Source organism: Saccoglossus kowalevskii, chromosome 13 (assembly GCF_978046115.1).
Source record: "Saccoglossus kowalevskii chromosome 13, keSacKowa6.1, whole genome shotgun sequence".
NCBI lineage: Eukaryota > Metazoa > Hemichordata > Enteropneusta > Harrimaniidae > Saccoglossus > Saccoglossus kowalevskii.
Genome location: NC_140653.1, coordinates 34,601,403 through 34,745,581, shown reverse-complemented (window position 1 = coordinate 34,745,581; position 144,179 = coordinate 34,601,403). Strand labels below are relative to the sequence as shown.

The 144,179-nt window shown below is 38.3% G+C and overlaps 3 protein-coding genes and 1 long non-coding RNA gene across 4 annotated transcripts; 3 read left to right on the top strand and 1 right to left on the bottom strand.

Annotated features, from left to right (window-relative positions):
- Positions 1 to 27,096: 27,096 nt before the first annotated feature.
- On the bottom strand, positions 27,097 to 28,065 carry LOC146735258 (uncharacterized). Its single transcript, XR_014931344.1, has 2 exons — positions 27,768 to 28,065; positions 27,097 to 27,274 (listed from the first exon to the last, which is right to left on the bottom strand). It is a non-coding gene; the product is annotated as an uncharacterized LOC146735258 (long non-coding RNA).
- A 2,637-nt stretch (positions 28,066 to 30,702) lies between these two features.
- Positions 30,703 to 35,929, top strand: LOC100366630 (BMP-binding endothelial regulator protein). The gene is made up of 5 exons (XM_085506804.1): positions 30,703 to 30,817; positions 31,074 to 31,107; positions 31,319 to 31,557; positions 34,584 to 34,906; positions 35,786 to 35,929. Exons 1-5 carry the CDS (start codon positions 30,767 to 30,769, stop codon positions 35,799 to 35,801), a joined length of 663 nt encoding a protein of 220 aa, XP_085362930.1. The 5' UTR covers positions 30,703 to 30,766; the 3' UTR covers positions 35,802 to 35,929.
- Positions 35,930 to 46,244: 10,315 nt separating this feature from the next.
- On the top strand, positions 46,245 to 117,698 carry LOC100376310 (BMP-binding endothelial regulator protein). The gene is made up of 6 exons (XM_085507263.1): positions 46,245 to 46,400; positions 48,610 to 48,631; positions 51,738 to 51,896; positions 112,211 to 112,308; positions 116,543 to 116,859; positions 117,438 to 117,698. Exons 1-6 carry the CDS (start codon positions 46,356 to 46,358, stop codon positions 117,451 to 117,453), a joined length of 657 nt encoding a protein of 218 aa, XP_085363389.1. The 5' UTR covers positions 46,245 to 46,355; the 3' UTR covers positions 117,454 to 117,698.
- An 8,597-nt stretch (positions 117,699 to 126,295) lies between these two features.
- Positions 126,296 to 143,162, top strand: LOC144347246 (BMP-binding endothelial regulator protein-like). The gene is made up of 6 exons (XM_085506803.1): positions 126,296 to 126,429; positions 127,742 to 127,766; positions 128,834 to 128,983; positions 129,702 to 129,799; positions 142,458 to 142,753; positions 142,962 to 143,162. Exons 1-6 carry the CDS (start codon positions 126,382 to 126,384, stop codon positions 142,987 to 142,989), a joined length of 645 nt encoding a protein of 214 aa, XP_085362929.1. The 5' UTR covers positions 126,296 to 126,381; the 3' UTR covers positions 142,990 to 143,162.
- Positions 143,163 to 144,179: the final 1,017 nt, after the last annotated feature.

Genomic DNA, 144,179 nt, shown 5'->3' with positions numbered 1-144,179 from the left:
CAGATATATGTGCACGGTTGTATGTGATATCAATGATTGATAAGATGGGGATTGACAACTCAGATATACGTGCACGGTTGTATGTGATATCAAGGATTGATAAGATGGGGATGGACAACTCAGATATACGTGCACGGTTGTATGGGATATCAATGATTGATAAGATGGGGATGGACAACTCAGATATACGTGCACGGTTGTATGGGATAACAAGGATCGATAAGATGGGGATGGACAACTCAGATATACGTGCACGGTTGTATATGATAACAAGGATCGATAAGATGGGGATTGACAACTCAGATATACATGCACGGTTGTATGGGATATCAAGGATTGATATGATGGGGATGGACAACTCAGATATACATGCACGGTTGTATGGGATAACAAGGATTGATATGATGGGGATGGACAACTCAGATATACGTGCACAGTTGTATGTGATATCAATGATTGATAAGATGGGGATGGACAACTCAGATATACATGCACAGTTGTATGTGATATCAATGATTGATAAGATGGGGATGGACAACTCAGATATACGTGCACGGTTGTATGTGATATCAATGATTGATAAGATGGGGATGGACAACTCAGATATACATGCACGGTTGTATGTGATATCAATGATTGATAAGATGGGGATGCACAGCTCAGATATACATGCACGGTTGTATGTGATATCAATGATTGATAAGATGGGGATGGACAACTCAGATATACATGCACGGTTGTATGTGATATCAATGATTGATAAGATGGGGATGGACAACTCTGATATACATGCACGGTTGTATGTGATATCAATGATTGATAAGATGGGGATGGACAACTCAGATATACGTGCACGGTTGTATGTGATATCAATGATTTACAAGATGGGGATGGACAACTCAGATATACATGCACGGTTGTATGTGATATCAATGATTGATAAGATGGGGAAGGACAACTCAGATATACATGCACGGTTGTATGTGATATCAAGGATTGATAAGATGGGGATGGACAACTCAGATATACGTGCACGGTTGTATGTGATATCAAGGATTGATAAGATGGGGATGGACAACTCAGATATATGTGCACGGTTGTATGTAATATCAATGATTGATAAGATGGGGATGGACAACTCAGATATACATGCACGGTTGTATGTGATATCAATGATTGATAAGATGGAGATGGACAACTCAGATATACATGCACGGTTGTATGGGATATCAATGATTGATAAGATGGGGATGTACAACTCAGATGTACATGCGCGGTTGTATGGGATAACAAGGATCGATAAGATGGGGATGGACAACTCAGATATACGTGCACGGTTGTATGTGATATCAATGATTGATAAGATGGGGATGGACAACTCAGATATACATGCACGGTTGTATGTGATATCAAGGATTGATAAGATGGGGATGGACAACTCAGATATACATGCACGGTTGTATGGGATAACAAGGATCGATAAGATGGGGATGGACAACTCAGATATACGTGCACAGTTGTATGTGATAACAAGGATTAATAAGATGGGGATGGACAACTCAGATATACGTGCACGGTTGTATGTGATAACAAGGATTGATATGATGGGGATGGACAACTCAGATATACGTGCACGGTTGTATGTGATAACAAGGATTGATATGATGGGGATGGACAACTCAGATATACGTGCACGGTTGTATGTGATATCAAGGATTAATAAGATGGGGATGGACAACTCAGATATACGTGCACGGTTGTATGTGATAACAAGGATTGATATGATGGGGATGGACAACTCAGATATACGTGCACGGTTGTATGTGATAACAAGGATTGATATGATGGTGATGGACAACTCAGATATACGTGCACGGTTGTATGTGATATCAAGGATTAATAAGATGGGGATGGACAACTCAGATATACGTGCACGGTTGTATGTGATATCAATGATTGATAAGATGGGGATTGACAACTCAGATATACATGCACGGTTGTATGGGATAACAAGGATCGATAAGATAGGGATGGACAACTCAGATATACATGCACGGTTGTATGTGATATCAATGATTAATAAGAGGGGGATGGACAACTCAGATATACATGCTCGGTTGTATGTGATATCAAGGATTGATAAGATGGGGATGGACAACTCAGATATACATGCACGGTTGTATGGGATAACAAGGATCGATAAGATGGGGATGGACAACTCTGATATACGTGCACGGTTGTATGTGATAACAAGGATTGATATGATGGGGATGGACAACTCAGATATACGTGCACGGTTGTATGTGATATCAAGGATTGATAAGATAGGGATGGACAACTCAGATATATGTGCACGGTTGTATGTGATATCAATGATTGATAAGATGGGGATGGACAACTCAGATATATGTGCACGGTCGTATGTGATATCAATGATTGATATGATGGGGATGGACAACTCAGATATATGTGCACGGTTGTATGTGATATCAAGGATTAATAAGATGGGGATGGACAACTCAGATATATGTGCACGGTTGTATGTGATATCAATGATTGATATGATGGGGATGGACAACTCAGATATATGTGCACGGTTGTATGTGATATCAAGGATTAATAAGATGGGGATAGACAACTCAGATATATGTGCATGGTTGTATGTGATATCAATGATTTATAAGATGGGGATGGACAACTCAGATATACGTGCACGGTTGTATGTGATATCAAGGATTGATAAGATGGGGATGGACAACTCAGATATACGTGCACGGTTGTATGGGATATCAAGGATTGATAAGATGGGGATGGACAACTCAGATATATGTGCACGGTTGTATGTGATATCAAGGATTGATCAGATGGGGATGGACAACTCAGATATATGTGCACGGTTGTATGTGATATCAAGGATTGATAAGATGGGGATGGACAACTCAGATATACATGCACGGTTGTATGGGATATCAATGATTGATAAGATGGGGATGGACAACTCAGATATACGTGCACGGTTGTATGTGATATCAAGGATTGATAAGATGGGGATGGACAACTCAGATATATGTGCACGGTTGTATGTGATATCAATGATTGATACGATGGGGATGGACAACTCAGATATACGTGCACGGTTGTATGTGATAACAAGGATTGATATGATGGGGATGGACAACTCAGATATACGTGCACGGTTGTATGTGATAACAAGGATTGATATGATGGGGATGGACAACTCAGATATACGTGCACGGTTGTATGTGATATCAAGGATTAATAAGATGGGGATGGACAACTCAGATATACGTGCACGGTTGTATGTGATAACAAGGATTGATATGATGGGGATGGACAACTCAGATATACGTGCACGGTTGTATGTGATAACAAGGATTGATATGATGGGGATGGACAACTCAGATATACGTGCACGGTTGTATGTGATATCAAGGATTAATAAGATGGGGATGGACAACTCAGATATACGTGCACGGTTGTATGTGATATCAATGATTGATAAGATGGGGATTGACAACTCAGATATACATGCACGGTTGTATGGGATAAAAAGGATCGATAAGATGGGGATGGACAACTCAGATATACATGCACGGTTGTATGTGATATCAATGATTAATAAGAGGGGGATGGACAACTCAGATATACATGCTCGGTTGTATGTGATATCAAGGATTGATAAGATGGGGATGGACAACTCAGATATACATGCACGGTTGTATGGGATAACAAGGATCGATAAGATGGGGATGGACAACTCAGATATACGTGCACGGTTGTATGTGATAACAAGGATTGATATGATGGGGATGGACAACTCAGATATACGTGCACGGTTGTATGTGATATCAAGGATTGATAAGATAGGGATGGACAACTCAGATATATGTGCACGGTTGTATGTGATATCAATGATTGATAAGATGGGGATGGACAACTCAGATATATGTGCACGGTTGTATGTGATATCAATGATTGATATAATGGGGATGGACAACTCAGATATATGTGCACGGTTGTATGTGATATCAAGGATTAATAAGATGGGGATGGACAACTCAGATATATGTGCACGGTTGTATGTGATATCAATGATTGATATAATGGGGATGGACAACTCAGATATATGTGCACGGTTGTATGTGATATCAAGGATTAATAAGATGGGGATGGACAACTCAGATATATGTGCACGGTTGTATGTGATATCAATGATTTCTAAGATGGGGATGGACAACTCAGATATACGTGCACGGTTGTATGTGATATCAAGGATTGATAAAATGGGGATGGACAACTCAGATATACGTGCACGGTTGTATGGGATATCAAAAATTGATAAGATGGGGATGGACAACTCAGATATATGTGCACGGTTGTATGTGATATCAAGGATTGATCAGATGGGGATGGACAACTCAGATATATGTGCACGGTTGTATGTGATATAAAGGATTGATAAGATGGGGATGGACAACTCAGATATACGTGCACGGTTGTATGGGATATCAATGATTGATAAGATGGGGATGGACAACTCAGATATACATGCACGGTTGTATGTGATATCAAGGATTGATAAGATGGGGATGGACAACTCAGATATACGTGCACGGTTGTATGTGATATCAATGATTGATACGATGGGGATGGACAACTCAGATATACGTGCACGGTTGTATGTGATATCAAGGATTGATAAGATGGGGATGGACAACTCAGATATATGTGCACGGTTGTATGTGATATCAATGATTGATAAGATGGGGATTGACAACTCAGATATACGTGCACGGTTGTATGGGATGTCAAGGATGGATAAGATGGGGATGGACAACTCAGATATACATGCACGGTTGTATGTGATATCAAGGATTGATAAGATGGGGATGGACAACTCAGATATATGTGCACGGTTGTATGTGATATCAATGATTGATAAGATGGGGATTGACAAATCAGATATACGTGCACGGTTGTATGTGATATCAAGGATTGATAAGATGGGGATGGACAACTCAGATATACGCGCACAGTTGTATGGGATATCAATGATTGATAAGATGGGGATGGACAACTCAGATATACGTGCACGGTTGTATGGCATATCAATGATTGATAAGATGGGGATGGACAACTCAGATATACGTGCACGGTTGTATGTGATATCAAGGATTGATAAGATGGGGATGGACAACTCAGATATACGTGCACGGTTGTATGGGATATCAAGGATTGATAAGATGGGGATGGACAACTCAGATATATGTGCACGGTTGTATGTGATATCAAGGATTGATAAGATGGGGATGGACAACTCAGATATATGTGCACGGTTGTATGTGATATCAAGGATTGATAAGATGGGGATGGACAACTCAGATATACGTGCACGGTTGTATGTGATAACAAGGATCGATAAGATGGGGATTGACAACTCAGATATACATGCCCGGTTGTATGGGATATCAAGGATTGATATGATGGGGATGGACAACTCAGATATACATGCACGGTTGTATGGGATATCAAGGATTGATATGATGGGGATTGACAATTCAGATATACATGCACGGTTGTATGGGATATCAAGGATTGATATGATGGGGATGGACAACTCAGATATACGTGCACAGTTGTATGTGATATCAATGATTGATAAGATGGGGATGGACAACTCAGATATACATGCACAGTTGTATGTGATATCAATGATTGATAAGATGGGGATGGACAACTCAGATATACGTGCACGGTTGTATGTGATATCAATGATTGATAAGATGGGGATGGACAACTCAGATATACATGCACGGTTGTATGTGATATCAATGATTGATAAGATGGGGATGTACAACTCAGATGTACATGCGCGGTTGTATGGGATAACAAGGATCGATAAGATGGGGATGGACAACTCAGATATACGTGCACGGTTGTATGTGATATCAATGATTGATATGATGGGGATGGACAACTCAGATATACATGCACGGTTGTATGTGATATCAAGGATTGATAAGATGGGGATGGACAACTCAGATATACATGCACGGTTGTATGGGATAACAAGGATCGATAAGATGGGGATGGACAACTCAGATATACGTGCACAGTTGTATGTGATAACAAGGATTAATAAGATGGGGATGGACAACTCAGATATACGTGCACGGTTGTATGTGATAACAAGGATTGATATGATGGGGATGGACAACTCAGATATACGTGCACGGTTGTATGTGATAACAAGGATTGATATGATGGGGATGGACAACTCAGATATACGTGCACGGTTGTATGTGATATCAAGGATTAATAAGATGGGGATGGACAACTCAGATATACGTGCACGGTTGTATGTGATAACAAGGATTGATATGATGGGGATGGACAACTCAGATATACGTGCACGGTTGTATGTGATAACAAGGATTGATATGATGGTGATGGACAACTCAGATATACGTGCACGGTTGTATGTGATATCAAGGATTAATAAGATGGGGATGGACAACTCAGATATACGTGCACGGTTGTATGTGATATCAATGATTGATAAGATGGGGATTGACAACTCAGATATACATGCACGGTTGTATGGGATAACAAGGATCGATAAGATAGGGATGGACAACTCAGATATACATGCACGGTTGTATGTGATATCAATGATTAATAAGAGGGGGATGGACAACTCAGATATACATGCTCGGTTGTATGTGATATCAAGGATTGATAAGATGGGGATGGACAACTCAGATATACATGCACGGTTGTATGGGATAACAAGGATCGATAAGATGGGGATGGACAACTCTGATATACGTGCACGGTTGTATGTGATAACAAGGATTGATATGATGGGGATGGACAACTCAGATATACGTGCACGGTTGTATGTGATATCAAGGATTGATAAGATAGGGATGGACAACTCAGATATATGTGCACGGTTGTATGTGATATCAATGATTGATAAGATGGGGATGGACAACTCAGATATATGTGCACGGTTGTATGTGATATCAATGATTGATATGATTGGGATGGACAACTCAGATATATGTGCACGGTTGTATGTGATATCAAGGATTAATAAGATGGGGATGGACAACTCAGATATATGTGCACGGTTGTATGTGATATCAATGATTGATATGATGGGGATGGACAACTCAGATATATGTGCACGGTTGTATGTGATATCAAGGATTAATAAGATGGGGATAGACAACTCAGATATATGTGCTTGGTTGTATGTGATATCAATGATTTATAAGATGGGGATGGACAACTCAGATATACGTGCACGGTTGTATGTGATATCAAGGATTGATAAGATGGGGATGGACAACTCAGATATACGTGCACGGTTGTATGGGATATCAAGGATTGATAAGATGGGGATGGACAACTCAGATATATGTGCACGGTTGTATGTGATATCAAGGATTGATCAGATGGGGATGGACAACTCAGATATATGTGCACGGTTGTATGTGATATCAAGGATTGATAAGATGGGGATGGACAACTCAGATATACATGCACGGTTGTATGGGATATCAATGATTGATAAGATGGGGATGGACAACTCAGATATACGTGCACGGTTGTATGTGATATCAAGGATTGATAAGATGGGGATGGACAACTCAGATATATGTGCACGGTTGTATGTGATATCAATGATTGATACGATGGGGATGGACAACTCAGATATACGTGCACGGTTGTATGTGATAACAAGGATTGATATGATGGGGATGGACAACTCAGATATACGTGCACGGTTGTATGTGATAACAAGGATTGATATGATGGGGATGGACAACTCAGATATACGTGCACGGTTGTATGTGATATCAAGGATTAATAAGATGGGGATGGACAACTCAGATATACGTGCACGGTTGTATGTGATAACAAGGATTGATATGATGGGGATGGACAACTCAGATATACGTGCACGGTTGTATGTGATAACAAGGATTGATATGATGGGGATGGACAACTCAGATATACGTGCACGGTTGTATGTGATATCAAGGATTAATAAGATGGGGATGGACAACTCAGACATACGTGCACGGTTGTATGTGATATCAATGATTGATAAGATGGGGATTGACAACTCAGATATACATGCACGGTTGTATGGGATAAAAAGGATCGATAAGATGGGGATGGACAACTCAGATATACATGCACGGTTGTATGTGATATCAATGATTAATAAGAGGGGGATGGACAACTCAGATATACATGCTCGGTTGTATGTGATATCAAGGATTGATAAGATGGGGATGGACAACTCAGATATACATGCACGGTTGTATGGGATAACAAGGATCGATAAGATGGGGATGGACAACTCAGATATACGTGCACGGTTGTATGTGATAACAAGGATTGATATGATGGGGATGGACAACTCAGATATACGTGCACGGTTGTATGTGATATCAATGATTGATAAGATAGGGATGGACAACTCAGATATATGTGCACGGTTGTATGTGATATCAATGATTGATAAGATGGGGATGGACAACTCAGATATATGTGCACGGTTGTATGTGATATCAATGATTGATATAATGGGGATGGACAACTCAGATATATGTGCACGGTTGTATGTGATATCAAGGATTAATAAGATGGGGATGGACAACTCAGATATATGTGCACGGTTGTATGTGATATCAAGGATTAATAAGATGGGGATGGACAACTCAGATATATGTGCACGGTTGTATGTGATATCAATGATTTCTAAGATGGGGATGGACAACTCAGATATATGTGCACGGTTGTATGTGATATCAAGGATTGATAAGATGGGGATGGACAACTCAGATATACATGCACGGTTGTATGGGATATCAATGATTGATAAGATGGGGATGGACAACTCAGATATACGTGCACGGTTGTATGTGATATCAAGGATTGATAAGATGGGGATGGACAACTCAGATATATGTGCACGGTTGTATGTGATATCAATGATTGATAAGATGGGGATTGACAACTCAGATATACATGCACGGTTGTATGGGATAAAAAGGATCGATAAGATGGGGATGGACAACTCAGATATACATGCACGGTTGTATGTGATATCAATGATTAATAAGAGGGGGATGGACAACTCAGATATACATGCTCGGTTGTATGTGATATCAAGGATTGATAAGATGGGGATGGACAACTCAGATATACATGCACGGTTGTATGGGATAACAAGGATCGATAAGATGGGGATGGACAACTCAGATATACGTGCACGGTTGTATGTGATAACAAGGATTGATATGATGGGGATGGACAACTCAGATATACGTGCACGGTTGTATGTGATATCAAGGATTGATAAGATAGGGATGGACAACTCAGATATATGTGCACGGTTGTATGTGATATCAATGATTGATAAGATGGGGATGGACAACTCAGATATATGTGCACGGTTGTATGTGATATCAATGATTGATATAATGGGGATGGACAACTCAGATATATGTGCACGGTTGTATGTGATATCAAGGATTAATAAGATGGGGATGGACAACTCAGATATATGTGCACGGTTGTATGTGATATCAATGATTGATATAATGGGGATGGACAACTCAGATATATGTGCACGGTTGTATGTGATATCAAGGATTAATAAGATGGGGATGGACAACTCAGATATATGTGCACGGTTGTATGTGATATCAATGATTTCTAAGATGGGGATGGACAACTCAGATATACGTGCACGGTTGTATGTGATATCAAGGATTGATAAAATGGGGATGGACAACTCAGATATACGTGCACGGTTGTATGGGATATCAAAAATTGATAAGATGGGGATGGACAACTCAGATATATGTGCACGGTTGTATGTCATATCAAGGATTGATCAGATGGGGATGGACAACTCAGATATATGTGCACGGTTGTATGTGATATCAAGGATTGATAAGATGGGGATGGACAACTCAGATATACGTGCACGGTTGTATGGGATATCAATGATTGATAAGATGGGGATGGACAACTCAGATATACATGCACGGTTGTATGTGATATCAAGGATTGATAAGATGGGGATGGACAACTCAGATATACGTGCACGGTTGTATGTGATATCAATGATTGATACGATGGGGATGGACAACTCAGATATACGTGCACGGTTGTATGTGATATCAAGGATTGATAAGATGGGGATGGACAACTCAGATATATGTGCACGGTTGTATGTGATATCAATGATTGATAAGATGGGGATTGACAACTCAGATATACGTGCACGGTTGTATGGGATGTCAAGGATGGATAAGATGGGGATGGACAACTCAGATATACATGCACGGTTGTATGTGATATCAAGGATTGATAAGATGGGGATGGACAACTCAGATATATGTGCACGGTTGTATGTGATATCAATGATTGATAAGATGGGGATTGACAAATCAGATATACGTGCACGGTTGTATGTGATATCAAGGATTGATAAGATGGGGATGGACAACTCAGATATACGCGCACAGTTGTATGGGATATCAATGATTGATAAGATGGGGATGGACAACTCAGATATACGTGCACGGTTGTATGGCATATCAATGATTGATAAGATGGGGATGGACAACTCAGATATACGTGCACGGTTGTATGTGATATCAAGGATTGATAAGATGGGGATGGACAACTCAGATATACGTGCACGGTTGTATGGGATATCAAGGATTGATAAGATGGGGATGGACAACTCAGATATATGTGCACGGTTGTATGTGATATCAAGGATTGATAAGATGGGGATGGACAACTCAGATATATGTGCACGGTTGTATGTGATATCAAGGATTGATAAGATGGGGATGGACAACTCAGATATACGTGCACGGTTGTATGTGATAACAAGGATCGATAAGATGGGGATTGACAACTCAGATATACATGCCCGGTTGTATGGGATATCAAGGATTGATATGATGGGGATGGACAACTCAGATATACATGCACGGTTGTATGGGATATCAAGGATTGATATGATGGGGATTGACAATTCAGATATACATGCACGGTTGTATGGGATATCAAGGATTGATATGATGGGGATGGACAACTCAGATATACGTGCACAGTTGTATGTGATATCAATGATTGATAAGATGGGGATGGACAACTCAGATATACATGCACAGTTGTATGTGATATCAATGATTGATAAGATGGGGATGGACAACTCAGATATACGTGCACGGTTGTATGTGATATCAATGATTGATAAGATGGGGATGGACAACTCAGATATACATGCACGGTTGTATGTGATATCGATGATTGATAAGATGGGGATGCACAGCTCAGATATACATGCACGGTTGAATGTGATATCAATGATTGATAAGATGGGGATGGACAACTCAGATATACATGCACGGTTGTATGTGATATCAAAGATTGATAAGATGGGGATGGACAAATCAGATATACATGCACGGTTGTATGTGATATCAATGATTGATAAGATGGGGATGGACAACTCAGATATACGTGCACGGTTGTATGTGATATCAATGATTTACAAGATGGGGATGGACAACTCAGATATACATGCACGGTTGTATGTGATATCAATGATTGATAAGATGGGGATGGACAACACAGATATACATGCACGGTTGTATGTGATATCAAGGATTGATAAGATGGGGATGGACAACTCAGATATACGTGCACGGTTGTATGTGATATCAAGGATTGATAAGATGGGGATGGACAACTCAGATATATGTGCACGGTTGTATGTGATATCAATGATTGATAAGATGGGGATGGACAACTCAGATATACATGCACGGTTGTATGTGATATCAATGATTGATAAGATGGGGATGGACAACTCAGATATACATGCACGGTTGTATGTGATATCAAGGATTGATAAGATGGGGATGGACAACTCAGATATACATGCACGGTTGTATGTGATATCAATGATTGATAAGATGGGGATGGACAACTCAGATATACATGCACGGTTGTATGGGATATCAATGATTGATAAGATGGGGATGGACAACTCAGATGTACATGCACGGTTGTATGTGATATCAAGGATTGATAAGATGGGGATGGACAACTCAGATATACATGCACGGTTGTATGGGATAACAAGGATCGATAAGATGGGGATGGACAACTCAGATATACGTGCACGGTTGTATGTGATAACAAGGATTAATAAGATGGGGATGGACAACTCAGATATACGTGCACGGTTGTATGTGATAACAAGGATTGATATGATGGGGATGGACAACTCAGATATACGTGCACGGTTGTATGTGATAACAAGGATTGATATGATGGGGATGGACAACTCAGATATACGTGCACGGTTGTATGTGATATCAAGGATTAATAAGATGGGGATGGACAACTCAGATATACGTGCACGGTTGTATGTGATAACAAGGATTGATATGATGGGGATGGACAACTCAGATATACGTGCACGGTTGTATGTGATATCAAGGATTAATAAGATGGGGATGGACAACTCAGATATACGTGCACGGTTGTATGTGATATCAATGATTGATAAGATGGGGATGGACAACTCAGATATACATGCACGGTTGTATGGGATAACAAGGATCGATAAGATGGGGATAGACAACTCAGATATACGTGCACGGTTGTATGTGATAACAAGGATTAATAAGATGGGGATGGACAACTCAGATATACATGCACGGTTGTATGTGATATCAATGATTAATAAGAGGGGGATGGACAACTCAGATATACATGCTCGGTTGTATGTGATATCAAGGATTGATAAGATGGGGATGGACAACTCAGATATACATGCACGGTTGTATGGGATAACAAGGATCGATAAGATGGGGATGGACAACTCAGATATACGTGCACGGTTGTATGTGATAACAAGGATTGATATGATGGGGATGGACAACTCAGATATACGTGCACGGTTGTATGTGATATCAAGGATTGATAAGATAGGGATGGATATCTCAGATATATGTGCACGGTTGTATGTGATATCAATGATTGATAAGATGGGGATGGACAACTCAGATATATGTGCACGGTTGTATGTGATATCAATGATTGATATAATGGGGATGGACAACTCAGATATATGTGCACGGTTGTATGTGATATCAAGGATTAATAAGATGGGGATGGACAACTCAGATATATGTGCACGGTTGTATGTGATATCAATGATTGATATAATGGGGATGGACAACTCAGATATATGTGCACGGTTGTATGTGATATCAAGGATTAATAAGATGGGGATGGACAACTCAGATATATGTGCATGGTTGTATGTGATATCAATGATTTCTAAGATGGGGATGGACAACTCAGATATACGTGCACGGTTGTATGTGATATCAAGGATTGATAAGATGGGGATGGACAACTCAGATATACGTGCACGGTTGTATGGGATATCAAAAATTGATAAGATGGGGATGGACAACTCAGATATATGTGCACGGTTGTATGTGATATCAAGGATTGATCAGATGTGGATGGACAACTCAGATATATGTGCACGGTTGTATGTGATATCAAGGATTGATAAGATGGGGATGGACAACTCAGATATACGTGCACGGTTGTATGGGATATCAATGATTGATAAGATGGGGATGGACAACTCAGATATACGTGCACGGTTGTATGTGATATCAAGGATTGATAAGATGGGGATGGACAACTCAGATATATGTGCACGGTTGTATGTGATATCAATGATTGATAAGATGGGGATTGACAAATCAGATATACGTGCACGGTTGTATGTGATATCAAGGATTGATAAGATGGGGATGGACAACTCAGATATACGCGCACAGTTGTATGGGATATCAATGATTGATAAGATGGGGATGGACAACTCAGATATACGTGCACGGTTGTATGGCATATCAATGATTGATAAGATGGGGATGGACAACTCAGATATACGTGCACGGTTGTATGTGATATCAAGGATTGATAAGATGGGGATGGACAACTCAGATATACGTGCACGGTTGTATGGGATATCAAGGATTGATAAGATGGGGATGGACAACTCAGATATATGTGCACGGTTGTATGTGATATCAAGGATTGATAAGATGGGGATGGACAACTCAGATATATGTGCACGGTTGTATGTGATATCAAGGATTGATAAGATGGGGATGGACAACTCAGATATACGTGCACGGTTGTATGTGATAACAAGGATCGATAAGATGGGGATTGACAACTCAGATATACATGCCCGGTTGTATGGGATATCAAGGATTGATATGATGGGGATGGACAACTCAGATATACATGCACGGTTGTATGGGATATCAAGGATTGATATGATGGGGATTGACAATTCAGATATACATGCACGGTTGTATGGGATATCAAGGATTGATATGATGGGGATGGACAACTCAGATATACGTGCACAGTTGTATGTGATATCAATGATTGATAAGATGGGGATGGACAACTCAGATATACATGCACAGTTGTATGTGATATCAATGATTGATAAGATGGGGATGGACAACTCAGATATACGTGCACGGTTGTATGTGATATCAATGATTGATAAGATGGGGATGGACAACTCAGATATACATGCACGGTTGTATGTGATATCGATGATTGATAAGATGGGGATGCACAGCTCAGATATACATGCACGGTTGAATGTGATATCAATGATTGATAAGATGGGGATGGACAACTCAGATATACATGCACGGTTGTATGTGATATCAAAGATTGATTAGATGGGGATGGACAACTCAGATATACATGCACGGTTGTATGTGATATCAATGATTGATAAGATGGGGATGGACAACTCAGATATACGTGCACGGTTGTATGTGATATCAATGATTTACAAGATGGGGATGGACAACTCAGATATACATGCACGGTTGTATGTGATATCAATGATTGATAAGATGGGGATGGACAACACAGATATACATGCACGGTTGTATGTGATATCAAGGATTGATAAGATGGGGATGGACAACTCAGATATACGTGCACGGTTGTATGTGATATCAAGGATTGATAAGATGGGGATGGACAACTCAGATATATGTGCACGGTTGTATGTGATATCAATGATTGATAAGATGGGGATGGACAACTCAGATATACATGCACGGTTGTATGTGATATCAATGATTGATAAGATGGGGATGGACAACTCAGATATACATGCACGGTTGTATGTGATATCAAGGATTGATAAGATGGGGATGGACAACTCAGATATACATGCACGGTTGTATGTGATATCAATGATTGATAAGATGGGGATGGACAACTCACATATACATGCACGGTTGTATGGGATATCAATGATTGATAAGATGGGGATGGACAACTCAGATGTACATGCGCGGTTGTATGGGATAACAAGGATCGATAAGATGGGGATGGACAACTCAGATATACGTGCACGGTTGTATGTGATATCAATGATTGATAAGATGGGGATGGACAACTCAGATATACATGCACGGTTGTATGTGATATCAAGGATTGATAAGATGGGGATGGACAACTCAGATATACGTGCACGGTTGTATGGGATATCAAAAATTGATAAGATGGGGATGGACAACTCAGATATATGTGCACGGTTGTATGTGATATCAAGGATTGATCAGATGTGGATGGACAACTCAGATATATGTGCACGGTTGTATGTGATATCAAGGATTGATAAGATGGGGATGGACAACTCAGATATACGTGCACGGTTGTATGGGATATCAATGATTGATAAGATGGGGATGGACAACTCAGATATACGTGCACGGTTGTATGTGATATCAAGGATTGATAAGATGGGGATGGACAACTCAGATATATGTGCACGGTTGTATGTGATATCAATGATTGATAAGATGGGGATTGACAAATCAGATATACGTGCACGGTTGTATGTGATATCAAGGATTGATAAGATGGGGATGGACAACTCAGATATACGCGCACAGTTGTATGGGATATCAATGATTGATAAGATGGGGATGGACAACTCAGATATACGTGCACGGTTGTATGGCATATCAATGATTGATAAGATGGGGATGGACAACTCAGATATACGTGCACGGTTGTATGTGATATCAAGGATTGATAAGATGGGGATGGACAACTCAGATATACGTGCACGGTTGTATGGGATATCAAGGATTGATAAGATGGGGATGGACAACTCAGATATATGTGCACGGTTGTATGTGATATCAAGGATTGATAAGATGGGGATGGACAACTCAGATATATGTGCACGGTTGTATGTGATATCAAGGATTGATAAGATGGGGATGGACAACTCAGATATACGTGCACGGTTGTATGTGATAACAAGGATCGATAAGATGGGGATTGACAACTCAGATATACATGCCCGGTTGTATGGGATATCAAGGATTGATATGATGGGGATGGACAACTCAGATATACATGCACGGTTGTATGGGATATCAAGGATTGATATGATGGGGATTGACAATTCAGATATACATGCACGGTTGTATGGGATATCAAGGATTGATATGATGGGGATGGACAACTCAGATATACGTGCACAGTTGTATGTGATATCAATGATTGATAAGATGGGGATGGACAACTCAGATATACATGCACAGTTGTATGTGATATCAATGATTGATAAGATGGGGATGGACAACTCAGATATACGTGCACGGTTGTATGTGATATCAATGATTGATAAGATGGGGATGGACAACTCAGATATACATGCACGGTTGTATGTGATATCGATGATTGATAAGATGGGGATGCACAGCTCAGATATACATGCACGGTTGAATGTGATATCAATGATTGATAAGATGGGGATGGACAACTCAGATATACATGCACGGTTGTATGTGATATCAAAGATTGATTAGATGGGGATGGACAACTCAGATATACATGCACGGTTGTATGTGATATCAATGATTGATAAGATGGGGATGGACAACTCAGATATACGTGCACGGTTGTATGTGATATCAATGATTTACAAGATGGGGATGGACAACTCAGATATACATGCACGGTTGTATGTGATATCAATGATTGATAAGATGGGGATGGACAACACAGATATACATGCACGGTTGTATGTGATATCAAGGATTGATAAGATGGGGATGGACAACTCAGATATACGTGCACGGTTGTATGTGATATCAAGGATTGATAAGATGGGGATGGACAACTCAGATATATGTGCACGGTTGTATGTGATATCAATGATTGATAAGATGGGGATGGACAACTCAGATATACATGCACGGTTGTATGTGATATCAATGATTGATAAGATGGGGATGGACAACTCAGATATACATGCACGGTTGTATGTGATATCAAGGATTGATAAGATGGGGATGGACAACTCAGATATACATGCACGGTTGTATGTGATATCAATGATTGATAAGATGGGGATGGACAACTCACATATACATGCACGGTTGTATGGGATATCAATGATTGATAAGATGGGGATGGACAACTCAGATGTACATGCGCGGTTGTATGGGATAACAAGGATCGATAAGATGGGGATGGACAACTCAGATATACGTGCACGGTTGTATGTGATATCAATGATTGATAAGATGGGGATGGACAACTCAGATATACATGCACGGTTGTATGTGATATCAAGGATTGATAAGATGGGGATGGACAACTCAGATATACATGCACGGTTGTATGGGATAACAAGGATCGATAAGATGGGGATGGACAACTCAGATATACGTGCACGGTTGTATGTGATAACAAGGATTAATAAGATGGGGATGGACAACTCAGATATACGTGCATGGTTGTATGTGATAACAAGGATTGATATGATGGGGATGGACAACTCAGATATACGTGCACGGTTGTATGTGATAACAAGGATTGATATGATGGGGATGGACAACTCAGATATACGTGCACGGTTGTATGTGATATCAAGGATTAATAAGATGGGGATGGACAACTCAGATATACGTGCACGGTTGTATGTGATAACAAGGATTGATATGATGGGGATGGACAACTCAGATATACGTGCACGGTTGTATGTGATATCAAGGATTAATAAGATGGGGATGGACAACTCAGATATACGTGCACAGTTGTATGTGATATCAATGATTGATAAGATGGGGATGGACAACTCAGATATACATGCACGGTTGTATGGGATAACAAGGATCGATAAGATGGGGATGGACAACTCAGATATACGTGCACGGTTGTATGTGATAACAAGGATTAATAAGATGGGGATGGACAACTCAGATATACATGCACGGTTGTATGTGATATCAATGATTAATAAGAGGGGGATGGACAACTCAGATATACATGCTCGGTTGTATGTGATATCAAGGATTGATAAGATGGGGATGGACAACTCAGATATACATGCACGGTTGTATGGGATAACAAGGATCGATAAGATGGGGATGGACAACTCAGATATACGTGCACGGTTGTATGTGATAACAAGGATTGATATGATGGGGATGGACAACTCAGATATACGTGCACGGTTGTATGTGATATCAAGGATTGATAAGATAGGGATGGACATCTCAGATATATGTGCACGGTTGTATGTGATATCAATGATTGATAAGATGGGGATGGACAACTCAGATATATGTGCACGGTTGTATGTGATATCAATGATTGATATAATGGGGATGGACAACTCAGATATATGTGCACGGTTGTATGTGATATCAAGGATTAATAAGATGGGGATGGACAACTCAGATATATGTGCACGGTTGTATGTGATATCAATGATTGATATAATGGGGATGGACAACTCAGATATATGTGCACGGTTGTATGTGATATCAAGGATTAATAAGATGGGGATGGACAACTCAGATATATGTGCATGGTTGTATGTGATATCAATGATTTCTAAGATGGGGATGGACAACTCAGATATACGTGCACGGTTGTATGTGATATCAAGGATTGATAAGATGGGGATGGACAACTCAGATATACGTGCACGGTTGTATGGGATATCAAAAATTGATAAGATGGGGATGGACAACTCAGATATATGTGCACGGTTGTATGTGATATCAAGGAATGATCAGATGGGGATGGACAACTCAGATATATGTGCACGGTTGTATGTGATATCAAGGATTGATAAGATGGGGATGGACAACTCAGATATACGTGCACGGTTGTATGGGATATCAATGATTGATAAGATGGGGATGGACAACTCAGATATACGTGCACGGTTGTATGTGATATCAAGGATTGATAAGATGGGGATGGACAACTCAGATATACGTGCACGGTTGTATGTGATATCAATGATTGATACGATGGGGATGGACAACTCAGATATACGTGCACGGTTGTATGTGATATCAAGGATTGATAAGATGGGGATGGACAACTCAGATATATGTGCACGGTTGTATGTGATATCAATGATTGATAAGATGGGGATTAACAACTCAAATATACGTGCACGGTTGTATGGGATATCAAGGATTGATAAGATGGGGATGGACAACTCAGATATACATGCACGGTTGTATGTGATATCAAGGATTGATAAGATGGGGATGGACAACTCAGATATATGTGCACGGTTGTATGTGATATCAATGATTGATAAGATGGGGATTGACAACTCAGATATACGTGCACGGTTGTATGTTATATCAAGGATTGATAAGATGAGGATGGACAACTCAGATATACGTGCACGGTTGTATGGGATATCAATGATTGATAAGATGGGGATGGACAACTCAGATATACGTGCACGGTTGTATGTGATATCAAGGATTGATAAGATGGGGATGGACAACTCAGATATACGTGCACGGTTGTATGGGATATCAAGGATTGATAAGATGGGGATGGACAACTCAGATATATGTGCACGGTTGTATGTGATATCAAGGATTGATAAGATGGGGATGGACAACTCAGATATATGTGCACGGTTGTATGTGATATCAAGGATTGATAAGATGGGGATGGACAACTCAGATATACGTGCACGGTTGTATGTGATAACAAGGATCGATAAGATGGGGATTGACAACTCAGATATACATGCACGGTTGTATGGGATATCAAGGATTGATATGATGGGGATGGACAACTCAGATATACATGCACGGTTGTATGGGATATCAAGGATTGATATGATGGGGATTGACAACTCAGATATACATGCACGGTTGTATGGGATATCAAGGATTGATATGATGGGGATGGACAACTCAGATATACGTGCACAGTTGTATGTGATATCAATGATTGATAAGATGGGGATGGACAACTCAGATATACATGCACAGTTGTATGTGATATCAATGATTGATAAGATGGGGATGGACAACTCAGATATACGTGCACGGTTGTATGTGATATCAATGATTGATAAGATGGGGATGGACAACTCAGATATACATGCACGGTTGTATGTGATATCAATGATTGATAAGATGGGGATGCACAGCTCAGATATACATGCACGGTTGTATGTGATATCAATGACTGATAAGATGGGGATGGACAACTCAGATATACATGCACGGTTGTATGTGATATCAAAGATTGATAAGATGGGGATGGACAACTCAGATATACATGCACGGTTGTATGTGATATCAATGATTGATAAGATGGGGATGGACAACTCAGATATACGTGCACGGTTGTATGTGATATCAATGATTTACAAGATGGGGATGGACAACTCAGATATACATGCACGGTTGTATGTGATATCAATGATTGATAAGATGGGGATGGACAACACAGATATACATGCACGGTTGTATGTGATATCAAGGATTGATAAGATGGGGATGGACAACTCAGATATACGTGCACGGTTGTATGTGATATCAAGGATTGATAAGATGGGGATGGACAACTCAGATATATGTGCACGGTTGTATGTGATATCAATGATTGATAAGATGGGGATGGACAACTCAGATATACATGCACGGTTGTATGTGATATCAATGATTGATAAGATGGGGATGGACAACTCAGATATACATGCACGGTTGTATGTGATATCAAGGATTGATAAGATGGGGATGGACAACTCAGATATACATGCACGGTTGTATGTGATATCAATGATTGATAAGATGGGGATGGACAACTCAGATATACATGCACGGTTGTATGGGATATCAATGATTGATAAGATGGGGATGGACAACTCAGATGTACATGCGCGGTTGTATGGGATAACAAGGATCGATAAGATGGGGATGGACAACTCAGATATACGTGCATGGTTGTACATGTATGTGATATCAATGATTGATAAGATGGGGATGGACAACTCAGATATACATGCACGGTTGTATGTGATATCAAGGATTGATAAGATGGGGATGGACAACTCAGATATACATGCACGGTTGTATGGGATAACAAGGATCGATAAGATGGGGATGGACAACTCAGATATACGTGCACGGTTGTATGTGATAACAAGGATTAATAAGATGGGGATGGACAACTCAGATATACGTGCACGGTTGTATGTGATAACAAGGATTGATATGATGGGGATGGACAACTCAGATATACGTGCACGGTTGTATGTGATAACAAGGATTGATATGATGGGGATGGACAACTCAGATATACGTGCACGGTTGTATGTGATATCAAGGATTAATAAGATGGGGATGGACAACTCAGATATACGTGCACGGTTGTATGTGATAACAAGGATTGATATGATGGGGATGGACAACTCAGATATACGTGCACGGTTGTATGTGATAACAAGGATTGATATGATGGGGATGGACAACTCAGATATACGTGCACGGTTGTATGTGATATCAAGGATTAATAAGATGGGGATGGACAACTCAGATATACGTGCACGGTTGTATGTGATATCAATGATTGATAAGATGGGGATTGACAACTCAGATATACATGCACGGTTGTATGGGATAACAAGGGTCGATAAGATGGGGATGGACAACTCAGATATACATGCACGGTTGTATGTGATATCAATGATTGATAAGATGGGGATGCACAGCTCAGATATACATGCACGGTTGTATGTGATATCAATGATTGATAAGATGGGGATGGACAACTCAGATATACATGCACGGTTGTATGTGATATCAAAGATTGATAAGATGGGGATGGACAACTCAGATATACATGCACGGTTGTATGTGATATCAATGATTGATAAGATGGGGATGGACAACTCAGATATACGTGCACGGTTGTATGTGATATCAATGATTTACAAGATGGGGATGGACAACTCAGATATACATGCACGGTTGTATGTGATATCAATGATTGATAAGATGGGGATGGACAACACAGATATACATGCACGGTTGTATGTGATATCAAGGATTGATAAGATGGGGATGGACAACTCAGATATACGTGCACGGTTGTATGTGATATCAAGGATTGATAAGATGGGGATGGACAACTCAGATATACATGCACGGTTGTATGTGATATCAATGATTGATAAGATGGGGATGGACAACTCAGATATACATGCACGGTTGTATGTGATATCAAGGATTGATAAGATGGGGATGGACAAATCAGATATACATGCACGGTTGTATGTGATATCAATGATTGATAAGATGGGGATGGACAACTCAGATATACATGCACGGTTGTATGGGATATCAATGATTGATAAGATGGGGATGGACAACTCAGATGTACATGCGCGGTTGTATGGGATAACAAGGATCGATAAGATGGGGATGGACAACTCAGATATACGTGCACGGTTGTATGTGATATCAATGATTGATAAGATGGGGATGGACAACTCAGATATACATGCACGGTTGTATGTGATATCAAGGATTGATAAGATGGGGATGGACAACTCAGATATACATGCACGGTTGTATGGGATAACAAGGATCGATAAGATGGGGATGGACAACTCAGATATACGTGCACGGTTGTATGTGATAACAAGGATTAATAAGATGGGGATGGACAACTCAGATATACGTGCACGGTTGTATGTGATAACAAGGATTGATATGATGGGGATGGACAACTCAGATATACGTGCACGGTTGTATGTGATAACAAGGATTGATATGATGGGGATGGACAACTCAGATATACGTGCACGGTTGTATGTGATATCAAGGATTAATAAGATGGGGATGGACAACTCAGATATACGTGCACGGTTGTATGTGATAACAAGGATTGATATGATGGGGATGGACAACTCAGATATACGTGCACGGTTGTATGTGATAACAAGGATTGATATGATGGGGATGGACAACTCAGATATACGTGCACGGTTGTATGTGATATCAAGGATTAATAAGATGGGGATGGACAACTCAGATATACGTGCACGGTTGTATGTGATATCAATGATTGATAAGATGGGGATTGACAACTCAGATATACATGCACGGTTGTATGGGATAACAAGGGTCGATAAGATGGGGATGGACAACTCAGATATACATGCACGGTTGTATGTGATATCAATGATTAATAAGAGGGGGATGGACAACTCAGATATACATGCTCGGTTGTATGTGATATCAAGGATTGATAAGATGGGGATGGACAACTCAGATATACATGCACGGTTGTATGGGATAACAAGGATCGATAAGATGGGGATGGACAACTCAGATATACGTGCACGGTTGTATGTGATAACAAGGATTGATATGATGGGGATGGACAACTCAGATATACGTGCACGGTTGTATGTGATAACAAGGATTGATAAGATGGGGATTGACAACTCAGATATACATGCACGGTTGTATGTGATATCAAGGATTGATAAGATAGGGATGGACAACTCAGATATATGTGCACGGTTGTATGTGATATCAATGATTGATAAGATGGGGATGGACAACTCAGATATATGTGCACGGTTTATGTGATATCAATGATTGATATGATGGGGATGGACAACTCAGATATATGTGCACGGTTGTATGTGATATCAAGGATTAATAAGATGGGGATGGACAACTCAGATATATGTGCACGGTTGTATGTGATATCAATGATTGATATGATGGGGATGGACAACTCAGATATATGTGCACGGTTGTATGTGATATCAAGGATTAATAAGATGGGGATGGACAACTCAGATATATGTGCACGGTTGTATGTGATATCAATGATTTATAAGATGGGGATGGACAACTCAGATATACGTGCACGGTTGTATGTGATATCAAGGATTAATAAGATGGGGATGGACAACAAGACCGCATTCGATTTCAGTGAACAAGTGGTCAAGTTTATTCAGATATGTCAGAGACCAAGTCAGCCAGTGCAAGCTTAGTTCTATCTTGTTTGCGGAATTCGATTTTGTAATTATCCATGAGTGTAATCATTTTTTTGTTAATAATTGTTTCAAAAATATTCCTCAGAATAAGGTGAATGGAAATTAGTCCGTAATTCATAGTCTCGGCAGCAGAACTCTTTTGTTTGCCAACTTGAGTAGCTTTGTAAACATATTTCTACGGTGTTTGTAGTTACTTTCTATATTCCAAAAAAGGCAGATACTGTATCGCATCTAGTCACAGAATAAAAGAATGGCAAAGATTTGCATTTGTTCGGACAGAAAGCAATAACAATGCTGTGGGATGGCATGTAACAAAAGTTATTTCAAACTCCAAATGTCAGCCATCGTTCTGGGATGACAAATCTTCCAATAAATACAACAAGATCAGTATCAGCAGTACTGATCATGATGATTCAGGAGTGACTATTTCTGACACTAACATATGCTGCTCGGAGTAGAAGTCTACCTCATCGAGGTTGCTTATCCATTGAAGTAAAACTCTGTCTTTGTCGTATCGCATCACTCACAGTCTAGTAGCCTGAAATTGTGTATCCTTTTCAAAACAATTTAGTAAATCTGACTTCTGGTATACTCTGAGCTTACTCTGTAATAACAAGCACTGTGGAAATGCTTAATTTTCGTGTTTGGCGGGCACTATAAAGTCTAGAAAACATATTACAGTCACTCTTTAATGAGGCTATTCGGGTCTGAACGTGTGTGCGAACTCCCCGGTGTACTAAATAATGTTATACATTGCAAGTGAATACTCACACATATATGTTCATCTAAATCTTCGCATGTATCCCAACAACTATTACCTACAATGAAGTATTCATAATTATTTTATATGTTGATTTTTTTGAAGCTGAAACTGGTTTTAACCTCAAAATGTTGGGTTTATATTTAAGATGGTTTAATCTCATATTTTGACGTGTACTAGGGGGCGCTATTCAATTGTTATTATATCTGAAAATGATTGCGACATTTGTGACAAATTTTATGATTCCACTCAGAAGTGTTTATAGACTAAGGTGAAATAATCATTGTTTATATCGTTTGACTCAAAACACGTTTTTAATGAAATATATGTAATATTTCTTAATTTTTTACCGTTGTTGTATTATCCTTATTAAAATACGTGCTGTATTTTATGCATAAGTTAGTGTTTTCTATTTTAAAATTTTGTTTTTTAACTCAAAAAATTGTCTTTAGAATAGAGATACGAAGTGTAACCATCATATATTATGATAGGCTCAATATAATCTACATATATACAAAATGTTATGATTTTATCATAATTTGAAGAGAATTACAAATCTACACATTTACACGTAGTGTTCATGGTTGTTTCATATTTTGAATGATTGTTTGTTAGCTGAGATTTTTCTACTAGACTTTCAATATGAATCCTATAGTAACCATAAATTATTATGCATAGTTGTCACCCTGTATAAGTGCATCATATTTTGTTTGTTTGTTTGTTTGTTCATACGTCTAGGTCGAAGTGAATGTATGCGGTCGATATCTTTCTGTGGTGTTCTCTCGTTTATTTTGCTGTTGGTTGTTCATATCAATTTCTTTGTTTGTTTTGTCGTTGGCCTTGCCAAAAAACTGATTATTTTATAAAGACGTGGTAGATTACACTGTGATCGAAGTTAATTTCGCCGGTGTACATATTTCTAATGTTTTTCCTGAAGCTGTACTGTTTGACATGAATTGTGCGATTATTACAATAATGGCAGGTGGAATTCGCAGGTAAACGATGACTTAAATATGACACGGTGTTTTAGTGGCTCCTGTTCTTTGATGAAGTATGTTTCTTTGTGTACTAGTATACTGCTTCAGCTTTTCAGTTGGATTTTCAGTTCACACATACTGATTGTTTGTCAAGCGCCCTCAGGTCGCATTTAAAAAAGTTTTCGGAAAGTCATGCCGCAAACAGCCTCGGATTACGGTTTGTTGTTTCTCTCTTCGAATTCTGCTTCAGAACAGAAACTACTTCTCAACCATAAAGTAAGAATACCACGAGGAAAGACTGGCCATGTGACTATCATGTGAACTAAGAAGGCAATCATTTAAGTAAACTTATAAACGTTGCAAGTAATATAAATAAGTTTAAATATACTATATTATGTATTCGTACACAAAGCTGAGTATGTTGATTCCTCGCACGGTAAATGAAGTCGTCGTTTTTCTCGTTAATAAATTACAGTAACAAATTTGATCATCCACTCAATTTGTTTTGAATGCATGTTGTTATGGCAGGGATCAATCTGATTAAAATCTGATGTAGTGTACGGGCTTTAATTATTTTGGCTATAAACTTATTTTAATTTTATTTTTTATTACTTTTGTTATTAATGCCTTTTTATTTTATTATTTTACTTTGATTTTGATTTTTTTAATTCCGCCCTACATACATCTGATCCGACGCCTACGTAAGTCCCGTTCAAATCTCGCGTAAGTAACAGCCAATCACAGGCCCCCTTTTATAGAGGCTGTCGGTTGCTTTTCAGTGTAGCGATACTCTACGGGCAATCTTTCTGTACATTATATTTTGCCCACTTGAATAAACCATTAATAGAAAATTGCTAGTATATTTTTATTTACAAAAGAAATTCCACAGCATTTTCCAATTTTTGTCATTACATTGAATATTTTGTTCACTTCCAACAAATGTGTACACTTCCTGATACATCTTCGCCAGCCAAGGTTCGTTTATTCAGTCATCGCTTCAATTTTACATCAAACACTGAGCATAATTATCTAGAATGGAAGCAAAAAAATAAGTAAATCGTAATGATTAGAACACTGTAAACAGCTATAGTAAACAATGCAAATTTTAAATTGTATAACGGTCACCGGCCCACGGCATCGACGCAGAAAATTGGAGCAATAAAATATTTCCTGATCAATTGCGATGTGTTCCAAATAAAAAATATGTTATTCCAGTCCAAATCAGCTCAATTACTTTGATAAAGAGTTATTGTATAATGTACAAAATGTTGATACATTTTGATGAATATTTACAGCTACGGCTTCAATACCGTAGACGGTTTTGACCCGATCGTCAACAAAACATCACCCGTCTCCAGGGCAAGCGACTGGAAAAAGACACCGGTGTTCGGTCGAACCGGTGGAAACAAAATCGTCACTCCCAGAATAACTACGCAAAGTAACGATCTAAACTCGAACCATTCGAGCCACAATATAAACATAAAAAAATGACTTTCGTTGCATTTGACAATGATAAACTTACCGAAAAGCCGTGTTCTTCTCGGTCCTAACGTCGGTATAATCCGCCATTTTATGTTTGAGTGTGTTTGCCACCTGACTCTGCCCAGTGACGTCATCATGTGCGCTATAGAAGAAGGTCTGTGATTCGTTGACTAAAATCGTCAACAGTGGGTCTCGTTGAAATCTCGTTACATAGGCATCGGCTCAGATGTATGTAGGGCGGAATTTTAAAAAAATCACAAAATCAAAATCAAAGTAAAATAATAAAATAAAAAGGCATTAATAACAAAAGTAATAAAACATAAAATTAAAATAAGTTTATAGCCAAAATAATTAGAGCCCGTACACTACATCAGATTTTAATCAGATTGGGCAGGGATGAAACAAAAAAATTGTATGTATGTGTATTTTCACATTCTCTTCAAAATACACACGTAATCCGAGAAGATTAAGATAATATAATACTACGAATTATGCGCATAAATACATTTTATTTTTGTTATTAAACCACATTAGCCTGTCAGAACCTGAACATATAACGTGTGTCCTGCTATTATTTTGAATAGAATTACAAATCTACAAATCTACACGTACAGTTTTCATGGTTGTTTCATATTTTGAATGATTTTTTGTTAGCTGAGATTTTTCTACTAGACTTTCAATATGAATCCTATAGCAACAATAAATTATTATGCATAGTTGTCATCCTGTATACGTACACCCCACACGTCACTTTACAATCATTGTTGAATTGCCTGCTTTTGCGTAAATACCGTGAAACACAATATACCATACCGACACTTGCCCGTAAGTGAAATAACCAATGCGTGAATGTAGAATACGCGTCATCACAGCCAGTCCTTTGCGCGTTATGTCTCTCTGTAACACTGTTCGTCGAGCAGTCTGGGGAAATATTGTTATAACTATGACGTGTACATGATATACACAATACGACAACACAGCTGTTACTATTCAACCTTGCATTGTCAGTTGAATACAATGAATACGTGTTTTTTGTGTGTGTTATGCGTTACACAATGCTTACGTCACTAATGTTTTAATTAACTACACATTTTTCAATATTTACAATACAAAAAAATTGGGAAAATATTGGTTGTGGTAAAATATTATATTAAAGGATCCATATCTCGGATCACTGACCATATATATTGGGTGGATAAATTAAAAACAAAATTAATTGTAGGTTATAAACGGTGAGTCGTTTTTACGAGTGATTTCGCCATTTTCTGCATAAACTAGCGTCTGAAGAATTCTTTTCTTAGAGCTACATTTTTCCACAGCATTTATTTCAAGCAAACACTGTGTTAAATGCGAGCCAGTACATTATACACGATATATTACATTTATAGACGACCTTTGCGGTGACTTAACACGGCAATGAACACTTTGCTTTATTTAGTGTAAAAACCGATCACCGTGAATCTGTCCACAGTTACAGTCAATTTTACTAAAATATGTTGGAAAAATAAATAGCAATATAGTATGCTATATCAAAAACTGGTTGATGAATATTGCTAAACTGTATCTCGGAACCCTCTATGGTAAGGGAATAAATGTATGTGACATCGTGCCCGGACACATAGCTAGCGATGGTGTCATGACGTGACACTAGAAGACCACAATTTACTAATACTAATACTAGTATATGGTGTGTGTCAGTTTCAATTGCGTTGTTCTGGAGTGTCTACATGTAACTTCATAATTCATGCAATTGGTATGACAATTAAGTAATATATTAAAGTGTTATACATACAATTATTGCATGAGTTGAATGTTTACGTAGGACCTCAAAAGATTACGGAAACATTTGTAAACACTATATCATTTTATTTATTTTAGTTCGTTTAGTTTTGGGTGGGTGTGGCGACATGTAGCCGAGTAATTATAACTTCTACTTTTCTGTTAGCCACTATTAAAGCTTGGCTTCCAGAAAAATGACTGAGCTCTTTCTCCGAATATCGTACAAATTAATAAAAAAAATATAATGTCAGTATACTTTATGACAGTTGACATATTACAGATGACATAATTCAATTTGCTCGTCCGATCTTTAATTAATTCGTTCTTTCATTCGTTCATTGATTCATTCGTTTATTTGTTCATTCGCGTCTTTCGTTTGACATGTCATAATAATCACATGTATTAGTCGGATATACGAGTTTGTGCAAGCATAAAATAATATCCTACATTAGTGATGACGTAAATTAATCGTCTCAGTAGACGCTGTAAAACATACTGTGACAATGTTATAGCAGTCTTTTTACTCAGCATTGAAAAGTAAATACCATCAAAACACTTCAATGATCTTATGACTAACCCAATTGTTGCAGTTTGTTTCTTTGTGTTTCGATCTGTTATGTTGCGAAATCGAGAACTTTAACATGCTTTTGTTAGAGCTCTATCAAATGAAATTGTTTTCATCTGATGTGAAAATGACTAGAAATGAATTAAATTGTCATGTACCACTGACTTAGCGTTCAAACAAACTGCTACATTATATAGTCTTAATATGAATACGTCGTGGACGATGTTCGCTTGTTTCATGTGAACGATTCTGATTTCAATCAAGTAGGTCGTGAACATAATTTGGCATCAGACTTCAAATTATATAATAAGTTGTTACGTTTATTAATCAGGTGTAAACTCTGACAGATGTTCATCCAAGGTTTTGTTCACGTGTAACTTTTATTGTTTTAACGCGCACTGAGTGTGTTTGTTGCGATTAATACTAATTACTATGTGACATCTGGTGAAATTACATAATTATTAGCACTCCCTAAATGAGTGAAATTAATTAAATCTTAATTAGTGTTTCGGTACAATGCTCAACGTATTTTGCTATTGGATTGTAAATAAACGGGACAACTTGGGGAAACCTCATGAGATGACGTCACAAACTGAGACCATTGAAAAGTTAGTTTAAAAGCGGGTGGTTAAACATAACTCAACAGGTTGTATCCATCGACTAGTATTCGCATCTCTCTGCCTACATAGATTGCCATGCAGCATTTATCAGTAATTTTCGTCGTGGTGTCTATCTTGTATTTAGTGGTAAGTTCGAAACGATGTTCACAGATTACATGCGCATAGTTGTCCGACTATGAACATGTAGTTTATGTTGTTATGTACCGTATACACATATTTCATTAGTTACCGCCAAACGAGTCATGTTAGACTTTGCTCACGTCATATTATATTCTTTTATAAACAACCTACTACATATTTTAATATTGTGATATTCATCGCAATCAATTCTAGGATGTGACAACGACGTTTTTTAACTGTGTCATTCATTTCATTTTAATAGGAAGGTGCAAAAAGAACAGTGCCCCCACCGACAGGTAAGTTGTTTTTATCGTGGACTCTATGAATTAGATTATATTAGTGCGTCAGATACGGATCGTTCATGAATATGCACAAAACTATCTATATAACACCAATTGTGTTGTCAGCAGTAATTATTCTTTCATAACCTACTAAGTTATCTGTAAAAGCCACGAATGGTATAATCATATCTATGGTTTAAAACTTTGATTTTTTTTTTCTTTGTAGGATGGAAAACATGCATTGCGAAAGGCGATCCACACTATACCACATTTGATGGGTATGAATTTGAGTTTTCTGGACACTGCTCTTACGTTCTGACCAGTGACTGCACCTCTCACCGAACCAACAAGCGATTTGTGGTAAAAGCTACAAACATGGTCCTCGGGAAAACTGCCCGTGTGATACAAGTCAACGTAGAGGTCGCTGGTTACAATATTGAGCTTTGTGAGGGTAAAACTATGAAGGTGAGAATGTTAACATGAGTTGTGGTTGGCCAATCACCTTGAATTTGCTGCGAAAGTAGGAATATACTTTCTGATAGCTACATCTTGAATTAGCCGCTAAAGTGGGAATATACTTTCTGATAGCCACATCTTGAATTATCCGTTAAAGTGGGAATATACTTTCTGATAGCTACATCTTGAATTAGCCGCTAAAGTGCGAATATACTTTCTGATAGCTACATCTTGAATTAGCCGCTAAAGTGGGAATATACTTTCTGATAGCTACATCTTGAATTAGCCGCTAAAGTGGGAATATACATTCTGATAGCCACATCCTGAATTAGCCGCTAAAGTGGGAATATACTTTCTGATAGCTACATCTTGAATTAGCCGTTAAAGTGGGAATATACTTTCTGATAGCTACATCTTGAATTAGCCGCTAAAGTGGGAATATACTTTCTGATAGCTACATCTTGAATTAGCCGCTAAAGTGGGAATATACTTTCTGATAGCCACATCCTGAATTAGCCGCTAAAGTGGGAATATACTTTTTGATAGCTACATCCTGAATTAGCCGCTAAAGTGGGGATATACTTTCTGATAGCTACATCTTGAATTAGCCGCTAAAGTGGGAATATACTTTCTGATAGCTACATCTTGAATTAGCCGCTAAAGTGCGAATATACTTTCTGATAGCTACATCTTGAATTAGCCGCTAAAGTGCGAATATACTTTCTGATAGCTACATCTTGAATTATCCGCTAAAGTGAGAATATACTTTCTGATAGCCACATCTTGAATTATCCGTTAAAGTGGGAATATACTTTTTGATAGCTACATCCTGAATTAGCCGCTAAAGTGGGGATATACTTTCTGATAGCTACATCTTGAATTATCCGTTAAAGTGGGAATATACTTTCTGATAGCCACATCTTGAATTAGCCGCTAAAGTGGGAATATACTTTCTGATAGCTACATCTTGAATTATCCGCTAAAGTGGGGATATACTTTCCGATAGCCACATCTTGAATTATCCGCTAAAGTGGGATTATACTTTCTGATAGCTACATCTTGAATTAGCCGCTAAAGTGGGAATATACTTTCTGATAGCTGCATCTTGAATTAGCCGCTAAAGTGGGATTATACTTTCTGATAGCTACATCTTGAATTAGCCGCTAAAGTGCGAATATACTTTCTGATAGCTACATCTTGAATTATCCGTTAAAGTGCGAATATACTTTCTGATAGCTACATCTTGAATTAGCCGCTAAAGTGCGAATATACTTTCTGATAGCTACATCTTGAATTAGCCGCTAAAGTGGGAATATACTTTCCGATAGCTACATCTTGAATTATCCTCTAAAGTGGGAATATACTTTCTGATAGCCACATCTTGAATTATCCGTTAAAGTGGGAATATACTTTTTGATAGCTACATCCTGAATTAGCCGCTAAAGTGGGGATATACTTTCTGATAGCTACATCTTGAATTATCCGTTAAAGTGGGAATATACTTTCTGATAGCTACATCTTGAATTAGCCGCTAAAGTGGGAATATACTTTCTGATAGCCACATCTTGAATTAGCCGCTAAAGTGGGGATATACTTTCTGATAGCTACATCTTGAATTATCCGCTAAAGTGGGGATATACTTTCTGATAGATACATCCTGAATTAGCCGCTAAAGTGGGGATATACTTTCTGATAGCTACATCTTGAATTATCCGTTAAAGTGCGAATATACTTTCTGATAGCTATATCTTGAATTAGCCGCTAAAGTGGGGATATACTTTCTGATAGCTACATCTTGAATTATCCGCTAAAGTGGGAATATACTTTCTGATAGCCACATCTTGAATTATCCGCTAAAGTGGGATTATACTTTCTGATAGCTACATCTTGAATTAGCCGCTAAAGTGGGAATATACTTTCTGATAGCTACATCTTGAATTAGCCGCTAAAGTGGGAATATACTTTTTGATAGCTACATCCTGAATTAGCCGCTAAAGTGGGGATATACTTTCTGATAGCTACATCTTGAATTATCCGCTAAAGTGGGAATATACTTTCTGATAGCCACATCTTGAATTATCCGCTAATGTGGAATTATACTTTCTGATAGCTACATCTTGAATTAGCCGCTAAAGTGGTAATATACTTTCTGATAGCTGCATCTTGAATTAGCCGCTAAAGTGGGAATATACTTTTTGATAGCTACATCCTGAATTAGCCGCTAAAGTGGGGATATACTTTCTGATAGCTACATCTTGAATTATCCGTTAAAGTGGGAATATACTTTCTGATAGCTACATCCTGAATTAGCCGCTAAAGTGGGAATATACTTTCTGATAGCTACATCTTGAATTATCCGCTAAAGTGGGAATATACTTTCTGATAGCCACATCTTGAATTATCCGCTAAAGTGGGATTATACTTTCTGATAGCTACATCTTGAATTAGCCGCTAAAGTGGGAATATACTTTCTGATAGCTGCATCTTGAATTAGCCGCTAAAGTGGGAGTATACTTTTTGATAGCTACATCTTGAATTATCCGCTAAAGTGGGGATATACTTTCCGATAGCCACATCTTGAATTATCCGCTAAAGTGGGACTATACTTTCTGATAGCTACATCTTGAATTAGCCGCTAAAGTGGGAATATACTTTCTGATAGCTGCATCTTGAATTAGCCGCTAAAGTGGGATTATACTTTCTGATAGCTACATCTTGAATTAGCCGCTAAAGTGGGAATATACTTTCTGATGGCTACATCTTGAATTAGCCGCTAAAGTGCGAATATACTTTTTGGTAGCTAGTGAATAACAATAGCGAAAATATTATTGTTTAAAATGATATTGTAGATGTAAGCCATATTTTCCATCTAATCATTAATACTGGATTGATTTTTCACTCTTGATGACAACAATTCAACACGGTCTTCCTGGCATTGAGCTATTATTAGACTTTGTGAGAATAAGCTTTCGGTAGAATAAGACAGAAACATTTGTGATAGAAAATGCCAAATGAACTTTTATTTTGTTTTCTAGGTGGACGGAGTATTGATTGAGAACCCATATTTCCCATATGACGTGAACCAAGGTCACGAAGTAATTATCCATTTAGAGGGTGAATATCTTATTCTGATGGCTGATGGCATTCACGTACACTGGGATGGTGCATGGCACGTAGAGGTTGACATTGACCCGGAACCAATACATAAAGGTATAGAGACCCTGTGCGGTATGTGTGGAAATGCTAATGGTATCAATGCTTACTACGACGACTTGGTGACTTATGCTGGACTGACGATTAAAGATGACAGTCCCATTGAAATTGCACGATTTGCTGACTCTTGGGTTGTGCCAAAAAGGTAAGCAGCTTTTTTGTTGTGTCTATAGTAATATCACGTGATGTAACTATGCTGAATCAAAAACCTAGTTCCACTTCTACAGTTTTACCAACTGCGAAGTGCCATCAGTGACAACCGAGTAACATAACTTGATCGCGAAGAGCGCCACCAATATCTGTGTGACGGAGGATCTTGCGACAAACGGGAAAGAATAGTTAAGAAATGTATTTATAATGATTGTGATTTACATTTTATTTTGCGGAATATTATGAATTGGAAAACACTAAGATATCTATTAATCATAAACTCCTATGAAAGTCTAGTTGAATGATTTAGGAAAGCCTGCTTTGTACCATTCAGTCTGCTTAATTGAACACGGATATTCTTCGTTCTGGCTTTAGGCCTATTAACACACATTTGCTTAATTGAACACGGATATTCTTCGTTCTGGCTTTAGGCCTATTAACACACATTTGCTTAATTGAACACGGATATTCTTCGTTCTGGCTTTAGGCCTATTAACACACATTTGCTTAATTGAACACGGATATTCTTCGTTCTGGCTTTAGGACTATTAACACACATTTGCTCAGAAATAACATGTTAAATATCTTCCTGTGTCAACGCCTTGCCTGTAACCCACAGAGGGCAGTGTACTGACAATCACACCTAGATCCTAGATTCTCATGTTTTACATGAATTGTTTAATTTCCGATTCAATATCATGATCCCGCTGTGCTTTCGCTTAACTTAACTTAATCATGTTTGCTAATACCTTGTTTTAGTCAGTTCAGTTGGTAGACACACAATACTAAAACGTTACCAGTTGATCGATGGGCATTTGACATGAAATGGTATTCAAATAACGTAACACACATTTTTTTTTTCATTTTTTTTTAGTTGTGTATCTATCTAGACGAATGAGATCGCTCCAAGGGATTCGTTGGACTTCCGGTTCCAGTTAAACTTTTACTCAAATTTACCTGTAAAACTTTAAATGCATAAGAAATTAATTAAAAAGTGGTATCCTCATTCTTCATGTAATCAAAATGACGTAATTGTTGTGTTTTGAGTATTTTGAATGTGATAGTACGAGAATAACAGCACATTAAGGCACCACAGTCCTCGCACTGTGTCGTATTCGATGTGCGTACAATAACAGCACACTAAGGCACAACAATCCTCGCACTGTGTCGTGTTCGATGTGCGTAAAATAATAGCACACTACGGCACCACAGTCCTCGTCCACTGTGTCGTGTTCGATGTGCGTACAATAATGAAGCGACTGTAGTTATAACCCTGTCTGTCCTCTGTAAGAACTTACGCTTACTAAGTTTACAAGAAAGCGAGTTACAAATAAGCAATCCTTTTCCCCGTAATATTTTGTTTAAAAACACAGACACTGAATTGCACATGACACTATACTGCATACATACACACAATCATGATAATCGTTGTATGTGCAAATATAGAAAGTATGATTATGGGTCGAACGCCGACCAAATTGGCTGAATTCGTCTGTAAGAGCGACGAATGATAGAGTCTGTGTGCGCACTTTGTTTTCATAAAAATAAATCTCTTACACTTGTGGACCAACATAATAATATAACTGTTCATGGTTCTGTACAGTTTATGTAAGTTATTTGGCTTTAGATTTTCGTGCTCACACATCCAGTCAAGCTTTTAGGGGTGGTGCTTTCATGATCGAAGCATACTTTCATACCAAAAACGTACTTTATATCTGATTTAGTTGAAAAGTCTTTTTCAAATATTTCAATTTAACTTCAATGTAACCACTACTTAACCAGCCTGAATAATGCGTAATAACAAAATAGTACAAAACATCGCAATACACCATGTGGTAGGACAGATGCCAGTCAACTTCATGAAAGCCTTGACAGCCGGCTTATTGGATTAATTTGATTTTCAAGGATGACAGTAACGAGCAAGCATGAACAGGGAACATACCCACGCAAACTGTGCAATGATTGTCACTGTCCGTTCACATTCACTCCTGGGTGTTTGCATTCGATTGCCACTGTCCGATCACATTCACTCCGGGGTGTTTGCATTCGAATGTCAATGTCCGATCACATTCACTCCAGAGATGCTCGCATTTGATTTGCAAAAAAATTATCAGTTCTGAAAAAACATTTAGCTATCTACATTTTCTGAAATAATCGCAAAAAAATTGTTATATATAAACAACGATTATTTGGTTGAATTTCTAAATTGAATAAGCATTTCTAAATGCAGTGACATTTTCCCCGTGTAGTTGCAACAGTCACAACCGAATTATGCTACTGATCGTAGGTCTTGTTTGATTTTGCCATATAAATACTGCTTTAAGTAATTTGAATTTATCGATAGAACAAACACCAAAAGCTGATACTGTACATACATACATCGATGGAACAAACAACAAAAGCTGATACTATACAGCCACCGATGAAACAAACAACAAAAGCTGGTAATGCGCAAATCTTCTTAAATAATGATAAATGGTATTTATGGGTAACAGGTGGTGATATCCACTAATACTGTTGTCAACACGGCATTATTGTATCCTGCGTAGCTATATCCAGTGGCAATCTAGTAAGACAGCAAACGAGGTATGCCGGGCACAAAAACGATTATAAACCTCAGACCAACCGCTCATTCATGTGAAAAAGCGTCCCACTACAACTTTCAAGGTACCCGAATAGTCATAGTTGAGGGTCGAAATGCCACACGCTATTATCATTGAGCAGAAGTGAAAATATACAGAGTGTTAGATCTAGAACGAATCCGGAAAATTTAAAATAGTCACATTTTTCACCATTTTGTGGTTAATTACGTACAATTCAGGTTCATAATTCAAACTACCAGTTTCATTACTCTAAGTTGTCTTTTTGAACTTTCAACTCATCCGCATCCATAGGGAATTAACTGTCAGTAACTTTCTGTGTCGAAAGTCTATTAGCCACCTCCATTTCGTAAACTCTCAAATAACGGCATATTGAAATTGATATTACCTGTAATATAGTTTGTCCAGTATGAGTGCCACACATTATATACTACTACTACATATTACATAAGACCCCATATACAGTATAGCATAAAATACGTGGATTCGACTGTAAATATAAAAGTAGTACCGACATTAATTGTTCTAGGACGTTTGTACGAATCACGTGACATCAAATATGTAATACTGAGCAAGTTTTACTTTGGTAAGAAGAAACTAGTCGTGTTAAAACTCGGTTTTCACACAACGGTCGATCAGACCGTTTTCAGCTCTCTAGAACTCGATGTCGGTCGTTCACTTTTGGGCTATTTCTGTCTATGATATTGGCCAAACTGCCTTAACTTGAATACGCAAATGTGTGAGAACACTGACTACAAATTCCGATAGGTTAATGCTTACACATTGCGTAGCAAATGTACGAGGACATTTATAGCATATTATATTTGAAAATAGAGAGTGGTTTCTTTTGCCATTTCAAATTTCATGCAGGTTTTCAAAATATGAGAATTTCCGCAAGAATTACATCTATAAAAGGTTTTAGACATTTTAATTTCATATCTAAAGGAAATTTAATAAACACACTATATTTGTTAGTGATTGTCTGACCATATGACAAGCAAGCGAATTGGTATTGCTATTATCACTACCGTTATCGCCTTCATCAGCAGAGGATCTTTTTGGTTCTACTTTCGAATTTACTTAAAGATGCAATATGAATGAAAACATATATTTGCTATCATTGTTGTTTAATACTCAATAATGTAGTCCAAATCAGATTATGATTTATTATAATGCAGAACACTAAACACAACAGTATTTATACATGTAGCTGTGAAATCAAAACCAAAACTAGTGCGCATGCGTATTAGAGAATGTCATTGTTTCATCGAATGAATACTCAGATATGTGTGACAAGAACCTGAATAAATTATAGGCATATATATACATTTATACAATATTAAAATTTACACAACTGGCTATGTTAGTTGATTACGTATGAACCTCTGCAGATTTTTGCAAATTCGAATGTAATTAAATATGTCAGTGAATAGTTTATCAATAAAATTATTTTTATATTTCGGTAATTTGAACAAACTCACACATCTGAGCTGTAGAGAAATTATTAATTTAATATTACCAAATAAATATCTGAAACATTAGGTTAAGATTTTTAAATAACTAAAAAAGTTAAAATAAAAACAAATGTGATTTACAAACATAAAACGGATTAATAATATTAATTTAACAAGTAAATCAGTATGTTGAGTACATGCGTGAATCTGTTTGCTGGCTTGTGGCTTGGTAGTAGGCGAGTACATGGATCCAGCGGCGCAACTGTGATAGATAATTGAATGATTGAAACGAAATGTTAATTACTACACGAACTTTCAATGCAACATGGATGATGTCGTGAAAGGGATATGTCTAGTACGTCATCGTTCGCTACAAAATACTGTTACCGGTGTACGCATTTCAGGAGTAAGTTGTTTTCTTCTAGAAATCATAAAAGAGATTTGATGGTTGGTGATAAAAATGACATACATAATAATTTAAATATTTTCTTGAGCCTCCGGCGCCTTGCATTCTATGATGTGCAATGTTAGAAATTACCATTACGTACTATAAGGCGTCAATATTACGACAAATACTAAGAATTATGTATTCAAGTGAACAATATTTAAAACCGAAATGTAAACCGAAATATAAGTTGCAAATATAAGGTGAATATGTGTGGTATGTTCGTGAAAAAGTAATTTCAGTCACTTCCACGGCACACAGACATTTTTATTTGTAGAGTGATCAAATAACTTGCGTTTGAGAATTTCTCAATTCATTTCAAAAATTCTCATTTCTCCATAAATTGAATGATTCACACTTCTGAAACACGGTTACTAAAAAAAGAGTATCCATGGCTGAAAATAACATTTTATACTGAGCGTAATTCGTTGTTTTTTTTTTCTGCAAACAATGTATTTATGTTATTGAGTAATGTGAAACTTTATATAATAAGTGAAATAAAATATTGCATACTACAAATATAAGTGTTGTTATTTTGTGGGAGAGCGGGTGTGAGTGATGTATGGTAGATGTGATTGTGCATAGTTGATGTCTGTTCGATGTGATTGTGCATAGTTGATGTCTGTTCGATGTGATAAAATAAATAACACATGATTATTCGGGCAATATAACGATTTGTAGTCTTCCCTCGGGCTATTGGTTATGACCATAATATAGATGATGCCGTCGTCTTCAGCTCTGGCATCATCAATATTATGGTCATGACCACCATCCCTTGGACAGGCAACAAATCGTTATATTACCCTCTCAAGCATATGCTATTATTTAAATATAGTCATCTGACCATTCACTACAATATAGTCCCATATAATCATCTGACCATACACTACAATATAGCTCCATATAGTCATCTGACCATACAATACAATATAGTCCCATATAGTCATCTGACCATACACTACAATATAGCTCCATATAGTCATCTGACCATACACTACAATATAGCTCCATATAGTCTCATGACCATACACTACAATATAGCTCCATATAGTCATCTGACCATACACTACAATATAGCTCCATGTAGTTATCTGACTCTACACTACAATATAACCCCATATAGTCATCTGACCATACACTACAATATGGCTCCATATAGTCATCTGACTCTATACTACAATATAGTCCCATATAGTCATCTGACCATACACTACAATACAGTCCCATATAGTCATCTGACCATACACTACAATATAGCTCCGTATAGTCATCTGACCATACACTACAATATAGCTCCATATAGTCATCTGACCATACACTACAATATAGATCCATCTAGTCATCTGACCATACACTACAATATAGCTCCATATAGTCATCTGACCATACACTACAATATAGCTCCATATAGTCATCTGACCATACACTACAATATAACCCCATATAGTCATCTGACCATACACTACAATATAGCTCCATATAGTCATCTGACTCTATACTACAATATAGCTCCATATAGTCATCTGACCATACACTACAATATAGCTCCGTATAGTCATCTGACCATACACTACAATATAGCTCCATATAGTCATCTGACCATACACTACAATATAGCTCCATATAGTCATCTGACTCTACACTACAATATAGCTCCATATAGTCATCTGACTCTACACTACAATATAACCCCATATAGTCATCTGACCATACACTACAATATAGCTCCATATAGTCATCTGACCATACACTACAATATAGCTCCATATAGTCATCTGACTCTACACTACAATATAACCCCATATAGTCATCTGACCATACACTACAATATAGTCCCATATAGTCATCTGACCCTACACTACAATATAGTCCCATATAGTCATCTGACTCTCTACTACAATATAGTCCCATATAGTCATCTGCGACTTTCAACCATATTGACTGATGGAGTTCTCACTCACAAACACTGAAGCGCGTACACACGTGCTATTTTTGTTTCAGGTTTATGTTTAGTTCTGTCCTTGATGATAATTCATGGACTGCCTTCGGGGCTTCTGGGGAGTTTTTTGTACTTATCAAAAATCACAATATAATAATAATAAGTATGCACTTATATAGCGCCATATATCCAAAATAAATGTTCATAGGCGCTTTACAAGACAAAAATAAAAAAAAAAATATTAAATCATGAATAAAACATTAATAGCAACAACAAAGAAAAACTACTGAGTTTCAAAAGTCTGTTTAAAAAGATGAGTTTTAAGTTTCTTCTTAAAAATGTCAATATTGCCAGATAGTTTGATATGTAGAGGTAGTTCATTCCATAAGGCAGGTGCAGCATGGCAGATGGCGCGTTGACCGTAAGATTTAGTATTAATTTTCGGAACGTTTAGGAGAAAATTATTAGTGGAGCGTAGACTGCGGGTAGGTTTGTAAGATGCAAACAGTTCACAAATGTATGATGGTAGGGTGTTGTGAATTGCACGAAAGGCGATTAACATGATCTTGAAATAAGTTGTAAAGAACTTCAGTGATATGGTCAAATTTCTTGGTCCTTGTGATGAGGCGTGCCGCAGTATTTTGAACGAGTTGGAGCTTACGAATGTTCGTCTGGGCAATGCCGAAGAGGAGACTGTTTCCATGGTCAATCCTTGATGTAACAAATGAATGTACTAAATGTTTTGTGGTTACATTAGTTAGGTACTTCCTGATGGAACTAATATTGCGTATATGAAAGTATGATGATTTACAAATACTATTCACACGATTTTCCATGGTCATATGCTTGTCGAACTCAATGCCAAGATCACGAGCCTATAACCCTATATAGTCATCTTACCATACACTACAGTATATACATCTACCTGGAATTCGTACTGACCAATCATGTTCTACCTGGAATTCGTACTGACCAATCATGTTCTATCTGGAATTCGTACTGACCAATCATGTTCTACCTGGAATTCGTACTGACCAATCATGTTCTACCTGGAATTCGTACTGACCAATCATGTTCTACCTGGAATTCGTACTGGCCAATCATGTTAAACTGATTGTGATGGTATCAATGTGTACATGTGCAAACGTCATAAAGAGTCTCAATCAACAGAATTGACAGTTTTAATCTGAGCGTATGGAATATCACGCATGTCAAGTATAAAGTGTTCCAACTTCAACCAAGAGGGCGTGTGTATGTGTTTTGTTCCCAATATGCTATTAGTTCACGGGTGTATCAGTGCATCTAGTTGCAAAACAAACGAAACCTTTGAATTTTGTATTATATGATTTAAATATGACAATATACATTTAACAACTAAACGAACCATGACTGGCGAAGATGGCAGAATGTGACAAGAAGACAATTTCAAATTAAATGGTGAACTAATTGAACAATTTTACTATAACATTGTTCATCGATTCAGTCTTTGGATGGGGAGCTAACAAGTTTAACAAATAATTGATGAAAACTAATGGGGGGTTACATCACAACATAAATATGTTAATTAGTCATACCTGCCATAACTCAAAAATGTTCAACTAATTTATTAATTTGTTTGAAACACGCGACTGTGTGCGTGTGATTTGATTATGTCTGTTGTACACGGGAGGTGATTGGTAATGTAATTTGTGGGATGTCACGTAAAATTTGTGTTGTACCTGGCCTTTCTGACGTCGGAATAGTTCATTACATTGGCATAATGCCATTTTGATAGAAAGTCACATCACGTAGTCCCTAACATGGGATATGGATTCTGTGTCATAAATGTCAACACTCGCACGAGCAGCTTGAATAAAACATTTAGGAGAGACAATTATACAAATCGATACAATTCTGTAAATTCGATATTAATGATAACAAACTGCTGCCGTACATATGTAAAATGACTCGTATTCGTGGTTGCACGTAACACTAATCTCCTGATCTTAAACGTAAATACATCTGTACATTCTACTTTAATACATAATAGAATAAGTCGAAAAACAAACTTTGTCTACATGAGTGTGTACAACTAATGGTCCACTGCAAGGCGATACATCGTATAGAATGTTCTTGTTCTGAGCAAAACGAACGAGTTTTAACAATTGAACAATAAACTTTTCCCTTGAGGATCCTTTGATGCACTAGCAGTATCTGTAGTCTTGGAATAAAGGGGGGGATTCCAATTCGCTAAAAATGTTGACATTTTATCAAGTTATTTGTCACAGTTGAAATTAAAATGTGAATTAGTCTAAATCGTTTAGAGCTAGAGAGCAACGGAACTTATTTTCCCTCTCGTCATCGTGTCCATTCACAATACCATGGTTACGTAGATCAGGGAAAGGATGACGTCATGCGCACAAAACAAGTCTCGTGGCGGCTATATGCGTCTAAAGCCCATTAGCCGAGTGCATGGCAACCCGCATAGCAACCGCCTTTTGTAAAGGAAAATGATACGATTGCACGAAAAGTATCCTGGCAACTGGAGAACCCGAAATCCTTTTCAGAATAGTGTCACATTGAGCCGAACTGTTTTATTGTACTGCATTGTGGGTATTTTTCGGACGAGGTTTCGAGCAAAAACAAACACAGTTTGCTGTTGGGTGAATTCACATTTTAGTTTGTGCTTTATATGTTGCGATTTACTAAAACCTATCGACAAAACACGCGGTACAGGTCCACACATACCGTCATGTCACCGTAATTCCACAACATGCGATGAAATACACTAAGTCAAAAGATATCTCATGTGACGTGCTGATATTAATACCGTACGCTATTGTACCATGACCATCTGCTGCTACAGGATCACTATATCGCTTTGTGATAACCAGTTGGAGATAATCTGTGCGTTTTAACACTTACACCAAACATCCTTTATGTTAACCAATTGTATTTAATCTTTACGTATTACCTTTATACCATACAGATACAGATGTTCATTCGCATTCTTGGTTTAAATGTGTGTGGTGTGATTGGAGGTGTAACAGACTTTTTAAAAAATGGAATTTTATTCTATTTTGTCTTTGCAATATTACGTTTATCAGTGTAGGTTGTGTATCACATTCATGTAGGTATGTGACCTTTCAAGTTGCACTAAACAGTATGACTTAATAAACATGATTCATGTAGGGAGGATTACTTGAGATAAAAAAGGAAAGAAACTAGAATTTGAAAACTAAAGCTGAGTGTGAAACTATGATGAAACACACGACAACTCGGATCAGATTTATGCATGGAACAAAGTTTGGCTCAATATACCAAAGATAACCACCCCGCAGACAAATGATTCACTTAAATATATATATATATATATATATTTGAGTGCCGTTGGATATAAAATTGCAGCACCTGACTTCGACAATTTAAAATAGCATTTAATTAAAAAATAGAAAATATTTTTTCACTCAGGAAACAATAGATAGATCAGTTGATAGATAATGTGTACATGTTTAATGGGGATAGTTCGCGACGAATGCCGGAGATAATGTGTGGCGCTGTTTTGCGAAGACGAAACGAGAACTGACAAATGAACAACCAAACCAAAAAGAAAAACAATAGTACAGTGCCAGACGTTAGCTCAGTGAGCACCTTCTCCTGTTCACACCCTTACTCTCGTATATAAACATAAGCTAATTAAAACACTAAACTAATTAAAACCGATTATGTGGTGGCACATTGACAGTACCAATTCATATAGGGTCGCATTAGTCTTGCCCATAAATGCGAATTATGTTTTGTAGTTAGAAAAAGTGGACACATTTCATTCGCCCAGCTCCGCTATTGCGCTCAGTGTTATTGTTTGTAAACATTTTGATGCACAATGTATCCATATGTACACATGTAGTTTTTGACGTCTAGTTTTAGTTTCTATGGTCACATCTAGTTGTTGTGTAAGTACTATAAAAATGAATGCAAAGTTAAAAATTATTCTATTTATTATTGCATTACTAAAAATATCTTGTCTTGTTAAATTTTTATCAAACACTTATGAAAGATTGATTATGTACAACTTGAGTTTGCACATGTGCATATACATTTGTCATCGGAAGTTGTGGATGGGAAAATTGGAAATGATGGCTGTGTTTGATATACGAATACCGAAGCTCCATACTATACATAATGTGTCACACAATTCGAAACGATAGGTGTATGTGAGTGATACACCCACTGAAATTATGCTCCTAGAAAAATGTACACTGGATGAAACCTCTTTAAAAATATGAACGGGTCGGGGTTGTGCTAAATAATGGGTTTTCGGTTGATGTTTTGTTTTCAATTATTTTATTCTGCATATAAGGGTACAAGAGTTACAATATGTGTTTTGTGATCTGTACATTTCAACATACCATGGGAATTCAATAGACAATCACGTCAACGGCAATAGTGATTGGTGATTAAATGATCGAATGGGTTGGACATCAGAGTAGACGTTTCCGACAATGTGACACAGTGCAATCACTCTTAGCCGTAATATTTAATAAGTTGAATAAACAAAAAACACTTACTTCCTGATGCGTCATTCAACCTAATATGGTAATGGCCATGTGTTACCATTATGACATTTGAAAAACTATAGATTAATATAGGAATTGTACATAAATGCAGAAAACTGTGACCAAATCAACAGACCTGCTTTGTTTTGTTTGTTTTTTTGTTTTTGTCATAAAATAAGTGTTGATACAAAAGATCGTCTTTGGTTGCCATGAAAGATAAAGCTGGTAGTCCAAGCATACGTATATGCTCAGAATAACAATAAGTGATTTAAATAATTATAAAATATCTATGATCACATGGACGAAGGTTGGTTCAATTCATGAAATTGGGCGATCTGCAAAAGTCAATCATTTTATTACCGGAGCAGTCAACCAATCAAGAACCTATAAAAAGTAATTAATATTAATTTGTTATTAAGTGTTATTTCATTTCATCACCAGTCGGCATCGGAAACCAGCAGCTCCAGCACCATGAGAAATTTCGCTTTCATTGCTGTAATTTTATTTGGCTTAACGGTAAGTGTAATTTAGAATTTTGAATAACCGTTGTGAATTATCAGAAGTGTTCATTAATAGAAGTGGAGCCAAAACAAAGTCTTTTCACTTTTTCCACTTAATTTCATCTTTTGTGACTATGGAAATTCTAAAGATAGTCGAACAAATGTGCAAATTGTTTTTTGTTTTTTTTCGCATAGTTTTGAGCGATATTCTTCCATGAATAAACAATGTGTGATTAGCCGTTAAGCGACAGTTATTCCGATATACATGCGTTGTGTATTGTCTCTCTGTGTTTAAACTTTAAGATCAAACCAATCATATCTTACATCTTGTAATACATCTAATTGAAATAATTAGAGTTATTTAATTAACCTTCAGAGTATGTATTTAGAATGATGGCATATCCAAGATGATACTCACGTTTCTAATCGTTATTTGTAGACTGAACAGTAATAGTGGGTATGTAATAACGCTATATGTGATATGCGATATCATAAAATGAAATATTTCAATCTAAACGTAACATTACAGTTACTTGTAGTAAACCACCACAATATATAATACATCACACAATGAAACGTGATGCTAGAAAATAAAAACCTTATCACTTTAGTTTAGTTTAGTCAGACGCTAGTCTGACGCCTTTTATTATGCCAAATATTGTTCTTATAAATTGCCGCACTTGTAAGGTAGAATAAAACGTCTATTTGAGTTTGTCAGTTTCTCGTCATTCACTTTATCTTATTTCATTTTCTATGTGTATACCGAACAGCAAAATCAATGCGTCCTGTGGTACTGTGTCCCGAGGTTTTCTTATGTTGATTTCAGAGTTTATCATCCATGAAAACGTAAATTCTATTACTTCTGGACACACCATATTAGTGTGCTATACACTTTTCAGCTGTTTATCTTACGCGCATTAACCCATTCTATTCTGTTACGGGAATCATAAGCAATAAATTAGCACTTCACGGGTATGCGTACGAGTGTGTTATGGATCTATTAGTAATATACCGACTCATGTCAGGATCATACCAGTATTATAGTGGGTTGTATATAATACACACGGCAAGTGACCGGTAAAAGGAATGGATACACACTGTATCTGCCAAAATGTACCAATCCGCCCAGACCCAAGACAGAATAAACAGGAATATTGCAATGCAGTCAACCCTCATATCAGCCATCATGCAACAGACCCATGCCCTTTGCTAAATTTATAGCTCATTTCTAAATTTCATAGGCGTGGCTCGTAAAATGAAAACGAAAGTACACATCATGGATACTGTTAAAACATAGAGGCCAGCATACAAAATTGGGTATATTTATATATATATATATATATATATATATATATATATGCCAACAGAGAAACGGGTGGCAAGAGTTATTATTTTAGGCCAGTCAAGTGTTTTGCAGCAGTGTTAAATAGTCGGCTAAACCTGAGTCCAATTAAAAAATCGTCATGTTTATGAATGGAATATCGCAATATCAAGTTTGGAAGTTAAGAGAAATACTGCTATGATAAATACAATACTGGTAGAACAAATTATTTGAAGTTCACTTCCTCAATAATAATTTACTGCAAACATTTCCATATATCTATATGGCGTATTTCAGACCAATCTTTGTAACTTACACATATACCTGCAGCGTGTTAATGTAACATTAATTTCACTTGGGTGATTTTTGTCGGTATTTTAGGATTTGATACTGTGAGATTTGAATTCATAATTTCAAGCTATGTAATATCAAGCTATGTATGGTAAATGGATCATTGATCTTAGGTTTCCGTCACAAAAAATGTTCGCTTACGAGACTTATTTTTTTTTTTAATAACAAAACTTAGAACTTGAAGTAATATCTGTTCCTAGATTCGACAACTCGACATTATTGAAATGTTTAATATCTCCCATTATTGTACCAGGCATGTCTAATTAATGAATATGGAACAGAGTAAATATAATTTTGAATATATGTTTTTCAACACCATTATTATTATTATTATTATTATTATTATTATTATTATTATTATTATTATTATTATTAGTGTGTTTAAAAATTTTCAATTTAGCGGTGATACGTTTAACCTTTCCCCCATCCTTACCAATTATCAACCGTTTATGTCTAGACTCCCTAGGCTTTAAACGCCATTCCATTTATGGCCACCTGGGATGCCAAAGATGAAACACGCCTCTAACAATATCTTTTTTTCTTTTTCTTCCAGGTCGCTATTCCATTTATTGAAGGTGGGATAACAGTTGTTTATTATTTTCACTATACAAAACATCTCCACGCCATATTTGAGTCGGTTACACACTGACCTCTAACGCCCCGTCCTCCAATCATGTACCACGTTATGTAGAGTTATGAAACTCGGTTACACCATGAAGGTATTCTCTTTTTACCTCCATGGTTACACACAGACCTCTAACGCCCCGTCCTCCATTCATGTACCACGTTATGTAGAGTTATGTGACTCGATTACACACTGACCTCTAACGCCCCGTCCTCCAATCATGTACCACGTTATGTAGAGTTATGAAACTCGGTTACACACTGACCTCTAACGCCCCGTCCTCCAATCATGTACCACGTTATGTAGAGTTATGAAACTCGATTACACACTGACCTCTAACGCCCCGTCCTCCAATCATGTACTACGTTATGTAGAGTTATGAAACTCGGTTACACACTGACCTCTAACGCCCCGTCCTCCAATCATGTACCACGTTATGTAGAGTTATGAAACTCGGTTACACCATGGAGGTATTCTCTTTTTACCTCCATGGTTACACACAGACCTCTAACGCCCCGTCCTCCATTCATGTACCACGTTATGTAGAGTTATGTGACTCGATTACACACTGACCTCTAACGCCCCGTCCTCCAATCATGTACCACGTTATGTAGAGTTATGAAACTCGGTTACACACTGACCTCTAACGCCCGTCCTCTAATCATGTACTACGTTATGTAGAGTTATGAAATTCGGTTACACACTGACCTCTAACGCCCCGTCCTCCAATCATGTACCACGTTATGTAGAGTTATGACACTCGGTTACACACTGACCTCTAACGCCCCGTCCTCCAATCATGTACCACGTTATGTAGAGTTATGACACTCGGTTACACATTTAAACAAAGATGATTGTGTTAGTGGAGAGTCATGGCAGTATCTAAGGAAAGATGGATCTTGATTGAGATTTTAGTGACAATGAAATATTGCTTCTCAAGTCAGGCAAAGCACCTGGTTCTGACATGATTCTAAATGAAATAGTAAAAAGGGTGCACCCTTTTCATTAAATTGCATCACTAAAGTGTTCAACTTAGCCTTCATCGTGGAATTCTAATATTTATTGTGGTATAGCGTTGTCTAGTTGTTTGTCCAAGCTTTTTACAGCTGTCTTAAATAGAAGATTGACTAATTATTTATATCATAATAACCTAGAGGCTGATAAACAACTCGGTTTCAAAAAAAACATCGCAACACTGATTGTATTTACATTTTGAAGACTTTAATCTCTAAATATGTCAATAGCAAAAATAAGAACTTGGGTAACTATCTCTTTTCTTGTTTCTTTGACTTCTCCAATGCCTTGGATTCAGTTTGGCATGATTGCCTGTTATTCAAACTCTTTGAAATTGGGGATTTGGGACAAGTTTTATAAGGTTGTTAAGGCTATTTACAGCAATACTAAGTATAATATTAGATTGAAACAGGGAGTCACACCTTATTTCTCTTCTTACCGTGGTGTGAAACAGGGATGTAACCTCTGCCTTAGCCTATTTAACACTTACATAAATGGTATTTTTGAGAAGTGAATGGATTTGATCCAGTTTTTATGAATGATGTCAAATTTAATTGTATTTTATATGCTGATGATTTGTTATTACTGTCTACAAGTCAAGTGGGGTTGCAATACGGTATTAATGCTCTTGGTAATTATTGTCAAAAGTGGCAACTCAAAGTTAATGTTAAAAAGAGCAAAGTGATGATTTTCAATGGGTCAGGTAAAAATCTAAAGAATGAATGAATTATGTTGATAATTACAATTATCTTGGAAGTATTTTCAAGTCTAATCGTAAATTTAGTGCAGCCTTAGACTTCATGACAAGGCTAAAAAAACACTGTTTTATATGGACAAAATGCTATGAGATTGTAATGAATGTTTTCCTGTGAGATTAGCTAACAAGCCTTTTGACTCTGTGGACAAACCCATGCTGTCAAAATTAGGAATGATAAATATGTTTATGAAAAGTATTCAAATGACATTACATATGAAAAACACAGGATTGCTCTGACAAGGTTAGGGTATCGGCACATCAGCACATTTCTTGCCAGTTGAATCTGGAAGACATTCAGGGAATAAGAGACAAGAAAAACTGTAGAATCCATGATTGTAAAAAGATTGGAGATCAAAAACATTACCTACTTCATTGTCAATATAACATTATCAAAGAATGTAGACAGAAATTTCTTTCAGCTCTCTTTATTTATGAACCACTTTTCAAAATTTGAGTATTCATGATTTATTCATTGAAATTCTCTCCAGCTGTGACAAGTTTATTCTTTCCAATTTTGCTTTGTTTGTTTTTTGTATTTTAGATCTGTTTTAGTCTTGTAGTAATAGTTTTTGCTCTTTTGGAATTACCTTATTTTTGTTTGTGTACGTTTCAAATAAAATATCATATCACTGACCTCTAACGTTCCATCCTCCAATCATTTCACACGTATTGCACGTTTGTTGAATATCACTGACCTCTAACGCCACATCCTCCAATCATATCATACGTATTGCACGTTTGTTGAATATCACTGACCTCTAACGCCCCATCCTCCAATCATATCATACGTATTGCACGTTTGTTGAATATCACTGACCTCTAACGTTCCATCCTCCAATCATATCACACGTATTGCACGTATGTTGACACATTATTCAAGTGATCAACAGCGACTCACGTGATCCGAAAAGTTTATCTAATGTTTGCAAATTTGACTGATGTAGTTTAATGAAATACTCATATAATTACAGTGAAGGACATAAACCTATGGTCGTTTTAAAAATGTATATTTTTATAAATTAAAATGGATGTTAGAATTCAAATTGACCAACCCAGATATGGTAGTGTAACATCATCGTTAGTTCTAATCAATATTATAAATGAGATAATTCAACATTATTCAATCAGCAAGTGCCATATTTTGAATATGTGGGCGGTCGCAGTTGGTAAGGGTTCAAGGGCAAGCTCTTGAGCCAATGACTATTTTAATTGAATTTGTTTATCTACAAAGTGTTGTGCCTTCCATTGTAATATCAACGAAAATCTTGTATTTGTTTTGTTCCAGAGCGTCCAACATGCGTGGTAAAAGGCGATCCCCATCATACAACCTTTGATAACGTATCTTATAACTTTTCTGGTCATTGTGCTTATACCATGGTTGAAGACGCTGTGCATAATCCGCCACTCTTTTCTGTCACTGCAGAAAATATGTTCCAGTCAGGAGGTCGGTATAGTCTACAGTTGTGTGTTACATACAGTGAATTTCACAAACCCATGATTTATGTATATAGAGGAAAATCTATAAACTCACCACTTGAACAGTGAACTCCATAAATCTATCATTAGAATGAAATCCATAGGTTTACTACATATACTCCATTAGGCCAAGATTTGTGCAGTGGAATATCTAAACAATTCATTTGATACATATTTTTCTGAAATTATGTTATACATCGAGTATCGTGATACATCGTGGCGTAATTCCATCTTATTGCGTGATGCGAATTCTAAATATGAAAAGATCGCGCTAATTTTCAAGATGACGGAGGATTTTGAAAGAAAAGAAAGTACAAGATGAATAAGTTTTCACCATTTTGCTGTTACGTGTATACTACAAAGTATTCACTCTACTACACGACGGTCATTACTTCTGTACAGTATTCGTGTATACTACAAAGTATTCACTCCACTACACGACGGTCATTACTTCCGTACAGTATTCGTGCATACTACAAAGTATTCACTCCACTACACGACGGTCATTACTTCTGTACAGTATTCGTGCATACTACAAAGTATTCACTCCACTACACGACGGTCATTACTTCCGTACAGTATTCGTGCATACTACAAAGTATTCAGTCCACTACACGACGGTTATTACTTCCGTACAGTATTCGTGCATACTACAAAGTATTCACTCCATTACACGACGGTTATTACTTCCGTACAGTATTCGTGCATACTACAAAGTATTCAATTCACTACACGACGGTTATTACTTCCGTACAGTATTCGTGCATACTACAAAGTATTCACTTCACTACACGACGGTTATTACTTCCGTACAGTATTCGTGTATACTACAAAGTATTCACTTCACTACACGACGGTTATTACTTCCGTACAGTATTCGTGCATACTACAAAGTATTCACTCCACTACACGACGGTTATTACTTCCGTACAGTATTCGTGCATACTGCAAAGTATTCACTCCACTACACGACGGTTATTACTTCCGTACAGTATTCGTGCATACTACAAAGTATTCACTCCACTACACGACGGTTATTACTTCCGTACAGTATTCGTGCATACTACAAAGTATTCACTCCACTACACGACGGTTATTACTTCCGTACAGTATTCGTGCATACTACAAAGTATTCACTCCACTACACGACGGTTATTACTTACGTACAGTATTTGTGCATACTACAAAGTATTCACTTCACTACACGACGGTTATTACTTCCGTACAGTATTCGTGCATACTACAAAGTATTCACTTCACTACAAAACGGTTAATACATCCGTACAGTATTCGTGTATACTACAAAGTATTCACTTTACTACACGACGGTTATTACTTCCGTACAGTATTCGTGCATACTACAAAGTATTCACTTCACTACACGACGGTCATTACTTCTGTACAGTATTCGTGCATACTACAAAGTATTCACTTCACTACACGACGGTCATTACTTCTGTACAGTATTCGTGCATACTACAAAGTATTCACTCCACTACACGATGGTTATTACTTCCGTACAGTATTCGTGCATACTACAAAGTATTCACTTCACTACACGACGGTTATTACTTCCGTACAGTATTCGTGCATACTACAAAGTATTCACTCCACTACACGACGGTTATTACTTCCGTACAGTATTCGTGCATACTACAAAGTATTCACTCCACTACATGACGGTCATTACTTCCGTACAGTATTCGTGCATACTACAAAGTATTCACTTCACTACACGACGGTTATTACTTCCGTACAGTATTCATGCATACTACAAAGTATTCACTTCACTACACGACGGTTAATACTTCCGTACAGTATTCGTGTATACTACAAAGTATTCACTTTACTACACGACGGTTATTACTTCCGTACAGTATTCGTGCATACTACAAAGTATTCACTTCACTACACGACGGTCATTACTTCTGTACAGTATTCGTGCATACTACAAAGTATTCACTTCACTACACGACGGTCATTACTTCTGTACAGTATTCGTGCATACTACAAAGTATTCACTCCACTACATGACGGTTATTACTTCCGTACAGTATTCGTGCATACTACAAAGTATTCACTCCACTACACGACGGTTATTACTTCCGTACAGTATTCGTGCATACTACAAAGTATTCACTCCACTACACGACGGTTATTACTTCCGTACAGTATTCGTGCATACTACAAAGTATTCACTCCACTACACGACGGTTATTACTTCCGTACAGTATTCGTGCATACTACAAAGTATTCACTCCACTACACGACGGTTATTACTTCCGTACAGTATTCGTGAATACTACAAAGTATTCACTCCACTACACGACGGTCATTACTTCTGTACAGTATTCGTGCATACTACAAAATATTCACTCCACTACACGACGGTCATTACTTCTGTACAGTGTTCGTGCATACTACAAAGTATTCACTCCACTACACGACGGTTATTACTTCTGTACAGTATTCGTGCATACTACAAAGTATTCACTCCACTGCACGACGGTCATTACTTCTGTACAGTATTCGTGCATACTACAAAGTATTCACTCCACTGCACGACGGTCATTACTTCTGTACAGTATTCGTGCATACTACAAAGTATTCACTCCACTACATGACGGTCATTAATTCTGCACAGTATTCGTGCATACTACAAAGTATTAACTCCACTACACGACGGTCATTACTTCTGTACAGTATTCGTGCATACTACAAAGTATTCACTCCACTACATGACGGTCATTACTTCTGTACAGTATTCGTGCATACTACAAAGTATTCACTCCACTACACGACGGTCATTACTTCTGTACAGTGTTCGTGCATACTACAAAGTATTCACTCCACTACACGACGGTTATTACTTCTGTACAGTATTCGTGCATACTACAAAGTATTCACTCCACTACACGACGGTCATTACTTCCGTACAGTATTCGTGCATACTACAAAGTATTCACTCCATTACACGACGGTTATTACTTCCGTACAGTATTCGTGCATACTACAAAGTATTCACTCCACTACACAACAGTTATTACTTCCGTACAGTATTCGTGCATACTACAAAGTATTCACTTCACTACACGACGGTTATTACTTCCGTACAGTATTCGTGCATACTACAAAGTATTCACTTCACTACACGACGGTTATTACTTCCGTACAGTATTCGTGTATACTACAAAGTATTCACTTCACTACACGACGGTTATTACTTCCGTACAGTATTCGTGCATACTACAAAGTATTCACTCCACTACACGACGGTTATTACTTCCGTACAGTATTCGTGCATACTACAAAGTATTCACTCTACTACACGACGGTTATTACTTCTGTACAGTATTCGTGCATACTACAAAGTATTCACTCCACTGCACGACGGTCATTACTTCTGTACAGTATTCGTGCATACTACAAAGTATTCACTCCACTGCACGACGGTTATTTCTTCTGTACAGTATCCGTGCATACTACAAAGTATTCACTCCACTACATGACGGTCATTACTTCTGCACAGTATTCGTGCATACTACAAAGTATTAATTCCACTACACGACGGTCATTAATTCTGTACAGTATTGGTGCATACTACAAAGTATTCACTCCACTACATGACGGTCATTACTTCTGTACAGTATTCGTGCATACTACAAAGTATTCACTCCACTACACGACGGTCATTACTTCTGTACAGTGTTCGTGCATACTACAAAGTATTCACTCCACTACACGACGGTTATTACTTCTGTACAGTATTCGTGCATACTACAAAGTATTCACTCCACTACACGACGGTCATTACTTCCGTACAGTATTCGTGCATACTACAAAGTATTCACTCCACTACACGACGGTTATTACTTCCGTACAGTATTCGTGCATACTACAAAGTATTCACTCCACTACACGACGGTTATTACTTCCGTACAGTATTCGTGCATACTACAAAGTATTCACTTCACTACACGACGGTTATTACTTCCGTACAGTATTCGTGCATACTACAAAGTATTCACTTCACTACACGACGGTTATTACTTCCGTACAGTATTCGTGTATACTACAAAGTATTCACTTCACTACACGACGGTTATTACTTCCGTACAGTATTCGTGCATACTACAAAGTATTCACTCCACTACACGACGGTTATTACTTCCGTACAGTATTCGTGCATACCACAAAGTATTCACTCCACTACACGACGGTTATTACTTCCGTACAGTATTCGTGCATACTACAAAGTATTCACTCCACTACACGACGGTTATTACTTCCGTACAGTATTCGTGTATACTACAAAGTATTCACTTCACTACACGACGGTTATTACTTCCGTACAGTATTCGTGCATACTACAAAGTATTCACTCCCCTACACGACGGTTATTACTTCCGTGCAGTATTCGTGCATACTACAAAGTATTCACTCCACTACACGACGGTTATTACTTCCGTACAGTATTCGTGCATACTACAAAGTATTCACTCCACTACACGACGGTTATTACTTCCGTACAGTATTCGTGTATACTACAAAGTATTCACTTCACTACACGACGGTTATTACTTCCGTACAGTATTCGTGCATACTACAAAGTATTCACTCCCCTACACGACGGTTATTACTTCCGTGCAGTATTCGTGCATACTACAAAGTATTCACTCCACTACACGACGGTTATTACTTCCGTACAGTATTCGTGCATACTACAAAGTATTCACTCCACTACACGACGGTTATTACTTCCGTACAGTATTCGTGCATACTACAAAGTATTCACTCCACTACACGATGGTTATTACTTCCGTACAGTATTCGTGCATACTACAAAGTATTCACTCCACTACACGACGGTTATTACTTCCGTACAGTATTCGTGCATACTACAAAGTATTCACTCCACTACACGACGGTTATTACTTACGTACATTATTTGTGCATACTACAAAGTATTCACTTCACTACACGACGGTTATTACTTCCGTACAGTATTCGTGCATACTACAAAGTATTCACTTCACTACACGACGGTTAATACTTCCGTACAGTATTCGTGTATACTACAAAGTATTCACTTTACTACACGACGGTTATTACTTCCGTACAGTATTCGTGCATACTACAAAGTATTCACTTCACTACACGACGGTCATTACTTCTGTACAGTATTCGTGCATACTACAAAGTATTCACTTCACTACATGACGGTCATTACTTCTGTACAGTATTCGTGCATACTACAAAGTATTCACTCCACTACATGACGGTCATTACTTATGTACAGTATTCGTGCATACTACAAAGTATTCACTCCACTACACGACGGTCATTACTTCTGTACAGTGTTCGTGCATACTACAAAGTATTCACTCCACTACATGACGGTTATTACTTCTGTACAGTATTTGTGCATACTACAAAGTATTCACCCCACTACACGACGGTTATTACTTCCGTACAGTATTCGTGCATACTACAAAGAATTCACTCCACTACACGACGGTTATTACTTCCGTACAGTATTCATGCATACTACAAAGTATTCACTCCATTACACGACGGTTATTACTTCCGTACAGTATTCGTGCATACTACAAAGTATTCACTCCACTACACGACGGTTATTACTTCCGTACAGTATTCGTGCATACTACAAAGTATTCACTTCACTACATGGCGGTAATTACTTCTGTACAGTATGTGTGCATACTACAAATTATTCACTCCACTGCACAACGGTCATTACTTCTGTACAGTGTTCGTGCATACTACAAAGCATTCAATCCACTACACGACCGTCATTACTTCTGTACAGTATTCATGCATACTACAAAGTATTCACTCCACTATACGACGGTCATTACTTCTGTACGGTATTCGTGCATACTACAAAGTATTCACTCCACTACACGACGGTTATTACTTCTGTACAGTATTTGTGCATACTACAAAGTATTCATTCCACTACATGACGGTCATTACTTTCGTACAGTATTCGTGCATACTACAAAGTATTCACTCCACTACACGACGGTCATTACTTCCGTGCAGTATTCGTGGATACTACAAAGTATTCACTCCACTACACGACGGTTATTACTTCTGTACAGTATTTGTGCATACTACAAAGTATTCACTCCACTACACGACGGTTATTACTTCTGTACAGTATTCGTGCATACTACAAAGTATTCACTCCACTACACGACGGCCATTACTTCTGTACAGTATTCGTGCATACTACAAAGTATTCACTCCAGTGCACGACAGTCATTACTTCTGTACAGTATCCGTGCATACTACAAAGTATTCACTCCACTACATGACGGTCATTACTTCTGCACAGTATTCGTACATACTACAAAGTATTAACTCCACTACACGATGGTCATTAATTCTGTACAGTATTCGTGCATACTACAAAGTATTCACTCCACTACATGACGGTCATTACTTCTGTACAGTATTCGTGCATACTACAAAGTATTCACTCCACTACACGACGGTCATTACTTCTGTACAGTGTTCGTGCATACTACCAAGTATTCACTCCACTACACGACGGTTATTACTTCTGTACAGTATTCGTGCATACTACAAAGTATTCACTCCACTACACGACGGTCATTACTTCCGTACAGTATTCGTGCATACTACAAAGTATTCACTCCACTACACGACGGTTATTACTTCCGTACAGTATTCGTGCATACTACAAAGTATTCACTCAACTACACGACGGTTATTACTTCCGTACAGTATTCGTGCATACTACAAAGTATTCACTTCACTACACGACGGTTATTACTTCCGTACAGTATTCGTGCATACTACAAAGTATTCACTTCACTACACGACGGTTATTACTTCCGTACAGTATTCGTGTATACTACAAAGTATTCACTTCACTACACGACGGTTATTACTTCCGTACAGTATTCGTGCATACTACAAAGTATTCACTCCACTACACGACGGTTATTACTTCCGTACAGTATTCGTGCATACTACAAAGTATTCACTCCACTACACGACGGTTATTACTTCCGTACAGTATTCGTGCATACTACAAAGTATTCACTCCACTACACGACGGTTATTACTTCCGTACAGTATTCGTGCATACTACAAAGTATTCACTCCACTACACGACGGTTATTACTTCCGTACAGTATTCGTGCATACTACAAAGTATTCACTCCATTACACGACGGTTATTACTTCCGTACAGTATTCGTGCATACTACAAAGTATTCACTCCACTACACGACGGTTATTACTTCCGTACAGTATTCGTGCATACTACAAAGTATTCACTTCACTACATGACGGTAATTACTTCTGTACAGTATTTGTGCATTCTACAAAGTACTCACTCCACTACATGACGGTCATTACTTCTGTACAGTATTCGTGCATACTACAAAGTATTCACTCCACTACACGACGGTCATTACTTCTGTACAGTGTTCGTGCATACTACAAAGTATTCACTCCACTACACGACGGTTATTACTTCCGTACAGTATTCGTGCATACTACAAAGTATTCACTCCACTACACGACGGTCATTACTTCCGTGCAGTATTCGTGGATACTACAAAGTATTCACTCCACTACACGACGGTTATTACTTCTGTACAGTATTTGTGCATACTACAAAGTATTCACTCCACTACACGACGGTTATTACTTCTGTACAGTATTCGTGCATACTACAAAGTATTCACTCCACTGCACGACGGCCATTACTTCTGTACAGTATTCGTGCATACTACAAAGTATTCACTCCACTGCACGACGGTCATTACTTCTGTACAGTATCCGTGCATACTACAAAGTATTCACTCCACTACATGACGGTCATTACTTCTGCACAGTATTCGTACATACTACAAAGTATTAACTCCACTACACGACGGTCATTAATTCTGTACAGTATTCGTGCATACTACAAAGTATTCACTCCACTACATGACGGTCATTACTTCTGTACAGTATTCGTGCATACTACAAAGTATTCACTCCACTACACGACGGTCATTACTTCTGTACAGTGTTCGTGCATACTACCAAGTATTCACTCCACTACACGACGGTTATTACTTCTGTACAGTATTCGTGCATACTACAAAGTATTCACTCCACTACACGACGGTCATTACTTCCGTACAGTATTCGTGCATACTACAAAGTATTCACTCCACTACACGACGGTTATTACTTCCGTACAGTATTCGTGCATACTACAAAGTATTCACTCCACTACACGACGGTTATTACTTCCGTACAGTATTCGTGCATACTACAAAGTATTCACTCCATTACACGACGGTTATTACTTCCGTACAGTATTCGTGCATACTACAAAGTATTCACTCCACTACACGACGGTTATTACTTCCGTACAGTATTCGTGCATACTACAAAGTATTCACTTCACTACATGACGGTAATTACTTCTGTACAGTATTTGTGCATTCTACAAAGTATTCACTCCACTACACGACGGTCATTACTTCTTTACAGTATGTGTGCATACTACAAATTATTCACTCCACTGCACAACGGTCATTACTTCTGTACAGTGTTCGTGCATACTACAAAGTATTCACTCCACTACACGACCGTCATTACTTCTGTACAGTATTCATGCATACTACAAAGTATTCACTCCACTACACGACGGTCATTACTTCCGTACGGTATTCGTGCATACTACAAAGTATTCACTCCACTACACGACGGTTATTACTTCTGTACAGTATTTGTGCATACTACAAAGTATTCATTCCACTACATGACGGTCATTACTTTCGTACAGTATTCGTGCATACTACAAAGTATTCACTCCACTACACGACGGTCATTACTTCCGTGCAGTATTCGTGGATACTACAAAGTATTCACTCCACTACACGACGGTCATTACTTCTGTACAGTATTCGTGCATACTACAAAGTATTCACTCCACTACACGACGGTCATTACTTCTGTACAGTGTTCGTGCATACTACCAAGTATTCACTCCACTACACGACGGTTATTACTTCTGTACAGTATTCGTGCATACTACAAAGTATTCACTCCACTACACGACGGTCATTACTTCCGTACAGTATTCGTGCATACTACAAAGTATTCACTCCACTACACGACGGTTATTACTTCCGTACAGTATTCGTGCATACTACAAAGTATTCACTCCACTACACGACGGTTATTACTTCCGTACAGTATTCGTGCATACTACAAAGTATTCACTCCATTACACGACGGTTATTACTTCCGTACAGTATTCGTGCATACTACAAAGTATTCACTCCACTACACGACGGTTATTACTTCCGTACAGTATTCGTGCATACTACAAAGTATTCACTTCACTACATGACGGTAATTACTTCTGTACAGTATTTGTGCATTCTACAAAGTATTCACTCCACTACACGACGGTCATTACTTCTTTACAGTATGTGTGCATACTACAAATTATTCACTCCACTGCACAACGGTCATTAATTCTGTACAGTGTTCGTGCATACTACAAAGTATTCACTCCACTACACGACCGTCATTACTTCTGTACAGTATTCATGCATACTACAAAGTATTCACTCCACTACACGACGGTCATTACTTCCGTACGGTATTCGTGCATACTACAAAGTATTCACTCCACTACACGACGGTTATTACTTCTGTACAGTATTTGTGCATACTACAAAGTATTCATTCCACTACATGACGGTCATTACTTTCGTACAGTATTCGTGCATACTACAAAGTATTCACTCCACTACACGACGGTCATTACTTCCGTGCAGTATTCGTGGATACTACAAAGTATTCACTCCACTACACGACGGTCATTACTTCTGTACAGTATTCTTGCATACTACAAAGTATTCACTTCACTACACGACGGTCATTACTTCTGCACAGTATTCGTGTATACTACAAAGTATTCACTCCACTACACGACGGTTATTACTTCTGTACAGTATGTGTGCATACAACAAAGTATTCACTCCACTACACGACGGTCATTACTTCTGTACAGTATTCGTTCATACTACAATGTATTCACTCCACTACACGACGGTCATTACTTCTGTACATTATGTGTGCATACTACAAAGTATTCACTCCACTACACGACGGTCATTACTTCTATACAGTATTCGTGCATACTACAAAGTATTCACTCCACTGTACGACGGTCATTACTTCTGTACAGTGTTCGTGCATACTACAAAGTATTCACTCCACTACACGACGGTCATTACTTCTGTACAGTATTTGTGCATTCTACAAAGTATTCACTCCACTACACGACGGTCATTACTTCTGTACAGTATGTGTGCATACCACAAATTATTCACTCCACTGCACGACGGTCATTACTTCTGTACAGTGTTCGTGCATACTACAAAGTATTCACTCCACTACACGACGGTCATTACTTCTGTACAGTATGTGTGCATACTACAAATTATTCACTCCACTGCACAACGGTCATTACTTCTGTACAGTGTTCGTGCATACTACAAAGTATTCACTCCACTACACGACCGTCATTACTTCTGTACAGTATTCATGCATACTACAAAGTATTCACTCCACTACACGACGGTCATTACTTCCGTACGGTATTCGTGCATACTACAAAGTATTCACTCCACTACACGACGGTTATTACTTCTGTACAGTATTTGTGCATACTACAAAGTATTCATTCCACTACATGACGGTCATTACTTTCGTACAGTATTCGTGCATACTACAAAGTATTCACTCCACTACACGACGGTCATTACTTCCGTGCAGTATTCGTGGATACTACAAAGTATTCACTCCACTACACGACGGTCATTACTTCTGTACAGTATTCTTGCATACTACAAAGTATTCACTTCACTACACGACGGACATTACTTCTGCACAGTATTCGTGTATACTACAAAGTATTCACTCCACTACACGACGGTTATTACTTCTGTACAGTATTTGTGCATACTACAAAGTATTCACTCCACTACACGACGGTTATTACTTCCGTACAGTATTCGTGCATACTACAAAGTATTCACTCCACTACACGACGGTTATTACTTCCGTACAGTATTCGTGCATACTACAAAGTATTCACTCCACTACACGACGGTCATTACTTCTGTACAGTATTCGTGCATACTACAAAGTATTCACTCCACTACACGACGGTCATTACTTCTGTACAGTGTTCGTGCATACTACAAAGTATTCACTCCACTACACGACGGTTATTACTTCTGTACAGTATTCGTGCATACTACAAAGTATTCACTCCACTGCACGACGGTCATTACTTCTGTACAGTATTCGTGCATACTACAAAGTATTCACTCCACTGCACGACGGTCATTACTTCTCTACAGTATTCGTGCATACTACAAAGTATTCACTCCACTACATGACGGTCATTACTTCTGCACAGTATTCGTGCATACTACAAAGTATTAACTCCACTACACGACGGTCATTACTTCTGTACAGTATTCGTGCATACTACAAAGTATTCACTCCACTACATGACGGTCATTACTTCTGTACAGTATTCGTGCATACTACAAATTATTCACTCCACTACACGACGGTCATTACTTCTGTACAGTGTTCGTGCATACTACAAAGTATTCACTCCACTACACGACGGTTATTACTTCTGTACAGTATTCGTGCATACTACAAAGTATTCACTCCACTACACGACGGTCATTACTTCCGTACAGTATTCGTGTATACTACAAAGTATTCACTCCACTACACGACGGTTATTACTTCCGTACTGTATTCGTGCATACTACAAAGTATTCACTCCACTACACGACGGTTATTACTTCCGTACAGTATTCGTGCATACTACAAAGTATTCACTTCACTACACGACGGTTATTACTTCCGTACAGTATTCGTGCATACTACAAAGTATTCACTTCACTACACGACGGTTATTACTTCCGTACAGTATTCGTGTATACTACAAAGTATTCACTTCACTACACGACGGTTATTACTTCCGTACAGCATTCGTGCATACTACAAAGTATTCACTCCACTACACGACGGTTATTACTTCCGTACAGTCTTCGTGCATACTACAAAGTATTCACTCCACTACACGACGGTTATTACTTCTGTACAGTATTCGTGCATACTACAAAGTATTCACTCCACTGCACGACGGTCATTACTTCTGTACAGTATTCGTGCATACTACAAAGTATTCACTCCACTACACGACGGTCATTACTTCTGTACATTATTCGTGCATACTACAAAGTATTCACTCCACTACACGACGGTCATTACTTCCGTACAGTATTCGTGCATACTACAAAGTATTCACTCCACTACACGACGGTCATTACTTCCGTACAGTATTCGTGCATACTACAAAGTATTCACTCCACTACACGACGGTTATTACTTCCGTACAGTATTTGTGCATACTACAAAGTATTCACTTCACTACACGACGGTTATTACTTCCGTACAGTATTCGTGCATACTACAAAGTATTCACTTCACTACACGACGGTTATTACTTCCGTACAGTATTCGTGTATACTACAAAGTATTCACTTCACTACACGACGGTTATTACTTCCGTACAGTATTCGTGCATACTACAAAGTATTCACTCCACTACACGACGGTTATTACTTCCGTACAGTATTCGTGCATACTACAAAGTATTCACTCCACTACACGACGGTTATTACTTCCGTACAGTATTCGTGCATACTACAAAGTATTCACTCCACTACACGACGGTTATTACTTCCGTACAGTATTCGTGCATACTACAAAGTATTCACTCCACTACACGACGGTTATTACTTCCGTACAGTATTCGTGCATACTACAAAGCATTCACTCCATTACACGACGGTTATTACTTCCGTACAGTATTCGTGCATACTACAAAGTATTCACTCCACTACACGACCGTTATTACTTCCGTACAGTATTCGTGCATACTACAAAGTATTCACTTCACTACATGACGGTAATTACTTCTGTACAGTATTTGTGCATTCTACAAAGTATTCACTCCACTACACGACGGTCATTACTTCTGTACAGTATGTGTGCATACTACAAATTATTCACTCCACTGCACAACGGTCATTACTTCTGTACAGTGTTCGTGCATACTACAAAGTATTCACTCCACTACACGACCGTCATTACTTCTGTACAGTATTCATGCATACTACAAAGTACTCACTCCACTACACGACGGTCATTACTTCCGTACGGTATTCGTGCATACTACAAAGTATTCACTCCACTACACGACGGTTATTACTTCTGTACAGTATTTGTGCATACTACAAAGTATTCATTCCACTACATGACGGTCATTACTTTCGTACAGTATTCGTGCATACTACAAAGTATTCACTCCACTACACGACGGTCATTACTTCCGTGCAGTATTCGTGGATACTACAAAGTATTCACTCCACTACACGACGGTCATTACTTCTGTACAGTATTCGTTCATACTACAAAGTATTCACTCCACTACACGACGGTCATTACTTCTGTACATTATGTGTGCATACTACAAAGTATTCACTCCACTACACGACGGTCATTACTTCTATACAGTATTCGTGCATACTACAAAGTATTCACTCCACTGTACGACGGTCATTACTTCTGTACAGTGTTCGTGCATACTACAAAGTATTCACTCCACTACACGACGGTCATTACTTCTGTACAGTATTTGTGCATTCTACAAAGTATTCACTCCACTACACGACGGTCATTACTTCTGTACAGTATGTGTGCATACTACAAATTATTCACTCCACTGCACGACGGTCATTACTTCTGTACAGTGTTCGTGCATACTACAAAGTATTCACTCCACTACACGACGGTCATTACTTCTGTACAGTATGTGTGCATACTACAAATTATTCACTCCACTGCACAACGGTCATTACTTCTGTACAGTGTTCGTGCATACTACAAAGTATTCACTCCACTACACGACCGTCATTACTTCTGTACAGTATTCATGCATACTACAAAGTATTCACTCCACTACACGACGGTTATTACTTCCGTACAGTATTCGTGCATACTACAAAGTATTCACTTCACTACATGACGGTAATTACTTCTGTACAGTATTTGTGCATTCTACAAAGTATTCACTCCACTACACGACGGTCATTACTTCTTTACAGTATGTGTGCATACTACAAATTATTCACTCCACTGCACAACGGTCATTAATTCTGTACAGTGTTCGTGCATACTACAAAGTATTCACTCCACTACACGACCGTCATTACTTCTGTACAGTATTCATGCATACTACAAAGTATTCACTCCACTACACGACGGTTATTACTTCTGTACAGTATTTGTGCATACTACAAAGTATTCATTCCACTACATGACGGTCATTACTTTCGTACAGTATTCGTGCATACTACAAAGTATTCACTCCACTACACGACGGTCATTACTTCCGTGCAGTATTCGTGGATACTACAAAGTATTCACTCCACTACACGACGGTCATTACTTCTGTACAGTATTCTTGCATACTACAAAGTATTCACTTCACTACACGACGGACATTACTTCTGCACAGTATTCGTCTATACTACAAAGTATTCACTCCACTACACGACGGTTATTACTTCTGTACAGTATTCGTGCATACTACAAAGTATTCACTCCACTACACGACGGTTATTACTTCCGTACAGTATTCGTGCATACTACAAAGTATTCACTCCACTACACGACGGTTATTACTTCCGTACAGTATTCGTGCATACTACAAAGTATTCACTCCACTACACGACGGTCATTACTTCTGTACAGTATTCGTGCATACTACAAAGTATTCACTCCACTACACGACGGTCATTACTTCTGTACAGTGTTCGTGCATACTACAAAGTATTCACTCCACTACACGACGGTTATTACTTCTGTACAGTATTCGTGCATACTACAAAGTATTCACTCCACTGCACGACGGTCATTACTTCTGTACAGTATTCGTGCATACTACAAAGTATTCAGTCCACTGCACGACGGTCATTACTTCTCTACAGTATTCGTGCATACTACAAAGTATTCACTCCACTACATGACGGTCATTACTTCTGCACAGTATTCGTGCATACTACAAAGTATTAACTCCACTACACGACGGTCATTACTTCTGTACAGTATTCGTGCATACTACAAAGTATTCACTCCACTACATGACGGTCATTACTTCTGTACAGTATTCGTGCATACTACAAATTATTCACTCCACTACACGACGGTCATTACTTCTGTACAGTGTTCGTGCATACTACAAAGTATTCACTCCACTACACGACGGTTATTACTTCTGTACAGTATTCGTGCATACTACAAAGTATTCACTTCACTACACGACGGTCATTACTTCCGTACAGTATTCGTGTATACTACAAAGTATTCACTCCACTACACGACGGTTATTACTTCCGTACAGTATTCGTGCATACTACAAAGTATTCACTCCACTACACGACGGTTATTACTTCCGTACAGTATTCGTGCATACTACAAAGTATTCACTTCACTACACGACGGTTATTACTTCCGTACAGTATTCGTGCATACTACAAAGTATTCACTTCACTACACGACGGTTATTACTTCCGTACAGTATTCGTGTATACTACAAAGTATTCACTTCACTACACGACGGTTATTACTTCCGTACAGTATTCGTGCATACTACAAAGTATTCACTCCACTACACGACGGTTATTACTTCCGTACAGTCTTCGTGCATACTACAAAGTATTCACTCCACTACACGACGGTTATTACTTCTGTACAGTATTCGTGCATACTACAAAGTATTCACTCCACTGCACGACGGTCATTACTTCTGTACAGTATTCGTGCATACTACAAAGTATTCACTCCACTACACGACGGTCATTACTTCTGTACAGTATTCGTGCATACTACAAAGTATTCACTCCACTACACGACGGTCATTACTTCCGTACAGTATTCGTGCATACTACAAAGTATTCACTCCACTACACGACGGTTATTACTTCCGTACAGTATTCGTGCATACTACAAAGTATTCACTCCACTACACGACGGTTATTACTTCCGTACAGTATTTGTGCATACTACAAAGTATTCACTTCACTACACGACGGTTATTACTTCCGTACAGTATTCGTGCATACTACAAAGTATTCACTTCACTACACGACGGTTATTACTTCCGTACAGTATTCGTGCATACTACAAAGTATTCACTTCACTACACGACGGTTATTACTTCCGTACAGTATTCGTGCATACTACAAAGTATTCACTCCACTACACGACGGTTATTACTTCCGTACAGTATTCGTGCATACTACAAAGTATTCACTCCACTACACGACGGTTATTACTTCCGTACAGTATTCGTGCATACTACAAAGTATTCACTCCACTACACGACGGTTATTACTTCCGTACAGTATTCGTGCATACTACAAAGTATTCACTCCACTACACGACGGTTATTACTTCCGTACAGTATTCGTGCATACTACAAAGCATTCACTCCATTACACGACGGTTATTACTTCCGTACAGTATTCGTGCATACTACAAAGTATTCACTCCACTACACGACCGTTATTACTTCCGTACAGTATTCGTGCATACTACAAAGTATTCACTTCACTACATGACGGTAATTACTTCTGTACAGTATTTGTGCATTCTACAAAGTATTCACTCCACTACACGACGGTCATTACTTCTGTACAGTATGTGTGCATACTACAAATTATTCACTCCACTGCACAACGGTCATTACTTCTGTACAGTGTTCGTGCATACTACAAAGTATTCACTCCACTACACGACCGTCATTACTTCTGTACAGTATTGATGCATACTACAAAGTACTCACTCCACTACACGACGGTCATTACTTCCGTACGGTATTCGTGCATACTACAAAGTATTCACTCCACTACACGACGGTTATTACTTCTGTACAGTATTTGTGCATACTACAAAGTATTCATTCCACTACATGACGGTCATTACTTTCGTACAGTATTCGTGCATACTACAAAGTATTCACTCCACTACACGACGGTCATTACTTCCGTGCAGTATTCGTGGATACTACAAAGTATTCACTCCACTACACGACGGTCATTACTTCTGTACAGTATTCTTGCATACTACAAAGTATTCACTTCACTACACGACGGTCATTACTTCTGCACAGTATTCGTGTATAATACAAAGTATTCACTCCACTACACGACGGTTATTACTTCTGTACAGTATTTGTGCATACTACAAAGTATTCACTCCACTACACGACGGTTATTACTTCCGTACAGTATTCGTGCATACTACAAAGTATTCACTCCACTACACGACGGTTATTACTTCCGTACAGTATTCGTGCATACTACAAAGTATTCACTCCACTACACGACGGTCATTACTTCTGTACAGTATTCGTGCATACTACAAAGTATTCACTCCACTACACGACGGTCATTACTTCTGTACAGTGTTCGTGCATACTACAAAGTATTCACTCCACTACACAACGGTTATTACTTCTGTACAGTATTCGTGCATACTACAAAGTATTCACTCCACTGCACGACGGTCATTACTTCTGTACAGTATTCGTGCATACTACAAAGTATTCACTCCACTACACGACGGTCATTAATTCTGTACAGTATTCGTGCATACTACAAAGTATTCACTCCACTACATGACGGTCATTACTTCTGTACAGTATTCGTGCATACTACAAAGTATTCACTCCACTACACGACGGTCATTACTTCTGTACAGTGTTCGTGCATACTACAAAGTATTCACTCCACTACACGACGGTTATTACTTCTGTACAGTATTCGTGCATACTACAAAGTATTCACTCCACTACACGACGGTCATTACTTCCGTACAGTATTCGTGCATACTACAAAGTATTCACTCCACTACACGACGGTTATTACTTCCGTACAGTATTCGTGCATACTACAAAGTATTCACTCCACTACACGACGGTTATTACTTCCGTACAGTATTCGTGCATACTACAAAGTATTCACTTCACTACACGACGGTTATTACTTCCGTACAGTATTCGTGCATACTACAAAGTATTCACTTCACTACACGACGGTTATTACTTCCGTACAGTATTCGTGTATACTACAAAGTATTCACTTCACTACACGACGGTTATTACTTCCGTACAGTATTCGTGCATACTACAAAGTATTCACTCCACTACACGACGGTTATTACTTCCGTACAGTATTCGTGCATACTACAAAGTATTCACTCCACTACACGACGGTTATTACTTCCGTACAGTATTCGTGCATACTACAAAGTATTCACTCCACTACACGACGGTTATTACTTCCGTACAGTATTCGTGCATACTACAAAGTATTCACTCCACTACACGACGGTTATTACTTCCGTACAGTATTCGTGCATACTACAAAGTATTCACTCCATTACACGACGGTTATTACTTCCGTACAGTATTCGTGCATACTACAAAGTATTCACTCCACTACACGACGGTTATTACTTCCGTACAGTATTCATGCATACTACAAAATATTCACTTCACTACATGACGGTAATTACTTCTGTACAGTATTTGTGCATTCTACAAAGTATTCACTCCACTACACGACGGTCATTACTTCTGTACAGTATGTGTGCATACTACAAATTATTCACTCCACTGCACAACGGTCATTACTTCTGTACAGTGTTCGTGCATACTACAAAGTATTCACTCCACTACACGACCGTCATTACTTCTGTACAGTATTCATGCATACTACAAAGTACTCACTCCACTACACGACGGTCATTACTTCCGTACGGTATTCGTGCATACTACAAAGTATTCACTCCACTACACGACGGTTATTACTTCTGTACAGTATTTGTGCATACTACAAAGTATTCATTCCACTACATGACGGTCATTACTTTCGTACAGTATTCGTGCATACTACAAAGTATTCACTCCACTACACGACGGTCATTACTTCCGTGCAGTATTCGTGGATACTACAAAGTATTCACTCCACTACACGACGGTCATTACTTCTGTACAGTATTCTTGCATACTACAAAGTATTCACTTCACTACACGACGGTCATTACTTCTGCACGGTATTCGTGTATACTACAAAGTATTCACTCCACTACACGACGGTTATTACTTCTGTACAGTATTTGTGCATACTACAAAGTATTAACTCCACTACATGATGGTCATTACTTCTGTACAGTATTCGTGCATACTACAAAGTATTCACTCCACTACACGACGGTGATTACTTCTGTACAGTATTTGTGCATTCTACAAAGTATTCACTCCACTACACGACGGTCATTACTTCTGTACAGTATTCGTGCATACTACAAAGTATTCACTCCACTACACGACGGTCATTACTACTGTACAGTATTCGTGCTTACTACAAAGTATTCACTCCACTACACGACGGTCATTACTTCTGTACAGTGTTCGTGCATACTACAAAGTATTCACTCCACTACACGACGGTCATTACTTCTGTACAGTATTCGTTCATACTACAAAGTATTCACTCCACTACACAACGGTCATTACTTCTGTACATTGTTCGTGCATACTACAAAGTATTCACTCAACTACACGACGGTCATTACTTCTGTACAGTATGTGTGCATACTACAAATAATTCACTCCTCTACACGACGGTCATTACTTCTGTACAGTATTCGTGCATACTACAAAGTATTCACTCCACTACATGACGGTCATTACTTATGTACAGTATTTGTGCATACTACAAAGTATTCACTCCACTACACGACGGTCATTACTTCTGTACAGTATTTGTGCATACTACAAAGTATTAACTCCACTACATGACGGTCATTTCTTCTGTACAGTATTCGTGGATACTACAAAGTATTCACTCCACTACATGACGGTCATTAATTCCGTACAGTATTCGTGCATACTACAAAGTATTAACTCCACTACACGACGGTCATTACTTCCGTACAGTATTTGTGCATACTACTAAGTATTAACTCCACTACATGACGGTCATTACTTCTGTACAGTATTCGTTCATACTACAAAGTATTCACTCCACTACACGACGGTCATTACGTCTGTACAGTATGTGTGCATACTACAAAGTATTCACTCCACTACACGACGGTCATTACTTCTGTACAGTATTCGTGCATACTACAAAGTATTCACTCCATTACATTACGGTCATTACTTCTGTACAGTATTTGTGCATACTACAAAGTATTCACTCCACTACACGACGGTCATTACGTCTGTACAGTATGTGTGCATACTACAAAGTATTCACTCCACTACACGACGGTCATTACTTCTGTACAGTATTCGTGCATACTGCAAAGTATTCACTCCACTACATGACGGTCATTACTTCTGTACAGTATTTGTGCATTCTACAAAGTATTCACTCCACTACACGACGGTCATTACGTCTGTACAGTATGTGTGCATACTACAAAGTATTCACTCCACTACACGACGGTCATTACTTCCGTACAGTATTCGTGCATACTACAAAGTATTCACTCTACTACACGACGGTCATAACTTCTGTACAGTATTCGTGCATACTACAAAGTATTCACTCCACTACACAACGGTTATTACTTCTGTACAGTATCCGTGCATACTACAATGTATTCACTCCACTACACGACGGTCATTACTTCTGTACAGTATTCGTGCATACTACAAAGTATTCACTCCATTACATTACGGTCATTACTTCTGTAAATATATGTGCATACTACAAAGTATTCACTCCACTACACGACGGTCATTTCTTCTGTACAGTATGTGTGCATACTACAAAGTATTCACTCCTCTACACGACGGTCATTACTTCTGTACAGTATTCGTGCATACTACAAAGTATTCACTCCACTACATGTCGGTAATAACTTATGTACAGTATTTGTGCATACTACAAAGTATTCACTCCACTACACGACGGTCATTACTTCTGTACTGTATTTGTGCATACTACAAAGTGTTAACTCCACTACATGACGGTCATTACTTCTGTACAGTATTCGTGCATACTACAAAGTATTCACTCCACTACATGACGGTCATTAATTCCGTACAGTATTCGTGCATACTACAAAGTATTAACTCCACTACACGACGGTCATTACTTCCGTACAGTATTTGTGCATACTACTAAGTATTAACTCCACTACATGACGGTCATTACTTCTGTACAGTATTCGTTCATACTACAAAGTATTCACTCCACTACACGACGGTCATTACGTCTGTACAGTATGTGTGCATACTACAAAGTATTCACTCCACTACACGACGGTCATTACTTCTGCACAGTATTCGTGCATACTACAAAGTATTCACTCCATTACATTACGGTCATTACTTCTGTACAGTATTTGTGCATACTACAAAGTATTCACTCCACTACACGACGGTCATTACGTCTGTACAGTATGTGTGCATACTACAAAGTATTCACTCCACTACACGACGGTCATTACTTCTGTACAGTATTCGTGCATACTACAAAGTATTCACTCCACTACATGACGGTCATTACTTCTGTACAGTATTTGTGCATTCTACAAAGTATTCACTCCACTACACGACGGTCATTACTTCTGTACAGTATGTGTGCATACCACAAATTATTCACTCCACTGCACGACGGTCATTACTTCTGTACAGTGTTCGCGCATACTACAAAGTATTCACTCCACTACACGACGGTCATTACTTCCGTACGGTATTCGTGCATACTACAAAGTATTCACTCCACTACACGACGGTTATTACTTCTGTACAGTATTGTGTGCACACAACAAAGTATTCACTCCACTACACGACGGTCATTACTTCTGTACAGTATTCGTTCATACTACAAAGTATTCACTCCACTACACGACGGTCATTACGTCTGTACAGTATGTGTGCATACTACAAAGTATTCACTCCACTACACGACGGTCATTACTTCTGTACAGTATTCGTGCATACTACAAAGTATTCACTCCATTACATTACGGTCATTACTTCTGTAAATATTTGTGCATACTACAAAGTATTCACTCCACTACACGACGGTCATTACGTCTGTACAGTATATGTGCATACTACAAAGTATTCACTCCACTACACGACGGTCATTACTTCTGTACAGTATTCGTGCATACTACAAAGTATTCACTCCACTACATGTCGGTAATAACTTATGTACAGTATTTGTGCATACTACAAAGTATTCACTCCACTACACGACGGTCATTACTTCTGTACAGTATTTGTGCATACTACAAAGTATTAACTCCACTACATGACGGTCATTACTTCTGTACAGTATTCGTGCATACTACAAAGTATTCACTCCACTACATGACGGTCATTAATTCCGTACAGTATTCGTGCATACTACAAAGTATTAACTCCACTACACGACGGTCATTACTTCCGTACAGTATTTGTGCATACTACAAAGTATTCACTCCACTACATGACGGTCATTACTTCTGTACATTGTTCGTGCATACTACAAAGTATTCACTCCACTACACGACGGTCATTTCTTCTGTACAGTATTCGTGCATACTACAAAGTATTCACTCCACTACATGTCGGTAATAACTTATGTACAGTATTTGTGCATACTACAAAGTATTCACTCCACTACACGACGGTCATTACTTCTGTACAGTATTTGTGCATACTACAAAGTATTAACTCCACTACATGACGGTCATTACTTCTGTACAGTATTCGTGCATACTACAAAGTATTCACTCCACTACATGACGGTCATTAATTCCGTACAGTATTCGTGCATACTACAAAGTATTAACTCCACTACACGACGGTCATTACTTCCGTACAGTATTTGTGCATACTACTAAGTATTAACTCCACTACATGACGGTCATTACTTCTGTACATTGTTCGTGCATACTACAAAGTATTCACTCCACTACACGACGGTCATTTCTTCTGTACAGTATTCGTGCATACTACAAAGTATTCACTCCACTACATGTCGGTAATAACTTATGTACAGTATTTGTACATACTACAAAGTATTCACTCCACTACACGACGGTCATTACTTCTGTACAGTATTTGTGCATACTACAAAGTATTAACTCCACTACATGACGGTCATTACTTCTGTACAGTATTCGTGCATACTACAAAGTATTTACTCCACTACATGACGGTCATTAATTCCGTACAGTATTCGTGCATACTACAAAGTATTAACTCCACTACACGACGGTCATTACTTCCGTACAGTATTTGTGCATACTACTAAGTATTAACTCCACTACACGACGGTCATTACGTCTGTACAGTATGTGTGCATACTACAAAGTATTCACTCCACTACACGACGGTCATTACTTCTGTACAGTATTCGTGCATACTACAAAGTATTCACTCCATTACATTACGGTCATTACTTCTGTACAGTATTTGTGCATACTACAAAGTATTCACTCCACTACACGACGGTCATTACGTCTGTACAGTATGTGTGCATACTACAAAGTATTCACTCCACTACACGACGGTCATTACTTCTGTACTGTATTCATGCATACTACAAAGTATTCACTCCACTACACGACGGTCATTACTTCCGTACGGTATTCGTGCATACTACAAAGTATTCACTCCACTACACGACGGTTATTACTTCTGTACAGTATTGTGTGCACACAACAAAGTATTCACTCCACTACACGACGGTCATTACTTCTGTACAGTATTCGTGCATACTACAAAGTATTCACTCTACTACACGACGGTCATAACTTCTGTACAGTATTCGTGCATACTACAAAGTATTCACTCCACTACATGACGGTCATTAATTCCGTACAGTATTCGTGCATACTACAAAGTATTAACTCCACTACACGACGGTCATTACTTCCGTACAGTATTTGTGCATACTACAAAGTATTCACTCCACTACATGACGGTCATTACTTCTGTACATTGTTCGTGCATACTACAAAGTATTCACTCCACTACACGACGGTCATTTCTTCTGTACAGTATTCGTGCATACTACAAAGTATTCACTCCACTACATGTCGGTAATAACTTATGTACAGTATTTGTGCATACTACAAAGTATTCACTCCACTACACGACGGTCATTACTTCTGTACAGTATTTGTGCATACTACAAAGTATTAACTCCACTACATGACGGTCATTACTTCTGTACAGTATTCGTGCATACTACAAAGTATTCACTCCACTACATGACGGTCATTAATTCCGTACAGTATTCGTGCATACTACAAAGTATTAACTCCACTACACGACGGTCATTACTTCCGTACAGTATTTGTGCATACTACTAAGTATTAACTCCACTACATGACGGTCATTACTTCTGTACAGTATTCGTTCATACTACAAAGTATTCACTCCACTACACGACGGTCATTACGTCTGTACAGTATGTGTGCATACTACAAAGTATTCACTCCACTACACGACGGTCATTACTTCTGTACAGTATTCGTGCATACTACAAAGTATTCACTCCATTACATTACGGTCATTACTTCTGTACAGTATTTGTGCATACTACAAAGTATTCACTCCACTACACGACGGTCATTACGTCTGTACAGTATGTGTGCATACTACAAAGTATTCACTCCACTACATGACGGTCATTACTTCTGTACAGTATTTGTGCATTCTACAAAGTATTCACTCCACTACACGACGGTCATTACTTCTGTACAGTATGTGTGCATACCACAAATTATTCACTCCACTGCACGACGGTCATTACTTCTGTACAGTGTTCGTGCATACTACAAAGTATTCACTCCACTACACGACGGTCATTACTTCTGTACAGTATTCATGCATACTACAAAGTATTCACTCCACTACACGACGGTCATTACTTCCGTACGGTATTCGTGCATACTACAAAGTATTCACTCCACTACACGACGGTTATTACTTCTGTACAGTATTGTGTGCACACAACAAAGTATTCACTCCACTACACGACGGTCATTACTTCTGTACAGTATTCGTGCATACTACAAAGTATTCACTCTACTACACGACGGTCATAACTTCTGTACAGTATTCGTGCATACTACAAAGTATTCACTCCACTACACAACGGTTATTACTTCTGTACAGAATCCGCGCATACTACAAAGTATTCACTCCACTACACGACGGTTACTACTTCTGTACAGTATTCGTGTATACTACAAAGTATTCACTCCACTACACGACGGACATTACTTCTGTACAGTATTCGTGCATACTACAAAGTATTCACACCACTACACGACGGTCATTACTTCTGTACAGTATTCGTGCATACTACAAAGTATTCATTCCACTACACGATGGTTACTACTTCTGTACATTATTCGTGTATACTACAAAGTATTCACTCCACTACACGACGGACATTACTTCTGTACAGTATTCGTGTATACTACAAAGTATTCACTCCACTGCACGACGGTCATTACTTCTGTACAGTATTTGTGCATACTACAAAGTATTCACTCCACTACACGACGGTCATTACTTCTGTACAGTATGTGTGCATAATACAAAGTATTCACTCCACTACACGGCGGTCATTACTTCTGTACAGTATTCGTGTATACTACAAAGTATTCACTCCACTACACGACGGTTATTACTTCCGTACAGTATTCGTGCATACTACAAAGTATTCACTCCACTACACGACGGTCATTACTTCTGTACAGTATTCATGCATACTACAAAGTATTCACTCCACTACACGACGGTCATTACTTCCGTACAGTATTCGTGCATACTACAATGTATTCACTCCACTGCACGACGGTCATTACTTCTGTACAGTATTCGTGCATACTACAAAGTATTCACTCCACTGCACGACGGTCATTACTTCTGTACAGTATTCGTGCATACTACAAAGTATTCACTCCACTACATGACGGTCATTACTTCTGCACAGTATTCGTGCATACTACAAAGTATTAACTCCACTACACGACGGTCATTACTTCTGTACAGTATTCGTGCATACTACAAAGTATTCACTCCACTACATGACGGTTATTACTTCCGTACAGTATTCGTGCATACTACAAAGTATTCACTCCACTACACGACGGTTATTACTTCCGTACAGTATTTGTGCATACTACAAAGTATTCACTCCACTACACGATGGTTACTACTTCTGTACATTATTCGTGTATACTACAAAGTATTCACTCCACTACACGACGATCATTACTTCTGTACAATATTCGTGCATACTACAAAGTATTCACTCCACTACATGACGGTCATTACTTCTGTACAGTATGTGTGCATACCACAAATTATTCACTCCACTGCACGACGGTCATTACTTCTGTACAGTGTTCGTGAATACTACAAAGTATTCACTCTACTACACGACGGTCATTACTTCTGTACAGTATTCATGCATACTGCAAAGTATTCACTCCACTACACGACGGTCATTACTTCCGTACGGTATTCGTGCATACTACAAAGTATTCACTCCACTACACGACGGTTATTACTTCTGTACAGTATTGTGTGCACACAACAAAGTATTCACTCCACTACACGACGGTCATTACTTCTGTACAGTATTCGTGCATACTACAAAGTATTCACTCTACTACACGACGGTCATAACTTCTGTACAGTATTCGCGCATACTACAAAGTATTCACTCCACTACACAACGGTTATTACTTCTGTACAGTATCCGCGCATACTACAAAGTATTCACTCCACTACACGACGGTTACTACTTCTGTACAGTATTCGTGTATACTACAAAGTATTCACTCCACTACACGACGGACATTACTTCTGTACAGTATTCGTGCATAATACAAAGTATTCACTCCACTACACGACGGTCATTACTTCTGTACAGTATTCGTGCATACTACAAAGTATTCATTCCACTACACGATGGTTACTACTTCTGTACATTATTCGTGCATACTACAAAGTATTCACTCCACTACACGACGGTTATTACTTCTGTACAGTATTCGTGCATACTACAAAGTATTCACTCCACTACACGACGGTCATTACTTCTGTACAGTATTCGTGCATACTACAAAGTATTCATTCCACTACACGATGGTTACTACTTCTGTACATTATTCGTGTATACTACAAAGTATTCACTCCACTACACGACGGACATTACTTCTGTACAGTATTCGTGTATACTACAAAGTATTCACTCCACAGCACGACGGTCATTACTTCTGTACAGTATTTGTGCATACTACAAAGTATTCACTCCACTACACGACGGTCATTACTTCTGTACAGTATGTGTGCATAATACAAAGTATTCACTCCACTACACGACGGTCATTACTTCTGTACAGTATTCGTGTATACTACAAAGTATTCACTCCACTACACGACGGTTATTACTACCGTACAGTATTCGTGCATACTACAAAGTATTCACTCCACTACACGACGGTCATTACTTCTGTACAGTATGTGTGCATACTACAAAGTATTCACTCCACTACACGACGGTTATTACTTCTGTACAGTATTTGTGCATACTACAAAGTATTCACTCCACTACACGATGGTTACTACTTCTGTACAGTATTCGTGTATACTACAAAGTATTCACTCCACTACACGACGGTCATTACTTCTGTACAGTATTCGTGTATACTACAAAGTATTCACTCCACTACACGACGATCATTACTTCTGTACAGTATTCGTGCATACTACAAAGTATTCACTCCACTACATGACGGTCATTTCTTCCGTACAGTATTCGTGCATACTACAAAGTATTCACTCCACTACACGACGGTCATTACTTCTGTACAGTATTCGTTCATACTACAATGTATTCACTCCACTACACGACGGTCATTACTTCTGTACATTATGTGTGCATACTACAAAGTATTCACTCCACTACACGACGGTCATTACTTCTATACAGTATTCGTGCATACTACAAAGTATTCACTCCACTACACGACGGTTATTACTTCTGTACAGTATTTGTGCATACTACAAAGTATTCACTCCACTACACGATGGTTACTACTTCTGTACAGTATTCGTGTATACTACAAAGTATTCACTCCACTACACGACGGACATTACTTCTGTACAGTATTCGTGTATACTACAAAGTATTCACTCCACTGCACGACGGTCATTACTTCTGTACAGTATTTGTGCATACTACAAAGTATTCACTCCACTACACGACGGTCATTACTTCTGTACAGTATGTGTGCATAATACAAAGTATTCACTCCACTACACGACGGTCATTACTTCCGTACGGTATTCGTGCATACTACAAAGTATTCACTCCACTACACGACGGTTATTACTTCTGTACAGTATTGTGTGCACACAAAAAAGTATTCACTCCACTACACGACGGTCATTACTTCTGTACAGTATTCGTGCATACTACAAAGTATTCACTCTACTACACGACGGTCATAACTTCTGTACAGTATTCGCGCATACTACAAAGTATTCACTCCACTACACAACGGTTATTACTTCTGTACAGTATCCGCGCATACTACAAAGTATTCACTCCACTACACGACGGTTACTACTTCTGTACAGTATTCGTGTATACTACAAAGTATTCACTCCACTACACGACGGACATTACTTCTGTACAGTATTCGTGCATACTACAAAGTATTCACTCCACTACACGACGGTCATTACTTCTGTACAGTATTCGTGCATACTACAAAGTATTCATTCCACTACACGATGGTTACTACTTCTGTACATTATTCGTGCATACTACAAAGTATTCACTCCACTACACGACGGTTATTACTTCTGTACAGTATTCGTGCATACTACAAAGTAGTCACTCCACTACTCGACGGTCATTACTTCTGTACAGTATTCGTGCATACTACAAAGTATTCATTCCACTACACGATGGTTACTACTTCTGTACATTATTCGTGTATACTACAAAGTATTCACTCCACTACACGACGGACATTACTTCTGTACAGTATTCGTGTATACTACAAAGTATTCACTCCACAGCACGACGGTCATTACTTCTGTACAGTATTTGTGCATACTACAAAGTATTCACTCCACTACACGACGGTCATTACTTCTGTACAGTATGTGTGCATAATACAAAGTATTCACTCCACTACACGACGGTCATTACTTCTGTACAGTATTCGTGTATACTACAAAGTATTCACTCCACTACACGACGGTTATTACTTCCGTACAGTATTCGTGCATACTACAAAGTATTCACTCCACTACACGACGGTCATTACTTCTGTACAGTATGTGTGCATACTACAAAGTATTCACTCCACTACACGACGGTTATTACTTCTGTACAGTATTTGTGCATACTACAAAGTATTCACTCCACTACACGATGGTTACTACTTCTGTACAGTATTCGTGTATACTACAAAGTATTCACTCCACTACACGACGGTCATTACTTCTGTACAGTATTCGTGTATACTACAAAGTATTCACTCCACTACACGACGATCATTACTTCTGTACAGTATTCGTGCATACTACAAAGTATTCACTCCACTACATGACGGTCATTTCTTCCGTACAGTATTCGTGCATACTACAAAGTATTCACTCCACTACACGACGGTCATTACTTCTGTACAGTATTCGTTCATACTACAATGTATTCACTCCACTACACGACGGTCATTACTTCTGTACATTATGTGTGCATACTACAAAGTATTCACTCCACTACACGACGGTCATTACTTCTATACAGTATTCGTGCATACTACAAAGTATTCACTCCACTACACGACGGTTATTACTTCTGTACAGTATTTGTGCATACTACAAAGTATTCACTCCACTACACGATGGTTACTACTTCTGTACAGTATTCGTGTATACTACAAAGTATTCACTCCACTACACGACGGACATTACTTCTGTACAGTATTCGTGTATACTACAAAGTATTCACTCCACTGCACGACGGTCATTACTTCTGTACAGTATTTGTGCATACTACAAAGTATTCACTCCACTACACGACGGTCATTACTTCTGTACAGTATGTGTGCATAATACAAAGTATTCACTCCACTACACGACGGTCATTACTTCTGTACAGTATTCGTGTAAACTACAAAGTATTCACTCCACTACACGACGGTTATTACTTCCGTACAGTATTCGTGCATACTACAAAGTATTCTCTCCACTACACGACGGTCATTACTTCTGTACAGTATTCATGCATACTACAAAGTATTCACTCCACTACACGACGGTCATTACTTCCGTACAGTATTCGTGCATACTACAAAGTATTCACTCCACTACACGACGGTCATTACTTCTGTACAGTATGTGTGCATACTACAAAGTATTCACTCCACTACACGACGGTTACTACTTCTGTACAGTATTTGTGCATACTACAAAGTATTCACTCCACTACACGATGGTTACTACTTCTGTACAGTATTCGTGTATACTACAAAGTATTCACTCCACTACACGACGATCATTACTTCTGTACAGTATTCGTGCATACTACAAAGTATTCACTCCACTACATGACGGTCATTTCTTCCGTACAGTATTCGTGCATACTACAAAGTATTCACTCCACTACACGATGGTTACTACTTCTGTACAGTATTCGTGTATACTACAAAGTATTCACTCCACTACATGACGGTCATTACTTCTGTACAGTATTCGTGTATACTACAAAGTATTCACTCCACTACACGACGATCATTACTTCTGTACAGTATTCGTGCATACTACAAAGTATTCACTCCACTACATGACGGTCATTTCTTCCGTACAGTATTCGTGCATACTACAAAGTATTCACTCCACTACACGACGGTCATTACTTCTGTACAGTATTCGTTCATACTACAATGTATTCACTCCACTACACGACGGTCATTACTTCTGTACATTATGTGTGCATACTACAAAGTATTCTCTCCACTACACGACGGTCATTACTTCTGTACAGTATTCATGCATACTACAAAGTATTCACTCCACTACACGACGGTCATTACTTCCGTACAGTATTCGTGCATACTACAAAGTATTCACTCCACTACACGACGGTCATTACTTCTGTACAGTATGTGTGCATACTACAAAGTATTCACTCCACTACACGACGGTTACTACTTCTGTACAGTATTTGTGCATACTACAAAGTATTCACTCCACTACACGATGGTTACTACTTCTGTACAGTATTCGTGTATACTACAAAGTATTCACTCCACTACACGACGATCATTACTTCTGTACAGTATTCGTGCATACTACAAAGTATTCACTCCACTACATGACGGTCATTTCTTCCGTACAGTATTCGTGCATACTACAAAGTATTCACTCCACTACACGACGGTCATTACTTCTGTACAGTATTCGTTCATACTACAATGTATTCACTCCACTACACGACGGTCATTACTTCTGTACATTATGTGTGCATACTACAAAGTATTCACTCCACTACACGACGGTCATTACTTCTATACAGTATTCGTGCATACTACAAAGTATTCACTCCACTGTACGACGGTCATTACTTCTGTACAGTGTTCGTGCATACTACAAAGTATTCACTCCACTACACGACGGTCATTACTTCTGTACAGTATTTGTGCATTCTACAATGTATTCACTCCACTACACGACGGTCATTACTTCTGTACAGTATGTGTGCATACCACAAATTATTCACTCCACTGCACGACGGTCATTACTTCTGTACAGTGTTCGTGCATACTACAAAGTATTCACTCCACTACACGACGGTCATTACTTCTGTACAGTATTCATGCATACTACAAAGTATTCACTCCACTACACGACGGTCATTACTTCTGTACAGTATTCGTGCATACTACAAAGTATTCACTCCATTACATTACGGTCATTACTTCTGTACAGTATTTGTGCATACTACAAAGTATTCACTCCACTACACGACGGTCATTACGTCTGTACAGTATGTGTGCATACTACAAAGTATTCACTCCACTACACGACGGTCATTACTTCTGTACAGTATTCGTGCATACTACAAAGTATTCACTCCACTACATGACGGTCATTACTTCTGTACAGTATTTGTGCATTCTACAAAGTATTCATTCCACTACACGACGGTCATTACTTCTGTACAGTATGTGTGCATACCACAAATTATTCACTCCACTGCGCGACGGTCATTACTTCTGTACAGTGTTCGTGCATACTACAAAGTATTCTCTCCACTACACGACGGTCATTACTTCTGTACAGTATTCATGCATACTACAAAGTATTCACTCCAATACACGACGGTCATTACTTCCGTACGGTATTCGTGCATACTACAAAGTATTCACTCCACTACACGACGGTTATTACTTCTGTACAGTATTGTGTGCACACAACAAAGTATTCACTCCACTACACGACGATCATTACTTCTGTACAGTATTCGTGCATACTACAAAGTATTCACTCTACTACACGACGGTCATAACTTCTGTACAGTATTCGTGCATACTACAAAGTATTCACTCCACTACACAACGGTTATTACTTCTGTACAGTATCCGTGCATATTACAAAGTATTCACTCCACTACACGACGGTTACTACTTCTGTACAGTATTCGTGTATACTACAAAGTATTCACTCCACTACACGACGGACATTACTTCTGTACAGTATTCGTGCATACTACAAAGTATTCACTCCACTACACGACGGTCATTACTTCTGTACAGTATTCGTGCATACTACAAAGTATTCATTCCACTACACGATGGTTACTACTTCTGTACATTATTCGTGTATACTACAAAGTATTCACTCCACTACACGACGGACATTACTTCTGTACAGTATTCGTGCATACTACAAAGTATTCACTCCACTACACGACGGTCATTACTTCTGTACAGTATTCGTGCATACTACAAAGTATTCACTCCACTACACGACGGTCATTACTTCTGTACAGTATTCGTGCATACTACAAAGTATTCATTCCACTACACGATGGTTACTACTTCTGTACATTATTCGTGTATACTACAAAGTATTCACTCCACTACACGACGGACATTACTTCTGTACAGTATTCGTGTATACTACAAAGTATTCACTCCACTGCACGACGGTCATTACTTCTGTACAGTATTTGTGCATACTACAAAGTATTCACTCCACTACACGACGGTCATTACTTCTGTACAGTATGTGTGCATAATACAAAGTATTCACTCCACTACACGACGGTCATTGCTTCTGTACAGTATTCGTGTATACTACAAAGTATTCACTCCACTACACGACGGTTATTACTTCCGTACAGTATTCGTGCATACTACAAAGTATTCACTCCACTACACGACGGTCATTAATTCTGTACAGTATTCATGCATACTACAAAGTATTCACTCCACTACACGACGGTCATTACTTCCGTACAGTATTCGTGCATACTACAAAGTATTCACTCCACTACACGACGGTCATTACTTCTGTACAGTATGTGTGCATACTACAAAGTATTCACTCCACTACACGACGGTTATTACTTCTGTACAGTATTGTGTGCACACAACAAAGTATTCACTCCACTACACGACGGTCATTACCTCTGTACAGTATTCGTGCATACTACAAAGTATTCACTCTACTACACGACGGTCATAACTTCTGTACAGTATTCGTGCATACTACAAAGTATTCACTCCACTACACAACGGTTATTACTTCTGTACAGTATCCGTGCATATTACAAAGTATTCACTCCACTACACGACGGTTACTACTTCTGTACAGTATTCGTGTATACTACAAAGTATTCACTCCACTACACGACGGACATTACTTCTGTACAGTATTCGTGCATACTACAAAGTATTCACTCCACTACACGACGGTCATTACTTCTGTACAGTATTCGTGCATACTACAAAGTATTCATTCCACTACACGATGGTTACTACTTCTGTACATTATTCGTGTATACTACAAAGTATTCACTCCACTACACGACGGACATTACTTCTGTACAGTATTCGTGCATACTACAAAGTATTCACTCCACTACACGACGGTCATTACTTCTGTACAGTATTCGTGCATACTACAAAGTATTCACTCCACTACACGACGGTCATTACTTCTGTACAGTATTCGTGCATACTACAATGTATTCATTCCACTACACGATGGTTACTACTTCTGTACATTATTCGTGTATACTACAAAGTATTCACTCCACTACACGACGGACATTACTTCTGTACAGTATTCGTGTATACTACAAAGTATTCACTCCACTGCACGACGGTCATTACTTCTGTACAGTATTTGTGCATACTACAAAGTATTCACTCCACTACACGACGGTCATTACTTCTGTACAGTATGTGTGCATAATACAAAGTATTCACTCCACTACACGACGGTCATTACTTCTGTACAGTATTCGTGTATACTACAAAGTATTCACTCCACTACACGACGGTTATTACTTCCGTACAGTATTCGTGCATACTACAAAGTATTCACTCCACTACACGACGGTCATTAATTCTGTACAGTATTCATGCATACTACAAAGTATTCACTCCACTACACGACGGTCATTACTTCCGTACAGTATTCGTGCATACTACAAAGTATTCACTCCACTACACGACGGTCATTACTTCTGTACAGTATGTGTGCATACTACAAAGTATTCACTCCACTACACGACGGTTATTACTTCTGTACAGTATTTGTGCATACTACAAAGTATTCACTCCACTACACGATGGTTACTACTTCTGTACAGTATACGTGTATACTACAAAGTATTCACTCCACTACACGACGATCATTACTTCTGTACAGTATTCGTGCATACTACAAAGTATTCACTCCACTACATGACGGTCATTTCTTCCGTACAGTATTCGTGCATACTACAAAGTATTCACTCCACTACACGACGGTCATTACTTCTGTACAGTATTCGTTCATACTACAATGTATTCACTCCACTACACGACGGTCATTACTTCTGTACATTATGTGTGCATACTACAAAGTATTCACTCCACTACACGACGGTCATTACTTCTATACAGTATTCGTACATACTACAAAGTATTCACTCCACTGTACGACGGTCATTACTTCTGTACAGTGTTCGTGCATACTACAAAGTATTCACTCCACTACACGACGGTCGTTACTTCTGTACAGTATTTGTGCATTCTACAAAGTATTCACTCCACTACACGACGGTCATTACTTCTGTACAGTGTTCGTGCATACTACAAAGTATTCACTCCACTACACGACGGTCATTACTTTTGTACAGTATTCATGCATACTACAAAGTATTCACTCCACTACACGACGGTCATTACTTCTGTACAGTATTCGTGCATACTACAAAGTATTCACACTACTACACGACGGTCATAACTTCTGTACAGTATTCGTGCATACTACAAAGTATTCACTCCACTACACAACGGTTATTACTTCTGTACAGTATCCGTGCATACTACAAAGTATTCACTCCACTACACGACGGTTACTACTTCTGTACAGTATTCGTGTATACTACAAAGTATTCACTCCACTACACGACGGACATTACTTCTGTACAGTATTCGTGCATACTACAAAGTATTCACTCCACTACACGACGGTCATTACTTCTGTACAGTATTCGTGCATACTACAAAGTATTCATTCCACTACACGATGGTTACTACTTCTGTACATTATTCGTGTATACTACAAAGTATTCACTCCACTACACGACGGACATTACTTCTGTACAGTATTCGTGCATACTACAAAGTATTCACTCCACTACACGACGGTCATTACTTCTGTACAGTATTCGTGCATACTACAAAGTATTCACTCCACTACACGACGGTCATTACTTCTGTACAGTATTCGTGCATACTACAAAGTATTCATTCCACTACACGATGGTTACTACTTCTGTACATTATTCGTGTATACTACAAAGTATTCACTCCACTACACGACGGACATTACTTCTGTACAGTATTCGTGTATACTACAAAGTATTCACTCCACTGCACGACGGTCATTATTTCTGTACAGTATTTGTGCATACTACAAAGTATTCACTCCACTACACGACGGTCATTACTTCTGTACAGTATGTGTGCATACTACAAAGTATTCACTCCACTACACGACGGTCATTACTTCTGTACAGTATTCGTTCATACTACAATGTATTCACTCCACTACACGACGGTCATTACTTCTGTACATTATGTGTGCATACTACAAAGTATTCACTCCACTACACGACGGTCATTACTTCTATACAGTATTCGTGCATACTACAAAGTATTCACTCCACTGTACGACGGTCATTACTTCTGTACAGTGTTCGTGCATACTACAAAGTATTCACTCCACTACACGACGGTCATTACTTCTGTACAGTATTTGTGCATTCTACAAAGTATTCACTCCACTACACGACGGTCATTACTTCTGTACAGTATGTGTGCATACCACAAATTATTCACTCCACTGCACGACGGTCATTACTTCTGTACAGTGTTCGTGCATACTACAAAGTATTCACTCCACTACACGACGGTCATTACTTCTGTACAGTATTCATGCATACTACAAAGTATTCACTCCACTACACGACGGTCATTACTTCCGTACGGTATTCGTGCATACTACAAAGTATTCACTCCACTACACGACGGTTATTACTTCTGTACAGTATTTGTGCATACTACAAAGTATTCACTCCACTACACGACGGTCATTACTTCTGTACATTGTTCGTGCATACTACAAAGTATTCACTCCACTATACGACGGTCATTTCTTCTGTACAGTATGTGTGCGTACTACAAAGTATTCACTCCTCTACACGACGGTCATTACTTCTGTACAGTATTCGTGCATACTACAAAGTATTCACTCCACTACATGTCGGTCATAACTTATGTACAGTATTTGTGCATACTACAAAGTATTCACTCCACTACACGACGGTCATTACTTCTGTACAGTATTTGTGCATACTACAAAGTATTAACTCCACTACATGACGGTCATTACTTCTGTACAGTATTCGTGCATACTACAAAGTATTCACTCCACTACATGATGGTCATTAATTCCGTACAGTATTCGTGCATACTACAAAGTATTAACTCCACTACACGACGGTCATTACTTCCGTACAGTATTTGTGCATACTACTAAGTATTAACTCCACTACATGACGGTCATTACTTCTGTACAGTATTCGTTCATACTACAAAGTATTCACTCCACTACACGACGGTCATTACGTCTGTACAGTATGTGTGCATACTACAAAGTATTCACTCCACTACACGACGGTCATTACTTCTGTACAGTATTCGTGCATACTACAAAGTATTCACTCCATTACATTACGGTCATTACTTCTGTACAGTATTTGTGCATACTACAAAGTATTCACTCCACTACACGACGGTCATTACGTCTGTACAGTATGTGTGCATACTACAAAGTATTCACTCCACTACACGACGGTCATTACTTCTGTACAGTATTCGTGCATACTACAAAGTATTCACTCCACTACATGACGGTCATTACTTCTGTACAGTATTTGTGCATTCTACAAAGTATTCACTCCACTACACGACGGTCATTACTTCTGTACAGTATGTGTGCATACCACAAATTATTCACTCCACTGCACGACGGTCATTACTTCTGTACAGTGTTCGTGCATACTACAAAGTATTCACTCCACTACACGACGGTCATTTCTTCTGTACAGTATGTGTGCATACTACAAAGTATTCACTCCTCTACACGACGGTCATTACTTCTGTACAGTATTCGTGCATACTACAAAGTATTCACTCCACTACATGTCGGTCATAACTTATGTACAGTATTTGTGCATACTACAAAGTATTCACTCCACTACACGACGGTCATTACTTCTGTACAGTATTTGTGCATACTACTAAGTATTAACTCCACTACATGACGATCATTACTTCTGTACAGTATTCGTTCATACTACAAAGTATTCACTCCACTACACGACGGTCATTACGTCTGTACAGTATGTGTGCATACTACAAAGTATTCACTCCACTACACGACGGTCATTACTTCTGTACAGTATTCGTGCATACTACAAAGTATTCACTCCATTACATAACGGTCATTACTTCTGTACAGTATTTGTGCATACTACAAAGTATTCACTCCACTACACGACGGTCATTACGTCTGTACAGTATGTGTGCATACTACAAAGTATTCACTCCACTACACGACGGTCATTACTTCTGTACAGTATTCGTGCATACTACAAAGTATTCACTCCACTACATGACGGTCATTACTTCTGTACAGTATTTGTGCATTCTACAAAGTATTCACTCCACTACACGACGGTCATTACTTCTGTACAGTATGTGTGCATACCACAAATTATTCACTCCACTGCACGACGGTCATTACTTCTGTACAGTGTTCGTGCATACTACAAAGTATTCACTCCACTACACGACGGTCATTACGTCTGTACAGTATGTGTGCATACTACAAAGTATTCACTCCACTACACGACGGTCATTACTTCTGTACAGTATTCGTGCATACTACAAAGTATTCACTCCACTACATGACGGTCATTACTTCTGTACAGTATTTGTGCATTCTACAAAGTATTCACTCCACTACACGACGGTCATTACTTCTGTACAGTATGTGTGCATACCACAAATTATTCACTCCACTGCACGACGGTCATTACTTCTGTACAGTATGTGTGCATACCACAAATTATTCACTCCACTGCACGACGGTCATTACTTCTGTACAGTGTTCGTGCATACTACAAAGTATTCACTCCACTACACGACGGTCATTACTTCTGTACATTATTCGTGTATACTACAAAGTATTCACTCCACTACACGACGGACATTACTTCTGTACAGTATTCGTGCATACTACAAAGTATTCACTCCACTACACGACGGTCATTACTTCTGTACAGTATTCGTGCATACTACAAAGTATTCACTCCACTACACGACGGTCATTACTTCTGTACAGTATTCGTGCATACTACAATGTATTCATTCCACTACACGATGGTTACTACTTCTGTACATTATTCGTGTATACTACAAAGTATTCACTCCACTACACGACGGACATTACTTCTGTACAGTATTCGTGTATACTACAAAGTATTCACTCCACTGCACGACGGTCATTACTTCTGTACAGTATTTGTGCATACTACAAAGTATTCACTCCACTACACGACGGTCATTACTTCTGTACAGTATGTGTGCATAATACAAAGTATTCACTCCACTACACGACGGTCATTACTTCTGTACAGTATTCGTGTATACTACAAAGTATTCACTCCACTACACGACGGTTATTACTTCCGTACAGTATTCGTGCATACTACAAAGTATTCACTCCACTACACGACGGTCATTAATTCTGTACAGTATTCATGCATACTACAAAGTATTCACTCCACTACACGACGGTCATTACTTCCGTACAGTATTCGTGCATACTACAAAGTATTCACTCCACTACACGACGGTCATTACTTCTGTACAGTATGTGTGCATACTACAAAGTATTCACTCCACTACACGACGGTTATTACTTCTGTACAGTATTTGTGCATACTACAAAGTATTCACTCCACTACACGATGGTTACTACTTCTGTACAGTATACGTGTATACTACAAAGTATTCACTCCACTACACGACGATCATTACTTCTGTACAGTATTCGTGCATACTACAAAGTATTCACTCCACTACATGACGGTCATTTCTTCCGTACAGTATTCGTGCATACTACAAAGTATTCACTCCACTACACGACGGTCATTACTTCTGTACAGTATTCGTTCATACTACAATGTATTCACTCCACTACACGACGGTCATTACTTCTGTACATTATGTGTGCATACTACAAAGTATTCACTCCACTACACGACGGTCATTACTTCTATACAGTATTCGTACATACTACAAAGTATTCACTCCACTGTACGACGGTCATTACTTCTGTACAGTGTTCGTGCATACTACAAAGTATTCACTCCACTACACGACGGTCGTTACTTCTGTACAGTATTTGTGCATTCTACAAAGTATTCACTCCACTACACGACGGTCATTACTTCTGTACAGTATGTGTGCATACCACAAATTATTCACTCCACTGCACGACGGTCATTACTTCTGTACAGTGTTCGTGCATACTACAAAGTATTCACTCCACTACACGACGGTCATTACTTTTGTACAGTATTCATGCATACTACAAAGTATTCACTCCACTACACGACGGTCATTACTTCTGTACAGTATTCGTGCATACTACAAAGTATTCACACTACTACACGACGGTCATAACTTCTGTACAGTATTCGTGCATACTACAAAGTATTCACTCCACTACACAACGGTTATTACTTCTGTACAGTATCCGTGCATACTACAAAGTATTCACTCCACTACACGACGGTTACTACTTCTGTACAGTATTCGTGTATACTACAAAGTATTCACTCCACTACACGACGGACATTACTTCTGTACAGTATTCGTGCATACTACAAAGTATTCACTCCACTACACGACGGTCATTACTTCTGTACAGTATTCGTGCATACTACAAAGTATTCATTCCACTACACGATGGTTACTACTTCTGTACATTATTCGTGTATACTACAAAGTATTCACTCCACTACACGACGGACATTACTTCTGTACAGTATTCGTGCATACTACAAAGTATTCACTCCACTACACGACGGTTATTACTTCTGTACAGTATTCGTGCATACTACAAAGTATTCACTCCACTACACGACGGTCATTACTTCTGTACAGTATTCGTGCATACTACAAAGTATTCATTCCACTACACGATGGTTACTACTTCTGTACATTATTCGTGTATACTACAAAGTATTCACTCCACTACACGACGGACATTACTTCTGTACAGTATTCGTGTATACTACAAAGTATTCACTCCACTGCACGACGGTCATTATTTCTGTACAGTATTTGTGCATACTACAAAGTATTCACTCCACTACACGACGGTCATTACTTCTGTACAGTATGTGTGCATACTACAAAGTATTCACTCCACTACACGACGGTCATTACTTCTGTACAGTATTCGTTCATACTACAATGTATTCACTCCACTACACGACGGTCATTACTTCTGTACATTATGTGTGTATACTACAAAGTATTCACTCCACTACACGACGGTCATTACTTCTATACAGTATTCGTGCATACTACAAAGTATTCACTCCACTGTACGACGGTCATTACTTCTGTACAGTGTTCGTGCATACTACAAAGTATTCACTCCACTACACGACGGTCATTACTTCTGTACAGTATTTGTGCATTCTACAAAGTATTCACTCCACTACACGACGGTCATTACTTCTGTACAGTATGTGTGCATACCACAAATTATTCACTCCACTGCACGACGGTCATTACTTCTGTACAGTGTTCGTGCATACTACAAAGTATTCACTCCACTACACGACGGTCATTACTTCTGTACAGTATTCATGCATACTACAAAGTATTCACTCCACTACACGACGGTCATTACTTCCGTACGGTATTCGTGCATACTACAAAGTATTCACTCCACTACACGACGGTTATTACTTCTGTACAGTATTTGTGCATACTACAAAGTATTCACTCCACTACACGACGGTCATTACTTCTGTACATTGTTCGTGCATACTACAAAGTATTCACTCCACTACACGACGGTCATTTCTTCTGTACAGTATGTGTGCATACTACAAAGTATTCACTCCTCTACACGACGGTCATTACTTCTGTACAGTATTCGTGCATACTACAAAGTATTCACTCCACTACATGTCGGTCATAACTTATGTACAGTATTTGTGCATACTACAAAGTATTCACTCCACTACACGACGGTCATTACTTCTGTACAGTATTTGTGCATACTACAAAGTATTAACTCCACTACATGACGGTCATTACTTCTGTACAGTATTCGTGCATACTACAAAGTATTCACTCCACTACATGATGGTCATTAATTCCGTACAGTATTCGTGCATACTACAAAGTATTAACTCCACTACACGACGGTCATTACTTCCGTACAGTATTTGTGCATACTACTAAGTATTAACTCCACTACATGACGGTCATTACTTCTGTACAGTATTCGTTCATACTACAAAGTATTCACTCCACTACACGACGGTCATTACGTCTGTACAGTATGTGTGCATACTACAAAGTATTCACTCCACTACACGACGGTCATTACTTCTGTACAGTATTCGTGCATACTACAAAGTATTCACTCCATTACATTACGGTCATTACTTCTGTACAGTATTTGTGCATACTACAAAGTATTCACTCCACTACACGACGGTCATTACGTCTGTACAGTATGTGTGCATACTACAAAGTATTCACTCCACTACACGACGGTCATTACTTCTGTACAGTATTCGTGCATACTACAAAGTATTCACTCCACTACATGACGGTCATTACTTCTGTACAGTATTTGTGCATTCTACAAAGTATTCACTCCACTACACGACGGTCATTACTTCTGTACAGTATGTGTGCATACCACAAATTATTCACTCCACTGCACGACGGTCATTACTTCTGTACAGTGTTCGTGCATACTACAAAGTATTCACTCCACTACACGACGGTCATTTCTTCTGTACAGTATGTGTGCATACTACAAAGTATTCACTCCTCTACACGACGGTCATTACTTCTGTACAGTATTCGTGCATACTACAAAGTATTCACTCCACTACATGTCGGTCATAACTTATGTACAGTATTTGAGCATACTACAAAGTATTCACTCCACTACACGACGGTCATTACTTCTGTACAGTATTTGTGCATACTACTAAGTATTAACTCCACTACATGACGATCATTACTTCTGTACAGTATTCGTTCATACTACAAAGTATTCACTCCACTACACGACGGTCATTACGTCTGTACAGTATGTGTGCATACTACAAAGTATTCACTCCACTACACGACGGTCATTACTTCTGTACAGTATTCGTGCATACTACAAAGTATTCACTCCATTACATAACGGTCATTACTTCTGTACAGTATTTGTGCATACTACAAAGTATTCACTCCACTACACGACGGTCATTACGTCTGTACAGTATGTGTGCATACTACAAAGTATTCACTCCACTACACGACGGTCATTACTTCTGTACAGTATTCGTGCATACTACAAAGTATTCACTCCACTACATGACGGTCATTACTTCTGTACAGTATTTGTGCATTCTACAAAGTATTCACTCCACTACACGACGGTCATTACTTCTGTACAGTATGTGTGCATACCACAAATTATTCACTCCACTGCACGACGGTCATTACTTCTGTACAGTGTTCGTGCATACTACAAAGTATTCACTCCACTACACGACGGTCATTACGTCTGTACAGTATGTGTGCATACTACAAAGTATTCACTCCACTACACGACGGTCATTACTTCTGTACAGTATTCGTGCATACTACAAAGTATTCACTCCACTACATGACGGTCATTACTTCTGTACAGTATTTGTGCATTCTACAAAGTATTCACTCCACTACACGACGGTCATTACTTCTGTACAGTATGTGTGCATACCACAAATTATTCACTCCACTGCACGACGGTCATTACTTCTGTACAGTGTTCGTGCATACTACAAAGTATTCACTCCACTACACGACGGTCATTTCTTCTGTACAGTATGTGTGCATACTACAAAGTATTCACTCCTCTACACGACGGTCATTACTTCTGTACAGTATTCGTGCATACTACAAAGTATTCACTCCACTACATGTCGGTCATAACTTATGTACAGTATTTGTGCATACTACAAAGTATTCACTCCACTACACGACGGTCATTACTTCTGTACAGTATTTGTGCATACTACAAAGTATTAACTCCACTACATGACGGTCATTACTTCTGTACAGTATTCGTGCATACTACAAAGTATTCACTCCACTACATGACGGTCATTAATTCCGTACAGTATTCGTGCATACTACAAAGTATTAACTCCACTACACGACGGTCATTATTTCCGTACAGTATTTGTGCATACTACTAAGTATTAACTCCACTACATGACGGTCATTACTTCTGTACAGTATTCGTTCATACTACAAAGTATTCACTCCACTACACGACGGTCATTACGTCTGCACAGTATGTGTGCATACTACAAAGTATTCACTCCACTACACGACGGTCATTACTTCTGTACAGTATTCGTGCATACTACAAAGTATTCACTCCATTACATTACGGTCATTACTTCTGTACAGTATTTGTGCATACTACAAAGTATTCACTCCACTACACGACGGTCATTACGTCTGTACAGTATGTGTGCATACTACAAAGTATTCACTCCACTACACGACGGTCATTACTTCTGTACAGTATTCGTGCATACTACAAAGTATTCACTCCACTACATGACGGTCATTACTTCTGTACAGTATTTGTGCATTCTACAAAGTATTCACTCCACTACACGACGGTCATTACTTCTGTACAGTATGTGTGCATACCACAAATTATTCACTCCACTGCACGACGGTCATTACTTCTGTACAGTGTTCGTGCATACTACAAAGTATTCACTCCACTACACGACGGTCATTACTTCTGTACAGTATTCATGCATACTACAAAGTATTCACTCCACTACACGACGGTCATTACTTCCGTACGGTATTCGTGCATACTACAAAGTATTCACTCCACTACACGACGATTATTACTTCTGTACAGTATTGTGTGCACACAACAAAGTATTCACTCCACTACACGACGGTCATTACTTCTGTACAGTATTCGTGCATACTACAAAGTATTCACTCTACTACACGACGGTCATAACTTCTGTACAGTATTCGTGCATACTACAAAGTATTCACTACACTACACAACGGTTATTACTTCTGTACAGTATCCGCGCATTCTACAAAGTATTCACTCCACTACACGACGGTTACTACTTCTGTACAGTATTCGTGTATACTACAAAGTATTCACTCCACTACACGACAGACATTACTTCTGTACAGTATTCGTGCATACTACAAAGTATTCACTCCACTACACGACGGTCATTACTTCTGTACAGTATTCGTGCATACTACAAAGTATTCATTCCACTACACGATGGTTACTACTTCTGTACATTATTCGTGTATACTACAAAGTATTCACTCCACTACACGACGGACATTACTTCTGTACAGTATTCGTGCATACTACAAAGTATTCACTCCACTACACGACGGTCATTACTTCTGTACAGTATTCGTGCATACTACAAAGTATTCATTCCACTACACGATGGTTACTACTTCTGTACATTATTCGTGTATACTACAAAGTATTCACTCCACTACACGACGGACATTACTTCTGTACAGTATTCGTGTATACTACAAAGTATTCACTCCACTGCACGATGGTCATTACTTCTGTACAGTATTTGTGCATACTACAAAGTATTCACTCCACTGCACGACGGTCATTACTTCTGTACAGTATGTGTGCATAATACAAAGTATTCACTCCACTACACGACGGTCATTACTTCTGTACAGTATTCGTGTATACTACAAAGTATTCACTCCACTACACGACGGTTATTACTTCCGTACAGTATTCGTGCATACTACAAAGTATTCACTCCACTACACGACGGTCATTACTTCTGTACAGTATTCATGCATACTACAAAGTATTCACTCCACTACACGACGGTCATTACTTCCGTACAGTATTCGTGCCTACTACAAAGTATTCACTCCACTACACGACGGTCATTACTTCTGTACAGTATGTGTGCATACTACAAAGTATTCACTCCACTACACGACGGTTATTACTTCTGTACAGTATTTGTGCATACTACAAAGTATTCACTCCACTACACGATGGTTACTACTTCTGTACAGTATTCGTGTATACTACAAAGTATTCACTCCACTACACGACGATCATTACTTCTGTACAGTATTCGTGCATACTACAAAGTATTCACTCCACTACATGACGGTCATTTCTTCCGTACAGTATTCGTGCATACTACAAAGTATTCACTCCACTACACGACGGTCATTACTTCTGTACAGTATTCGTTCATACTACAATGTATTCACTCCACTACACGACGGTCATTACTTCTGTACATTATGTGTGCATACTACAAAGTATTCACTCCACTACACGACGGTCATTACTTCTATACAGTATTCGTGCATACTACAAAGTATTCACTCCACTACACGACGGTTATTACTTCTGTACAGTATTTGTGCATACTACAAAGTATTCACTCCACTACACGATGGTTACTACTTCTGTACAGTATTCGTGTATACTACAAAGTATTCACTCCACTACACGACGGACATTACTTCTGTACAGTATTCGTGTATACTACAAAGTATTCACTCCACTGCACGACGGTCATTACTTCTGTACAGTATTTGTGCATACTACAAAGTATTCACTCCACTACACGACGGTCATTACTTCTGTACAGTATGTGTGCATAATACAAAGTATTCACTCCACTACACGACGGTCATTACTTCTGTACAGTATTCGTGTATACTACAAAGTATTCACTCCACTACACGACGGTTATTACTTCCGCACAGTATTCGTGCATACTACAAAGTATTCACTCCACTACACGACGGTCATTACTTCTGTACAGTATTCATGCATACTACAAAGTATTCACTCCACTACACGACGGTCATTACTTCCGTACAGTATTCGTGCATACTACAAAGTATTCACTCCACTACACGACGGTCATTACTTCTGTACAGTATGTGTGCATACTACAAAGTATTCACTCCACTACACGACGGTTATTACTTCTGTACAGTATTTGTGCATACTACAAAGTATTCACTCCACTACACGATGGTTACTACTTCTGTACAGTATTCGTGTATACTACAAAGTATTCACTCCACTACACGACGATCATTACTTCTGTACAGTATTCGTGCATACTACAAAGTATTCACTCCACTACATGACGGTCATTTCTTCCGTACAGTATTCGTGCATACTACAAAGTATTCACTCCACTACACGACGGTCATTACTTCTGTACAGTATTCGTTCATACTACAATGTATTCACTCCACTACACGACGGTCATTACTTCTGTACATTATGTGTGCATGCTACAAAGTATTCACTCCACTACACGACGGTCATTACTTCTATACAGTATTCGTGCATACTACAAAGTATTCACTCCACTGTACGACGGTCATTACTTCTGTACAGTGTTCGTGCATACTACAAAGTATTCACTCCACTACACGACGGTCATTACTTCTGTACAGTATTTGTGCATTCTACAAAGTATTCACTCCACTACACGACGGTCATTACTTCTGTACAGTATGTGTGCATACCACAAATTATTCACTCCACTGCACGACGGTCATTACTTCTGTACAGTGTTCGTGCATACTACAAAGTATTCACTCCACTACACGACGGTCATTACTTCTGTACAGTATTCATGCATACTACAAAGTATTCACTCCACTACATTACGGTCATTACTTCTGTACAGTATTTGTGCATACTACAAAGTATTCACTCCACTACACGACGGTCATTACGTCTGTACAGTATGTGTGCATACTACAAAGTATTCACTCCACTACACGACGGTCATTACTTCTGTACAGTATTCGTGCATACTACAAAGTATTCACTCCACTACATGACGGTCATTACTTCTGTACAGTATTTGTGTATTCTACAAAGTATTCATTCCACTACACGACGGTCATTACTTCTGTACAGTATGTGTGCATACCACAAATTATTCACTCCACTGCTCGACGGTCATTACTTCTGTACAGTGTTCGTGCATACTACAAAGTATTCACTCCACTACACGACGGTCATTACTTCCGTACAGTATTCGTGCATACTACAAAGTATTCACTCCACTACACGACGGTCATTACTTCTGTACAGTATTCGTTCATACTACAATGTATTCACTCCACTACACGACGGTCATTACTTCTGTACATTATGTGTGCATACTACAAAGTATTCACTCCACTACACGACGGTCATTACTTCTATACAGTATTCGTGCATACTACAAAGTATTCACTCTACTACACGACGGTCATAACTTCTGTACAGTATTCGTGCATACTACAAAGTATTCACTCCACTACACAACGGTTATTACTTCTGTACAGTATCCGTGCATACTACAAAGTATTCACTCCACTACACGACGGTTACTACTTCTGTACAGTATTCCTGTATACTACAAAGTATTCACTCCACTACACGACGGACATTATTTCTGTACAGTATTCGTGCATACTACAAAGTATTCACTCCACTACACGACGGTCATTACTTCTGTACAGTATTCGTGCATACTACAAAGTATTCATTCCACTACACGATGGTTACTACTTCTGTACATTATTCGTGTATACTACAAAGTATTCACTCCACTACACGACGGACATTACTTCTGTACAGTATTCGTGCATACTACAAAGTATTCACTCCACTACACGACGGTCATTACTTCTGTACAGTATTCGTGCATACTACAAAGTATTCACTCCACTACACGACGGTCATTACTTCTGTACAGTATTCGTGCATACTACAAAGTATTCATTCCACTACACGATGGTTACTACTTCTGTACATTATTCGTGTATACTACAAAGTATTCACTCCACTACACGACGGACATTACTTCTGTACAGTATTCGTGTATACTACAAAGTATTCACTCCACTGCACGACGGTCATTTCTTCTGTACAGTATTTGTGCATACTACAAAGTATTCACTCCACTACACGACGGTCATTACTTCTGTACAGTATGTGTGCATAATACAAAGTATTCACTCCACTACACGACGGTCATTACTTCTGTACAGTATTCGTGTATACTACAAAGTATTCACTCCACTACACGACGGTTATTACTTCCGTACAGTATTCGTGCATACTACAAAGTATTCACTCCACTACACGACGGTCATTAATTCTGTACAGTACTCATGCATACTACAAAGTATTCACTCCACTACACGACGGTCATTACTTCCGTACAGTATTCGTGCATACTACAAAGTATTCACTCCACTACACGACGGTCATTACTTCTGTACAGTATGTGTGCATACTACAAAGTATTCACTCCACTACACGACGGTTATTACTTCTGTACAGTATTTGTGCATACTACAAAGTATTCACTCCACTACACGATGGTTACTACTTCTGTACAGTATTCGTGTATACTACAAAGTATTCACTCCACTACACGACGATCATTACTTCTGTACAGTATTCGTGCATACTACAAAGTATTCACTCCACTACATGACGGTCATTTCTTCCGTACAGTGTTCGTGCATACTGCAAAGTATTCACTCCACTACACGACGGTCATTACTTCTGTACAGTATTTGTGCATTCTACAAAGTATTCACTCCACTACACGACGGTCATTACTTCTGTACAGTATGTGTGCATACCACAAATTATTCACTCCACTGCACGACGGTCATTACTTCTGTACAGTGTTCGTGCATACTACAAAGTATTCACTCCACTACACGACGGTCATTACTTCTGTACAGTATTCATGCATACTACAAAGTATTCACTCCACTACACGACGGTCATTACTTCCGTACGGTATTCGTGCATACTACAAAGTATTCACTCCACTACACGACGGTTATTACTTCTGTACAGTATTGTGTGCACACAACAAAGTATTCACTCCACTACACGACGGTCATTACTTCTGTACAGTATTCGTGCATACTACAAAGTATTCACTCTACTACACGACGGTCATAACTTCTGTACAGTATTCGTGCATACTACAAAGTATTCACTCCACTACACAACGGTTATTACTTCTGTACAGTTTCCGTGCATACTACAAAGTATTCACTCCACTACATGACGGTTACTACTTCTGTACAGTATTCGTGTCTACTACAAAGTATTCACTCCACTACACGACGGACATTACTTCTGTACAGTATTCGTGCATACTACAAAGTATTCACTCCACTACACGACGGTCATTACTTCTGTACAGTATTCGTGCATACTACAAAGTATTCATTCCACTACACGACGGTCATTACTTCTGTACAGTATTCGTGCATACTACAAAGTATTCACTCCACTACACGACGGTCATTACTTCTGTACAGTATTTGTGCATACTACAAAGTATTCACTCCACTACACGACGGTCATTACTTCTGTACAGTATGTGTGCATAATACAAAGTATTCACTCCACTACACGACGGTCATTACTTCTGTACAGTATTCGTGTATACTACAAAGTATTCACGCCACTACACGACGGTTATTACTTCCGTACAGTATTCGTGCATACTGCAAAGTATTCACTCCACTACACGACGGTCATTACTTCTGTACAGTATTCATGCATACTACAAAGTATTCACTCCACTACACGACGGTCATTACTTCCGTACAGTATTCGTGCATACTACAAAGTATTCACTCCACTACATGACGGTCATTACTTCTGTACAGTATGTGTGCATACTACAAAGTATTCACTCCACTACACGACGGTTATTACTTCTGTACAGTATTTGTGCATACTACAAAGTATTCACTCCACTACACGATGGTTACTTCTTCTGTACAGTATTCGTGTATACTACAAAGTATTCACTCCACTACACGACGATCATTACTTCTGTACAGTATTCGTGCATACTACAAAGTATTCACTCCACTACATGACGGTCATTTCTTCCGTACAGTATTCGTGCATACTACAAAGTATTCACTCCACTACTCGACGGTCATTACTTCTGTACAGTATTCGTTCATACTACAATGTATTCACTCCACTACACGACGGTCATTACTTCTGTACATTATGTGTGCATACTACAAAGTATTCACTCCACTACACGACGGTCATTACTTCTATACAGTATTCGTGCATACTACAAAGTATTCACTCCACTGTACGACGGTCATTACTTCTGTACAGTGTTCGTGCATACTACAAAGTATTCACTCCACTACACGACGGTTACTACTTCTGTACAGTATTCGTGTATACTACAAAGTATTCACTCCACTACACGACGGTCATAACTTCTGTACAGTATTCGTTCATACTACAAAGTATTCACTCCACTACACGACGGTCATTACTTCTGTACAGTATTCGTGCATACTACAAAGTATTCACTCCACTACACGACGGTCATTACTTCTATACAGTATTCGTGCAAACTACAAAGTATTCACTCCACTGTACGACGGTCATTACTTCTGTACAGTATTCGTGTATACTACAAAGTATTCACTCCACTACACGACGGTCATTACTTCTGTACAATATTCGTGCATACTACAAAGTATTCACTTCACTGCATCACGGTTATTACTTCTGCACAGTATTCGTGTATACTACAAAGTATTCACTCCACTACACGACGGTCATTACTTCTGTACAATATTCGTGCATACTACAAAGTATTCACTCCACTACACGACGGTCATTACTTCTGTACAGTATTCGTGTATACTACAAAGTATTCACTCCACTGCACGACGGTCATTCCTTCTGTGCAGTGTTCGTGCTTACTACAAAGTATTCACTCCACTGCACGACGGTCATTCCTTCTGTACAGTGTTCGTGTATACTACAAAGTATTCACTCCACTACACGACGGTCATTACTTCTGTACAGTATTCGTGTATACTACAAAGTATTCACTCCACTACACAATGGTTATTACTTCTGTACAGTATCCGTGCATACTACAAAGTATTCACTCCACTACACGACGGTCATTACTTCTGTACAGTATTCGTTCATACAACAAAGTATTCACTCCACTACACGACGGTCATTACTTCTGTACATTGTTCGTGCATACTACAAAGTATTCACTCCACTGCACGACGGTCATTACTTCTGTACAGTATGTGTGCATACTACAAAGTATTCACTCCTCTACACGACGGTCATTACTTCTGTACTGTATTCATGCATACTACAAAGTATTCACTCCACTACATGACGGTCATTACTTATGTACAGTATTTGTGCATACTACAAAGTATTCACTCCACTACACGACGGTCATTACTTCTGTACTGTATTTGTGCATACTACATAGTATTAACTCCACTACATGACGGTCATTACTTCTGTACAGTATTCGTGCATACTACAAAGTATTCACTCCACTACATGACGGTCATTAATTCCGTACAGTATTCGTGCATACTACAAAGTATTAACTCCACTACACGACGGTCATTACTTCCGTACAGTATTTGTGCATACTACTAAGTATTAACTCCACTACCTGACGGTCATTACTTCTGTACAGTATTCGTTCATACTACAAAGTATTCACTCCACTACACGACGGTCATTACGTCTGTACAGTATGTGTGCATACTACAAAGTATTCACTCCACTACACGACGGTCATTACTTCTGTACAGTATTCGTGCATACTACAAAGTATTCACTCCATTACATTACGGTCATTACTTCTGTACATTATTTGTGCATACTACAAAGTATTCACTCCACTACACGACGGTCATTACGTCTGTACAGTATGTGTGCATACTACAAAGTATTCACTCCACTACACGACGGTCATTACTTCTATACAGTATTCGTGCATACTACAAAGTATTCACTCCACTGTACGACGGTCATTACTTCTGTACAGTGTTCGTGCATACTACAAAGTATTCACTCCACTACACGACGGTTACTACTTCTGTACAGTATTCGTGTATACTACAAAGTATTCACTCCACTACACGACGGTCATAACTTCTGTACAGTATTCGTTCATACTACAAAGTATTCACTCCACTACACGACGGTCATTACTTCTGTACAGTATTCGTGCATACTACAAAGTATTCACTCCACTACACGACGGTCATTACTTCTATACAGTATTCGTGCAAACTACAAAGTATTCACTCCACTGTACGACGGTCATTACTTCTGTACAGTATTCGTGTATACTACAAAGTATTCACTCCACTACACGACGGTCATTACTTCTGTACAATATTCGTGCATACTACAAAGTATTCACTTCACTGCATCACGGTTATTACTTCTGCACAGTATTCGTGTATACTACAAAGTATTCACTCCACTACACGACGGTCATTACTTCTGTACAATATTCGTGCATACTACAAAGTATTCACTCCACTACACGACGGTCATTACTTCTGTACAGTATTCGTGTATACTACAAAGTATTCACTCCACTGCACGACGGTCATTCCTTCTGTGCAGTGTTCGTGCTTACTACAAAGTATTCACTCCACTGCACGACGGTCATTCCTTCTGTACAGTGTTCGTGTATACTACAAAGTATTCACTCCACTACACGACGGTCATTACTTCTGTACAGTATTCGTGTATACTACAAAGTATTCACTCCACTACACAATGGTTATTACTTCTGTACAGTATCCGTGCATACTACAAAGTATTCACTCCACTACACGACGGTCATTACTTCTGTACAGTATTCGTTCATACAACAAAGTATTCACTCCACTACACGACGGTCATTACTTCTGTACATTGTTCGTGCATACTACAAAGTATTCACTCCACTGCACGACGGTCATTACTTCTGTACAGTATGTGTGCATACTACAAAGTATTCACTCCTCTACACGACGGTCATTACTTCTGTACTGTATTCATGCATACTACAAAGTATTCACTCCACTACATGACGGTCATTACTTATGTACAGTATTTGTGCATACTACAAAGTATTCACTCCACTACACGACGGTCATTACTTCTGTACTGTATTTGTGCATACTACATAGTATTAACTCCACTACATGACGGTCATTACTTCTGTACAGTATTCGTGCATACTACAAAGTATTCACTCCACTACATGACGGTCATTAATTCCGTACAGTATTCGTGCATACTACAAAGTATTAACTCCACTACACGACGGTCATTACTTCCGTACAGTATTTGTGCATACTACTAAGTATTAACTCCACTACCTGACGGTCATTACTTCTGTACAGTATTCGTTCATACTACAAAGTATTCACTCCACTACACGACGGTCATTACGTCTGTACAGTATGTGTGCATACTACAAAGTATTCACTCCACTACACGACGGTCATTACTTCTGTACAGTATTCGTGCATACTACAAAGTATTCACTCCATTACATTACGGTCATTACTTCTGTACATTATTTGTGCATACTACAAAGTATTCACTCCACTACACGACGGTCATTACGTCTGTACAGTATGTGTGCATACTACAAAGTATTCACTCCACTACACGACGGTCATTACTTCTGTACAGTATTCGTGCATACTACAAAGTATTCACTCCACTACATGACGGTCATTACTTCTGTACAGTATTTGTGCATTCTACAAAGTATTCACTCCACTACACGACGGTCATTACTTCTGTACAGTATGTGTGCATACTACAAAGTATTCACTCCACTACACTACACGACGGTCATTACTTCTGTACAGTATTCGTGCATACTACAAAGTATTCACTCCATTACATTACGGTCATTACTTCTGTACAGTATTTGTGCATACTACAAAGTATTCACTCCACTACACGACGGTCATTACTTCTGTACATTGTTCGTGCATACTACAAAGTATTCACTCCACTACACGACGGTCATTACTTCTGTACAGTATTCGTGCATACTACAAAGTATTCACTCCACTACATGACGGTCATTACTTCTGTACAGTATTTGTGCATTCTACAAAGTATTCACTCCACTACACGACGGTCATTACTTCTGTACAGTATTCGTGCATACTACAAAGTATTCACTCCACTACATGACGGTCATTAATTCCGTACAGTATTCGTGCATACTACAAAGTATTAACTCCACTACACGACGGTCATTACTTCCGTTCAGTATTTGTGCATACTACTAAGTATTAACTCCACTACATGACGGTCATTACTTCTGTACAGTATTCGTTCATACTACAAAGTATTCACTCCTCTACACAACGGTCATTACGTCTGTACAGTATGTGTGCATACTACAAAGTATTCACTCCACTACACGACGGTCATTACTTCTGTACAGTATTCGTGCATACTACAAAGTATTCACTCCATTACATTACGGTCATTAATTCTGTACAGTATTTGTGCATACTACAAAGTATTCACTCCACTACACGACGGTCATTACGTCTGTACAGTATGTGTGCATACTACAAAGTATTCACTCCACTACACGACGGTCATTACTTCTGTACAGTATTCGTGCATACTACAAAGTATTCACTCCACTACATGACGGTCATTACTTCTGTACAGTATTTGTGCATTCCACAAAGTATTCACTCCACTACACGACGGTCATTACTTCTGTACAGTATGTGTGCATACCACAAATTATTCACTCCACTGCACGACGGTCATTACTTCTGTACAGTGTTCGTGCATACTACAAAGTATTCACTCCACTACACGACGGTCATTACTTCTGTACAGTATGTGTGCATACTACAAAGTATTCACTCCACTACACGACGGTCATTACTTCTGTACAGTATTCGTGCATACTACAAAGTATTCACTCCATTACATTACGGTCATTACTTCTGTACAGTATTTGTGCATACTACAAAGTATTCACTCCACTACACGACGGTCATTACTTCTGTACATTGTTCGTGCATACTACAAAGTATTCACTCCACTACACGACGGTCATTACTTCTGTACAGTATTCGTGCATACTACAAAGTATTCACTCCACTACATGACGGTCATTACTTCTGTACAGTATTTGTGCATTCTACAAAGTATTCACTCCACTACACGACGGTCATTACTTCTGTACAGTATTCGTGCATACTACAAAGTATTCACTCCATTACATTACGGTCATTACTTCTGTACAGTATTTGTGCATACTACAAAGTATTCACTCCACTACACGACGGTCATTACTTCTGTACATTGTTCGTGCATACTACAAAGTATTCACTCCACTACACGACGGTCATTTCTTCTGTACAGTATGTGTGCATACAACAAAGTATTCACTCCTCTACACGACGGTCATTACTTCTGTACAGTATTCGTGCATACTACAAAGTATTCACTCCACTACATGTCGGTCATAACTTATGTACAGTATTTGTGCATACTACAAAGTATTCACTCCACTACACGACGGTCATTACTTCTGTACAGTATTTGTGCATACTACAAAGTATTAACTCCACTACATGACGGTCATTACTTCTGTACAGTATTCGTGCATACTACAAAGTATTCACTCCACTACACGACGGTCATTACTTCCGTACAGTATTTGTGCATACTACTAAGTATTAACTCCACTACATGACGGTCATTACTTCTGTACAGTATTCGTTCATACTACAAAGTATTCACTCCACTACACGACGGTCATTACGTCTGTACAGTATGTGTGCATACTACAAAGTATTCCCTCCACTACACGACGGTCATTACTTCCGTACAGTATTCGTGCATACTACAAAGTATTCACTCCATTACATTACGGTCATTACTTCTGTACAGTATTTGTGCATACTACAAAGTATTCACTCCACTACACGACGGTCATTACGTCTGTACAGTATGTGTGCATACTACAAAGTATTAACTCCACTACACGACGGTCATTACTTCCGTACAGTATTTGTGCATACTACTAAGTATTAACTCCACTACATGACGGTCATTACTTCTGTACAGTATTCGTTCATACTACAAAGTATTCCCTCCACTACACGACGGTCATTACTTCCGTACAGTATTCGTGCATACTACAAAGTATTCACTCCATTACATTACGGTCATTACTTCTGTACAGTATTTGTGCATACTACAAAGTATTCACTCCACTACACGACGGTCATTACGTCTGTACAGTATGTGTGCATACTACAAAGTATTCACTCCACTACACGACGGTCATTACTTCTGTACAGTATTCGTGCATACTACAAAGTATTCACTCCACTACATGACGGTCATTACTTCTGTACAGTATTTGTGCATTCCACAAAGTATTCACTCCACTACACGACGGTCATTACTTCTGTACAGTATGTGTGCATACCACAAATTATTCACTCCACTGCACGACGGTCATTACTTCTGTACAGTGTTCGTGCATACTACAAAGTATTCACTCCACTACACGACGGTCATTACTTCTGTACAGTATTCATGCATACTACAAAGTATTCACTCCACTACACGACGGTCATTACTTCCGTACGGTATTCGTGCATACTACAAAGTATTCACTCCACTACACGACGGTTATTACTTCTGTACAGTATTGTGTGCATACAACAAAGTATTCACTCCACTACACGACGGTCATTACTTCTGTACAGTATTCGTGCATACTACAAAGTATTCACTCTACTACACGACGGTCATAACTTCTGTACAGTATTCGTGCATACTACAAAGTATTCACTCCACTACACAACGGTTATTACTTCTGTACAGTATCCGTGCATACTACAAAGTATTCACTCCACTACACGACGGTTACTACTTCTGTACAGTATTCGTGTATACTACAAAGTATTCACTCCACTACACGACGGACATTACTTCTGTACAGTATTCGTGCATACTACAAAGTATTCACTCCACTACACGACGGTCATTACTTCTGTACAGTATTCGTGCATTCCACAAAGTATTCACTCCACTACACGACGGTCATTACTTCTGTACAGTATGTGTGCATACCACAAATTATTCACTCCACTGCACGACGGTCATTACTTCTGTACAGTGTTCGTGCATACTACAAAGTATTCACTCCACTACACGACGGTCATTACTTCTGTACAGTATTCATGCATACTACAAAGTATTCACTCCACTACACGACGGTCATTACTTCCGTACGGTATTCGTGCATACTACAAAGTATTCACTCCACTACACGACGGTTATTACTTCTGTACAGTATTGTGTGCATACAACAAAGTATTCACTCCACTACACGACGGTCATTACTTCTGTACAGTATTCGTGCATACTACAAAGTATTCACTCTACTACACGACGGTCATAACTTCTGTACAGTATTCGTGCATACTACAAAGTATTCACTCCACTACACAACGGTTATTACTTCTGTACAGTATCCGTGCATACTACAAAGTATTCATTCCACTACACGATGGTTACTACTTCTGTACATTATTCGTGTATACTACAAGGTATTCACTCCACTACACGACTGTCATTACTTCTGTACATTATTTGTGCATACTACAAAGTATTCACTCCACTACACGACGGTCATTACTTCTGTACAGTATGTGTGCATAATACAAAGTATTCACTCCACTACACGACGGTCATTACTTCTGTACAGTATTCGTGTATACTACAAAGTATTCACTCCACTACACGACGGTCATTACTTCTGTACAGTATTCATGCATACTACAAAGTATTCACTCCACTACACGACGGTCATTACTTCCGTACGGTATTCGTGCATACTACAAAGTATTCACTCCACTACACGACGGTTATTACTTCTGTACAGTATTGTGTGCATACAACAAAGTATTCACTCCACTACACGACGGTTACTACTTCTGTACAGTATTCGTGTATACTACAAAGTATTCACTCCACTACACGACGGACATTACTTCTGTACAGTATTCGTGCATACTACAAAGTATTCACTCCACTACACGACGGTCATTACTTCTGTACAGTATTCGTGCATACTACAAAGTATTCATTCCACTACACGATGGTTACTACTTCTGTACATTATTCGTGTATACTACAAGGTATTCACTCCACTACACGACTGTCATTACTTCTGTACATTATTTGTGCATACTACAAAGTATTCACTCCACTACACGACGGTCATTACTTCTGTACAGTATGTGTGCATAATACAAAGTATTCACTCCACTACACGACGGTCATTACTTCTGTACAGTATTCGTGTATACTACAAAGTATTCACTCCACTACACGACGGTCATTACTTCTGTACAGTGTTCGTTCATACTACAAAGTATTCACTCCACTACACGACGGTCATTACTTCCGTACAGTATTCGTGCATACTACAAAGTATTCACTCCACTGCACGACGGTTATTACTTCCGTACAGTATTCGTGCATACTACAAAGTATTCACTCCACTACACGACGGACATTACTTCTGTACAGTATTCGTGTATACTACAAAGTATTCACTCCACTACACGACGGTCATTACTTCTGTACAGTATTCGTGCATACTACAAAGTATTCACTCCACTACACGACGGTCATTACTTCTGTACAGTATTGTGTGCACACAACAAAGTATTCACTCCACTACACGACGGTCATTACTTCTGTACAGTATTCGTGCATACTACAAAGTATTCACTCTACTACACGACGGTCATAACTTCTGTACAGTGTTCGTTCATACTACAAAGTATTCACTCCACTACACGACGGTCATTACTTCTGTACAGTGTTCGTCTATACTTTGCAACGCCTATGCAGTAACCTAAAAGTAATAATATCAAATATATATTTGTAATCTATAACCAAAAATGTCAATCATTGTTAATTTGTTAAATTGTTTTATATACATAGTTTTTAAAATCTGTTTGTTTTTACCTCTTCAGAGAAAAATGCCCGTGTTGTTGGATTTACTGTGACGGTGAATGGTCGATCGTTGACAGCAAGAATGGGTAAGAACCCTGGAGAAGTCATGTTTGAAGACGTAAGTGAATAATCGTGTTTATGCCATTCATTTCATAAGTGCTCATGTGAGCGCTGGTCGGTACGTGTTAACGTAGATCTTGACACATGTCTTGCCACAATTGACATAGGTTCCGACTCATGTCTCGACGTACAGCCCGACGTACACCACACGTAAATCTTGACACATGTCTTGCCACAATTGACATAGGTTCCGACTCATGTCTCGACGTACAGCCCGACGTACAGCCCGACGTACACCACACGTAGATCTTGACATATGTCTTGCCACAATTGACATATGTTCCGACTCATGTCTCGACGTAAAGCACGACGTACACCACACGTAGATCTTGACACATGTCTTGCCACAATTGACATAGGTTCCGACTCATGTCTCGACGTACAGCCCGACGTACACCACACGTAGATCCTGACACATGTCTTGCCACAATTGAGATATGTTCCGACTCATGTCTCGACTTACAGCCCGACGTACAGTCCGACGTACACCACAAGTAGATCTTGGCGCATGTCTTGCCACAATTGACATATGTTCCGACTCATGTCTCGACGTACAGCCCGACGTACACCACACGTAGATCTTGACACATGTCTTGCCACAATTAACATAGGTTCCGACGCATGTCTCGACATAAAGCACGACGTACACCACACGTAGATCTTGACACATGTCTTGCCACAATTGACATAGGTTCCGACGCATGTCTCGACGTAAAGCCCGACGTACACCACACGTAGATCTTGGCACATGTCTTGCCAGAATTGACATAGGTTCCGACGCATGTCTCGACTTAAAGCTAGACGAACACCACACGTAGATCTTGACACATGCCTTGCCACAATTGACATAGGTTCCGACGCATGTCTCGACGTACAGCCCGACGTACACCACACGTAAATCTTGACACATGTCTTGCCACAATTGACATAGGTTCCGACTCATGTCTCGACGTACAGCCCGACGTACAGCCCGACGTACACCACACGTAGATCTTGACATATGTCTTGCCACAATTGACATATGTTCCGACTCATGTCTCGACGTAAAGCACGACGTACACCACACGTAGATCTTGACACATGTCTTGCCACAATTGACATAGGTTCCGACTCATGTCTCGACGTACAGCCCGACGTACAGCCCGACGTACACCACACGTAGATCTTGACACATGTCTTGCCACAATTGACATATGTTCCGACTCATGTCTCGACGTAAAGCACGACGTACACCACACGTAGATCTTGACACATGTCTTGCCACAATTGAGATATGTTCCGACTCATGTCTCGACTTACAGCCCGACGTACAGCCCGACGTACACCACAAGTAGATCTTGGCGCATGTCTTGCCACAATTGACATATGTTCCGACTCATGTCTCGACGTACAGCCCGACGTACACCACACGTAGATCTTGACACATGTCTTGCCACAATTAACATAGGTTCCGACGCATGTCTCGACGTAAAGCACGACGTACACCACACGTAGATCTTGACACATGTCTTGCCACAATTGACATAGGTTCCGACGCATGTCTCGATGTAAAGCCCGACGTACACCACACGTAGATCTTGGCACATGTCTTGCCAGAATTGACATAGGTTCCGACGCATGTCTCGACTTAAAGCTAGACGAACACCACACGTAGATCTTGACACATGCCTTGCCACAATTGACATAGGTTCCGACGCATGTCTCGACGTACAGCCCAACGTACACCACACGTAGATCTTGGCACATGTCTTGCCACAATTGACGTAGTTTCCGACGCATGTGTCGACGTAAAGCACGACGTACACCACACGTAGATCTTGACACATGTCTTGCCACAATTGACATACTAGTAGGTTCTGACGCATGTCTCGACGTAAAGCCCGACGTACACCACACGTAGATCTTGGCACATGTCTTGTCACAATTGACATAGGTTCCGACGCATGTCTCGACGTACAGCCCGACGTATACCACACGTAGATCTTGACACATGTCTTGCCACAATTGACATACTAGTAGGTTCTGACGCATGTCTCGACGTAAAGCCCGACGTACACCACACGTAGATCTTGACACATGTCTTGCCACAATTGACATACTAGTAGGTTCTGACGCATGTCTCGACGTAAAGCCCGACGTACACCACACGTAGATCTTGGCACATGTCTTGTCACAATTGACATAAGTTCCGACGCATGTCTCGACTTAAAGCCCGACATACACCACACGTAGATCTTGGCACATGTCTTGCTACAATTGACATAGGTTCCGACGCATCTCTCGATGTAAAGCCCGACGTACACCACACGCAGATCTTGACACATGTCTTGTCACAATTGACATAGATTCCGACTCATGTCTCGACGTACAGCCCGACGTATACCACACATAGATCTTGACACATGTCTTGTCACAATTGACATAGTTTCCGACTCATGTCTCGACGTACAGCCCGACGTATACCACACGTAGATCTTGACACATGTCTTGCCACAATTGACATAGGTTCCGACTCATGTCTCTACGTACAGCCCGACGTATACCACACGTAGATCTTGACACATGTCTTGTTACAATTGACATATGTTCCAACTCATGTCTCGACGTACAGCCCGACGTATACCACACGTAGATCTTGACACATGTCTTGCCACAATTGACATACTAGTAGGTTCTGACGCATGTCTCGACGTAAAGCCCGACGTACACCACACGTAGATCTTGGCACATGTCTTGTCACAATTGACATAGGTTCCGACACATATCTCGACGTAAAGCCCGATGTACACCACACGTAGATCTTGACACATGTCTTGCCACAATTGACATACTAGTAGGTTCTGACGCATGTCTCGACGTACAGCCCGACGTATACCACACGTAGATCTTGACACATGTCTTGCCACAATTGACATACTGGTAGGTTCTGACGCATGTCTCGACGTAAAGCCCGACGTACACCACACGTAGATCTTGACACATGTCTTGCCACAATTGACATACTAGTAGGTTCTGACGCATGTCTCGACGTAAAGCCCGACGTACACCACACGTAGATCTTGACACATGTCTTGTCACAATTGACATAGGTTCCGACGCATGTCTCGACTTAAAGCCCGACATACACCACACGTAGATCTTGACACATGTCTTGCCACAATTGACATACTAGTAGGTTCTGACGCATGTCTCGACGTAAAGCCCGACGTACACCACACGTAGATCTTGACACATGTCTTGTCACAATTGACATAGGTTCCGACACATATCTCGACGTACACCACACATAGATCTTGACACATGTCTTGTCACAATTGACATAGGTTCCGACACTTATCTCGACGTAAAGCCCGACGACGTAGTTACATGTAGTTAACAATCGTAACTAGTACATCATTAATGGCGGCGGCACAAGGAGGCAGAGGAGGCTGTCGACCCTCTGAAAAAAATGTTGGGGGCGTCGCCCCTCCAAAATCAAGCTGAAACCCTTTGTGTCAGCAAAATTTACCACGCATAATGCAGGGAATGGCGTTTCAGATGATCTAGATTGTTAAATGTTTAAGGGGGAACATGCCCCGGACCCCCTAGTAAGGTCGCGCCTTCGCTGCAAGGTTGGTGAGCAGATCTCCCCCTCCCATGCAAAATTTTGTGTCGCCACCTCTGATCATAATCATAATCATAATCACAAAGATCATTCAACTATGAGAGATCAAGCACATAATTTCCTGTAGGTTTTCACCAGCTCTCTAAAACTGCTCACTATGTAATCATTCGCATTGAGAGCCTCTTTTACGCACATGCGCAGTGACGACGACAGTTTCCATTTAATCATACATTGAAAAGACTGAACAATAAGTTATAAAAATAATTTAAAACAAATAAGAGAAATAGAAAACTGTCTGACATATTATCGGAATATTAGCTTACGACATATAGTAACATACTGCGCCGTAAACTTCCGTCGTATTTGGTCTAGTATTGAAAATGCATTAATTGTTTACATATGAATTTTGAACGATCTTATTGTAATAATATAGCTATAATGTAGGAAAGTGTCGTATAACATAGATCTTATTGTAATAATATAGCTATAATGTAGGAAAGTGTCGTATAACATAGTTTCTACCGAGAAATAAAATTATCAATTGGAAACAACAAAGAAAAAATCCATCATTTGTGTGATTATAGTGAGTGAGTGAGTGCCACTAATGGCTGTCTTTACTTTATTGTAGGAAAATAATCTAAAGATCCAGCACAGCGATGACTTTTGGGAGGGAAGTGACATACACGTAATAAAGGAAACAGATGACACCCGGGGAGAGGACCGCTACTTAATCACCACCTTAGTTGGTGTCGATGTAGTTTGGAATGGAAAGTATCGCATTGAAATCAGCATAGAACCTTCTATGGGCTCGGCTGTGGTTGGAATGTGTGGCAGTGCTAACAACGATTCGAAGGACGACATTAAAACAAGGGGTGGAGATGTTATATCGTCAGTGGATCAGCCAGACATCGATAACTTTGCCAACACATGGGAAGTCACCAACTCGTAAGTTATTTCTTCATTCGTACAGTAATTCAGAGTCACATACAGTATGCATAATTATTAAAGATTAAAGTGTATCTTGTACTTGTATATCAAATGTTATTGTATTGAAACATGTATGGTTTACAATATACCTTGTGCAGTGTATGCATGTTGTTTTTCTGGTTCCTATGCTGCAAGTACAAGTGCAGAAACTTACAAAAACAAATGTTGTATAATTTGATATTAAAGCGGGCCGGGAGGGTCGTCACCTGCGCACGCGCGGGAATTGAGTCCCAAGATATGACAACAACACACGCTAAAAACGCAAAGGCTCGTAGGTAGACGCTTGTTTGTAAACAATGACACACTATGGCCATCTGACGCATGCGCATGTGACGACTCCCCCTCTTCAACAATCAACTCAATAACTAGAGTTTAGGTCGCGATACATTAAAGAATTAACGTCACTGAAACAAAACACGAATATAACCAAGTGACAAGTAGAATGCTGTACTCGGTGTATATAGCAAAGATACGACACACACACACCATATATTGTTGTATGTTAACAGGACATTTTGTATTGTTTGTATCCACAGGTGCAACACTTTGTAAAATCCCGATTCCGGCAAGAAGATGGCCTAGCTTAATGACAACTGAAACTGTATTACGTGAAATGAAATTATAAATTGTCGAGTGTGTTAGCGTTTCACATTTCACGTTGAGAAACATATGAATATTATTATTAAGTAGTATGACTCCATCTCTGTCCCTGTACTATATTCCATAATAACGACACTCAACCGTCAAATATTATTGTAAACTTTCTGTAAATTATCATTAGTAAACGACAGCATATATACATGTTTCTGTTGTGCTTTTTATTTGATAATCCCACAAGTTTATATTCCAATAATTTCCCATCCCATTTACATGCCTTTTTCCCCAAAGGCAAGGTTTTGATAGTTGTGCTATGTTTTACATATAAATCAACCTGTACACAATGTTATATTTTGTACAATGGTTTGGAATTTGGTATAAAGAAAATAAGTTTTCTACTGCAGCACAAGTTTAGATGTTAGATGTTTTTCATCTTCACATTTAAGCTGTTTTAGTCATACAATTATAAAAAAAGTATGGTAATGGCACCTTTTCACGACTTCAAGTAGACTTATTACTTCATGCAGTGAAGCTAGGTGTATAGTATATTCAATTAGTGAAATACGAGCAAATATGTTTGAATGTTGAAGTCAATACATGAGAATTTATGAGGCTGAACAAATATTTCTCGGTCCTTATTCTTGCCCTGAATAATTTAGATTAAAGACTTGAAACAGTTGGAATTGTAGTGCAAGCACATATAATATTTATTTATTCCCCCCTAGCAAGCCCTAAAAATCACAAAATACAAAAAATAAATAATATTTTATCCAACCCAGTTACGAGTGCTGATGAACACTGTTGAAAATTGGTGATCGGTTGCATATCATTCTTATATTTTTCAAAATGTCAAGGCATTTCTGTGAAAATACAAACTTGCACAACTTCTGTGATACCAAACTTCAGATAATGTTAATCCTCGAGGGGCTACATCACAGAACGGAGTTACATCACAGAACGGAGCGGGGCTACATCACAGAACGGAGCGGGGGGCTACATCTTAGAACGGAGAGGGGCTATATCACAGAACGGAGCGGGGTTACATCACAGAACGGAGCGGGGCTACATCACAGAACGATCGGGGGGCTACATCACAGAACGGAGCGGGGGGCTACATCACAGAACGGAGCGGGGCTACATCTTAGAACGGAGCGGGGTTACATCTTAGAACGGAGCGGGGTTACATCACAGAATGGAGCGGGGCTACATCACAGAACGGGGCTACATCACAGAACGGAGCAGGGTTATCTCATAGAACTATATTGCTTTAGTATGCACGCACCAATGTATAGACTTGTTCTCACTGGGTGAAATAAGACTGTGCCACATCGGCGACTGTCAGACAACGGCGTTTAAGAACGTGTGAAAAAATCTGAAGTTGCACCGGCGTTTGTAACACCGCTGTTTTGAGTGGATCAATTTCAAAACGCCGTTGCCATACCGCGTTGAATGTTGTGAATATACATGCCGGTGTTAAGCGCCCTCTATCAACGACTTAATCATTTCAATCGTGTAATTTTTATTGGATTTTGGATTTCTCCTTTATTGTTTTACCTGTGTCAGCTTATCATTAATACTAATAATACTAATATTGTTCAAATACGTGCAAAAATTGTCTGTTGTTGTTTGTCTGTCTCGTGACAGTGCACGTGGTTGGTTGATATTCTTAGTTGATGTATACTAGTACTTGATGTTGTTACCCATGTAACATCTTGACGAGGGGCTGAATAAATTAGGCTTTCTGCAAATATATTATGAAATAATACATTATGAGATTTTGTTTTGTTAAACACAGCTTCTTTCTAAGGACTGAAAACAGCTAAAGCCAAGAAACAGTACGAGCTCAAATTTGAGGTTATGTTGAACAATCAAATTTACATATATTGCACATATTTTGTTACACTGTATATCAACAACTAGTTCAAAACTGAGGGTTTTCAGTCTTTCCTTTTACCGGTAATTGTTGCCAAGAAGTGAGAATGCCTGGACGTTTGTCTTTGAGAATATGAGTTAATCTGCGCATGCGTAGACAGAGGCGGCGTCACGAAATTGTGCATGAGGTGAGATTTGCTTACCAACCTTCGCGACCTTACTAGGGGGTCCGGGGCATGCTCCCACTTAAAACAAATGAAATCTATACCCTCTGAAACGCTATTTCGTGGATTTTGAGGGGCAAATTATGTTGGCACAAAGGGTTTCATCTTTTTCGAGTGGCGACCGCCCCCTCTGTCCCCTGTTGCCGCCGCCACTTATTGAGCGTTTTCAAGCGAAAAAAAACGTGCCGCTTGATGGCGCCCACACATAGTACATGTACACTTACTTACATACATACATAAACGTAAGGTTGGTATTTAACAGAGATATATTAATATATATCTTTATTCTGTACTATAGGCCATGGGCCTTACATGTACAATATTAAATATTCTTGAAAATAAATAAATAAATAAATAAATAAATAAATAAATAAATAAATAAATAAATAAATAAATAAATAAATAAATAAATAAATAAATAAATAAATAAATAAATAAATAAATAAATAAATAAATAAATAAATAAATAAATAAATAAATAAATAAATAAATAAATAAATAAATAAATAAACCCTCCCACAGTCATTCCATAAGTTTTCGGCGTTTCTGTAATGAAAAGAAAATAAACTTGCCTAGATTTACTAATGTATTTGAATTACTTGAATTAATTAACGAAATAAATTTCCATTCTGTTGCTGGAGAAAAATAAAAGTGTGGAATAAATTTTAGCCTAAGATTAGCATATTGTGGGCAAATTAGAAGAATGTGATATTCATTTTTAATTTGATTTGAACAAAATGAACAAAGCCTCAGTTCCAGTGTAGAAATTCTAAAACAAGACAGTGCCCTTCTATAAGTAACATTTGAAATACATTCTAAATACTTTTCACAAGTCATATTACATTTAAATTTACAGTATGTATGCATTTTGGGATACCCTGCAACGCTAGTAAACCATTCTTGCACAGAAATATCAAAACTTCGTTGTTTAAATTCATATAGGAAGAGGTCATAGTTAGCCACCTGTTGTTTTACCCATACTTCACCAAAGCCATATTTATTCAACAAGTTTTTGACGTACAGTGCCCAGCAATTTAACCCCTGGTTTGCCCGAGTATACTGGTATTGATAACAATCTCTAACAGTTTCTGGGGAGTCTACTTTTAAACATTTCAACCAAAAACGAATTATTTCAATGTTAATAAATGTATGTATTTGGTGTATTTAACAGAGATTGTAGTAGATTGTGTTTCGTCAGATATGGGTCACAATTTTTAATATGTTTTCATTGCTACAACATAATACAACAATTCATGACAAAATATTAACAACGTGTATTACATTACGAAGAACATAAACTGAACAGTACAAACATAATAGAACAATTCACGACAAAATATTAACAACGTGTATTACATTACGAAGAACATAAACTGAACAGTACAAACAGTGCAGTCGGGCCAAGAGAGTAACAACCAATAAATTATAATAATGTACTTGTCACGCGAGAATCAGTCTTGAAATTAGATTGGTATACAGGTGCATGTTGTGAATGCAGAAACAGGTGTATCTTATATTTAATTTATTCAAAATTCCTTTGCTGTGTTTGCGTGGTGTGGTCGGAGGACACGTCACTCTGACTCAAGACGCCGCACTAGCAGGACGGGCTTTCAGTCGTCCGTGTGCAAGCTGAGAGACGAGCCAACACGTTTATCACGGGGCACCTGTGACACGCCAGTCCAGGTATAAGCTGGGGCCAGGTTACTGTAGGAACATAAATTCCTCTATTTCTGGCGGAAACCGTGTAGGGTGTCATAAATGACCCCGGTGTTGTTGGGAGGCAGCGTTTATAGGAGGAAAACTTGTACAGACTCAGCAAGCTGTGCTCCGGGGGCTCGTCTGCACAGAGTGTCATTGACCATTGTGAGTACAACATTCTTGTAACTTTTACATTATTTATATTGTAATTTATATATTAACTATAGCATTTAAAATGAAGCACGAGCTGTTTATACTTTACACAGGATAATGTACGTACATCTATGACAAAATTGTATGAAGTACTGAGAATAGTATGTAGCCATATTGTATCTTTCTCATCATTGTATACTTTATTGAATAGTGCCACTTATTGGACCTATGCTCTTGTATGGCGAAGCTTAGAACCGACCGTACTACCAAACTTGAGCTTATTCGAACTGGACATCATCTACCGGAATCTGACGATATTGATGGACTGTAGCCTGTGATATCGTGTACCGAAACCAGCCAAGTTCGACAGTCATCGTATCCTCAACCCGTGCTCAGCCACTGTCATTCTTGAAATCAACATAGTTGGGACATTTATACATTATTTAAAGTTTATTTTGTTTACGTACAAACTGATTTAAATATTAACAGTACTGTATGCTTTCTTTAAATTTATAATCTATGCATAATTAATATAACTATTATAATTATTCTCACTTGACGCTGTAAGCGATTATTGTAAGACATATTTCTGATGGTGACTAATATAATAAAATATATACTACCATACGTCTTGTATATGAACTGTAATGTGGTAACGATAGCTAGACCAAACATTGCCAAATTGTTTCTGGCCCGTGCCAGTGACAGTACTTTATAATAGAACGTTATATAACTCAGTTAGAAATAACCGCATTAAACTTGAAAAAGTTTATTTTTCTAGGTGTCTATATAATATTCCACTCCCGGAAAATTTGAATTTAATAAGTTGAAGTAATATAACATTACACTTTGACTTTTAGGACAAATGACCAGGTCAGGCAAATCAGTCCATGAGCAAAAAGTGTTACCGAGTGTTGTCCAGAATCCATTAACAGCCATAAGAAAAATAATAAACTCTCATTATCATCACCGTAAGTACATAACACAGATAGAACTATGCTATTTTATATAATTTGGTGTATTTCATCAACGTACTATCCTTGTGTAAGAGAATGGTGAAATAAATTTGTTTAGTGGAACACTAGACTTGATTCATCGTTTTAGTTGTGAACACTGAAATATCGATTACACGACGCCAGCCACTGGGTAATGATTAATGATGCCGCAACACTTTGTAATAGCAAAGTTTTGTATCCCTCTTAATAGCAAGTCGCCTCACTATCTCTCCTGTTTAATTGGCAACAGTTTTATCGTAGAAAATATAAACCTTGACACTTCTAATAGAACCAACATATCAATTAATACTGAGGGGTTATATTTACGTGCATGCCACTTATAAGTCCACATCACTTTACATTTACCATAATTTCATTCAAAATGATTCGTATTTTGAGGTATGATTTTTGGTAGTTAAAAAGTGTCTGTGTGTTTTGTTTTCCTTTCCCTGATTGGGCCGAAACACGTATTAGGGAATTGGGGGCGTTTCGGAGATGCATGCTAGCATTAAATTGTTTCATTTCTGGAGGCCCTGTATCTGGACCCAAAATCACGCGAGACTTAGAGCATGTTCATTTCAAGGATATGCACATTCGTTATACACCCTCACATTCAGTATACAGAACCTGGTCGTCGATTTCAACTGCTCGGGCGTAATTCTCGTGAAGTGTTGTTACCTTAAAATAGTTTTTATCAAAACACTTCGTTAATACTACCACAAACATGTATACTTTCAAATTCGCTAATTGATTTATGCATCAATAAAGTAAAAGGGCGTAAAGTTCATTTGCGTGAAAAACACAAAAGACTCCAACTGACTTGTACATTTACGTCGAATGGCCCAATCAGCCTGAGTGAGCGTTAAGTTTGCCTTGACAATCACGATTCATAGCGCGAAGTTGACGGAACATCTAACATACCTTTTACGTTTTTGACACATAAATGAATTTGAAAGTATACATTTTAGCTTACGTGATATCACACAGGGTTTGTGTATGTGTTGGCACAATGATTTCCCACTTCTTTGATTCTTATAATAATGTAAAGGAATATTATGTACATGTCCAAAGCCTTTGTCGAGTAACATAAACTTATGACACTATTTTGTATTTCCAGCCATCAGAAGCTAACCGCTATTTGTATGCGCACTGCTTTAGCGTCCTATTTAGTATACTTTGTTTACTGAGATTAAAATAATAAGAACCATCAATGTATTTATAGTTGTATATTAGCAACACGTTTACTAAATGTTCTCTTAGTTCTATCAGCGATCTTCACGAATTTCAACAGTAAATTAAGAAGCAGTAGTTCAGTAGGAAAATAAATCCAATTCATTACCATTGCTTAGAATAACAATTCTACAACAGCGACTATGGAATTAAAACACATTTTGGTGAAGACACGAATGATATAATTAGCAATACAACACGATAGGTCATATTCCAAACAATCATCACAAAAATAATCTGTCAAGTGACAAGCCATGTTTTGCAATTTCAAAAAATGACCAGTCTGTATCATCACAGAATCGAATTACTTACAAGGGCCAATCAGATTTGGCTGTCAGGGGATGTAATATGTGTAGGAAACATTATGGGATAGATGGGTGATGCGAGTACATAACCCGAAACAACATCCCAGTGTTCTTTGGTGTTTAATAGCTACTTATACACGAACGGCTTTAGTTTAATTTTAAGTACCAGGCAAGGTCGACATAATTTCCCCCATCAACAAATCATTGTCTAATTTCCAGCGTCTGTTGACACTGGCCAATCAAAAGCAAGAACCATGCCTGCTTATTCACTTCACTGCTTAAAATAGCTTCACCCCTCAGCAACACACTGAAACATTCAGGTCACTCACTAAATTAACAACGGACAAATTGTAATAATCCAGCGGCGAACATCGCTGTCGACCATCACACTGCGTGGTGTGTCCGATATGTGCATTGTAGATCAACACTTTGTTATTTTTCAAAATGGTCACGCTGGTGCCAGTCAGTATGAATTTGGAATATATGCTTTCCCAATATCACGCTCCTCATTGGTTGCTTGGCAGTTTCATTTTAATGTTCTCACGTGTTAGTAGTTGACAGAGAGTTAAACCAAAAATGTTTTTTCAAGTATTATTTTTTTTCAGCTTGCTCAGTTTATTGTATATAAGTTGTACTATTTAATACCGTATTAACACCAAGTTTTTTCCCCCATATTTATTCTCAGCAGCAGTTTTATGACACTTAACCAGCTGTGGTTTTGTTATCTGTGGCACAGCTTCAATTGTTTACGTAGGTATATATACATACTGGCAGAACATTGCAGATTACTCATAACTACAAATTTCCGAGCTTGTTTCCATGCAGACAAAAACTTTTAGTTATGTTCTACTGAATTGGTCAAAATATATACAATTGGGTATTATTATTACATGCAATTTAATTTAAGGTTATTGTATATTTAAATTTATTAAATATACATTAACCTTAAATTGATCGTAATCCTTGCCGTGGTCTCTTCGTTTACACCTTTCCATATCATCTCTTTCGAGTGATTGACTTTCTTACCACACTTTTCATGATCACTTCATTCTATATCATAACCTCAGTGTCATAGAAAGTCTATGACGTACCTCATAGTATAGTGTTTTATATTGTACAAGTTTCCTGTTAGTTGCATATCACCTAACCTCGAATAATCATGCAAATAATCAAATCAAATAACATAAGTTTCTGATGAAACACTGACACGCACTGACAAAAGTTCAAGTACATGTACACATCACCACAACAATGAAGATCCAAATAAATGGTCACATATTGGAATTACGACTATAGTATAACATGGTGGCAATGACTGGATATTTGAGCTATAGATGCAGCATATTCAATGTGATGGAAAATGTATTGAACTATTAAACAAGTAACTGGCAAAATAATCAGAATGTATATGTAAATTACGTTCATGACTTCAGGTCATTAGTATCCTTGTGAGACCAGCTGTTTAGCTAAAATTCGAAGCTTTCTCTGGTTGATATAAGTATATAGTGGTATGAGTTAGTAACTCATAGTTTTGCCCTGTGTTTATTATAAACCACATCCAATAAAAACAAATTACAAGATTCTGTACACAATTGTCCACGCCAACTCAAACAGTGACCCATAAAATCAAATACGTGCCGTGTGTACCAATTGTAAATGTAATTTAATCTACTGTATACTCTACATATTTTATCCTCATAAACATCAATAACAGTTTATTGTTTGTCTTGCTGAATTTATTTGGCCTTGGTCTAGGAGAAGCTAATCAATCTAACCGTGTCACGCCAATAATATATTGTTATTACAATTTAGAATCGAATTGTTACAGATAATGTTCAATGAAACACTTCCTTCAAAACAAGAATACACCCATACAAGTAAAATATATATTTCAAAATGCCTCTGACGAGTACTCGCCAAATAATGACAAAATGTCAAATTGAAGAAATGTGTTACCAGTTAAGCACTGTGTACATAAGTTTTAATCCGTTTTTTTATATAATTATATAATAAAAACGCAAAAACAAATGAAACTGGTGTCATTAAAATGTTTGAATATCAATTCACTGGTATTAGCTATTCTGGGTAACACACCTCAGCTCCTTAGTTTAATGAAGAAACTACATTTGGTAATATATATCACTGAAAATAATTAATTAACAAATAAGCGAAATATGATAAGGCGTGTATGACAGGTATGAAATATACGTTTAGATTAATGGGATTTCAATTTATTAAAACACTAATATATTTTTGTTTTTCAAGGTAAGAAAGAACTACCAGATAGGAGGCCTTAACTACTCTACCTTGTTATTGCTAAATTTCATCCAATCAGAAGCTTGTTTAACTTTAACTTAATTTGTGTCATTGTATCAGATGGTACAAGATATTTAGAGCTGTAACATCATGGACTGCCGACTCGCTATTTTCGTTGTGGTTTTATTCCAACTCACGGTATGTACAATGCCACACTCTCTAAAATTGAATTCATATTCGAGTTATTATTATATATTCCTACCTAACTATATAACATTTTACTTAGTTCAATGACGAACAGATACAGACCAGTTTGATATCACGGTAAATCTCGTAGATCACGTGCATTGCAGGTCGGCTTAAATAGAAAGCTAACACAGGAGTGACATTTAGGATTTTGTAACTGTTTTTTTAACTATTCAAAATAGCTAGACGATAGATCTTTATCGATAGCATAAAAGAAAAAGAAATAAAGTAGCATGACGCCGTATTTATTTATTTATTTATTTATTTTTCACGTCTTAATTATTCACTTGTGTACTTGTGTTGCCGATAGTATATTTCAAATATTTAGGGAAAGATAGATAAACACAAACTACAAACACTATATGGCGGCAAACAGAAGCCCTTTCTAGTGTCACCATAGGCTTGTAAAACTTGTTCAATTGGAAACTTGCTGTTGCTAAGTCGACGTAAAAATTGCTTATAGAACGCGGAAGTTGCTGAGTCGGCGCCAAAGTTGTGCCATCGTAAAATGAATATTACATGGTATATTGCCGTTCACTGCGCAATACACTTACTATTGTAGGTATTATATCAGCGATTGAATAAAACCGTCACAGAGGTGTACTCACAAATGTATAGACACGGCGGTGATTTGTCATGAGAAACACAGAAATGATAAAAACTTCTTTACTATTTATATTATATTATATTTATTTATATATATTATTTGAATTGTGACTTACATCTGAATTAGTTTATGCTGTCCGTGTGTCTGTGTGTATTAACAGTCCCATGCTATTTTTCTCACCTCGTCCTATCGTTATCGTAGATTATTAGATTATATTCTATCTTTTCTTTTATTCTTTATTATGTGATGATAAAAAGGTACAACACATTAAAATAACAGTACTGTAAGTTTGTGACATATACAAAATACATAGCACGACAGGCTATGGGTATAGTTATATATTGCATTACATTTTTCATAGCATTGTTCTATTGGCAATTATGGCATATATTAAAAATAGCTCAGTTTTAATCATTACACAGTGCCTCATTCAGATTCGGTAAAATCATGTATATGAACTGCGTCGTCACCAATCATCGTCGGTTCAAAATTTGTTGTCCAATCATCATTTATTTTGGGAGTATTTTTTTCACAGTAAATGCCCTATAGTTACATTTCTCAGAATAAAATATCACAGTTGTCTTGTCTAGTAGATGATTTAGATGACTGTGCAAGATAAACTTGAAAATATACTTTTCCATTTCTGTTTTATTATAGACTGCTGCACCAACAGATACTAAAGGTATGTGAATAAAACAATAATTTGGCACCCGGGTCTTACTATAAATTGTGTAGATCTGCCATGAATTTGTTTTTGCGTATCTGTTGATCGACTTAATTAGCTGATTATTAGCGAATTGCTGTGTTATGTCTGTCATCGTTCAGGCCTATTTGAAGTTTTGGACGGAACTTGGCTCAGTGATTTGGAACTAATTACGAGATAACCGTCGCTATTCTGACTATTAATTCTGACAGTTGGTATTCGTAATTATTAATGTAGTGAACGATTAATCAAAAGATATGACGTATTCAGTACTTAGTGTGATTGGCTTTATGATTGAAGGTTACGCCTTAGAGTCTTTTTTACTGCTTTGTAATTGGTTAGAGTTTTGAAAATGAATAAAGGGAGTTTGAGTTGGTCTTGGCGAATACTCCACGACAGACGCAATCTAGAGTCCAGTCCTGGAGAGACTTGGGGCGAGACTTGACGCAGTCTAAAAGAGCCTTGGGTCAGCCTTGCGATAGTCTTGGGGATTTTTCCCCAGGGCACTGTGTCTGATAGACTGCTCGATTGACCGACTAAGACGAGAGCTGAAACGTAGTTCGTTGTGTGTGTCTTATTTGACTGTAAAGTATAAGTGACTTTCCTGATCCCGTACCTCAAGGGGACGCGATAGTGTGGAGAACCCGAGAGTAGAAGAATTCCCCCTGGCAAGTGTGGAGGACCCCGTAGAGAAGAATTACCCCCCCCCCTGATAGATCACTGCAATGAAATGTCGTAGAAGGCCAATAAGTAAAAGCCACTTTTATGAACCTTTAGTCATAAATTAATAAAAATAAAATGAAGATTGTTGAATACCTTTTTACTTAGTATTCAATGCAAATTGAAATCTTAAAACTTATTTTTCAGCTTAGAACAAAATGTTTGTGTTTGTTATTTGATTTACTCCAAACACACAAGCTCACTGTAGACAATTATTCGAAAACAAAAATTCTGCACATTCTGCCTAAATACATGAGTATTGCTGAATATTGTCTGTCTTACTAGTAACTATTCGTCAACAGATTACATTCTCTTATTGCTTTCAGTTTCCCCAGTATGTGTCATAGATGGTGATGCTCACAGAACGTTCGATGGCCTCAATTACACTTTTTCTGGAAAATGCACGTATAGATTGATTGCAGATAACCGAACAGAACCAAAATATTTTGTCATCGCAGAGCACAAATTCGATTCAGGTAATTACTTCAGTATACATTATAACTCAAACTTGTTTCTGTCAATAAAAAGGTGTTCGAACCAGACACCGCCGCAGTGTTTATAACTGTTTACTTGGTAACACATTGATCATTGGTATCTCTTAATGTTGGCAAGAAACACAGGCGATGGGACGTCCGTTCTGAAACAACACTTGTCTTAGTCAGTCAAGTGTACCGATGTGTCCTGCATTCGTCATTGAGTGTTTCACCCAGAATACCGCGTATATCATAAACTTTATTTGAAATACATCCATAATCTCTTTCTCTAATCTTCTTCAAATTTCTCCACAAACCCATCAGCATCTGTATAACTAGCTCACCACCTGCAAGAAAAAAAACAGTACATCATAGTAAATGACTATTTTTCATTATTTGACAAGTTTGTATTGCAGTCAGTTGTCAACATACGCTGAATGTTTGGTTAACCACGTCATTTAGAATACATAGTGAAATGCCCTCACGAACGTAATGCCCAAATGTGTATGTTTTTTCTATTAGGTTTTACTCTTCAATATTCCCCCATTAACTAGATTTCTAATAGTAGAGGCCAATTATCTATGCCAGCAAGGCTTTGCTTTATTTTTGATTTATAACTTTATTTATCCCAGGTAACTAGATTTGCGTCTAAAGTCTAGACTATCAAATTCAAATATACAAATATATAAAACCCGATATATTCGATATATTCTTGATACAGGTGTTGGCGCCCGCCTTACAGCATTTACTGTCTGGGTAAAAGGAAGACACATCACCGGAAGAATGAGCCCTTATAACACGGAACCATTGTTTACAGACGTGAGTATGATACAAATAATTCCTCAATCATAATTTAATAAAAACAACTCTTAAAATAAAAAAAAAGGCATTCGACGAATAGAATGCTCTATGAGTGAAGACACTTTCGATTACTTGAGCAGGTTAAGTTTACAGTGCAAAATAGCGATGAAGCAGTAAAGTGTCCACATACAATTTCATTCTGATTCATCGCTTCCACAAAAGCTAGACACATGAAAAATAAGTTGTTTTGTTTCTTTAAAAAATATATGATATATTAAAATCAAATATTTCATCACTTTCATCACATTTCATTTTAAATGTACTCTCAGTTATTGTTCCTTAGACAAATATACACATAATATGACTGACATTTTAGGACAAAAAAAGCTTCCGAACTTAGTAATTGTATCGCTCAAATGCTTTCACGTATAGTGTCAATGTCAGTTATTTTTGTCTCATTGTTGTTTCAATGCCTAGCTAGCTAAATGCCGATGCTATATACATAGGGGTCTCCGATAGACGATAGTCCCGACCAATTGTTGTGACAGCCTTATACTCATACACCAGCTCAAATTAATAACCACAGTCTGTATTACAATGTTGAACTTTGTTATGCGATGCGCTATCAATCAAATATAACGTTTTACCACGATTTCTTCAATCTATCTGACCAGCCAATATTGCATTCAATATTCCTAAGTCACACAGCTGGTTGATATATACCCAACCTATATGAGTTCATATTATTACTAAACTGAATACTTCCTAAAGTCTAGCTGTGTGAGTGACGATTAAGCCGGAATGTAAGTTAACTTAGAGGATTATTCAGCAAGAATCGCCAGTGAATTACTGACTGGTCAATCATACCCATGAACATTCGGTGTATCCATGAGGCTTTGCTCACTCGTGACTTAATTGTCATTTCGGTTTTACCCATTACAACCACAGTAGCATTATATCTTCTTCATAGTGTAGCCATGTCTCGGCCTACCATCGGTAAAATAAATCAGTACGTCAGTCGCTTAAGGGTAGAGATGCAAGTTCGTGGGCACTTGGGAGTGATTTTTTTTTTTTTTTGCTTTTTATTATCCAAACAGTCTTGGCTATAGTCTGTTGAAATTTGGTAGAATTGTGAATGGTGGAACATACAAAAAAAACGATTTTAAAATATAGATAACAGATGCAAACATTCTCTCTTTTGAATGCTTAGCAAGATTTAGCAAGGCTGTACATAAATAATAAAAACAAAACGTGGTGAAAAAAAGAAATGACGGGATCTCCATATTATGCACTATATTTAACTTTTAACAAAACGATAATACATTTAAATTTGGAACTGTTACAGCCATTTTAATTATGAGCATTAGCAAACTTTAAGAGTGAATTGTTATGCAAATTAACAAATATCTCAGCTTCTTTTAGTGCACATCCCAGAAATTTAAAAAAAATAGCTTCTAGACGCTTTGACCTTTTGTTTTGAAATTTTCACAAATGGTTGACAATGTGTTTATCTTCAAAACGCCGTCGGGGCATTGTTTTTGGTTGAACAGTGTTACAACAATCGTACAGACAACTAGTCTAGGGTGTTAATTTATGCATAAACTAGTGAAATTTGAGCTGCTGTCCTACACAATTGACAACTAGTAGACAGTTTTCAAGACATCACTTTTTCATAGTAAACAGATGTACCCATAAACCAATTTTGACAGGAAACAGAAGCATGGTTTAGAAGCTAATTTTTTTTAAATCACTTTTGACCAAAAAAGCACATTTTTGTGCATATTTCAAACAACAGTGTCCATAACAAAAAAAATACTAACACAATTTTAAAATTCATTCAATAAGCTTTCTGAAAATATATAGTTTTGTGGACAAGGGGGGTCATCTTGGTTTCCTAATTAACTAATTAAAATACCTGTCAGGTAACCAGCCAATTTGGAATATCTCTTGAAATGAGTGTATGTGTGACGTAATAGTAGATATGTTAGTATCTGTTAACATGCGTTCCTTAAAAATAAAAGGCCGCTTTTGGATTCCAATTTGAAAAATAATTTCGTGCTGTACCAATGTGCCATTATATTAAATGTATATACTAATTTTCAACGATGTTTGTCCGCATTCCCGTCCGACCAATAATATGAATAATACTAAAGTACAGGAATAATAATAATAAATCCTCTGGTGTGGCTACATAAATAGTTTTACGAACGAGTCGTGTTTGTAGCCTAGGATCCAATATTAAAATATTAGACAATAGGTGGGGGAAACATATAATTTGAATAAAATATACATTATTATTATTATTAGATAGTAAATGCCAATGAATGGCTGCTGCATATGTAAATTATGTCGAATATTTGTACAGTTGTTATTTATTTTACTAGCATATCGTGTATTGTAGTTATGTTATAGGTGCTGCAAATAATTGTCTACCAACTCGCACGCGCAGTAAGGACACTCATTAATTCTGTATACGAGGATACCGAAAAGTATGCACGAAGACAGTACATTGGAAGTATCGACCGACGCGCAGTGGAAGTCGATGCAACGGCTTACTGTCTGTCTTATTTTTTTTATACTTTTTTCCTCCCAAGGATACATCATAGGAATGCCGAAATACCAAATGTTTAGAACAGAATCAGCGAACTTTTTTTTGCGGGCTCCGGTCAAACCCCGGGGCTGCCACGTTTTTTTTATTATTAGAGAAGACTTACGCGCGTAATCGTTTCATATTTAGAATTCGCATTTCCTAATATGGTAGGATGAAAATACCCAGTGCAATACCACAAAATTACGGTATGTTGTAACTTATGGCGTTACGGTGACAGATGTATAGTAATGTTTATTACGTCAACAATCGGATAATGACCTGAAATGTTTGTCTCTATGGCAACACATCTGATGAAGGAATAGTCAGTAACTCTGGCCATGGCATTAATAACATGCATACATGTATACGAATTAAGAAGGTAGTCAATGCCATAGGATGATCTATCTATGTTCATAGGACAGGTAGTCAATGCCATAGGATGATCTATCTATGTTCATATGACAGGTAGTCAATGCCATAGGATGATCTATCTATGTGCATAGGACAGGTAGTCAATTCCATAGGATGATCTATCTATGTTCATATGACAGGTAGTCAATGCCATAGGATGATCTATCTATGTTCATATGACAGGTAGTCAATGCCATAGGATGATCTATCTATGTTCATATGACAGGTAGTCAATGCCATAGGATGATCTATCTATGTGCATAGGACAGGTAGTCAATTCCATAGGATGATCTATCTATGTTCATATGACAGGTAGTCAATGCCATAGGATGATCTATCTATGTTCATATGACAGGTAGTCAATGCCATAGGATGATCTATCTATGTTCATATGACAGGTTGTCAATGCCATAGGATGATATATCTATGTGCATATGACAGGTAGTCAATGCCATAGGATGATCTATCTATGTTCATATGACAGGTAGCCAATGCCATAGGATGATCTATCTATGTGCATAGGACAGGTAGTCAATGCCATAGGAAGATCTATCTATGTTCATATGACAGGTTGTCAATGCCATAGGATGATATATCTATGTGCATATGACAGGTAGTCAATGCCATAGGATGATCTATCTATGTTCATATGACAGGTAGCCAATGCCATAGGATGATCTATCTATGTGCATAGGACAGGTAGTCAATGCCATAGGATGATCTATCTATGTTCATATGACAGGTAGTCAATGCCATAGGATGATCTATCTATGTTCATATGACAGGTAGTCAATGCCATAGGATGATCTATCTATGTTCATATGACATGTAGTCAATGCCATAGGATGATCTATCTATGTGCATATGACAGGTAGCCAATGCCATAGGATGATCTATCTATGTTCATATGACAGGTAGTCAATGCCATAGGATGATCTATCTATGTGCATAGGACAGGTAGTCAATGCCATAGGATGATCTATCTATGTTCATATGACAGGTAGTCAATGCCATAGGATGATCTATCTATGTGCATAGGACAGGTAGTCAATGCCATAGGATGATCTATCTATGTGCATAGGACAGGTAGTCAAAGCCATAGGATGATCTATCTATGTTCATATGACAGGTAGCCAATGCCATAGGATGATCTATCTATGTGCATAGGACAGGTAGTCAATGCCATAGGATGATCTATCTATGTTCATATGACAGGTAGTCAATGCCATAGGATGATCTATCTATGTGCATAGGACAGGTAGTCAATGCCATAGGATGATCTATCTATGTTCATATGACAGGTAGTCAATGCCATAGGATGATCTATCTATGTTCATATGACAGGTAGTCAATGCCATAGGATGATCTATCTATGTTCATATGACAGGTAGTCAATGCCATAGGATGATCTATCTATGTTCATATGACAGGTAGTCAATGCCATAGGATGATCTATCTATGTGCATAGGACAGGTAGTCAATGCCATAGGATGATCTATCTATGTTCATATGACAGGTAGCCAATGCCATAGGATGATCTATCTATGTGCATAGGACAGGTAGTCAATGCCATAGGATGATCTATCTATGTTCACATGACAGGTAGTCAATGCCATAGGATGATCTATCTATGTTCATATGACAGGTAGTCAATGCCATAGGATGATCTATCTATGTGCATAGGACAGGTAGTCAATGCCATAGGATGATCTATCTATGTTCATATGACAGGTAGCCAATGCCATAGGATGATCTATCTATGTGCATAGGACAGGTAGTCAATGCCATAGGATGATCTATCTATGTTCATATGACAGGTAGTCAATGCCATAGGATGATCTATCTATGTTCATATGACAGGTAGTCAATGCCATAGGATGATATATCTATGTGCATAGGACAGGTAGTCAATGCCATAGGATGATCTATCTATGTTCATATGACAGGTAGCCAATGCCATAGGATGATCTATCTATGTGCATAGGACAGGTAGTCAATGCCATAGGATGATCTATCTATGTTCATATGACAGGTAGTCAATGCCATGGGATGATCTATCTATGTTCATATGACAGGTAGTCAATGCCATAGGATGATCTATCTATGTCCATATGACAGGTAGTCAATGCCATAGGATGATCTATCTATGTTCATATGACAGGTAGTCAATGCCATATGATGATCTATCTATGTGCATAGGACAGGTAGTCAATGCCATAGGATGATCTATCTATGTTCACATGACAGGTAGTCAATGCCATAGGATGATCTATCTATGTTCATATGACAGGTAGTCAATGCCATAGGATGATCTATCTATGTGCATAGGACAGGTAGTCAATGCCATAGGATGATCTATCTATGTTCATATGACAGGTAGCCAATGCCATAGGATGATCTATCTATGTGCATAGGACAGGTAGTCAATGCCATAGGATGATCTATCTATGTTCATATGACAGGTAGTCAATGCCATAGGATGATCTATCTATGTTCATATGACAGGTAGTCAATGCCATAGGATGATATATCTATGTGCATAGGACAGGTAGTCAATGCCATAGGATGATCTATCTATGTTCATATGACAGGTAGCCAATGCCATAGGATGATCTATCTATGTGCATAGGACAGGTAGTCAATGCCATAGGATGATCTATCTATGTTCATAGGACAGGTAGTCAATGCCATAGGATGATCTATCTATGTTCATATGACATGTAGTCAATGCCATAGGATGATCTATCTATGTCCATATGACAGGTAGTCAATGCCATAGGATGATCTATCTATGTTTATATGACAGGTAGTCAATGCCATAGGATGATCTATCTATGTTCATATGACAGGTAGTCAATGCCATAGGATGATCTATCTATGTTCATATGACAGGTAGTCAATGCCATGGGATGATCTATCTATGTTCATATGACAGGTAGTCAATGCCATAGGATGATCTATCTATGTCCATATGACAGGTAGTCAATGCCATAGGATGATCTATCTATGTTCATATGACAGGTAGTCAATGCCATATGATGATCTATCTATGTGCATAGGACAGGTAGTCAATGCCATAGGATGATCTATCTATGTTCATATGACAGGTAGTCAATGCCATAGGATGATCTATCTATGTGCATAAGACAGGTAGTCAATGCCATAGGATGATCTATCTATGTTCATATGACAGGTAGCCAATGCCATAGGATGATCTATCTATGTGCATAGGACAGGTAGTCAATGCCATAGGATGATCTATATATGTTCATATGACAGGTAGTCAATGCCATAGGATGATCTATCTATGTGCATAGGACAGGTAGTCAATGCCATAGGATGATCTATCTATGTTCATATGACAGGTAGCCAATGCCATAGGATGATCTATCTATGTTCATATGACAGGTAGTCCATGCCATAGGATGATCTATCTATGTGCATAGGACAGGTAGTCAATGCCATAGGATGATCTATCTATGTTCATATGACAGGTAGCCAATGCCATAGGATGATCTATCTATGTGCATAGGACAGGTAGTCAATGCCATAGGATGATCTATCTATGTTCATATGACAGGTAGTCAATGCCATAGGATGATCTATCTATGTTCATATGACAGGTAGTCAATGCCATAGGATGATCTATCTATGTGCATAGGACAGGTAGTCAATGCCATAGGATGATCTATCTATGTGCATAGGACAGGTAGTCAATGCCATAGGATGATCTATCTATGTTCATATGACAGGTAGCCAATGCCATAGGATGATCTATCTATGTGCATAGGACAGGTAGTCAATGCCATAGGATGATCTATCTATGTTCATATGACAGGTAGTCAATGCCATAGGATGATCTATCTATGTTCATATGACAGGTAGTCAATGCCATAGGATGATCTATCTATGTTCATATGACAGGTAGTCAATGCCATAGGATGATCTATCTATGTGCATAGGACAGGTAGTCAATGCCATAGGATGATCTATCTATGTTCATATGACAGGTAGTCAATGCCATAGGATGATCTATCTATGTGCATAGGACAGGTAGTCAATGCCATAGGATGATCTATCTATGTTCATATGACAGGTAGTCAATGCCATAGGATGATCTATCTATGTTCATATGACAGGTAGTCAATGCCATAGGATGATCTATCTATGTTCATATGACAGGTAGTCAATGCCATAGGATGATCTATCTATGTTCATATGACAGGTAGTCAATGCCATAGGATGATCTATCTATGTTCATATGACAGGTAGTCAATGCCATAGGATGATCTATCTATGTTCATATGACAGGTAATCAAGATATTACAAAAGGTTGACAATGAATTCATAGCACGAAGTGTTGTGGCAATTCACATCTATGACCATTTTTTGCTATTAATAAAGAGCAATTCTTAATGAAAAATGGTGAATGTGGTTATTTGGATGAAAGCTAAGAAGGTGCAGTTTTACATCTCCCCCGTAAGTAAAGCGTGGTAGTCGTCGCGCTGTGCATGTTCGACATTTGTGTTGATAAACATTGATTTTCCCACAATTTAATGCGCTCTGCAAATGGAAATCACAAGTATGAGGTGCGATTACCGCCGGTGACTCCGTCGATACCTTCCAATCACATGAAAATTGCCTAATTTAAGCTTGGAAACGTGTCAGTTCGTACTCGTTGATCTGCGCAACAGTCAAAGTCGCCATCTTTGTTTATATGAGACCCATATATCTCGCACATGCGCAGCGCGACGACTACCGCGCTTTAAATGTTATACATGCTGAGGTTTTTTTTACAAGTTTTTATCAACACAAGATATCTGTTTGTGATTTATTGAAATATCGTAACTAAGATGGCATAATATTTTTGTAAATACCAAGGTCAGAGAATCTAAAAGTGTAGGCTGGAAGTCACAGAAGTAACCGTAACCCACTCAGAACATCTACTATTAATTACCACTCTATGATATGAACTACTCAAATACAAAAATATGCAAATTTTCCATGTAAAGGGACAATTCAAATCAAGAACTTTAGTCCATGTTCAGATGAAGTTTGCGTGTTTCTGCACCAATATCTCGGACTTGGCTATGTCTCCTATGTTATTTAATCTGGAAACACAATTGAATTATCGTCCCTGAGATATTCTCATTGGTAACAACCTAAACAACATTGTAAGTTACGCTGGCGGCAGGGCTGGCGGTATATGTGTGAAGTACGCTCTCACGTGTCCACGTGTCTGCAATAAGTTTTTATATCACCACGGTATTATTCATAACACCGCCATGTCGTCTCAGACTGAACTATATCTTTTTCGTAGATTTAAAATACAAGGCAGTAAAATTTGTGCTCAATTTGTGTTGTTCAAAATATATGCGAAACATATATATAGTATATATATGCAAATGTATGGTCACACATCGACTGTCAACATTTTGTTCCGCCCCAGGGAATGGTTTCAGTACAAGTACCAAAGCTACGAAAAACTTACCTTATACTACCAGGAGAACACTATATGAAATATTTAATGACTGATTTATGTCGAAAACTAAGTACATACTTCACATTTAACAGAATACAATAATCTAACAGTATTTCGAGCACCTGTATGTTGTGAACTGACAGAGGTATACATCTTAGTAAATTGTCCGTATTCAGTAAGATTGTGTAGGGTTTGATACAAATTCACCGAAAGATAGCCTTCCCAATACAACACGGTTAAATTGCTAACGTATACACATAACGCAGCACTCCGGGCACAGCATTCACGTCAACCGTCAGTCTCTATGTGTCAACACAATGACGATGTTTTTGATGAGTTTGAAACCAGTCTTTGCTACCTGTGACATTTTACATTTCACACAGTACGAATATAGCACACTATGCAATTTTCCAATGATTGTGTAAACCGCTTGGGTAAATAGTCTCACATCAGTTCAATCAGACAATTCGAGTTAGTAAATATTACGGGTTAAACGTCAGTTCCAAAACTCCCCCGTATATACATGTTTGTTCTCATTGAAAGAAGTGAGGTTCCTATCTCGATGTAATGTATCACCATATTGCTATATACTCACACAAATGGAATGAATAAAATGTTCATGGAATTTGGAAAGACATGATATTTACAACAACAAACGACTTATCGCTCACAAAAAGTATTTTTTTCTTCAAATCATGAACATCATTAAAATTTAGACATATTTATTATTGCATTTATGTAAATTAGCCTGAATCTAATTATGCCTATTTTTGTATATTAATCTGTTGTTTCTTAAGTGTCTACCAGATTATATATGCAGGTCGTCAAACTTGAACTAAAAGTTCGGACGCGGAACGCTATTCTAGTCTGCCAATACAATGGCATGGCAAACAAACAAGTCTTTGAAAATTTGGATAGGACCTACCAGACTGTATATTCGTATCTTTTTTTCTATATCTAGATGACACATTAATTAAACATTAATGTACTCCCCGGTGGCTCATATTGAACAAAAGCACTCTTTGCACGACATAATGTGCGAGGCGTAGCCAACGCGTTCACGCAACGATGTCCCATTCACACACACACACACACATACTTGTATTGCAACATGTTCCGAGGACTTCATTGGATTAACTTTTAATATAGTTGAATTAACTTTTAATATAGTTGCGATATGAACTCGATTAAAACGCGTTCCTATATAGGGTTGTGTTTTAATTGGAGTTTAATTAAACAATACAATGCAATACAATGGAGAATTGCATTTTAATTAGGTTTAATTAAACAAGAGTTGAATATCCCGTGACTGAACATAGAAATGTTTGCGAAGCTTAGGTTTAGTATCGGGGTAAGGTATGGTACAATTATATTAATATTAATATAACGTGAACCATACCTTCCCCCGATACTAAACCTAAGCTACGCAAAACGTATTAATAATCGAATTAACTATTAATATAAATTATGTTTTCCGAGGACTATGAAAAAGGTCCTCGGAAGGTGTGTATGTCCTCGGAAGTAGCTATATATATGTATTTTTGTCCTCGCAACATATAGCAATCCAAGTACACACACACACAATACAGTGTGCATCGGTCATTTCAACATAACACGTATACAAAAAATATACAAACTTGGAACTCCCTTTCCTACATAATATTAATGTTGGGACGATCGGGAGGACCAGTGATGTGTCGATGGATTGACGCTCGTAAACCAGACAGCGACGGCTTGCTGTAATGCGCCCCATCTTGCTTGCGAGCTGAAGCGTAAAATTCCCGCAGCAAGTCGGCGAGCTCAACGACAGGAAGGTCTTCAAAATCGGTGGCGCATGCCATTCTAGGAAGAAAACACGTACTCCCCATTTATTCTGCTGTGAAGTATTTTTTTTTTTTTCATTTCTTGCATTTTCGAGCACATTTAACTGGGATTCGTCGACATCGATAAAACGGGCCATCGTATTTGCCTTTGGTGAGCTACGTTTATTTACGCGTTGGACGTCGGCATTTGATGTTTCTCGCGAAGTTGCTGGGATTGGCCAGACGACGACTTGTGTTTGTCATTATGGCGGAAATGACATTTTTCATGTAAACTAAGAACAAATGATCATTTTTCATATAGCTCAGAGTTATTTTCAGTTTTGATTTTAATCGTTCGAATTCCCCTTATTATAATATGCCCGTCTCTTTATTTGTTTTCCGAACTCAACATTCTATTCCTATGCATAGTACGGGTCCTTGATGCTCAATAATGCAATACATTATCACGAATAATCTGTGGCAATGATGTCATAAAATTTGCTCGTATTGACAATGCAATAATATAATTGCATTTATGACATTTCGTTTTGCACATACTATTTATCTGTGACCATTTATGCTATGTATAAAACGTCATTACAGTTTTCTTTAAAAACTATATTATATGATATGGTTACTTACTCTCTATGGTTTGACTTCATTATATGGTATTGTCTAATAATTATACTGCAACATATAATAACTAGATCGCAACATATAATGACTAGACCAATATATCGTATAACGACTAGACCACAACATATAATGACTAGAACATTATATCGTATAATGACTAGATCGCAACATATAATGACTAGACCATTATATCATATAATGACTAGACCACAACATTTAATGATTAGACCATTATATCGTATAATGACTAGACCGCAACATATAATGACTAGACCATTATGTCATATAATGACTAGACCGCAACATATAATGATTAGACCATTATATCGTATAATGACTAGACCGCAACATATAATGACTATACCATTATATCATATAATGACTAGACCGCAACATATAATGATTAGACCATTATATCGTATAATGACTAGACCGCAACATATAATGACTATACCATTATATCATATAATGACTAGACCGCAACATTTAATGATTAGACCATTATATCGTATAATGACTATACCGCAACATATAATGATTAGACCATTATATCGTATAATGACTAGACCGCAACATATAATGACTATACCATTATATCATATAATGACTAGTACATTATATCATATAATGACTAGACCACAACATTTAATGATTAGACCATTATATCGTATAATGACTAGAACGCAACATATAATGATTAGACCATTATATCGTATAATGACTAGACCGCAACATATAATGACTAGGCCAATATATCATATAATGACTAGACTTCAACATTTAATGATTAAACCATTATATCGTATAATGACTAGATCACATCATATAATGATTAGAACGTTATATCGTATAATGACTAGACCGCAACATATAATGATTAGACCATTATATCGTATAATGACTAGACTGCAAAATATATAATGACTAGACCAATATATCGTATAATGACTAGACTGCAACATATAATGACTAGACCAATATATCATATAATGACTAGACTGCAACATATAATGATTAGACCATTATATCATATAATGACTGGACTGCAACATATAATGATTAGACCATTATATCGTATAATGACTAGACTGCAACATATAATAATTAGACCATTATATCGTATAATGACTAGACTGCAACATATAAAGACTAGACCAATATATCGTAAAATGACTAGACTGCAACATATAATGACTATAACATTATATCGTATAATGAATATACCGCAACATATAATGACTAGAGTTACATACCCACCCCATCCCACCACGATACACACAAATATAACAGTAGTTGCGTAATAATACTACGATAAAGACTTTCCGTTTTCGACATTGTCAAATTCTTTCGTTTTTTGGAAAAAAAAACTGAAAAAAAAACCTAATTCCGACAAAGTAATTCTGAAATTTCTATCAAGAATAATTCATAATGAAATGTATTTTCTATGCACCCATAACTAATTTTAAATAATTAACTGATTACACAAAAATATTATAAAAAAGATAATTCGCTATATTCTCAATATTTTTGTCTTTTATTTATTGTGAATTTTGACTGAAAGAAGCTGAATAAAATTACATACTATGCAGTGTGTTCAAAAACTCATGTATGAACAATAATTTTTGCAAATATGATTTTACGTGGTAAAAATACTGCATTTTTCTGCATAAAATGACTTTCATAATGTCGATAACGAAAGACTTTATCAATCGTAGTGTTTAATATATAAATTAAACAGTTCATTATTTTACACAGGAAAACAACATTAAGATTTTCGTGACTGATGATTTCCAAATGGGACCCGATATTGGTATCAAACGTGCTGGAAACAACTATATAATCACAGACAGAAACACGTTAACCGTCATTTGGAATGGATTTCACCGCCTGAGTATAACTGTTACCCCGGAATTTGCTCAAAACATCATTGGTATGTGTGGTAATAATAACGGTCGTCCCTTGGATGACATACAGACAAAAGGTGGTGACGTCATAGATCTGGAGCAGTACAGTATTGAGGATTTCGCTCATACCTGGGAGGTCACTAACTCGTACGTAACCCATCTGATATTGTGTTATTATTAATAATCTTCTTGTGAATTATAACAAATATCATATCGTACGTGCATCATGTAATAGACACGCTTGATCTTGTTAAGGCAGAATTACAAATCGGTCTGTTATTTTAAAAACACTTCGAAATATATCTGGTATTAGTGTATTAGTGTACAATAACCCTTTCATTTGGTTAACCCACAGGTGTCACCCCGAATTTATACTGCCGTGATAACCATTACCCAGAATACAACGGTGTATAACATATGTATTTAATGGACTGGTTCTCATATATGGGTTAAAAGGAAATTTTAGTATCATGTGTTATAAGAACATGAAAATTAATTAAATGGATAGATATGTTAATAGTACTATTACAATAAACTAATATATCCACTAAGACAAGGTGTGTTTTCTAATTACAATACCTGATTACACGATTTACAATGACAAGTGAAACAGAGCTCAGCACATGAATATCATGATTGAACATGATGAGTACCTACACTGTAATTCTCCCCATCCCGTACTTACAACCGTCATTCTCCCCATCTCGTACTTACACTGTAATTCTCCCCATCTCGTACTTACAACCGTCATTCTCCCCATCGCGTACTTACACTGTAATTCTCCCCATCTCGTACTTACAACCGTCATTCTCCCCATCCCGTACCTACACTGTAATTCTCCCCATCTCGTACTTACAACCGTCATTCTCCCCATCCCGTACCTACACTGTAATTCTCCCCATCTCGTACTTACAACCGTCATTCTCCCCATCCCGTACCTACACTGTAATTCTCCCCATCTCGTACTTACAACCGTCATTCTCCCCATCCCGTACCTACACTGTAATTCTCCCCATCTCGTACTTACAACCGTCATTCTCCCCATCCCGTACCTACACTGTAATTCTCCCCATCTCGTACTTACAACCGTCATTCTCCCCATCCCGTACCTACACTGTAATTCTCCCCATCTCGTACTTACAACCGTCATTCTCCCCATCCCGTACCTACACTGTAATTCTCCCCATCTCGTACTTACAACCGTCAGTCTCCCCATCCCGTACCTACACCATAATTCTCCCCATCTCGTACTTACAACCGTCATTCTCCCCATCCCGTACCTACACCGCCATTCTCCACATCCCGTACCTACACCGCAATTCTCCCCATCGCGTACTTACAACCGTCATTCTCCCCATCCCGTACCTACACTGTAATTCTCCCCATCTCGTACTTACAACCGTCATTCTCCCCATCCCGTACCTACACCGTAATTCTCCCCATCTCGTACTTACAACCGTCATTCTCCCCATCCCGTACCTACACCGCCATTCTCCCCATCCCGTACCTACACCGCAATTCTCCCCATCGCGTACTTACAACCGTCATTCTCCCCATCCCGTACCTACACCGT

Coding starts and splice junctions, on each gene's coding strand:
- LOC100366630 (XM_085506804.1), top strand. CDS start 30,767: ATGCAGCATTTATCAGTAATTTTCGTCGTGGTGTCTATCTTGTATTTA. Junction 30,818..31,073: donor TGTCTATCTTGTATTTAGTG/GTAAGTTCGAAA, acceptor TCATTTTAATAG/GAAGGTGCAAAAAGAACAGT. Junction 31,108..31,318: donor AACAGTGCCCCCACCGACAG/GTAAGTTGTTTT, acceptor TTTTCTTTGTAG/GATGGAAAACATGCATTGCG.
- LOC144347246 (XM_085506803.1), top strand. CDS start 126,382: ATGGACTGCCGACTCGCTATTTTCGTTGTGGTTTTATTCCAACTCACG. Junction 126,430..127,741: donor TGGTTTTATTCCAACTCACG/GTATGTACAATG, acceptor GTTTTATTATAG/ACTGCTGCACCAACAGATAC. Junction 127,767..128,833: donor TGCACCAACAGATACTAAAG/GTATGTGAATAA, acceptor TATTGCTTTCAG/TTTCCCCAGTATGTGTCATA.
- LOC100376310 (XM_085507263.1), top strand. CDS start 46,356: ATGAGAAATTTCGCTTTCATTGCTGTAATTTTATTTGGCTTAACG. Junction 46,401..48,609: donor TAATTTTATTTGGCTTAACG/GTAAGTGTAATT, acceptor TTTTTCTTCCAG/GTCGCTATTCCATTTATTGA. Junction 112,309..116,542: donor GAGAAGTCATGTTTGAAGAC/GTAAGTGAATAA, acceptor ACTTTATTGTAG/GAAAATAATCTAAAGATCCA.